The 144179-nt window shown below is 43.7% G+C and overlaps 1 protein-coding gene and 1 long non-coding RNA gene across 5 annotated transcripts; one reads left to right on the top strand and one right to left on the bottom strand.

Moving 5' to 3' along the window:
• Positions 1-23725: 23725 nt before the first annotated feature.
• LOC148454540 (uncharacterized) lies at positions 23726-38545 on the bottom strand. Of its 2 annotated transcripts, none has more exons than XR_015874804.1 (4): positions 38484-38545; positions 28494-28581; positions 24909-25043; positions 23726-24322 (listed from the first exon to the last, which is right to left on the bottom strand). It is a non-coding gene; the product is annotated as an uncharacterized LOC148454540 (long non-coding RNA). The 2 variants fall into 2 exon arrangements; XR_015874805.1 differs by lacking the exon at positions 38484-38545 and adding an exon at positions 28915-29159.
• A 59-nt stretch (positions 38546-38604) lies between these two features.
• Positions 38605-91648, top strand: GALNS (galactosamine (N-acetyl)-6-sulfatase). 3 transcript variants are annotated; one of them, XM_088460795.1, is made up of 14 exons: positions 38605-38773; positions 40548-40671; positions 41572-41646; positions 54233-54335; positions 55225-55368; positions 56661-56727; positions 59787-59914; positions 61857-61996; positions 62086-62189; positions 82387-82523; positions 84222-84324; positions 87863-87984; positions 89489-89606; positions 91163-91648. In XM_088460795.1, exons 1-14 carry the CDS (start codon positions 38675-38677, stop codon positions 91247-91249), a joined length of 1551 nt encoding a protein of 516 aa, XP_088316921.1. In that variant the 5' UTR covers positions 38605-38674; the 3' UTR covers positions 91250-91648. The 3 variants fall into 3 exon arrangements, with proteins under 3 accessions (XP_088316921.1, XP_088316922.1, XP_088316923.1); XM_088460796.1 differs by lacking the exon at positions 91163-91648 and adding an exon at positions 89297-89398 and having other exon boundaries at positions 89489-89575; XM_088460797.1 differs by lacking the exon at positions 91163-91648 and having other exon boundaries at positions 87863-87992; positions 89489-89573.
• The last annotated feature ends 52531 nt before the right edge of the window (positions 91649-144179 follow it).

Below are 144179 nucleotides of genomic sequence, written 5' to 3'. Positions count from 1 at the left end.
GTCTGGTCACATCTTCCCAGCTGATATGCTGCACGTCAGATGAGACATTGTGACGTATGATGCAGTGCATTAACAATACCCGTGTAACAATATATGGTGAATTGACACATTGTTCAGGTGTGCATCCATCGTAAAATTTATGCCAGAAGTACCAGGCACATGGGTGTATATTTTTACGCTATATGGTATTTTATAGATGCGGCTTAGCAGTATTAGCAGGGGCGTATAATGGTGCCTTGAGCATGACCATGGGGTCGGGTCCTCAGTCCAGGGGCACAGCGAGAGGGGAGAAGACCTCTCGTTAGCAGAAGATGGCGGGAGCGGTGGCAGAAGAGGCGGAAGCCCTACGCTATCTGCTGCCAATGCAAAGGAGCTAACAGGCCACAGATCGCCAGGTGAAGAGTGGATTGCCATCACCCGCAAGATCCCAAGCGACCAGAAGCCCTGTAGTGGAGGGAGTTTAGCCACCTCAGGTGAAGACGGCAGGAAGCCTGGAAGGATCAGGAGGACTCCCACCACCAGTGAAGCCTCATCAGTGGGTGGGGCTTAGCCAATTGTGGCTTGGGTGAAGACTATAGGGCTGGTAAGTGCAGGCTTGCCTACCCTCCCGATTTGACCAGGAGCCTCCCAAATATCGGGTGCCGCTCTCGGCCCCCTGGAAAGGCAGGCTGAATTGCGTCATTGTTGTCTCGCCCCCTGCTTGACAATGCCTTTCATTTTGGCATTGTGAAGAGTGAACGTGGCCACGATGACACGTTCACATGGTCACGCCCCTGGCTCCGCCCCCTATACTTAGTCGTTGCCCAGCCACGGCCCCCGCTGTACACAGGCATTCAGCTCCCTCCCGGAAGGAGGGAGCTGAATGTCGGCAATTTGCAATATCTTCAATTTGCTGTGTTACATTTGTATAATGATTTCTTGTGTGCTGTGCCGTAAATATTTATCTGCAATTTGTTTTTTCATATATTCATTTAGTCACCCCTTATGTGCTGTGCTCTATATACATATTCTGGTTTGCGACATCATATATTCTTGATTTGCTTGTCATGTACATTAATTCATATAGGTTTAGTTGGGATGTACCAGGGTAGCCAGCGTAGGGCCTCATGCACGCAGAATAGTTAGTTAGGGGGAGTAAACCACTGTGCAAGGGCCGCTGTTGTTGTGCTTTATTGCAGGTCATGATCACGACCAGCAAGGGGACAAGGGTGTCTTGGTGAGTATAATTCATGTAGTCTGTAGTCTATGTTGTTTGTCATCCTAACCCTTCTCACTTTGGGCGTTTCTGTCTGGGTTGCATCCTTGTGCTTGCACGCTGGTGTAACCAGTATGAGGCCAAAAGTGCCAATGATGACCAAACACTGACCCCAGTGGAGGGCATCCAGTGTTCCCTACCGTAGGTCCATTTTCACCATCCTTACCCACCCCCGATCCCAGGACCATCCACTAGGTGAGTGACAACGGCCTGAAGGCGCGAGTGATTGGCCGAAGTAAGCCCAAGGACACCTGCAGAGCAGCCGGCCTTGAGCACCATTCCCCTTTGTCACCCTCCACAGCAGCATGAGAGGAGACCGGCTACATTTGAGACAGGTCATAGCAGCCGTAGGCAGAGCCGGCCCTAGCCAAATGAGTGCTCTAGGCAAGATTTTGGGTGGTGCCCCCTCCACCACCCCTGGCTGCCAACTTGCTGAGCATAAGTTGGCAGTCTGGGGGGCAGACCGGTTGGCTTCCTCGAGCAGGGGACGTGGTATGGTCATAGGTGGGCAGTGCAGTAGGCGTGGTATGGCCATAGGTGGGCAGTGCAGGGGGCGTGGTTGCTGAACGATGTCATCATAGCCCCACCCCCACTTTACAGTGCCTGTAATATCTGCATTGTTTAGTGGGGGCAAGGCCATGATGCCGCAATCGAGCCACTATGCCCCCTCTCACTGCCCACTAATTGCAATACCACGTCACCTGTTCTGACGAGGAAGCCAACCTGGCTGGCCCCTCCAGGTGGGGGCAGCCAGAAAGTCAGTCAGTCTATAAAAAAAATGAGAGATGTGCACTGAACTCCATGTTTTGGTTTTGGTTTTGGATCTGGATATCCCCTGGTTTGGATCTGGATTGGTTTTGACAAAACCTCACCTCCGTGTTTTGTTGTTCGGTTTTGGTTTTGGATCTTGATTTTTTTCTTAAAAAAATCATAAAAACAGCTAAGATCACATAAAATTTGCCTTTTTTTGTTCCTACAGTATTAATCTCAATAACATTTATTTCCACTCTTTTCCAGTCAGTTTTGACCACCTCACAACTCACAATATTGATTTTTTTCATCTAGTTAAATGGCCAAAAGGTTGCATCCAGCTAGTTGGCTCAAAACTGATTGATCAATAGAGTTGAGGACTGTGCAAAGATAATGTTTGGGGTACCCCTGGAGGATTGAAGAATTGATAGTTGATAGTTGGCGCAGCCACTAACTGAAGTAAGAAGAGTTGATACTTGATCATTGGTGCAGCCCCTGGCTGAAGAATTGTTAATTGGTGCAGCCCCTGGCTGAATTGATAATTGGTCCAGCCCCTGGCTGGCCGAAGAATTGATAATTGGTGCAGCCCCTGGCTGAATTGATCATTGGTGTAGCCCCTGGCTGGCTGAAGAATTGATAAATGGTGCAGCCCCTGGCTGGCTGAAGAATTGATAATTGGTGGTGCAGCCCCTGGCTGGCTGAAGAATTAATAATTGGTGGTGCAACCCCTGGCTGAAGAATTGATAAATGGTGGTGCAGCCCCTGGCTGAAGAATTGATAATTGGTGGTGCAGCCCCTGGCTGGCTGAAGAATTGATAATTGGTGGTGCAGCCCCTGGCTGGCTGAAGAATTGATAATTGGTGGTGCAGCCCCTGGCTGAAGAATTGATACTTGGTGGTGCAGCCCCTGGCTGAAGAATTGATAATTGGTGGTGCAGGCCCTGGCTGAAGAATTGATAATTGTTAGTGCAGCCCCTGGCTGAAGAATTGATAATTGGTGGTGCAGCCCCTGGCTGGCTGAAGAATTTATAACTGGTGGTGCAGCCCCTGGCTGGCTGAAGAATTGATAATTGGTGGTGCAGCCCCCGGCTGAAGAATTGATAATTGGTGGTGCAGCCCCTGACTTAAGAATTGATAATTGGTGCAGCCCCTGGCTGGCTGAAGAATTGATAAATGGTTGTGCAGCCCCTGGCTGGCTGAAGAATTGATAATCGGTGCAGCACCTGGCTGGCTGAAGAATTGATAATTGGTGGTGCAGCCCCTGGCTGAAGAATTGATAATTGGTGCAGCCCTTGGCTGGCTGAAGAATTGATAATTGGTGGTGAAGAATTGATTAATGCAGCCCCTGGCTGAAGAATTGATAATTGGTGCAGCCCCTGGCTGGCTGAAGAATTGATAATTGGTGGAGCCACTGGCTGAAGAATTGATAGTTGATAGTTACTGTTGATGCAGCCTCCGGGCTGAGTAGTAGTGGAATACAGAGCTATGATTAGTTCCGCAACAGCCTTGAGGCCTAGAACTCTTGGAAAGTTGCGGCCATTACAGCCTTGAGGGCTGGTGAGTGACGACAGCTGGCCTTTGGGCCGTGAAGCAGGATGTGGCCTTTGGGCTGTGTAGCAGCCTTAAGGGCTGAGAACCCTTGGCTGAATGTCACTGTTGTGCCGACGGGTTGATACAACAAGCAGCAATTGATTCAGAATTTTCTATAAAAAAAAATGAAAGCAGCTTGCAGGAGATGCTGTCTGTGACCATTACAATTTCTGGACATTCATAAACCATAACATTGAAAATGTCAGGCAGCAATGCCCCAAACAGCACATAATGAAAAGGAAAAAGGTGCAAGATGGAATTGTCCTTAGGCCCTCCAACCCACCCTTAAGTTGTATATATGAAACAGGACATTCACAGTTTAACAAATCAACCATTTCAATGACAGGGACTGCCACTTGTGGCTGAAATGACTGGTTTGCTTGGACCCCCCACAAAACAAGCTGCCAATGCACAGTGGACATTGGTGGCAATGATCCCATACACAAACTGGCTTTACAATACATTAGATTAGATGTCGTCATCATCATCATCATCGTCATCCCCATCAGTGTGTGCATTGTGCATCCTCCTCTTCTTCATACAACATGAATTCATCCCCGCTGGAATCCACCATTACAGAGCCAGACGCTAATGTCTTTTTTGGACTTAAGTGCCGGTAAAGGTCTTCCTCATGGAATTTGTAATTAATTTTGATGAACATCATCTTTTCCACATTTTGGGGAAGTAACCTCCTGCAACGATCACTGACAAGGTTACCAGCTGCGCTGAAAACTCTTTCAGAGTACACACTGGAGGGTGGGCAACTACTACAGCAAAGCCAGTTTGTGTAAGGGACTCCAAATTGCCTCTTTTTCCTGCCACGTACTGTCTGACATGCCTATTTGGATGCTATCCCTAAAATAGTCATCCACCATTCTCTGAATGGTGACCGTATCAGACAAAGTCACGGTAGACATGTCACTCATTGTAGGCAGTTCTTTCAGAGCCAACCAGATGTCATTAGATTTTGCGGGTCTCTTAAGAAAATTTTGTTTTTTCCTGGCAGCTGTAGAAACTGTAGGAGGAGATGCTCCCGTGTCATGTTCCACTTGAGCTGACAATTTTTTCACCACCAGCTCTTTGCATCTTTTCAGATGTATGTCCGTTGGAAAGAAAGACATAAGGTATGACTTAAACCTAGGATCAAGTATGGTCGCCAAAATATAGTGATCTGATTTCAAGAGATTGACGACCCTTGGATCCTGTCGGAGCGAATGAAGGGCTTGATCTACAAGTCCCCCATACTTAGCGGAATCACTCCATTTCAGCTCCTCCTTCACTACTCCAGCTACTTTTGCAAAAGTCTGATTAGGGGAATGACCTGACTCAAGCTGGCAGTGTCTGAACTAACTTCACGTTTGGCAAGTTCAAAGGATTTGAGAACCTTGCACAACACGGAAATTATTCTCCACTGCGTTGACTGAGGTGCATTCCCGCTCCTCTCCCTATGTCATAGGCCATAGTGTAGCCTTGGATGGACTTTTGCTGCTCCTCCATATGCTGAAGCATATAGAGGGTAGAATTTCACCTAGTTACTACCTCTTGCTTCAGCTGATGACAGGGAAAATTCAACAGTTCTTGCTGTTGCTGCTATCTTTGACACACAGTTGATGAATGTCAAAAATGCCCAGAAATCTTTCGTGCCACCGAGAGCATCTCCTGCACGGCCCTGTCATTTTTTTTAAAAATGTTGCTCCACCAGATTAATTGTGTGAGGAAAACATGGGATGTGATCGAATTCGCCCACATGTAATGCTCTCACAATATTGCTGGCATTGTCAGAAATCACAAATCCCGAGGAGAGTCCAAGTGGGGTAAGCCATTTTGCAATGATTTCCCCGAGTTTCTCTAAAAGGTTCTCAGTGGTATGCCTCTTACTGAAACCGGTGATACACAGAGTAGCCTGCCTCTGAATGAGCTGGCGTTTGTTAGCTGCTGCTGTTTGCACTGTTGGAGGCAATACACCTACCCAGTGGGCTGTCACAGTCATGTAATCTTCAGTTTACCCTGTCCAACTTGTCCACATATCTGTGGTTAAGTGGACAGTGGGCACAACGGCAATTCAGAGGACATTAATAAGGTAGAGAAGTGGAATCTAGAAGGCACATTGTAGCGGGGACACAGAACCTCCATTAACTGGGTAAAACCCACTGCATTAATGGCGGACACTGGACGCACATCTAATACTAGCATTGCTGTTATGGCGTCAGTAATCTGCTGTGCAACTGGGTGTTTGCTGTCATACTTGTTCGCCAATGCAAAGGACTGTGTGACAATCAATTGTTTGGTTGAACTTCCTGAACTACTAAAAGTAGTCTTCTTCCTGGTCCCCTTCTGGGATGAAGATCCACTTATAGCAACAGCAGCAGCAGCAGCACCAGGCGTAACACTCAAGGATCCTTCTGAGGAACAACGGATAGGAGAGGAGTCAGTCCTTATGATATTGGATGCAGGAATACTTCTCATCAAGAATGAGGATGTTGATGATAATGTAGGTGTTGGATATTGCAGGCGCTTGGATTAAGATAGAAGGGAGCAGCTTTGTGACACTGGACTGATTGCTGTTGATGAATGTGCTGCAAGTGACATAACAGGGAGGATGTTCCAAGATGGTTAAGGTCCAAACCTATACTCCCTGTTACTTGGCAACGGTCACAAATGGCTTGGCAAAAGTTGTCCGGATTTGGGTGGAAATAATTCCACACATGAAATTTTTTGGTCCTTTGCCCAGGCATGGCAACAATGGGATTTTTCCCATCATGGCACAGAAATGGTGGAAGGAGGATCCTCTTCAAGTACTGTATTACTAGAAAGGTCAGGCCCACACATAGCAATAGCGGACACACTTGGACTCTCCTCGGGGATTTGTGATTTTTCAGAGCACACAGTTTTGCCGGTGTCTTACTTGTCTTAACAATTTTTATTTTTTTTGTACCTCTCCTAAAAGCAGAGGGGCTTAAATTATTACAACCGTCAGTCATCATAAATACAGGCCAATGCCTTATCCTTTCCTTGCCACTTCATGTGGTGAATGGCATTTTGCCATTTATTTGTTTCTCTAAAGCTGACTTAGCTTTAAACTTTTTTTTGCTTTAAAAGGGTAAAAGTAGATTTTTTTAGCCTGAATTTTTGGCCTGACTTAAGCCCTCGTACATATGCCTTCATAGATGATGTTGACGGCCTTGCATCGTCATCATGACAGCTGCCAGCAGCTACAAGACTGGTATGTGGATCTTGCTCTCTGGCCATGTGACTGTCCTCCGCCACCATACTCACTACGCCCACAACCACACACCAATTTTTTTATTTTTCTGTGGGCAGCAGCCCTTGACAGACAGCAGCACAGCACCCCTGTGCAGCTACGCCGATGACAGTGACAGCCAGGTGTAGCTAACACACACACAAAAAAAAATTGTTGTTTTTTCTATTTTTTGGGGGGCAGCAGCCCTTGACAGACAGCAGCACAGCACTCCTGCGCACCTATGCCCATGACAGTGACAGGTGTAGCTAACACACACACAAAAAATATTGTTGTTTTCTATTTTTTGGGGGGGCAGCAGCCCTTGACAGACAGCAGCACAGCACTCCTGCGCACCTATGCCGATGACAGTGATAGGTGTGGCTAACACTCACACAAAAAAATTTTTTTTTTTTTATTTTTTTTTGGACAGCAGCCCTTGACAGACAGCAACACAGCACTCCTGCGCACCTACGCCGATGACAGTGACAGCCAGGTGTGGCTAACATGCACAAAAAAAAAATTGTTGGTTTTATCTTTATTTTTTGGGCAGCAGCCCTTGGCAGGCAGCAGCACAGCACCCCTGCGAAGATACACCGATGACAGTGACAGTCAGGTGTGGCTAACACGCACACAGAAAAATTGCTGTTTTTCCATTTTTGGGGCGGGGCAGCAGCCCTTGACAGAAAGCAGCACAGCACTCCTGTGCACCTACACCAATGACAGAGACAGGTGTGGCTAACACACACACAAAAAAATTATTGGTTTTATTTTCTTTTTGTGGCAGCATCCCTGCGCACCTATGCCGATGACAGTGACAGGTGTGGCTAACATGCACACAAAAAAAAAATATATTTTTTTTTCACACTGGGGGTGGGTGAAGAAGAGCACCCCTGAAGGACAGAGCACCCCCTGGACAACAAAGCACAACAGCCAGCCCCTATATGGACAACAGTAGCCAGCCAGCCCCTATATGGACAACAGTAGCCAGCCATCCCCTATATTGACAACAGTAGCTAGCCATCCCCTATATTGACAACAGTAGCCAGCTAGCTCCTATGGCCAGCGTCAGCAAGTTCCCAGCTCTCTCCCTGTGCACGCTCCACAGCCAGGATGAAAAATGGTGGTGATGGTGGGACCTTTTATAGAATTCAAAAGCCTGCGAGAATCCGACAACGGGATGATGTTTTGCCTCGTTTTCAGATCCGAGCCAGGTAGGAAAACCTGACCCGGGCTCGTATCTGACTCGGATCCCCGATGTTCGGGCAGGTTCAGATCTCTGAGAACCGAACCCGCTCATCTCTAAAAAAAATACAGCCCCATACCACAAATTCCACTGTCCCAATTACTGGGAATCTGCACGTGCATAGGACCCATTCTGCAAGTGTGCCCGGCGCCATCCAACATCAAATATCACACCCTACATTTGTCTCCCCTTCCTTCATTAAAAGTCATACTACAAATTCCCCTCTCTCATTGATGATCATACCTTAGATTTAAAATCCCATTTCATTAAATATTAGAAATCAAATTTGACCCCACCATCTCTCCCTCATTGAAACGGATAACCCAAATTTAACCCCCTCCCTCATAAAAAGCATACCTCAAATCTACAACCCCTCTTTCACATTGAAAATTATCAACAAAATATGAGATCCCCATCTTTGAAAACTTATACCCCATATCCGCAATCCTAATCCTTTATTAAAAACCATGGTCATTGAAACCAGCTAAAAATCAGGTCTCATATCTATGGGGCAACCCAATCACATTACTCACCCGACCTTCATCCCTCACCATCGCTCCTTACAGCTTTATGTAATCTGATTGGTGGATAGCGCCAGCTACATTGTGTCATATGAAGTCATGTGACAGGACGCTTCTATCACTACAGCTCATTACAGTGTTACAGTGTCACCTGACTGGGTGAGTATTGTGTGTTCCCCAAACCTATATGTTTTATACCTGTTATGTCTGTATTTCTGAGCTTTTATCTTCACCTGTGTACAGACACCTACACTGCTGAGATTTGTTTTATCATGTGTATCACTTTTTAACCCAGGAACAATAAGTCTATATTTTAAGGGAGGATAATATTACACAGGAGGGATATAAAGTTTGTCTGTTTGTGGTTACTGTATTGGTCACCCATGAGTCATGGACAGATTACTAGTTTTATACTAATTGAATTACCTGGGAGCCAGGAGTTATATATCATATACTGTATGTGCTTATGTCCACAGTTATCTGCAAAGTGTGTGGGTACTAGATAGTCACCTTATGTCACTCTATACATTATCCGTTATGTATAGTACAGTGTGGCATACCTCCCAACATGACCCTCTCCAGGAGGGACACAATGCTCTGGTCCTGGACTTCCGTGGTAAGAGGTGGGGCTGCAGCGCAGTTCAAAATTCAAATAGGGGAGCCCCAACAACTGCCATTTCACACGCTGCCAAACATCACTGGCTGGGACTCACTGGCAGTTGGTGTGACTCCCCTATTTGAGGTTTGGACTGTGCTGCAGCCCCACCCAAGGAGCTGCCACCAATCATAAATTACCAGGGAAATCCAGGACCAGAGCATTGTGTCCCTCCTGAAGAGGGTCATGTTGGGAGGTATGGTGTGGGACAGTTATACTTATATGAGACACCTCTATCTGTATCATGGTCGCCCCTCAGGACCCCATAACCTGCCCTAACACTGTGTCAGGATGGAATGTGCTGCAAATTAAAAAAATATGTGGCAGTTGGTGATGACGGCACCCTGGCACCAACTGTAACAGATTTGTCCGTAACACTCCTGGTGAGTATGTGCTCTGCCAGCTGCTCCCCAATGAGGGGGGACAGGCGGCCCCTTGTTACCTAGTGGGGAAATTGTAAGGGAGCACTCAGCCCTATGGTGTGTGTGTGATAGGTGTAATAACTGTGCACCAGCTGGATGGGCTGGGATATGTGATATGTTAGGGGTCCTGAGGGCCAAGTGTGGAAACCACTGCTCTATCTATATTAGATTTGTTTATGCACAACCTCATTAATTACTGTACATAGCAATATCTAGTCCTTAATTTGGCTCTCCAATATTGATCTATATATACTTATCAGGCAACCACTGCCTTTAGGAGCAAACTAATAAGTAGAAAGGAAAAAGGTATCATCTGTAATAATTTAAAAATAAATGTATATATACAGTATACATATATATATATATATATTATATATGTAAATAGTAAAACTAATATAAAGCGCACAATGTGCTATGTGGGTGCAAATATTGCAAAAAATACAAATATAAATATATATACAGTCAGGTCCATAAATATTGGGACATTGACAGAATTTTCATATTTTGGCCTCTATTCACCACCACAATGGCTTTGAAATGAAACAAACAAGATGTGATTTAACTGCAGACTTTCAGATTTAATTTGAGGGTAATTACATCCAAATCAGGTGAACGGTGTAGGAATTAGAACAGTTTCTACATGTGACTCCCACTTTTTAAGGTGCCAAAAGTAATGGGACAAACTAAACAATCCTAAATCTAACTTTCACTTTTTAATACTTTGTTGCAAATCCTTTGCAGGCAATTACAGCCTGAAGTCTGGAATGCATAGACATCACCAGACGCTGGGTTTCATCCCTGGTGATGCTCTGCCAGGCCTCTACTGCAAATGTCTTCAGTTCCTGCTTGTTCTTGGGGCATTTTCCCTTGAGTTTTGTCTTCATCAAGTGAAATGCAAGCTCAATCGGATCCAGGTCAGGGGATTGACTTGGCCATTGCATAACATTCCACTTTTTAGCCTTAAAAAACTCTTTGGTTGCTTTTGCAGTATGCTTCGGGTCATTGTCCATTTGCACTGTGAAGCGCCATCCAATGAGTTCTGAAGCATTTGACTGAATATGAGCATATAATATTGCCCGAAACATTTCAGAATTCATTCTGCTGCTTTTGTCAGCAGTCACATCATCAATAAATACAAGGGAGCCAGTTCCATTGGCAGCCATACATGCCCACGCCATGACACTACCACCACCATGCTTCACTGATAAGGTGGTATGTTTTGGATCATGAGCAGATCCTTTCTTTCTCCATACTCTTCTCTTCCCATCAATCGGGTACAAGTTGATCTTTGTCTCATCTGTCCATAGGATGTTGTTCCAGAACTGTAATGGCTTTTTTAGATGTTGTTTGGCAAATTCTAATCTGGTATTCCTGTTTTTGTGGCTCACCAATGGTTTACATCTTGTGGTGAACCCTCTATATTCACTATTATGAAGTCTTCTCTTGATTGTTGACTTTGGCACATATACACCTACCTCCTGGAGAGTGTTCTTGATTTGGCCAACTGTTGTGAAGGGGTTTTTCTTCACCAGGGAAATAATTCATCTGTCATCCACCACAGTTGTTTTCCATGGTCTTCCAGTTCTTTTGGTGTTGCTGAGCTCTCCGGTGCGTTCTTTCTTTTTAAGAATGTTCACAACAGTTGATTTGGCCACACCTAATGTTTTTGCTATCTCTCTGATGGGTTTGTTTTGATTTTTCAGCCTAATGATGGCGTGCTTCACTGATAGTGACAGCTCTTTGGATCTCATATTGAGAGTTGATAGCAACTGATTCCAAATGCAATTGTCACACCTAGAATAAACTCCAGACCTTTTACCTGCTTAATTGATAATTAAATAATGAGGAAATAGCCCACACTTGTCCATGAAATAGCTTTTGAGTTGATAGTCCCATTACTTTTGGCCCCTTAAAAAGTGGTATGCACATATAGAAACCGTTGTAATTCCTACACCGTTCACCTGATTTGGATGTAATTACCCTGAAATTAAATCTGAAAGTCTGCAGTTAAAGCACATTTTGTTTGTTTCATTTCAATGCCATTGTGGTGGTGAATAGGGGCCAAAATCTGAAAATTCTGTCAATGTCCCAATATTTATGCACCTGACTGTATATATATATACAAATGGATTACTGATGGGGCGCTAAATCACAACACAATTTATTTTAAAATTTATAAAACACAATGCAATCTCTCCAAAGGCTTATACGTCTTCTTTTTCTTTTGAAGAGACAACTTCACCGTTATTCCTACTCGTTCTCAATTTTGATCAATTAGTCCAAACTATGAGTTCGCATTAAGTCCTCCTCAAGGTTCTAAAAAAGATACCCTCGTACCAAGACACCCAAACACAGGCCCAAGGCCAACGTTGGTAAGAATTTGAAAAATAGAAAGTAAAATAATTCTTTATTAAAATTTAACAGTATGCTAGATGGACAATCTTACACAATTTGGTAATGCACAGCCTTCCAATCTTAGGAAAGGGATATCATACACCTTTCGATCAGCAGATGTTTAAATGTAGTGTCCACCTTTCATTAAAACCCTACGCGTTTCGTCTCTTTATGAGACTTCTTCAGGGGTAGATCTCAATATTTATGTATACACATGTACTTAATGTATACCCAAAATTAGGCAATTCTTTGGATCAGAAACTGTAAGACCTCATACTTGATGTCTAAAAAACGGTACCCGTAGTTTATGTCAGACCATCTGGTGGTCAATTTATTGAACCAAAACCGTGCAACTGGGTAGATGCTTATGCTTCTGAATCCAACTGCTACACTTACACTTCTTGGATTCAGAAGCATAAGCATCTACCCAGTGCCCGGGGTTCTAGGCCTACTACTTGCTGACTTTATTACATTGCCCCCTGGGAGTTCTCTCAGGTTAGGTGCAGGTGGCAGCAGGTGGAGAGATGCATCATGGTGCTGCTCCTCCCACTGCACAAATCACAGCATCGTACATAGGAGGTGGGACCAGGATGATGCCATACGCTGAGAAGACAACCTCTCCTATAGCTTCTAATAACATTTTACTGAGTAATCAGAACAGTATTGGCAACCAAACATGTAACAATATTTTATATATGTAATAATTGTCTTTATTTAATTTTAATAGGTAAAAAATGCCGACTATCAGCAGATCGTGTTGCTCACTGCGCACATGCAGACTGACATTTTGTATGTACGTGATTGGAGGGATCCTGATATGTGCTGGGGGGCTCATCACCATCGTCACCTATAAGTCCTGCCAGAGAGACCCCCAGAACAACTGCAGCATGGTACTTAAAATCTTGGGGCCAACACTTGCTGCTCTGGGCCTGTGCTCTGTACTGCTGGCGAGGTGCAGAGCCTATGTGCTGGGAAATACCATCGAGCCACCAAGGGACACAATTACAGCCATCCCTGTACCACCAGCGGACCCACCTTACACCATTTCTGTGGGTGAGTATTTACCAAAGTTACATTATAGTACATATTACATCATGGCACAGCTTCTGATCTGCAGCATTTTACTTTCCTTGTAACAGGCTGATGGTATATAACTGGGATGCAATCGGGAAGCCGGCTGACATTATACCGACAGCCGGCTTCCCGACTGTCATATCCCGGCGAGGGTGAAATGACCGGCGTCTAGATGTAGACGCCGCTCATTTTATCGATGCCGGGAGACCGGCGCCCACCATCCCGATTGAAGAGATGCCGGGCGCTGCGAGCGAACAGCCGCGCGGGGGGGGGGTTAGGTTTAGGGCTCCCAGGGGGGATTTAGGATCGGGCACCCCCCCCGGGAGGTTAGGGTTAGGCTAGGGGAGGGAGGGTTAGGCACCCCCAGGGGGAGGTTAGGGTTAGGCACCCCCCGGGAGGTTAGGGTTAGACTAGGGGGAGGGAAGGTTAGGGTTTGGCACCCCCGGGGGGAGGTTAGGGTTAGGCACCCCCCGGGGAATTTAGGTTTAGGCAGCAGGGAAGGGGGGGTTAGGTTAAGGCACTATTGGGGTTAGGCACTTGGGGGGGAGGTTAGGGTTAGGCACCCCTAAAGGAGGGTTAGGGGGTAGGTTAGGTAAGTTAGTACTTACCTGGGGACGATCGGGATTTCCAGCGCTGTCGGGCTGCCGCTGTCGGGATCTCTTCATCTGTTGGCCTGACGCTGCCGGGATTTGAACTGCCAGCCATGCGGCCGGCGGTATTACATACCGATTCCGTATAACTTAACCAATAGCAATGGGTCAGCTAATCTGTATGAGACATTATACATTAGCAATGTAGGCAGGTGGAATTATAGTGTAACGGTGTTTCTGGTGATATAGGGGCCTATTCATTATTACTAATGGAGACCTGCTCATTATCTTCAGATGGCATAGGTCCATCTGTGAATTAGGTCTAGTATGTGAAACAGAGATTCAATTGGATCCCTCTGCCCCTGTGCCCCCTGCAGCTGTGTGTATGAGGGAAATACTGATCACACATGTGCACAGGACAAGATCGGCTGCTACTTTTTATTTTCATATCAGCTGTCCCTGCCCCAGAGCAATGCTGAATTGCTCTATTAGTTATGTATCCACTCAGGTGCATTTCTAGAGAGGAGGGGGACCGTGTGCAGTCTCCAACACGGGTTCCCTCCTCTCCCTCCGGCGGCCGGTAGCACACTGAGCTGTGGGCGGCCAGCACAGCACTTATAGGCTCTGGGCACTAGTCTATAGCGCATGCGCAAATGATGGGTAAATGGCCGCGGTGAACATTCTCCAGCCACTTTTACAGCGCCGGTCTCCCACGCCGCCGCGGGACTCCGGAGAGGTAAGTATACTATGGGTGAAGGGTGTGCGGTGCGGGGCCCCCCTGGACCCAGGGTTCCGTGTGCCCCGCACACCTTAAACCCATTATAGATACGCCCCTGTATCCACTTCTGCAACTCATATTGGATACCTAATTAGTGGAGGACAGCAGGCCCCTGAAAATGACAAGGCCCCATAATGAGAAAATGGAGCTATTGCTGGCACACAGAGAGGGCAGCAGGTATGTGGGCACAGCAAACAGTCACTATATCAGTATGTTATACCTCAGTGACAAAGGGCCTGATTCTCATGTGGATGGATTTAGCATTGCTGCTGCACCTTTGGACATAGCAGCGATGCTAACATATGCAAAAGCAGCAGGAGGCGTCTGTAGTAGAAAGTAGCCTCCTACATGCCTTAGTGATGTGTCCCAAGATGCAGCCATCACTACACTTGTATGACCATTGGCCACCTGAGTAATAGTCAGGTTATGCAGTACAGCTGGTGCTGTCACGCTGCCGGGGCCAGGAAGTCTGCATCAGAAAACGCATACCCTGGTGTCTGCACTCCCACAAAAAGGAGGAAACAAACCTCAGTTTTGTGGAACGGATCCAGTTGCTGCCCCCTCCCCACCCCCAAAAGCTGCAGCCTGTCAATCAGACTCCTGCTGAAGGGCACTGGAAGCGATCACGCAGGGCCCACTCTGCACATGTGCAAACGCCCCACCATCGGATATCTACGTATCTTATTGGGTTTCCATACAAATCCGAATCAGGCCCAAAGTGAGATATGTATAACAATGGACTGAATCAGGGGTATTAAACATGCTGCACTCCAGGTCAGACTTGCCTGCCTTTAGGCTGTCCCTTCCGGGAGGGGACAGCCTGGAAGACACTCCTCTCACAGCAGGTGGGCGGAGCGGGGGGGAGGGGGCGTGGCAGCTCAACACGTCATCGTGGCCCCGCCCCCCACTGTTCAGAGCCCGTAATACAGGCACTGTACTGCAGGGGGCGGGGCTTCGATGACGCGATTTAACGCGAATCACATCATTTGATCCCCCGGGCTGCATATTAAGTGGCCGGCAACGGGGGGTGTGGGATGGCTGTGGCTGGTTCCGGGAGACTTGCCTTGCCTTCCGGGTGGTCGGGAGCGGCACCCAATTTTCGTGAGGCTCCCGACCAAATCGGGAGGGTAGGCAAGTATGCTCCAGGTGTTGTGGAACTACACATTCCAGCATGCCCTGCCACAGTTGTGCTAATAGGGCATGTTACAACTGCAGGGCATGCTGGGACATGTAATTCCACAACACCTGGAGCATACTTGCCTACCCTCCCGATTTGGTCGGGAGCCTCACGAGATATAAGACGTGGAATATAGCCATGATGTTGGCCACGCTTTGTTTTTGCATATAGATTATTACTGTCAGTTCTGTATTTAAGCTATGGCTATAAATACAATGAGCTCAGAGACCCTCGTTGCTTTTGTTTGCTATAGCACAATGCTGTGTATACACAGGAGAGAGAGATCCAAGAACACGACTGTCTTGTGTAATGTGAAATCAATCTCTGGTTTAATGGCGGCAAACTACATACATTTATAGTTTCTGAAGTACACATCTGTTTTCGATTACATTTAGAAAAAACCACAGGGCTGGGTAAAGATTTGGAATCGCATACCTTACCATATATGTACATATGTTTTTCTGTGAATATATGACTGAGTCTGCACACGGAATTAACTCTTTCCTGCCCTATGCATTTACTTACAATGAATACGTGGCATACTTGAAAGCCTCTCTAGTGTCATTATTAGGAGTAAAAGACTCATTTTGTTTTGCTTTTCGCAGACAATGAGACCTTCACGTTCCCAGCACCTCCACTATCATATTTTGGGATCCCAGCAGATTGTGTTCCCTGTGTCAGAGATGAAAGAGACGTACTTGATCCACCACCATCATACGCGAGTCTCTTCAGCAGAGGGTAGGAAAAGCAAATGTCACTGTCATAGCTATAATCACTGCAGTCCTTAGCAATATAATGCAAGGTCCCCAATCTTATCATCCACAGCCCAGAGCTGTATCACTGGGAGACCACAGACCCCACTGCACCTGGCAGCAGATGTTTGGGTTGCTATAGTTATAGTCTCACCATAATAATGTACATGTATAAAATAACAATGGATATATAAATATAAAATAGAGACCATGTTATGTTGGGTAGAACATGTGCCAGGTAGCAGAGTTGAGCTGTTGCACACTAAACATGCACCAATACTGAGCGTGCACACGTACAGGCAATGCATGGGCTGAGGCATGTCCATTGCATGTGCACTCACACATGCAGAGGTGTAACTGGGCTGTAATGGGGTGTTCTCATGTAGTCAGAGGTCAGTGAGGGCGCGGTGACAATACTGCTGGCTATAGGTGCTGCCATTGGACACAAGTGTAAATATTTATTACGCATCTTTTGTACCCAGGATAGTGCTGGTGCCAGTGCACACTGATGATGAGTAGTATTATTATACAATACATACAGGTGTATGGCTAGGGGGTGGTCACAGCATTACATGCATACAACCAGGGGAGTATTGTGGGGTCAGGCTGTCACCCCCCCCCCCCAATTTTATTATTTGCATTATTAATTATAACATTATCGTATTTCCTGCCTGGATGGTGAAACACATGCTGTTGAGGAGCAGCTGAATAAACAGTGAGTGTCTGTGTCAGAGGACAGTGCTGCTGTGCTGGGTGCCCCCAGTGTGGGAGGTGTCAGCTACACATGGGTCCATCTACTACACACTCATATGGTCTCCAGGTGACAGCACATGCTGGGTGCTCCCACGCTATCTATATGCACGTGCTTCTATCTGCTCCCAAGCGTTTCTGTCAACTGATAACCCAGAGAACGTACTACAGCTGTAAGTGTTACTCTGTTTAATAACAAAAAGAGTAATCAGCCAGTCTCTGTGCTGCCCCATCAGGCCAGTGGCGATCCAGGGCTCTGATGCATTGGGGACTGATGTGTTCCCTAGCAAGTGGTGCCTCACATGCCTAGTGGGAAATCCAGCACTGCATACAGCTCTGCATACCTGCTAATAGAAGCATTTTATTCCATGCATGCAATGCAGCCATATATGCTTCCCACACTCCAAGGTGTACGCCATACCACTGGCCTTATTGCTTGGTTCTAACACTGAGTGACAATCACTATCCAATTAGATTATACATCACCACCTACTGCGATTGGCTGATCAACAATTCATTTGTGATCAACATTATCATCAACTGCATTTACCGACATACATAACAATGATCTGATACATTTTAATATCACAATTGACAATTGTAGTTGTTTTGCTATATTTAGCCCCAGAGCCGAGGAGTGCTCGACCAGTTCCGCCTGCATAGAGTGCAGGGCTCTGTCAGCAGCACAGTTGTCGCTCCACGGCCATTATTCTGACTAGCAGGGTGGCTGGACTGTCACCCTGCTGCCAGCAGGGGTGCCGAGAGGGGAGGCGTGCATACTAATACCCGGGCACGGGCTTGCTGGAGGGGCCCGACCCCGGCACCGCTCCGCCCCTCTTACATCACATTAGCCCAGCATATGCTGCAGTGTGCCGGGCTGCACTGGGAGATTGCTCACTGCTGCTAAGTAGCCACAACAGTCTCCTATGCCTGTGGGGGAGCGATCAAGCTGATCGCGCCCTACACTAGTTATGCGCAGGGCTGAGCGGGCTCATAGCGCCCCCTAAGCCAGTGCACAGCGGTGCTTTGCGACGCTGCAAAACTTTTCTTGTTTTAATTATTTTTACATAGGGGGCGTGGCCATGCCTCCCCCGATTAGGTCACGCCCCTTTTTATTTGGGCCCGGTTGCCAGGTCCTTTAGAGCCCCAGACAGACACCCTGAAGTCTGTGCAGCTGATCTGGAGCATCCTCAGGATGCTCCAAGTCAGTGCTGCAATTCACAGTGCTGTCAGCCCTGTCCCCTCAGTGCAACGTAATGACGTAACACGCCTAATGTCACGATGTCAGGTGGTAAGGGGGTGAGCCAGCACAGGGCACATTTAAGCCCTGTTATGTCTCTGTTTAGCCTGTATTGCCAGCATTATTCTACTCCCAACTGAAGGCTCCCAGCAGCACAGCCATCATTTGCTGAACTGCACTCGAGTCTAATAGTCTGAGTTCCCCAAAATGCCCCAGTGTTGCTGCATATGTTTTATTATGTTTCACTCAGTCACTAATTGTCTATACACAGTGAATGCAGCCAGCTTGTGGGCTGAATATAACCTCATGAGAATTCAGTCTATCCATTTACTGGAAACCAATAACCTCATTGAGACATTTTAGTGTGGTCTCCTGTCCATAGTCACAGTACAGTACAGACTGTTGCTTGAACTGTGGAGGTAAGGAGTACACTGGGAATATCAGTATGAAGGGGCAGATTCAATTAGCTGCAGTAAAATCTTTGATCACTGCAGTGTGACGTAACGCGCTTATTGCACAGTGATTTCTCTTACTATGTGTATGTGCTCTTCTGCTTCATGCACAGTTCAACTGGAAAAGGCTTATCCCAGAAGTCGTGCAGTAAATGTTTGATGATGTTAGCGGTGTTAAGTGTAGTGAAAAATGTGGAAATCAATCTGTACCCAAACATACTACAAAATGTCATTGGATAGGACTCTATTCGTGGCCGAAAGCAAAGAATAATAGAAAGCAAGTGTTAATTAATGTTCTAGATAATTTTGGAGGTATAAAAATACCTGTACGTTTATTTTTGTGTAATTTTAAGCCACTTTCAAAATGTGTTAAAAAACACCTCCCACTTGCATGCTTAAAAAAACTTGGCCCATCCATACAGCACCCCCATGTACCTATCTCATCCATTTAGCACCCACATATACCTGTCCCATCCATACAGCATCCACATATACCTATCCCATTCATATAGCACCCACATATACCTGTCCCATCCACACAGAATCCCCATATACCTGTCCCATCCACACACAACCCCCATATATCTATCCCATCCATACAACACCCCTATACACCTGCCCCATCCACACAGTACCTCCATATACCTGTCCCAGTTATACAGAACCCCCATATACCTGAACCATTCATAAAGCACCCCATATACCTGTCCCATTCACACAGTAGCCAAAAATACCTGTCCCATCCACACAGCATCCCCATATAACTGTCCCATCCATACAGCACCCCATATACCTGTCCCATCCACACAGTAACCCCATATATCTGTTCCATCCACACAGCACTCCCATATACCTGTCCCATCCATAAAGAACCCCCATATACCTGATCCATTCATAAAGCACCCCCTTATACTTGTCCCATCCATACAGCACCCCCATATACCTGCCCCATTCACACAATACCCCCATATACTGGTTCCATCCACACAGCATCCCCATATAACTGTCCCATCCATATAGCACACTCATATACTTGTCCCATCCATACAGCACCCCATATACCTGTCCCATCCACACAGTAGCCCCATATATCTGTCCCATCCATGCAGCACCCTCATATACCTGTCCTATCCCATTTTGCAGAATTGTTTAAAATCTCCCCAAAAATTTAATTATTGTTCAAATTAAGCTAATAAAAGGAAAAATCCATGTTAAATCCTATGGAGAGATAACGTGGATTAACTTGCACTGCTAATTGGATAGCAACACATTTATGCCACATTAAGTTGCATTTACCCTCATTAACCTCTGTATATGGTTTATCACTGCTGTTTGAATCCCCTATTTGTGCCTTTTTAGATACATAGAGAGAACATCCAGAATCCCGCAAAGTTCATCTGCATGGTGTTCTGACCCTTCGCCCAAATATGAAGAAGTATGTCCCGTGTAGACCAGAGATCTTCCTGCGGGCATGGATTGGACATCAGAGATGATGGACGTTTTATTCCAGCTCAATGACCATCTACCTTCATCATCACTTTCCTACCCTCTACATCGGTGACCAGTATTCCACCTAATCCTTCTGGCTGCGGGCTACCTATTGAGCAGTCCATCTTAGCTCTGGGTGTGTTCCTTCCACCAGGAATGGTTTCCTGACACAGCGGCCTTTGGACGGAGCTGAGTGTACATTCAACATTCTACATATACCAACACTACATGCCGCATATACCAACACTACATACTGCATATAACAACACTACATGCTGCATATAACAACACATTATCAATTGAACATTACACAAGCAAATTAAGCCATGATAGAGGGTTCTATAGGGTGCTTAGGATCTATAGGTTTTGTTTAAAATAATTATACTTTATTATATATAAAGCACAATAATATTTTCTTTTAGTAGCTATTTTTTATTGATTGAGGCTGTAGACAGATTTAACTTGATTATTATATAATTTGCAGCTGATTCTCATTGGTCACAATAATCAATATTACATTTTTAATTACTTTATTAGGATAATTATTACTAAATAGGCTAATTTATAGGAAGTATATAACATTTTAAATTGAATTTATTATTAAATATATTTGTTCTACTTATCTAGTTATCTACTTACATTTTAGTTAGATATAATATATAAATTCTGTTCATAGTGGTGATAGAAGTCTTCATAGTGCTGCACACTATGAAGTACTGAAGGCTTTATTAGCCTGATGTGGCTTAAAGCAAAGGCTTCAAGCTGGCCTACGTGCTGGTCTCGTGTTAGGGGTTTAGCCTATTAGTGGTTATTGGGTGTGTTTGGGTAGATTAATTATGCCTGTGGCTTTAAAGCCCAGGACTCTTTCCATTTTGTAGCTTCTTAAGGTAAGTAACTATGCCTGTCAAGGCTGTGAATTGTGTAATTCACCATTTTTTTGTTATTTTTATTGTATTTTTGTATCTTTCTTGTTCTCCTTATATTTTGTTCTCCTTTATTTCTATTTTTTCTCTTTCCTCTCAGTTATCTCTTTTCATCTTTTTCACCCCTCAATGTCTGTGGTCTTTTATTCATAATCTCCTGTCACCACCGCCATCTTTATCCCTCTGGATGACTTTCAGATGGTGTCCCCTCACCATTCGCATCTCCGGCAACATCCCGGGAGGGACACACTGAAGTCACAGCTGTTTCTGCGTATGTCCCACCTCCTGTGGCTGAGTCCCTTGACCCAAAGTGCAGTTTGCAGCAGGCCCCAAGTGCTGGTCGCGAGCATCACATCTTACCCATCGGCTTACTAGTAATGGGTTCCCATAGCAGAAGGGACTGAGGGCAAGAGCTCCTTCTAGAAGACCCTCCAAAACTACTTTGCCCCAAACTACAGGTGCGGTTATGGCCAAGCCTATGCCTCTGCCAGTTAGTCCCAGCCACTATTTTAGATCACTGAGGCGGCTGCACACAGATGGGGCTTAGCCAGGTGTCTGCAGGCCCTAGGCAGCCTGGCTATAGTGACCAGGCATCCTTACCAGGGAATTCTGTTGTGCATTCTAAGGAGGCCAGTAATAGCACAGTGCTGATGTTGGCATTTAGCCTGTTTTGTTAACTGACCCCATAGTTCTGACACCTCCACATCAGCTTCATAGCAGTGCTGCAAGGGGTCCATTTGTTGGTAGTAGCTCACATTTTGCAATTTCCATTAGTTAGTGATGGGGGCAGGGTAAATTGCGTAGGAAAGTCAATACCACACTTAGCGTGCCTTCTGCTTCTGTAATGCCATTTGTTTTGCTACAATCAAATTGTCATCTTACAGTACTTGTGGTTGTAAGGAATCCCATTGGTCTGTCGTCCTTGTCTTGTCAACCCTGTCTTTCCTACTCGGGGCTTTGCTACTCGCCACTTTCCATAGTGGGAGTCTTGAGGGATTTTTTTTTTGCCTAACTAGACGGACATAATTGGCATAAATAAAGTCCCTCAGTAGGATTTTTGTTTTTACCTCTTGCCGAGTTAATTTGTCTTTTCCTTGCAAACACCCTTCCCATCCCCCTCCCCATATTACTCCCTCTGACTTCCCTTTTGTGTGTTTATGTCTGTTTTTTTCTGGCAGATCCTTTTAATTATTTATGGTCACTAAAACAAATTTAAACAAACTTACTAATTTTTTATATTTCTTCCCTCCTTTGGTATAGGGGTTAAGGTAGGTGAGTTGGATATTTGGACTGGTGGTCATTCCTCTGTACATTTGGCAGCGCAGTCTTATGCTGTTTTTAGGTCATCTGTTTATCCTGGGTCCAGTAGAGTGAGAGGGCTTGGTTACACAAACTTTAGAGGTGATTATTTTAAGAGTCAAATATTGGAGGCAGAGGCTACGCATAGCTTACTGTACCTACTGTTTTAGTTGTTCATTTGGATGGCAGTGACCTGGGTAAAACAACAGCTTTAGATGTGAGGCATACTATTGTACACTATTCACTGTATTCCATCTATTTGGCCTTTATGTAAGATTTAGTTTGGTCATATATGGTCCCTCGGCTCTTCTGGCTAGGTGTTGCCCATTGTGGGTCCATTTCTGAGGCTCTCAAGAAAGTTAATAAAGCCGTTGCTAAAGAATTTTTGGCCAATGGTAGATTTGTGGTTTCCCACCCATTAATTAGATTGCTGTATATGTATCTGTGCCAACTTGCTGGAGTCTAGTTACCTGAAGATGGCTTCATTGTATTTGTGGAGGATCTGTTTAGCGTGTTAGATAGGCTATGTTAGGCTGGTGTATGGTGGTGGAGCAGCTCTGTAACTAGATCCTTGCTGTGGCGGGTGCATGGTTATTATTTTGGGTGCACTCACCTTTGCTGATTATTTACACCTGTGTCTTCAAAGCCCAAACCTATGTGACTGATGAAGCTTCCCCTCCCCCTCCTCATTTTTTGCTTGGTTTGACTTTTAGCTGATTTCCTTGGCTATTTTTAGCAGTAAAGTCAAAAAGATCATCAGCCCAGGTGCAAGTTTATTACTTTGGGTCCACTCTCCTCCCCTGACTGCTTTTATTGTCTGTCCCACCCTTACAGAGTAAAGCTGGCCACACACTAGACCAACTTACATCCAACCAGCCATTTGATTGGTTGGAATGAAAATCTGGTAAATAATACAATCAGCAATTTGCTCCCAAAAGCTGGAAAATGGACCAAAACTGTTGTTTGAACAAATTGTTTAGATCAAACATTTAACAAACTTGTCTGAACGTCCATTTTCATCTGTTTTCTGACATTTAGGAGCAAATTGCTGATCATCATTTACTCCCATACGTTACCAGATTTTCATTCCAACCAATCAACAAGTTGGCTGGTTGGATGTAAGTTGGTCTAGTGTGTGGCCAGCTTAACAACACCACCCTACTACTGTAGCTATTGTTTGTAAAGTTTAGGAGTGGATTTGGATACCCTGCTCTGTGTTAATAAGGGCCACCAGGACATTCTCCACCTGTAATGCATGTCTGATATTGTTAGGTTGAGCATTGATGGGCTACGCTGATTTCTGGCTATCCTTTTTTCACTAACATACTGTTCTATTATACTGTATTATAAATAAATATCTGACCTTTATGTGCCAATTTATGTCTCTGTGTCTTTATTTATTATTATTATAAGTTTTGTTATGTGACATACACATGGGACAAACTTCAGCTGATAGGATGTTTAGAAGAGCCCTCCCTCCCACTAATCAGGTGTCACATACAGCACTTGTCCCACCCACCAAACACATTTCATTGAGTCCAGGTTTCGGTTCCTGCCTCCTCCTCCTCCTCCTCCTCCTCATCCTTCTAGCTCTTCTCTTCTGTGTGTCCATGGTACCTGGGGTGAGTCTTTCTGTCACTGAAGGAGGAAGGGGGGGTGCCAGTCCCTTACTTTGCCAGGGGTGCTCGGACCCCTAGATACACCCCTGCTCCTGGTTCTGCTTGCATCACTGAGAGATCAGAAAACAAGGTTACATCAAGGATTGTAAGATAAGACAGGGCCTGATTCACTACAGAACGCAACTGCGAGTGTAATAGAGATTATGCATGCAGTTCAACTGCGATAGTATGTTAATCCATTGCGATCACTATGCCATCGCAGCACTACATAAGGACTCCCACTTTACCTTCTATACATCTGTAATGTTTAGCAAGACTGCAAAACCACTGGTACAATCGAGTACCATCGCAGCCCCACGCACACTTGCACAAGCTCTGACCTTACTCACAAATTGCTAACTTCCACGCACACTATGAGACCTCAGGCTGCGTACGGCATCACAGTGGATAATTTATGCACGTCCCTGCAACAGCACTGAAACGCTCTGGCATGCCTGCGTTTCGCTGACCAACCCCCCATCACCACCACAAATGGCACTTCCTGTCAATCACACTGCGATGGGTCTGCGTAGTCACTGCGATCGCAGTCCCGATCACAGTGGCCGGTTCACACACTGCGATGCATACACATGTGCAGAATGCAACAATCGGCCGATTGCCTGCATATTGTGTTTCTTGCTGAATCAAAGTCCTTACCTGGTTTATGTGTTGTGCACTCATTGAAGAAAAGTCTTGTGACCTATCCAAGATGTGTGGGATCAGATGGTCTGTGTCACTGCAATTACTTCTGCCATATGATCATGGATGATGTGATTACAAGGAGGGTAGAAACTGGATACAAAAAAAATAAAGTTTATTTAACCAATAGGCAAGAGCAAAGAATTGTACATCTACAGTGCATATGGTACGTTTATTCTATTTCACAATGAGCATTACATATTAATATGTCTCATATATTTAAGAATAATTAACATCATACAAAACATATACGGCTTTAGCCATTAGGGGACAATAAAGATTAATTTAACGCATACAAGAATATAATAAAAAATAGCATATACAGTCAGGTGCATAAATATTGGGACATTGACAGAATTTTCATATTTTGGCCTCTATTCACTACCACAATGGCTTTGAAATGAAACAAACAAGATGTGCTTTAACTGCAGACTTTCAGATTTAATGTGAGGGTAATTACATCCAAATTAGATGAACGGTGTAGGAATTACAACGGTTTCTATATGTGCCTCCCACTTTTTAAGGGGCCAAAAGTAATGGGACTAACAACTCAAAAGCTATTTCATGGACAGGCGTGGGCTATTCCCTCGTTATTTCATTATCAGTTAAGCAGTTAAAAGGTCTGGAGTTGATTCTAGGTGTGACATTTGCATTTGGAATCAGTTGCTGTCGACTCTCAATATGAGATCTAAAGAGCTGTCACTATCAGTGAAGCAAGCCATCATTAGGCTGAAAATTCAAAACAAACCCATCAGAGAGATAGCAAAAACATTAGGTGTGGCCAAATCAACTGTTTGGAACATTCTTAAAAAGAAAGAACGCACCGGAGAGCTCAGAAACACCAAAAGACCCGGAAGAGCACGGAAAACAACTGTGGTGGATGACAGAAGAATTATTTCCCAGGTGAAGAAAACCCCTTCACAACAGTTGGCCAAATCAAGAACACTCTCCAGGAGGTAGGTGTATATGTGTCAAAGTCAACAATCAAGAGAAGACTTCACAAGAGTGAATATAGAGGGTTCACCACAAGATGTAAACCATTGGTGAGCCACAAAAACAGGAAGACAGATTAGAGTTTGCAAAACAACATCTAAAAAAGCCATTACAGTTCTGGAACAACATCCTATGGACAGATGAGACAAAGATCAACTTGTACCAGAGTGATGGGAAGAGAAGAGTATGGAGAAGGAAAGGAACTGCTCATGATCCAAAACATACCACCTCATCAGTGAAGCATGGTGGTGGTAGTGTCATGGCGTGGGCATGTATGGCTGCCAATTGAACAGGTTCCCTTGTATTTATTGATGATGTGACTGCTGACAAAAGCAGCAAAATGAATTCTGAAGTGTTTCGGGCAATATTATATGCTCATATTCAGTCAAATGCTTCAGAACTCATTGGACGGCGCTTCACAGTGCAGATGGACAATGACCCGAAGCATACTGCAAAAGCAACCAAAGAGTTTTTTAAGGCTAAAAAGTGGAATGTTATGCAATGGCCAAGTCAATTCCTTGACCTGAATCCGATTGAGCATGCATTTCACTTGAGGACAAAACTGAAGGGAAAATGCCCCAAGAACAAGCAGCAACTGAAGACATTTGCAGTAGAGGCCTGGCAGAGCATCACCAGGGATGAAACCCAGCGTCTGGTGATGTCTATGCGTTCCAGACTTCAGGCTGTAATTGCCTGCAAAGGATTTGCTACAACGTATTAAAAAGTGAAAGTTAGATTTAGAATTGTTTAGTTTGTCCCATTACTTTTGGCCCCTTAAAAAGTGGGAGGCACATATAGAAACCGTTGTAATTCCTACACCGTTCACCTGATTTGGATGTAATTACCCTCAAATTAAATCTGAAAGTCTGCAGTTAAAGCACATCTTGTTTGTTTAATTTCAAAGCCATTGTGGTGGTGAATAGAGGCCAAAATATGAAAATTCTGTCAATGTCCCAATATTTATGCACCTGACTGTGTATCTAGTAGCAGGTCACGGGTCAAGAATGTCAGAATATGCTGCGCTATGTAAGAAATTGTTAATAAATAGATAAATAAAACAAATAAAAGTTTAGAGACAGAGAGGCCGATGCAGAGTGAGTGCTGCACCAGTTGCATAGCGTGCCTTGTATGAGAGTCCTCTGTGCATACATATGCAGCTAATCTGGACCGAATGCATAATAAACCTCACTACAGGTGATGCGGAACAGAGGTGGGATGGGGAGTTCAAGGCAGAGTTCAGTCAGGGTATGACCGAGCAACTACGGGCCTCCAAAGATCCACAACTATGTTTCTTCACAGGCGGATCTTTTACACCTGCTATAGGGAGGCGACAATACACAGTGATGAGGAGGACTTGTTGGTAAGTAGCTGCACATGCTGCCCTTGCACATACGTGTACATCCCATGTGTATCATATGTGAGGAAAAACACTAATTTCTTTTGAGTAATTTACTTCCATTTTGTTGCCAATCTGCATGACCCTCAGTATGTACAATCCAAATACAGTAATCCGCCTGCAGCTGCCTGATATCTCACATGGGGGCAAATTTATCAAGGATCGCTTTTGCAATGCGATCAGGGCATGCCAGTAACGTCCCTGATTGCATTGCAAAAAGCGATCCTATCGGTCAGATGTATCATCCGGGATATGCAGGGGCACGGGCGTCCCTGCGATGTCTCCGGATAGCTGCCGGCCAGTGCAGGGGGTGATGCGCAGTCCCGTGGACTGCACATGCACATCCGCCATAGCTGGGGAGGGTTCTGGCGGATCTCTCCGCCAACTAATAGTGCGCGGTGTAGCCCATAGGCTACAGCAGCTAACGTCATCTTCAGATGGCATTTGTTGGGGGGGCCAATATCGGGAATGCAACGCATTCCAGGTATTGGTAAATTTGGCAGCATCGCGTACCCCATAGAAACCTATGGGGGAGGAGGCTGCCAGCGGCAATGGAGAGATCACAGCAGACATCGGAGATACCTGCTGCGGCCCGTCCTTCATACATACGGAGGATACTTTGTGGTAAATTTACTAAAGTGAGAGTTTTAGAAGTGAGTTTTAAAAGTGATGTTGCCCATAGCAACCAATCAGATTCTACTTAACATTTAACTAGCACCTTCTAGAAGATAATAGCTAGAATCTGAATGGTTGCTATGGCAACATCATTTTTAAAACTCACTTCTAAAAACTCACACTTTAGTAAATTTACCTCTTAGTATTTGAGGTAAACCCCCAAAAACAGGTGTTTTCGGGGATTTTACCTCAAATACACTTTGATAAATGGGCCCCATGGTGTTTAAACATAAGAAATTATCTTTATTTTTAGAAACACTCAGCACTTCCGTTATTATAGGGAAAATAATGACATATATATATATATATATATATATATATATATATATATATATATATAGTCACATACATACATACATACAATACAGACCGACGGCACTCTGAGGAAATAATCACACGAGCAGTAGGACAGATGCTTCTACGTTTCCATGTATTATACATCGTCATCAGGTTACAAACAATTAAAAACAAACACTTACTTTATAGCTTCACCACCCCAGGTGCATGACGCGGTTTCCGGGATGACGTCACCGATGCAACCCGTTTTGCTGCTGTAACTGTGTGTAGCTAAAAACAAAGGCATATACAGGAAGTCAAGGACGGTGGACATTCTAATAATGGCAAAAAGGCACACATATTGTCAATAAACCACAGTACATATTAGAATTCAGCAATATAAACAACACATCAAAAATGAATAATGCACTGGGCATTAGTATACATCCTCCAGCACAGCACTCTCAAGTTATATCACACTCGCCATTCAGTGTCAATTAAGTATTTTTCGCGTCCAAATTACACACTAATAATCATACCATAATAAATGTCAACCTAAAGAACATTACAATTGATAAATAAGAGCCTTATATGAACTGATACTATAAGCATATGTATTATTACCTCGTCAACCACCTTCCAGACTGATATCCATAGGGTAGGGGACAAACTGATGTTATGGTCACTCGTGACTATTCTTTCTAAATGTAATGAGGTGATTTTGGCACGGGTCAGCATCAATTTGCATACCATGAACTTGTGAAGACCTTCTGGTAGTATATGTCTTACATCTGCTAGGAGATATTATTTATTATCGAGTGACCGGAACTCCAGTGTTTGTGTTGCTGCTGTTCGTCTCCCACACTGCTGTCTGTGAGCACAGGAGGAATGCCTGGAGCCAGAGGAATCCGAGGGAGTGACTGTGGAGCAGGGAACCGCAGGAGGTAAGAAATCACAGCAGAGAGGGATCTTTTGGTCCCTCTCCTGCACAAGTGAATGGTATCGGATACTGTACGCCATCTCCAGGTGGCGTATAATATCACTCTCAAGTTCCGAAAAAAAAAATGCTTTTTCGGAACTTTAAGTATTTCATAATTTCTACGTCCCCATACTATAGTATAGGGACTGTGGAAATTATCGGGGGAGAATTGTAACCAGGAGATATCTGTGATATCTCCTGCGTTACATGATTGATCAATGGGGCTGACACTTAATTTACACAAAAGTAGGTGAAAATATTAATTTTCACATGCTTTTGTAGAAATTAAGTGATGATGAATAGACCCCCTAAGTGATGGGTGCTGCCAATCCGATAAATGCTCCGATGGAGTGATTATCACATTGGTGAGCACCCGTACACACTGAGCAATTTCTTGTACTTTCCTTTGATCTCTTGAATGGGATCGGTCGTGCAGCTCATAGGATGCGACCTCCAGATCTGACCATTTGCAGGAGCGTTTAAAGCTGTTTATTGGCTAATGCTTCTGCATCGCTCCTGTATACACACTATACAATTATCAGCCCTATCATACAATTATCTGCTGATTGGCCCAATAATTGTATAGTGTGTACACAGCTTAAAAGAAGAAACTCTCGGCCTGATGAGTTCTACGTAAACCCGATGGTTTACGCAGGCAAGCAGGGCTATTGCCCAGGACTGTGGTCTGATGGCGGGGCCACAGTATCCCCGCCAACGATATCTAATTAGATGGAGCCTGCCCACTCTTGCTTGCTGAGGCGTCGCCTTCTAAAACATTAATGATGGCCACTTGTTCCCTCCCACTGTCTTGAAGAATGCTGGTGCGGCACACTGCGTGATGTCATGACGTCATGCAGACCGGAATCGGTATGAAATACCGGCGGCCGCATGGTTCGATTCCCATCAGCGGCAGCCCGACATCAGCAGAGTTCCGAGCAGTGGAAGCCCGACAGCGCTGGAAATCCCGATCGTGGATAGGTGAGTATCTACTAACCTAACCCCCCCTAACCCTAACCCTTCTTAGGGGTGCCTAACCCTAACTTCCCCCCCAAGTGCCTAACCCTAATCCCCCCTCTAAGTGTCTAACACTAACCATCCCCTTCCCCGCTGCCTAAACTTAAGTCCCCCGGGGGTGCCTAACCATATCACTCCCGGGGGGGTGCCTAACCCTAAGTCCCCCCCGGGACGCCGGGCGCCGGTCTCCCGGTGTCGGGGAAATGCGGGCGTCTACATCTAGACGCCCGGCATTTCACCCTTGCCGGGATATGACAGTCGGGAAGCCGGCTGCTGGTATTTAGGCAGTCGGCTTCCCGATTGCATACCTGCAGACCAACCCCATATTCCCTGAGTCCCACTGTCTGCAGTGCAAAGGAGGGCCCGCCTCCCAGCTCCAGCTGGCCCCAGCCCAGCAGCTGCGCGCCGGGCTTGCAGTAAATGAAGTAAGGTCCTGGGCATCGGAGAGACTGAGAGAGCGCTGACTGAGGATCAATATTAGGAGGACTGGTGGTGAGGTCGGGTGACAAGGAAGGCAGCAGCAGCTGCAGCAATGGGCAGGCAGGTAATAAACTAAATATATAAATATATATATATACATGTTACTAGTAAATAATGGATGATGATTAATTTACCAATTATTTTTATGTTATTGTTTGTGCCAAGGTAACTTATAATTAGAGATGTGCGGGACCAGTTCTCAGACAACCGACAACTACCGAAATTAGGTGTTCGGAGTCGAAACAAGTCCAAGTTCGGAATCATTTTGGGGTACAGAGTTGAACAAAGTCCTGGTTTGGATCTTCCCATGGTTCAGAACACGGATTTAAAAAACAAACTCGTTTTGATTTGCATGCTAACAGATCAAAATGACGTAATTTTAGCTGGGTTTTTTTTTATTTTATTTTTTAAAATACAGTTCCAAAACCAAAACAAAAACATGTGAGGGTGGTTTTGAAAAAAAAAAATACGATGATGAATCCGGATCCAAAACTAAAACACGAGCGTCGGCACACTTCTCTACTTGTAATGTACTTGTCATATAACTTATATGGTAAGTATATTACAAAATAATTGGTAAAGTAACCATCATCCATTATGTTGATGTCGTTGGTGTCTAACGGTGTAGACGCCTGTATGACTCATTTAAGTAACATTTAGGTAACTTAGGGCCTGATTCAGACCCACTCGCGAGCGGCTGTCCGCTCGCAAGTGGGTCGATGTTATGGACTGAGCATGCGCACGACGGAGGGAGCTCCGTCGTACGCATGCGCCAGACGCGACGAGCGAAGGAAAGTCCTTCGCTCGTTGTGTCCGATCAAAGGGGGCGTGCTGTCAATGTTGATTGACAGCACGCCCCCTTTGGTGGGCGTGCCGGGGGCGTGCCTCCCTGACGGGTTGAAAACCTCAACCGCAGGCTCCGGCTCGCAAATTCGATGGTCGCGATGGTCTCGACCATCGCGACCATCACAATGCACGCTCGTATAGCCTGTGGGTGGTGACCCACAGCTATACGAGCGTCCAGGAGGACGCTCCATGAAAATGGAGCCCGGCCCTCATTCAGAGCGTGCGCTCTGCTCAGAGCGTACGGCTCTGAATGAGGGCCTTAGTCATAACATCTAACTTAGGGTTAGGGTATTAGGGTTAAGGCAGGGATGGGGATCTTCAGGCCCAGGGGCTGTATAAGGCCCGCGGGATCGTTTGGGCTGGCACTCGGAGCATTTTTCGGCTAGCCTCATCTGGCTATCAGGGTGCGCAGCCACAATCTATGCAACAGTTCCACCTGGAGCATCCTTAGGACTCTTAAGATAGTCACACTGCTGCCCTTACAGCTCCCCGGAGCATCCTCAGGATGCTCTGGACATTGCTGTATTCACCAGCGATTGTGACCCCCCAGAACCGGTGCAAGGTTTCCAGGCGCCCTAGGCAGCATTTCACCAATCGCCCCTGCCACGCAGCAGTTTTCCCAGTTAATTAACATGCCACACAGCAGTCTCCCAGATTCATAATATACTATATAGAATATTACACACAGCAGAGTGCCAAAATCATAATGTACCTCATAACACTGCCGCAAATTCATAATATGCCACACAGCTGTGCCACAAATTCATTATATGCCACTCAGCCATGACTTATGCCATTCATTTTTTTTTTTTGGACTCAGCGGCGCCCTCCAGTGGCCGGTGCCCTTAGCTGGCTGCCTAAGGTTGCCTAATGGTAGCACCGGCCCTGGTGACCCTGTCCTCGTGTGACGTCACACGGAGGGTTGTGGCCTGATTCAAGCCCTCAAATAATGTTGTATATATCAAAATGGCCCTCGGCAGAAAAAAGGTTCCCCACCCCTGCTTTAAGGGTTTGAGTTAGAGTATTACGGATAGGCCATACATGCCGACATGGTGGTTGCCTCCTCCGGGAGGAGGCAGCCATATCTGTACAGCATGGGAGCGTGGAGCTAATTTAGGTGCGGATCGGGGACGTGACTCCGCGATCGCGTCATCGTGGCCACGCCCCTACCACACAATGCCGAGATTACCAGCATTGTGCTGCCGAGGTCACGATGACGTGATTCAGTGCAAATCGTGTCATCGGCTCCCCCGGACCGCCCACGTCGGCACTTACAAGCTGGAGTAAATGCCGGAGGAGGGGGGTGCCAGGGGATGTGGCACCGACCGGGAGACTTGCCCACTTTTCCGGGGGTGCGGGGGCGCAACCCGATTTTCGTGAGGCTCCCGACCTTCCCGGGAGAGAAGGCAAGTATGGAATAGGGTATTAAGGTTGGAGTAGCAGTTTGGGTTAAGGTTAGTTTAAGGTTTAGGGCAGTAATTTCCAGATTTGGCAAATGGCACAATTAGTAATTTCTTTATGTCTTTTTTGTTTTTGTGGCCATAGCCTCGCCCCCTGATCAGGCTACGCCCCCTGAACTAAGGGCACCAAAGGGAACTTTTGCCCTAAGCTCTGCAAAGTCTAAAACCGGCCCTGACCATCTTGATGTATCTAGCACAGGAAAACATGGTTATCAGCAGATTCAGTGCTATCATGGGGTGAGACTGCTGTCACACAATTCTCTAGAACACACGCGCAGTCTATGCAAAGGATGGTCTTCCACCAACAATGGGAGGAATAGCAGTGTTTTCTCAGTAATGTCAGCAGGGATGACACCTTCCATACTTAATAGCATATACAGAGGCCATGCAATTAGTTTGGTAACACTCTGGTGTATGGAATGGCACACTGTAGCCAGAATTGGAGCTGCAGTGCTGCTAGGAGCATCTCCTGGATGCTCCAAACGGCAGACTGCAGCCATAACAGCCCCCCCGGAGAATCCAGAGGATATTCCAGGCAGCACTGTTGTTCAGATTGCTGGAGATCCCGTTCCACATGGCATGACACCAAGGCGTCATGCGCTGAGGGATCGTGACCGGTACTGGGAGCCGAAAATCAAAGTTACAGAGCTGTGAGTGAGAATAATGTATTATAACAGAAAATACCATCTCTTTTAAGATGTAATAGAGGGTTTCAACTCTAATTACCAGTGTATTAGAAATAGAGAAATTGCCAATACATACAACAGCAGCTGAGTATTGCGGATATTAAGCTATAATAATACTTGCATAAAAAAACTATAAATACTTCATATTCATATGAATTGTCATGTCTGATTACTATATTATTTTAACAGCAATGATGGAAAAAAATTCCAATCTTTCAATTCTTATTATTTCCAAATATTCATTAAATCTTATTGCTGTATTACTCCAATTGTAATGGGCAAGTAGGAGGACACAAATAATCACATGATTCAGTTAGACCAATAAGCCCCTCAGTACACTGTATACAAAAATAAGATTTATGGTATAACATACCTTTATTAACTCTTTTTCTTCGAGGTCCACAGGGTCCACAGGAATTACCTTGGGGTATGTGGTTGGAGTGATCCAGGCACGGCAACAAACAGTTACAAGCTTTAGCTCCCAGGATGCACTGGTTCCTCCTCCATATATACCCTGCCCCTGGCTACAGGCACTCAGGGCCTGATTGATTCAGAGCCGGACGCTCTGAGTCAGGGCGGGTTTTTTTTTCTTCGGTGCGGCCTCCGGGCCGCTCGCATAGCTGTGGGTTACCATCCACAGATATTGCGAGCGGCCAGATGATGGCCGCGATGGTATTTTATTAGTAGCAGGATTTCCAGCTAGGAAACATTCTTCACCACAGGGGATCACCTCCAGGCACCTTACACAAAGATTAGGGGTTGGTAATAGTGTAGGTAGGCTAGCGGCTTTGCAGTAAGGATCACCCCAGCAGTACAATGGCAAGTAGCAGCCTCTCACGGGTAGTGTCAGCGACAGCAAGTGAGTGCCCAGAATACCTCAGAAACGTCTTGTCAGGTGTTTTTCATCAAACAGGAGTGCAAATATAAATGTTAGAAATGCTTCCACCCGGTAAAGGGCTCCTGGAATCTGTAGTGACAGCAGCCGCTGGTGCGGATCCTCAGTGTCAGCAAAAGGGAAATCGGGTGTTTTCTATCAACCCCTACCGGGCATCACTCACAGCGCAGCGGAGTAGACGTCAGGATGACTCTCCCTTTACTTCCCCGACAAGCCACCTCAGCAGCAGAGCGGCTGCAGTCGCACACAGGCTGTATCAATAATATCCAGCTTTCTCAAGCAGAGACCAACGCAGACAAGCGGTGACAGCGCACAGCACCGGGGCCTCACTCGATGATCGGACACGTGGTATGAGCAGGACGGGAACCGACAGTGTGTCCGATTCGCAGTATACCAAATAACCTGGGTATAAGGGCATACAAAGTTCCAGCTGCACAAGCCAAGCTGAGCTCCAAGTAAGTTAGGCAATAAAGCAAGCTCTCAAGGCGCCATGTCATTTTTTCAAAATGGCGGTCATGCAAGCCACTAATGTCAGTGGCCGGATTCTGGTGTATGACACGCTCCCGGTCTGAAAAAGGTCTCGGTACTCTCCTCTCCGTTTAGTGTATGCAATGGGGTAAGCAGCGACCCCCACATACTCCAAAAAAAACAATATGGAGATAGGTTTAAGGTGCCTCTGCTGGGAGCACAGTTAAGATGCGGCCATTCCAGATGCCCCGCCCACCGGAAGACGTACAATTTTATCCAATTCTGTGCCAAACAGAATGCCTCCTGTAAATGACAGCGATTCCAGAGCCTTCTTGGACCTTGCATCTGCTTTCCAGTCCCTTAACCATAAGGCTCTGTGAACAATAACTGAGGCAGCTGATGCCTTAGAAGTCAGTATACCGGCATCTAATGCCGCCTCTCCCAGGTAGGATGCTGCCTCCTTGATATAGGAGATAATTATCAGATGTTCTCTGGAAGCCGCTGGAAGAGTATTTTCAAGTGCCCCTGTCCATTTTTAATGGCCTTAGATACCCAGGCCGTGGCCATGGCCGTGCGGGTAACAGCCCCCGACAGAGAAAAGACCGCCCTGAGACAGGCTTCAAGTCTTCTATCTGTGGAATCCTTAAGGGAGGATGCAGATGGTATGAGCATTGTGGCGCTCCTAACCAGATGTGCCACATGCGCATCTACCGTTGGCGGAACTTCCCACCTAGTGCATTCGTCCGATGGGAGGGGGTATAAAGCTGTAACCTTTTTTGTTACATGGAATCGTCTATCCAGAGAACTCCATTCTTCCCCCATAAGTTCAGAGAGATGCTCAGATTTAGGAAACTCAGCCTTAACAGCCTTCTGGTGTTTGAACACCGGAGCCTTCCTAAGCTCTGGCTCTTCACTATCTATGTTTAAAACAGCTTTGACTGCCCTAATCATGGAGGGAACATCTACTGTTGGAAAATGGTCCTCCTCTCCTGAGAGAGACTCTTGAGAGGAGCCCTGTATGTCCCCACACTCATTTGAAGATGCATCAGAGTCTGCAGGCAGGACGGAGTGATAGGAGGAAGCCGACCACCTTCTGGTTTTAGGCTGTTCCAGCCTGGCTGCCTGCAGCATTTGCTGAAATGTAGCAGAGGACAGAGCCATACTTTGACTTGAGTGGACGGATGTATAGGAGGCATAAACATAGGAGGTTGTAGTTGCTGAGGGTACCCCATAGTAGGGGTCGGCATATGAGCAGATAACCGGTTTACAACCTGCGCCAGGATCTGGGAAAAAGAAGCCCAAAGGGGTTCCTGCCCATGACCTGGTAAATTTGACTGATGTGGTGACTCTTTGTAACAGTGACCACATAATCCATTCTGTATGAAATCCTGAGGGGACAAACTCTCCTGACAGGCCATACATGAAACCAGCACATGGGCTTTCCCCTCCTGCTTTTCATTCTCTTTGGACATAACAATCTCCACAATGTTATGCAAAGTAATATAATACAATGTGACAGTGTTCACCCCCCAAAATAACCAACACACCTGTAGCAGTAGGGTTAATAGGAGAAACAGCAGTGATAGCTATAACTGACAGTTATTCAGAAATTAGAAAAGGCAGTATAACACACAGCAGACTTACACATGTCATATACAATGCATAATATATATATATATATATATATATATATACACCAATGTCCCACTGTAACTCACGTCCAGCAAGCACGGCACTACAGGAATTTGTAAGATAACAAGTGTTGCTTTATAAGTAGTTATACATCATAATCCTTGCAAAACTGCATCAACGTTTCTGTGCCGCGCAGGGTCCCGTCATCAGGACAGAGGAGATGTATGGACATATGAAACCCATAAAATACCAGAATGAGGACAAGACAGTTTCTGGTATTTTATGCGTCTTTTATGTCCATACATCTCCTCTGTCCTGATGACGGGACCCTGCGCGGCACAGAAACGTTGATGCAGTTTTGCAAGGATTATGATGTATAACTACTTATAAAGCAACACTTGTTATCTTACAAATTCCTGTAGTGCCGTGCTTGCTGGACGTGAGTTACAGTGGGACATTGGTATATTGCTCTTGCAGAGGCACACAGGTGGATGTACAGGGCAGAACTTCAAGCAAGGAGGCCCTCTCCACTGTCCCAGCACCCCATTCCCGAGAAGATCATCCCGGGCAGCATTCAAAAGGTTTACAACCTCTTTTTTTTCTATATGACATTCTACCAACAGATAAGCGGAACACCGCAATCTCAGTGTTCTGATGACCTTGGAGTTTTCCCTATATGACTCATTGCTATATATATTGCCCACACAGGAGTCTACTCCAATAAACTCCAACAGTGTGGTTAAAGTGGACACTATACTGATCCACAATTTACTCTAAGCTAAGAACATTTATTGCTGTTATATATATATATATATATATACTTTTTATTCTTATCAGTATACCACTATTGTGTATTTTTCAGCATGTATAAATTTTTGTGATATACACTTGTTCATTTCTTCATTAAGTAAAGTTGTTTTTATTTTCAATTCCGTTTGTAGATCATTATGTCACCACCAGGTTGTGCATAACACCACCCCTTTTCCCATATTTCAGTAGCACCCCTTGAAGGGTCTAACACATACCACTAAGACACTTCCACAAGGATAGGCTGAGCGCTACAATTATTTATCATGTTTAAACATGACAATCACCAGAAGAACGCACCCACCCACCACGTTGGCAGTCGCCCTGGAGACGAAAAACCTGCAGCCACAAATAGATGCTACTTACACTGCACTAAATAGAGAAGATACCGACCCAGTGAGTGACTGCCAGGGGCAAGAGGCGCAGACAGCGAGGTGCTCAAAAGTTACATCACACAGTCTCCCAAGCACAGCAGCTGTGGCAAACACGCTCTTGCCTGGCAACCACTGACATGGCTGTGGCGCTAGATGCCTGCGTCCTGACAGCACAAATACCCCATTTAATGCCAATATTTCAAGGGGACTGCTTGTAGTATGCTGCCTAAGAAGTACAGGTCTTTACAGATCTTATAAAGGAGTTTTGTATTTTTTAAATTCTGAATGCTTCTGTTTTTTTGAACCACTGGACTGTATACACTGTAAGCCTCCATCAAATAAACATGAGTATGATTTCAGACGTCAATGTATGAAGCTCTGGGAAGTGATAAAGTGGAGAGTGATAAACGACCAACCAATCCGCTCCTAATTGTCATTTTTCAAACACAGCCTGTAACATGACAGTTAGGAGCTGACTGGCTGGTTGATTATAACTCTCCACTTTATCACTTTGCAGAGCTTCAAACATCTGCCACTGTTCCTTCTTCTTACTTGAGTCTCCCTCCCCCGATGCTCGCTCAGTCTCTGCTACATACAGGAACAGGAAGATTTTGCAGCAACACCACTGAGAGCTGTATATCATGTGACATTGGGACTGCAGCAGTCACATGACTGTCACTGTAAAACTAAGTTAGTGTAACAGAACGAGGGGAACTTCTAGCTGCTATAACTAAATTACTACCATGTCTCCTGTGTGGACTGTAGCTGCTCTCTGTCTTCTCAGAACCGTTCTGGGAACCAACGGGACCCGTCCCAATATTATTCTGCTGTTGATGGATGATGTGAGTATACAGGGTGGGCTGGGATATTGTCTAGTTGTCAGTCTAATAACTTTTTCTTGCAGTGAGATTACCGTGAGCGTTGAGTGCAGCACAGCTTACACCCATGTAACAGTTTATTGCATTACTCGCTTTTATGTCTGTGTAATGTCATTGTTTATGGTTATTTTAATCCAATGCGTTTGACACTTTAAAACTACATTGTATGCAGACTACATGGGGCCCTAGTGGTACGATTTTGGAGAATAGATGTGTTATGTGTGACTGAGGTATTACATATAATGAAGCTGTATCACTATTTTGGTGATGGAAGATAAGTAAGGAGGGGAGTTAGCTAGGTCCACCCTGACCCCAATCTGGCAACGACATTGATGGTCGGTCTTCTATATTTAAATATTCCCAGTCTTCTTTATTCCATATTTGTCTTGATACTTGTAACCAATTATTTTGAATGCAGCTTATGTATGCATTTTGTTCCAATGTGAATTGCATTGGTGTATGAACAATTGACATTAGGAATAGGTCTACAGTCTTTCACAGTAAAGGTCCTATGTGGGCATGAAGGCTTAGATTAACTGTAAAGAAACTGGGAATAGGGCTACTGTTACTTCCAACCAGGAGGTAGATCATTGTCCCATGGTTTCAAAATGCCAATAGAAATAAATGCTACATCATGCTTGTTTAGCATTTATTTTTATTGCCATTTTAAAACCATCAGTCAAAGCCGACAATGTTTGCCGTCTTTGAAAACACTCCTCGTAAGCTGGGTACACACTAGACAATATATATTGGATGATTTGTCATTTTGAGGCAAATCAGCATGACAAATCGCCCCATCAAGTGTGTACGTACGCGCTATTGGACGCTCCTGTGCGTCCTTCATCACCTCTTGAGATCTGCCTCCAGTGCAGGCAGATCTCAAGGTCCGGTGGCCGACACCATGCTTCTGGATGTGGCGGGGGAATAATATATCGGGCGATTGTACACCAGATCGTGAAGTGCGTGTATTTATTGTGCTTTAGAATCTACCCTCTGGCCTGCTTCCAGATTCTATACAGTTAACCATTCTTTTTGTTTGTTTTGCTTACCCTCAGAGTGCCTTCTGCATCACATTCTATTCAGTAAGCCATAGTTTCCCAAACTCTGCCATTATAGTCCAGGTTTTAAGGATATCCATGCTTAAGTCCAGATGTTTAAATCAAATTGACTGAGAAGATACTAATTAAGTCATCTGTGCTCAAGCATGGATATTCTTAAAACCTGAACTGTAATGGGAGAGTTTGGGAAACTCTGCAGTGAGTTATTCTCTCTCTACACTCCTGCTGTGCAGGATGGAAGATGCACCTATAATTATCCCAAAATAACTGCAAGTGTAATTTTTCTATTCAATCCTTTAAAGTTGGGTACACACTGCACAGATATATCTGCAGATCGAGTGATACACACTGAATAACCATCATCTGCTTCTGGCCAGGGGACGTGTCCCGCCCCCCCTCCCTGCGGCCTCTGCTGCATGTGGACCCCCCGTACAAATTGCCCTATGGACAGATATATCTGCCATTGGCTGTGCAGCACTGCCGACGCAATATGTCTATGAACAATGTCGTCTAAAGACATATCGCTGGTAAACACTGGCCGATGGTCACCAGATATATTGGCCTATCAATTGATCAGCCAATATATCTGTCAGCATGTACCCAGCTTAACTGCATGATTGGCAGAAAGTTTGTCATCAAAACTATTTAAAGGACACTAATAAATTGTGCTTTTGATGTAGATGGGATGGGGAGATCTCGGTGTGTTTGGTGAACCCTCTAAAGAGACCCCTAATTTGGATAAGATGGCCTCAGAGGGGATTCTGTTTCCAGATTTCTACACAGCAAATCCTCTGTGCTCCCCATGTAAGTGTACAGTATGTGCTATAAACGCTTCAGATGAAATTTAACTTTTGCTTTATATTTTCTATACATTTTGTGAGCAGGATATCATGCAAGCCATAGACTATGATTGAAGACAAGTAGTAGTAATAATAAATACCTGACATTTCTGTTTGCCCGATAACTAAAAGGGCAATGCTTTCGCTAGCCGTGTCTTGCCTAGTAAAAGCACTGCTTTTTTAATTATCGGGCATAAACACAAACAGAAGTGACTTTGTAAATAAACTTCTAAAGGTGCGTATCCACTTCCGATTTTATCAGGTGATTGAACAATAACGACGTTGTTATCGTTCAATCGTTTGCAAATCATGCATGAATCGCGTACATTAATGTCGGAAACGACCAACGATGCACGCTCCCGCTGGTCGTTTCCGATATCAATCATCGCCCGAACATGCTGGTCAACCTGACGATAACGTCAGGTTGAGCATGTTAGGGGATGATTGATGTGCCTACACTGAACGACTGATCGTTCAGTGTAGGCACAGCACAGATTTGGAAATGCCTGCGCGATTACAATGTCGTAATCGTGCTGTCGTTGGTATGTCTGTAAGTAGATGCGCACCTTTAGAGGGATTGATGGTAGGTTTACTAAAGCTTCTAAAAATGGTAGTGTTTACCATAGCAACCTATCAGATTCGGTCTATCATTTTTCTAGGAACCAATAGAGTAATGATAGCTAAAATATAATTGGTTGCTCTGGACACCACCACCATCCTTTTGGAAGCTTTAGTAAATCTAACTCATAGAGATTATTTATTTCTAAAATGCATGCACTCAGTTTCAAGCAGTTTGTCTTTATTTTAATTTAGTCATTTGTGGACCCTATTCAGTTACAGTATGATTATTCTTTGTATTGTACAGCAAGAGCATCCTTACTAACCGGCCGTCTTCCCATACGGAACGGGTTTTATACAACAAACGGCCACGCCAGGAATGGTGAGAAGAACTTTTATTGCAATTGCTCACTTTGCATTCTTATTGATGCACTTTTTTGACCATTGTAATGCTGAGGTGCTATATAACACCTTGCTACCTGGTAGTGTGCATGTGTGGCGATAGAGAAATGTGAATGTAAAGTATCATATGTAAGATATTCTATTTATTACTTATTGATGTTGGTGAGCCTGTTGTGCTGACTTCTATGTACTGATCTCGGGGCCTGATTCAGACCTGCTCACGAGCGCTACACGCTCGCAAGCGGGTCGATGGTGGCCCAGTACGCATGCGCACAACGGAGCCGGCTCTGTCTTGCGCATGTGCGAAACCCGGATAGCGACGGGCAAACCGTCGCTCCGGGTCTCGTACCAAAGGGGGCGTGCTGTCGATGTTGAGTGAGGGGCGTGCTGTCGATGTCAGTGGGAGTGCTTTCGGCTCTGTTAGAGCCAAAAGCACTCTTGGGCTTGCGGCAACGAGACCCTACCACAAGGGTCTCGTTGCAAGCCCGATGGGCGCGATGGTCTTGACCATCGTGACCATCATCATGGCCGCTCACTATAGCTGTGGGTGGTCACTCACAGCTTTGCGAGTGGCCAGCAGGCCGTTCTGAAAAACCAGAGGGCCGGCCCTGATTCAGAGCGAGCGCTCTGTCAGAGCGTCCAGCTCCAGCTCTGAATCAGGCCCTCTGTTTCCAAGGAGGATGTTCAAATGTTTGGCATTGTATTATATTTCCCGACCTCCTATTTAACAGGACATTCCACCTTCAGACCATTTTAATTTATGAACGTACAAAGCACCACAGCAGCCTTTACAAAATATATTGCTTTGTCCTCCTGGCTGTCATTTTCCACCCCCATGTGTATATGTATATGAATTCTTCATTTTGTATTCTATAGCCACAGCATACATTACTCCTTATGATGGGGTTGGGTACGGGATGCCGGCGCTTAGGATCCTGCCGGTCAGGATACCGACGCCGGCATCCCAACCAGGTTACAATCCCGACGCGTAGAGGTAAGTAAGCCTAACCTAACCACTCACCCTAACTCGCCCTCCCCGTAGCCTAAACCTAACCTCTCCCCTAGTGCCTAAACTTAACCCTCGCTCCCCGCAACCTAAACCTAAACCTAACCCTCCCCCTATTGCCTAATCCCTAACCCTCCCTCTAACCCCAGTACTTACCCTTGGGATTCTGGCATCAGCATTCTGAATGCTGGAATCCCTGCGGTCAGGATTATGACCGCATCGCCTTATGATGTATGCATACATACACGCTCTAATACACAGGGTTAAATTGTCCCATGCCACTATTTTCCCCTTCTGCTACTATCAAATTAAATTTACTTACTGTACATTGTCCACATTAACGGAGGTAGTGTGCTTATGTATGTATATATTATTTATTATTTATTACCAGTTATTTTTATAGCGCACACATATTCCGCAGCGCTTTATAATCAATCCAAAATACAGTAGTGGCACTCGCAGGGCTAATCATCCAGGATACAGACGGTGTACTGACACCAAATCAATAACCTGTATACACGTGTGTCAGGTCAACGTTTCATTTTTATTACAAAAATTTCTTTGTAATAAAAATGAAACGTTGACCTGGCACACGTGTATACAGGTTAATGATTTGGTGTCAGTACACCGTCTGTATCCTGGATGATTAGCCCTGCGAGTGCCACTACTGTATTTTGGATTGATTGTATCTTGTGGCTGGAGGCACCGAGGCAAGCTGCTATTCCATTCCAATTGAGTGCCGGCCTGCTCTGTTTGTTGTATGTGTATATATATATATAATAGTATCATCAGGTGTTGAAAGGAAGACACTCTCCAGACTTTGTTTGAAGTTGCAATATTAATCAGTTTTTATTTAGGCATACCAAATTAATTTGCCAATGTTTTATGTAAAACCTCTGTCACAGCATCAGTATTCTTAACATCAGAGAGTTTAACTTCATCCTGTGGATATGGGGTATGGTATGCCGTTCTGTGTGTGATATAAACACACTTGATTGTGAATGCTGGACTACGCCTATACACATATATATATATATATATATATATACCCCTCTCTCCCCCTCCCTCTCCCTCTCCCCCTCCCTCCCTCCAAAGCACGGCGGCACTCAGGTATTACTATAATAAATCACATACACAGGGTATTACGCCAATGTTTTGATGCTTCTTTAATGCATCGTCATCATGGTAGTTTTCTACATGCGAGTGCCGCCTGACAGTGATTACTATATATATTAGGGGTGAGCGGGTTCGGATTTCTGAAATCCGAACCCCCCCGAGCCGATCCGAGTCCGATCCGAGTCAGACTCGACTTTTCCCGCCTGAATCGGATCTGAAATCGAGGCAAAACGTCATCATCCCGCCTTCTGAGTCTCGCAGGTTTTGGATCCTATATAAGGTACCCGCGTCGGCGCCATTTTCTCACTCGGCTGTGCACAGTGAACAAGGAGGGTGGGAGTTAGGGCTGGCTGGGCTGTGTAGTGTAGTGTAGTGCTGCTGTTGTCCACTACTTCAAAGTCCATAGGGGCTGGCTGTGTTGTGCTGTGCTGCTGTTGTTAATAGGGGCTGTATCCACTACTTCAAAGTCCATAGGGGCTGGCTGGACTGTGTTGTGCAGTCAGTTCTCCATAGGGGCTGTGTCCACTCCAAAGTCCTGTGCAGTGTCCCAGTCCTAAAGGGGTGCTGTAGTGTTGTCCAGGGGGTGCTCTGTCCATCAGGGGTGCTCCCCCCAAGTGCTAAAAAAATAATATATTTTCTGTGTTTGTGAATTGTGTGCGCAGTAGCCGCACGTGCATCAACAAAGTAGTGCCAAGCGTGCGCCTGTGTCATAAGTAAAGAGCCGGCTGGCTTGACCGTTAAAGGGTGCTGTAACCCCCAAAGTACACTCCAGTCCAAACCAAAAAAAAAATTATTTTCTGTGTTTGTGAATTGTGTGCACAGTAGCCGCACGTGCATCAACAAAGTAGTGCCAAGCGTGCGCCTGTGTCATAAGTAAAGGGCCGGCTGGCTTGACTGTTAAAGGGTGCTGTAACCCCCAAAGTAAACTCCAGTCCAAACCAAAAAAAAAATAATTTTCTGTGTTTGTGAATTGTGTGCGCAGTAGCCGCACGTGCATCAACAAAGTAGTGCCAAGCGTGCGCCTGTGTCATAAGTAAAGGGCCGGCTGGCTTGACCGTTAAAGGGTGCTGTAACCCCCAAAGTACACTCCAGTCCAAACCAAAAAAAAAATTATTTTCTGTGTTTGTGAATTGTGTGCACAGTAGCCGCACGTGCATCAACAAAGTAGTGCCAAGCGTGCGCCTGTGTCATAAGTAAAGGGCCGGCTGGCTTGACCGTTAAAGGGTGCTGTAACCCCCAAAGTACACTCCAGTCCAAACCAAAAAATAAATTATTTTCTGTGTTTGTGAATTGTGTGCGCAGTAGCCGCACGTGCATCAACAAAGTAGTGCCAAGCGTGCGCCTGTGTCATAAGTAAAGGGCCAGCTGGCTTGACCATTAAAGGGTGCTGTAACCCCCAAAGTACACTCCAGTCCAAACCAAAAAAAAAATTATTTTCTGTGTTTGTGAATTGTGTGCGCAGTAGCCGCACGTGCATCAACAAAGTAGTGCCAAGCGTGCGCCTGTGTCATAAGTAAAGGGCCGGCTGGCTTGACCGTTAAAGGGTGCTGTAACCCCCAAAGTACACTCCAAACCAAAAAAATATATATTTTCTGTGTTTGTGAATTGTGTGCGCAGTAGCCGCACGTGCATCAACAAAGTAGTGCGAAGCGTGCGCCTGTGTCATAAGTAAAGGGCCGGCTGGCTTGACCGTTAAAGGGTGCTGTAACCCCCAAAGTACACTCCGAAACAAGAAAATATATATTTTCTGTGTTTGTGAATTGTGTGCGCAGTAGCCGCACGTGCATCAACAAAGTAGTGCCAAGCGTGCGCCTGTGTCATAAGTAAAGGGCCGGCTGGCTTGACCGTTAAAGGGTGCTGTAACCCCCAAAGTACACTCCAGTCCAAACCAAAAAAAAAATTATTTTCTGTGTTTGTGAATTGTGTGCGCAGTAGCCGCACGTGCATCAACAAAGTAGTGCCAAGCGTGCGCCTGTGTCATAAGTAAAGGGCCGGCTGGCTTGACCGTTAAAGGGTGCTGTAACCCCCAAAGTACACTCCGAAACAAGAAAATATATATTTTCTGTGTTTGTGAATTGTGTGCGCAGTAGCCGCACGTGCATCAACAAAGTAGTGCCAAGCGTGCGCCTGTGTCATAAGTAAAGGGCCGGCTGGCTTGACCGTTAAAGGGTGCTGTAACCCCCAAAGTACACTCCAGTCCAAACCAAAAAAAAAATTATTTTCTGTGTTTGTGAATTGTGTGCACAGTAGCCGCACGTGCATCAACAAAGTAGTGCCAAGCGTGCGCCTGTGTCATAAGTAAAGGGCCGGCTGGCTTGACCGTTAAAGGGTGCTGTAACCCCCAAAGTACACTCCAGTCCAAACCAAAAAATAAATTATTTTCTGTGTTTGTGAATTGTGTGCGCAGTAGCCGCACGTGCATCAACAAAGTAGTGCCAAGCGTGCGCCTGTGTCATAAGTAAAGGGCCAGCTGGCTTGACCATTAAAGGGTGCTGTAACCCCCAAAGTACACTCCAGTCCAAACCAAAAAAAAAATTATTTTCTGTGTTTGTGAATTGTGTGCGCAGTAGCCGCACGTGCATCAACAAAGTAGTGCCAAGCGTGCGCCTGTGTCATAAGTAAAGGGCCGGCTGGCTTGACCGTTAAAGGGTGCTGTAACCCCCAAAGTACACTCCAAACCAAAAAAATATATATTTTCTGTGTTTGTGAATTGTGTGCGCAGTAGCCGCACGTGCATCAACAAAGTAGTGCGAAGCGTGCGCCTGTGTCATAAGTAAAGGGCCGGCTGGCTTGACCGTTAAAGGGTGCTGTAACCCCCAAAGTACACTCCGAAACAAGAAAATATATATTTTCTGTGTTTGTGAATTGTGTGCGCAGTAGCCGCACGTGCATCAACAAAGTAGTGCCAAGCGTGCGCCTGTGTCATAAGTAAAGGGCCGGCTGGCTTGACCGTTAAAGGGTGCTGTAACCCCCAAAGTACACTCCAGTCCAAACCAAAAAAAAAATTATTTTCTGTGTTTGTGAATTGTGTGCGCAGTAGCCGCACGTGCATCAACAAAGTAGTGCCAAGCGTGCGCCTGTGTCATAAGTAAAGGGCCGGCTGGCTTGACCGTTAAAGGGTGCTGTAACCCCCAAAGTACACTCCGAAACAAGAAAATATATATTTTCTGTGTTTGTGAATTGTGTGCGCAGTAGCCGCACGTGCATCAACAAAGTAGTGCCAAGCGTGCGCCTGTGTCATAAGTAAAGGGCCGGCTGGCTTGACCGTTAAAGGGTGCTGTAACCCCCAAAGTACACTCCAGTCCAAACCAAAAAAATATATATTTTCTGTGTTTGTGACTTGTGTGCACTGTGGCTGCACGTGCATCAACAAAGGAGCAGCGCCAAGCGTGCGCCTGTGTCCCATAAGTAAAGAGCCGGCTGGCTCATTTCTTAAAGGGTGGTGTAACCCACAAAGTGCACTACTCTCCAGCAAAAATAAAAAAATATTTTCTGTGTTTGTGTGCGCTTTAGCCGCACGTATATATCAATATAACATAAATGGAGGACCAAACTTTCTCTGATAAAAATAAAATAGGGAAAGATCAAGAACCACTTCCTCCTAGTGCTGTTGCTGCTGCTGGGAGTTGTTCATCATCCCAGAGAGGAAGTAGGAACATCACTACTTTTACTAAACAATTGACCCTCCAACAGTCCCTAGCGATGAGGATGAAGTACGACAGCAGTCATCCTGAAGCAAAACGTATAACTGAGGCCTTGACTGCTATGTTGGTGTTAGACGTGCGTCCGGTATCCGCCATTAGTGCAGTGGGATTTAGACAATTGATGGAGGTAGTGTGTCCCAGGTTCCAAATCCCGTCTAGATTCCACCTGCATCCTCAAAGCAGCAGCGACAAGCGTGCGTCTGTCTGTTAAAGGGTGGTGACACCCTCAAAGTGTGCTACACAAACAATAAAAATATTGTTCTTTTTTTTTCGGTCTTTGTGAAATGTGTGGGCTGTAGCCGCACCTGCATCCTTAAAGCAGCAGCGACAAGCGTGCGTCTGTCTGTTAAAGGGTGGTGACACCCTCAAAGTGTGCTACACAAACAATAAAAATATTCTTCTTTTTTTTTCTGTCTTTGTGAAATGTGTGGGCTGTAGCCGCACCTGCATCCTTAAAGCAGCAGCGACAAGCGTGCGTCTGTCTGTTAAAGGGTGGTGACACCCTCAAAGTGTGCTACACAAACAATAAAAATATTCTTCTTTTTTCTGTCTTTGTGAATTGTGTGGGCTGTAGCCGCACTTGCATCCTCAAAGCAGCAGCGACAAGCGTGCGTCTGTCTGTTAAAGGGTGGTGTAACCCTAAAAGTGCTCCAAAAAATAAAAAACTATTTTTTTAATGTGTTTGTGACTTGTGTGCGATGTAGCCGCACGTGCATCAACATAGTAGCAGCGCCAAGCGTGCGCCTGTGTCATAAGTCAAGGGCTGGTTTGGACATCTGGTCCGGACTGAAGGACGTGCCAACAATTTCTGACAAGTCTACTGTCACTGCATATGATACTGTCCTCAAAGCAGCAGCGACAAGCGTGCGACTGTCTGTTAAAGGGTGGTGACACCCTCAAAGTGTGCTACACAAACAATAAAAATATTCTTCTTTTTTCTGTCTTTGTGAATTGTGTGGGCTGTAGCCGCACTTGCATCCTCAAAGCAGCAGCGACAAGCGTGCGTCTGTCTGTTAAAGGGTGGTGTAACCCTCAAAGTGCGCTCCACAAACAATAAAAATATACTTCTTTTTTTTTTCTGTCTTTCTGAATTGTGTGGGCTGTAGCCGCACTTGCATCCTCAAAGCAGCAGCGACAAGCGTGCGTCTGTCTGTTAAAGGATTACATCGGTGACAGCATCCAAGTAGGCATGTCAGACAGTCCGTACCTGTACTGGCAGGAAAAAGAAGCAATTTGGAGGTCCCTGTACAAACTGGCTCTATTTTACCTGAGTTGGCCCCCCTCCAGTGTGTATTCCGAAAGAGTGTTTAGTGCAGCCGGGAACCTTGTCAGCGAAAGGCGTAGGAGGTTGCTTCCACAAAATGTGGAGAAAATGAGGTTCATAAAATGAATTATCAACTCTTCCAGGGAGACCAGCCTCCAGAACGTACAGAGGGACCTGTGGTTGTGGATTCCAGCGGGGACGAATTAATACTCTGTGAGGATGAGGATGTACACACTGAAGAGGGTGAGGAATCGGTGGATGAGGAGGATGAGGATGACATCTTGCCTCCGTAGAGCCAGTTTGTGCAGGGACAGATTAATTGCCAGCTTGTTTTGTGGGGGCCCAAACGAACCAATCATTTCAGCCACAGTTGTGTGGCAGACCCTGGCGCTGAAATGATTGGTTTGTTAAAGTGTGCACGTCCTGTTTATACAACATAAAGGTGGGTGGGAGGGCCCAAGGACAATTCCATCTTGCACCTCTTTTTTTTCTTTGCATTATGTACAGTTTGGGGCCTAGTTTTTCAAACTGCCATCCTGTCTGCCACTGCAGTTTCACGTCTAGATGGGTCACGTGTTTGTGCCGCCCACTCGTGTCGCTTAGCAAAGTCATCCAGCTACCTCGGTGCAACCTTTTGGACATAAAAACACTATTGTGAGGTGTGAGGTGTTCAGAATAGACTGGAAATGAGTGGAAATTAAGGTTATTGAGGTTAATTATAGCATAGGAGCAGAAAAACCTACAAATTCTGTGATTTTAGCTGTTTTTATGCTTTTTAAAAAAAAAATACAGATCCAAAACACAAAACCCAGAACCCAAAACACGGAAGGGTGGTTTTGGCAAAACCAATCCAGATCCAAAACACGAAGAAAGATCCAGATCCAAAACACAAAACACGAAAAGTGGCCGGTGCACACCCCTAATAAATATATATATTGATGAGACATTCCATTTCTGAAGTTCTGCAGACATTCAACCTTCCTCGATCTACAGTGTCATGTGTATACTTGGAATACCTCATGGAAGGCATTACCACCCACCGTGGACAGCACAGTGGCCAAAAAGGAGTGATTAATGATTGTAACAAGCGGCGTCTGGCCACAATTGTCTGTGGTAACAGACAAGTGACACTGGCTCAAATCACATCCACGTTCAATGCAGGAGGTACCAGACGCTTATCCAGCAGGTCAGTGCAGAGGTCTTTCGCTTTCATGGGATATGGGAGCAGAAGACCCACCAGAGTGCCCCTGTTAACACTATGACACCGGAAACAATGCCTCACCTGGGCTTGTGACATTGCTAATTGGACATTGGAGGACAGGTAACGTGGCGTGGTCCGATGAGTCACTGATGGTAGGGCTGATAGTAGGGTTTGTGTGTGGTGCTGACCCCATGAGGCCATGGACCCCAGTTGTCAAGATGGTACCATGCAGACTGGTGGTGTTTCCATGATGATGTGGGGTGTGTTCACATGGCATGGGTTGGGTCCACTGGTCCACCTGAACATGTCATTTACTGGTAACCACTATTGAAGCCCTTCATGGACATCATGTGCCCCCACAATGATGGAATATTCCAGCAGGATAATGCACCGTGTCATCATTCCCAAGTTGTCCAGAATCAGGGGCCTATTTATCAACAAGTTTTATCATTTACAACGAGTGATAAAACTTGTTGCGTATGATAAATGGTGCTTGAGCCAATCAGCTCCAGCTGTCATATTTTAAGCAGATGACAGTTGGGAGCTGATTGGCTGGAGCACCGTTATCATAGGCAACGGGTTTTATCATTCGTTGTAAATGATAAAACTTGTTGATAAGGTGCGTATACACGGTACGATATCTATGAACGATAACAGTATCGTTCAATGATCAATCGTTAATTTTTATGCAGTCAACGACCAACGATGCGCGTTCCCGCATGGACGATAATGATATCTATGGTCGTCCGTACATGCAGGCCAACTTGGACGATTTCATCAAGATTTGCATGTTCAGAGATGTGGCAGGATGACTTCACTAAAATATATCTATTTTAGATATCTATCAGTGTGTACATCTAATATCGTTTGTCCTGCACTACAGAAAGTTCAAGGGAAATCGTTCAGCGATATCGTTGGTTGCGCAGATCGTACTGTGTGTATGCAGCTTTATTTTGATGAGCATCCTGAGAGTTCTGACAAATAGTGTGGCCATCACGTTTGCCCATCATGAACCCAATCAAGCATTTATGGGATGTTATGGAGAGGTCCGTTCGCACCCAAGACCCTACACCTACAAATATCAGGGAGCTGTGGAAAGCTATCCAGACGACAAGGGTCAACATCTCTCCAGTGGTCTTCTGTCCACTTGTAGAATCAATGCCACGTCTAGTTATCGTACTGCTCTGGACACTGCCAAACAAACATATTTCCAATCTCTTATCTCTGCTCAAGCCTCTAACCCCAAGCGACTTTTTAATACATTTAAACTGCTTCTTACCCCTCCCTCACCCAAACCACCTACTACTATCTGTGCACAAGATTTTGCTTCCTATTTTAGGGACAAGATTGATGAGATCCGAAATGAAATGGTAGGCTCTTCCTCAGCTAGTGACCTGCTCAATTCGCTACCTTTATCCTCTGGCACATTCTCTTCATTTGATCTCACATATGAAGATGAAGTATCTTCCCTCTTCTCATCCTCCTACTCTATTACCTCTTCTCTAGATCCTATACCCTCACAAATCAGTAAAGCTCTGTCTCCTGTGCTTATCCCAACCCTAACGAAAATCTGTAATCTCTCTCTCTCTACTGGCATCTTTCCATCACTGTTCAAGCATGCAGTGATTACTCCTATTCTGAAAAAACAAAATTCTGACCCCAACACTCTCTCAAATTACCGTCCTATCTCCCAGCTCCCATGCCCCTCCAAGCTACTTGAGAGACTAGTCTACACTCGCCTCACACACTTTCTTAACTCACACAACCTATTGGACCCACTTCAGTCTGGCTTCCGTTCCCAACACTCCACAGAGACAGCACTGACTAAGGTAGTAAATGATCTGGTCACTGCCAAGGCTAAAGGCCATTACTCACTCCTAATTCTTCTAGATCTCTCTGCTGCTTTTGACACTGTTGACCACTCTCTTCTCATATAAACACTACAATCCCTGGGTTTTAAGAACACTGCTCTTTCTTGGTTCTCTTCCTACCTATCTGATCGCTCTTTCACTGTTCGTTTTTCTGATTCTGCCTCCTCTTCGCTACCTCTATCAGTTGGAGTACCTCAAGGCTCTGTGTTAGGGCCTCTGTTATTCTCAATCTATACCTCCTCTCTTGGCAAACTAATCAGCTCTTTTGGATTTCAGTACCATCTGTATGCGGATGATACTCAAATCTACCTATCTTCCCCAGATTTATCACCAACTGTACTAGTCCGTGTCACTGAATGTCTTTCTGCAATTTCATCTTGGATGTCATCTCGCCAACTGAAACTTAATATTTCTAAAACAGAATTAATTATATTTCCACCAGCTAACAACAGTTACCAACATGATCTCTCTATCACAGTTGACAAGTCGACAATCCACCCTGCCCCACAAGCTCGCTGCCTTGGTGTCATCCTTGACTCTGAACTGTCCTTTGTTACCCACATTCAATCTGTCTCTAAATCATGTTACATACATCTAAAAAACATATCCAAAATTCGACCATATCTCACACAAGACACTGCAAAAACTCTAATCCATGCACTTATTATTTCCCGCCTTAACTATTGCAATAGTCTTCTTACTGGTCTTCCCAAAAACAGGCTATCGCCATTACAATCAATTATGAATGCAGCTGCAAGGCTTATCTTCCTTGCCAAACGTTCATCGTCTGCTGCCCCGCTCTGTCAGTCCCTCCATTGGTTGCCGGTTTTCTACCGTATTCAATACAAAATACTCTTACTTACACATAAGGCTATTAACCAAACCACACCAACATACATCTCTTCACTCATCTCAAAATATCGCCCTACCCGACCTCTCCGCTCAGCACAAGATCTGCGTCTCTCATCCCCATGCATTACTTGCTCCCACTCACGGTTACAGGACTTTCTTAGGGCTGCACCCACTCTATGGAATGCCTTACCACGCAAAATACGACTTTCCTCTAGTCTCCAATCCTTCAAGCGATCCCTGAAAACTCACCTCTTCAGGCAAGCTTATCAGATCCCAGAACCGCCCTCACAACCTTCATAGTTACCATATCTAATTACATCCCCTTTTACAGTCCACACATAACCTCACACATTGTCTTTCTCTCACATCCTCATGACATTTGGCCGACATTCCTGTGTGACTGGATCATGCAGCCAACCAAGAAACTGTGCATTGTGGCTGGACCAAGATGCAATATATAGCACCTATCCTTGTGTATTACTGCCTATTTCCCTATAGATTGTAAGCTTGCGAGCAGGGCCTCCCTACCTATATATCTGTCTGTTATTACCCAGTTTTGTTCTATCAATGTTGACAATTGTAAAGCGCAACGGAATATGCTGCGCTATATAAGAAACTGTTAATAAATAATAATAAATAAATAGTTGCTGCACTTCGCCGGGCTAGAGGGGGTCCTACACTATACTAGGCATCTATCCAGTAAGCCAGGAAAACTATGAAAATTTTAAAAACTGGCATTGAGTGTAATCATTTGCACACCTTTGTGTATGTATAGATGGGTACCTCATCCAAGCAGGGTCATTTGTTTGTCATGTGAAACAACTTTAAGGAGATCTGTGGGCACAGTTTTATACAGTGAGTACAGATAAGCTGTGTTTTACTCCTAGCCAATTGCAATAATCTATTCTGGTAGGATGATATCTTATGCTGCCCATCCACTAGGCGATTAAATTGAGCGATTGAATGATAACGATATTGTTATCGTTCAATCGTTCATTAATCATTTGCAGATCGTTCACTAAAATGTCTAAAACGACCAGTGATGCACGCTCCCGCTGGTCCTTTTAGACATCTGTCATCGGGCAAACATGTTGGACAACCTGACGATAATGTCAGGTTGAGAATGTTAGCAGATGAAAGATGTTTCCTACACTGAATGACTGCTCGTTCAGTGTAGACGCATCACAGACTGTGAAACGACAGCACGATTACAATATCGTAATCATGCAGTCTTTTGCCTGTCTTCTAGTGAATGGGCAGCTTTAGTGAAAATTACATAAGAAAGCCATAAAGACCTATTTTCAGTCAAATCTGCAAAAGATGATTTGCAAACCAATACATTAAAGTTGCATGAAGGTGTAACCTTCAACGCATGGTCTTTTGTGCTGTGTTAACTTAATCTGAAAGGATCATATTTCACATGTATTTTTTTTACAAACCTTTCTACTGTTTATGAACCTGACATTTAAATAATAAAATGACTGATTCTTTTGTATCCAGCTGTCTTAAGAACCTGTACATAAGGGTAATAGGTTTGACTCTCTTTTCACAGCTTACACTCCACAAGAGATAGTGGGTGGAATTCCTGATTCTGAGGTGCTGCTGCCCGAGCTGCTGAAGAAGTCTGGATACATCAGTAAAATCATTGGCAAATGGTAAAATCCCTGTAGAAGTGAAAAGGTTTCAGGCTACATGGAGGTACCAGTATAAAAGAAGGTGGAGCGCTCATATGTAACGACAGGAATTCAACAGTGAGTTATTGGCAGCTGACACAAAGGGATATCTGCCTGAAATTCCCCTAAAAAGGACCAAAATATAAAAAACACTAGTGTCTGCGCCTATAATCACTTGACAATAAAAACAAACCAGAAATGTAATATATATTATATTTATTGCAATAACAATAGACCTGTTAGAACTGCAGCTCCCCAGGACATGAATTTATAACAATGCAGTGATACAGTAGACCACTCTTAAACCTGAATAAAATGAAAATAAAAAGAACATATAAAATAAACAAGTTCCTTAGGTGGATGACAAAGTTCCTCTAAATGCTGATGACTGGGTATAATAATTCAATATAAATGGCAAACAATTTTCCCAGTAGCATAAGTTATCCGCATCTCCTTAGACCAAAGAGACCACTCGCTGATATATTGAAGTCCGAAGTGAACCAGCTGAGCGAGTGGACATATAATAGTTAATAGGAGCCCGGCCAGCAAAACATTCCACAGGGGCAACAGTCGGCAATAGAAATTCAACCTACCCGTAACGAGAGTCTCCAGACTCGGGGCTGGTAAACACAGTGTCAGAGAGTGGATCCCATGGAAAAGGTGATGCCTGTCACCTACGGACAACAGGGGGCAAGGAGCGGTGAAGTGAGCTCCAGCACCCGGGATCAGCTGATGTGAATGAGTAAATATTCTCTGTAAAGTGCTGCATAACATGTGTGCGCTTTATAAATAACTTAATAATAATAACAATAATAATGCTGGTCTGCAAAGTGTTACTGCCCTTTTCTAGTCATAATCTCTTTTTTTATAGGCACTTGGGCCACAGACCCAGATATCATCCCCTCAGGCATGGTTTTGATGAATGGTTTGGATCTCCTAACTGTCATTTTGGCCCTTACAATAACAAAGTACGGCCAAACATACCGGTGTACAAAGACTGGGACATGATTGGCAGGTAATGTTTCCTTCTCACTCTCTAGTACAGGCCTGGCCAATCTGTGGCTCTCCAGCTGTTATGAAATTACAATTCCCAGCATGCTTTTCCAGCTGATCGTGGGAGGACATACTGGTACTTCTGTGAATTTTTTTTATTTTTAACCTTAAGCCTGCTGATGCAACAATGTTTATTGATCTTGTAGTCCATGTTCTGCAATGTTTCTGTTTATGTACTTTGTGGTGTGATCTAAATATATGATAATAATAATAATAATCTTATACTCCCTGGTCTTTATTGAAATACCATGGGCAGGATGTACTAAACACAAAAATGCGGTTTTACCGCATACCCCATATGTACAAAGCACCGGAATGCATCGTGTCCCGGTTGGTAACGCCATCTTCAGATGGCGTTACCGAATAGAAGCCTATGGGCTTCTTTCCAGGACACTCTCCCTGAGAGGGACCCAATCGCATCCCTCCCATGTCCCCCCGCGGCCCGAGTTCCTCTACGCAGAAGGACGCCAGAGGGACTTCTGGGTCTTAAACCCGGAACTCCCTCAATCTGGAGGCATTGCAAAGGACAGCTCTTAATTGGGCGAGCTAAGTACGTACCGCGTAAATGAACTGCGGTATGTACCCGACAAGAGGCAGATGCGATGCTTAGTACATCCCGCTCACAGAGTAAGTTTCTGCATTGACCCATCCACTTGCCTGAGCAGGAAATGATTTATAATATCTTACACCATTATGCAGGGGCCGTAACCACTTGCCACTATTTTTTTCCACCCACACTGTTTTTTTTAATCTTATTTGAAATATGACATTATTAGCTCAGTATCCCTTTCCCAGCATCCCCCTCCTCCCGTGGAGGAGAGGCAGAACACTTTTTGCCCCTGGTGAAGCTCCAGCAGATTCCATGTTCAGTGAACACCCCGAGCCTTGCTGTTTTGTAGTCCCTAGCTCCCTACTTTACCTTTGACTCATGGCCTATGCACTATTTTTTCATTCTTGCACAGAGGCATGAGAGCACTAATACCGGGCCTTTAGTATCCCCAACCCATTAAAAATAAATAATTGCCACCCCCATTTATTATACATGGGCTGCAGTATAAAATAAGCAGGTGTGGACAGCTTCTTTATGTGGTCTCAGTTGCTGGGAAATCCGGCCTCTTTGGTCCCAAGAGGTGTTGCAAATCCTCCTATTTAAATAATAATTTTTAAGTTTAATCCATTTAAGCACCTGTTATCTGATTAGATATTATTGTTGCAATGATGATTCTCAATACCGTTGTGTCATTATCTCTCCAGGTATTATGAAGAAATAAGCATCAATCAAAAGACGGGAGAGTCAAATCTAACTCAGATATACTTACAGGTACTGGTCCCTTCCCTTTTCCAGTAAAGGGACTTTTGTTTTCATTTATTTTGCTATTGGAATCTCACAGTTTGCTGTACGGCACAAGTTAACCTCTTATGTGCCTGATTCTGACTCGAGCGCAAAGCTGTGGCAGCCAGAATGACTACCATATGCTAATGCCAGGTTTCCATACTGCTTCATGCGTATGGTCGCACCGCCCACTGTTTTGCTAGCCAGGGCTATCACCATTAGTAAGTGCACTTACACCAACCCCATTCTGGGTGCAACACAGCCATCAGAAACGGGTGTCCCTTCTTGGTATGTATGCCTCAAACTAGCGCGAAAGTCTGGCAACACTCCTACAAGAAGGATTGTTTTTGTGCTGCCCAGTTGGCATCTAGAAATGTCCATTTCACAGGCGAAGGGATCCGGCTGCTCTTATCCTCCATGAAGGTGCATATGCATGATGCAGCACATGCCCAGTCTGCAATTATTCACCCACCGGTGCATCCAATTTTGGACTTGCGTGCCCTGCATGTGAAAGTTACTCCACATGATTCCTGTGTAATTGCTGAGTAGTGGAATTCCCTTTCCCCAGAAGCACCAAAATCACTGGAGAATTTCTAAGCTGGCTGCTGCACAGCAAGGTGTACACTGGTGGCTGCTGCACAGCAAGGTGTACACTGGTGGCTGCTGCACAGCAAGGTGTACACTGGTGGCTGCATTTGCTTATCCTGTGATCTGCAATTGGCAATTTGTCTGAGTTCCTGTCAATTTACTAACCGCTAGTAAAATATTCCACATAATGGCAACAGAAAAATGAATCATTCTGGAGCTGTTGGAAATGGTTAAGGAGATAGTTATTTAAAATATTCTCTTAAGACACATATCTATTTTTTGTACTATTGTATACATTTTCTGTAATGTCTCCTACAGAATGCCTGTATCTTTTCTATAGAGACCAATAGCAACAGTCCCTCCTCTTAATAAGCGTTGCACTTGTCATCTGTAAAGCATCCGTTCTGGTCATCTGATGACAACAAACATTTAAACTACAAAAGCTTTCTAAAAAGTGACCGATTAGTGGACTGGGGGCCTGATTCAGACCCGCTCGCGAGCGCTCAGCACTCGCAAGTGGGTCGATGGTGCCCTAGTGCGCATGCGCACGACGGAGGGAGCTCCGTCGTGCGCATGCGCGAGACCCGGGGAAGCCGTCGCTCCAGGTCTCGCACCAAAGGGGGTGAGACCTCTGATAGAGCTCTGATAGAGCCAAAATCACTCCAGGACTTGCGGTCACCGACACCCTACCGCAGGATCTCGTTGCAAGCCTGATGGTCGCGATGGTCTTGACCATCGCGACCATCATCATGGGCACTCGCATAAGCTGTGGGTGGTAACCCACAGCTATGCGAGCGTCCAAGAGGCCACTCCAAGTTTAGGTAGGAGGGCCCTGATTCAGAGCGAGCGCTCTGGTCAGAGCGTCCGGCTCTGAATCAGGCCCTGGCTCCGCTGGTGTCTATGGTTGATGTTTAATTCTATTTCAGCCAAATAAATATGTTACTAGATAGAAAAAAACTGCTGGCAGGGGGTTGGGTATGAAATCCCAGCTGTCGGATGCCAGAAAAAATAAATATATTTATATATATATATATATATACATATGATAATGAGCTCAGGCTATACGCTTGTTTCACAGGTTCCGTATTAAAGGAGAGTTTAAAAACTGGAGGACTGAGACTCTTGTGTCCTTGGGGAGAGATAATTCCACATAAGTATGAGCTAAAACCTGGATGTGTGGCTAAAGAGATGTGAGCAAGGAGGACCAGAGAACAAGGGCGTGTGTTGAATAAAAGCTCCAATTAATGGGAGTACCTGAAGATCAGGGAAGAGATATAAGGAGGTATAAGATTGCTGAGGAGGACTTTATGGGTTAAGACACAATTTTGAACTACAGGCCTGATTCAGAGATGGATGGATTTGCAGAGCCGCATATAGGTGACTGTGCAAATCCTTCCATATCATATGCAATTGCAGAAGGAGGTGTAAGACACCTGAAGATTCCCGCAGCCTGACCGGGTGCTTCCCCACTTCCGTTAACGATTACCAGGCACATCCCTGCTCCCCCCCCAAACGCTGCAACATGTCAATTATGCGACGGCGTGGAAGGGCCTGCGAGCAAAATTGCAGGACCCACCCTGCACATGCGCAGAACCCTCAACATCATAGATGTACATTAATGCTTGGATCATCGTACATCTCTGAATCAGGCCCTATATCCCCTGCCTGATAGGGAGCAATGTAGTGACAGAGAGGACTAGCTAGCCGCTAAGGATATTAAGAAGAGGTTGAGGTGCAGAATTAATGAGAATTAGGTGGAGCCAGCTTGTTCAGTAGCAGAGAAGAGTGTTACGTGTCTTATAAATATGGTTCAGTTCAAAAAAGTGCTACCCGAGTATGGAGAAGATCACCGTATATCTTAATAATAGATCCTTGAGTTTCCTACAGATTTGGGACCCATGGTAGTTTTCAAAATCCCTCACATACAGTAACTCCCAATGGTTTGGTGGACTTTTAGCCCTCGTGTTCTGACCTTTTGTTTTTGTTTGTGCTTGTGAGCACTCTCTTAAATCTATATTAGTATCATATGTTATCACCCCATACTTTGTTGGGGTGCTTTACCTGTAGCCCCCGCCCTCCTTTTCTTCTCTTTCTCCCTTTTTTTTCCTCTACTTTTTTTCTTTTTCCTTTATTTACTGCAGCTAATTTCAATCAGTTATCTGTAATATATTACTATACTGAATACAATCGACTAATGTTGTTAGCGATACTCTTTTTTTTACATTTTATCTATTATATATAGATAATCAGATGTATATCTGATTCCACAATGTTTTCTCATCTAAAAGTTAATGTTGTTATTGTCTTATGCACTTTAAATAATAAATAAACCATTTTAAAAAAAAGTGTTACCAATTCTATGTGTAGGTAATAGGTTGAAGTTACCTAACTAAGACATTTGCATATAACTGTAGTACTTTTTTGTCTCGTTCACTCATTGATACCTTTTCTATTATCAGGAAGCCTTGGATTTAATTAGCAATTATGGAGTTGGCAAGCAGCCGTTCTTTCTGTACTGGGCGATTGATGCCACTCACGCTCCCGTCTACGCCTCCAAACCCTTCCTGGGAACTAGTCGCAGAGGCCTGTAAGCTATGTAACACAGCATTGAAGCATTGCTACATTACAAATTGCACTGATATTTTAATGATCTGAGGACTGTGTGGTCAGTTAGGAACCAGTCATAAATTTTAGAACGTAATTAATGCAGCTCATGATCTGTGGTCCTAACGGAGAAGTGTGATTCTTGTTCTTCTTATGTCATTAACTCATTAGTAAGTTAGTGTGCGGTCCGCACTACACAGAAACAAACACCGCCGCCGGCGCTGGGTAGTACACTCGTACTACCCGGCAGCGGTGTGTTTGTTTTGGCAGCCAATGAGTGTCAGACAGATTCTTATTGGCTGCTGCGCCCACTGCAGGAGCCGGGCTGGAGCTCACTCAAGAGCTCCGCCTTCCGGTTCCCGCAGTGGGTGATGGGACAGCGGCAGGTGCTGGGATTCAGGTGTTGTTTTTTTTTGTGTCTTTGTCTTATGTATGTAAGGGGCACTGCATAGGGGTGGAGGCACTGCATAATGGGGAACTATTACTAGGGGCACTGCATAGGGGGGACCACTACTGGGGGCACAATATAAGGGGCACTGCATAGGGGTGACTACTACTGGGGGCACTGCATGGGAGGACTACTACTGGGGGAACCACTTCTGGGGGCACTGCATAGGGGTACTACTAGAGGGGGTATGTGTTGTCACTTGCTTCCATACTGTACATTACCAGATTTTTGTTCCAAGCAGCCAAATTGGACAGATAATCTATGTGTACCTAGCTTTAGTCTAGATATGTGTGAGATCAAATGCTCAAATCTCCCTCATTCTGACAGCAATAAAAACCAGGGTTTCATCATTTGGTGTGTAACTTGTCTATTTTTTAAAATGTTGTGCCTTGTTAAACTACAATATTATTCATACACATTTTATTGCGTTTCATTCAAACCGGTAAATAAAAGTAAAAACACATGATGACTTTCAGGAGCAGATTTCATTATTAAAATGTGTGTGTAGAATCCGGCTATTGTCTGTTTTGAAAGGGTGGATTAATGCCAAAGCAAATACCACAAAGTATTTCTTGCTTGTGGTTAGAACAAAATATACATACTTTTGCCTTTAGTTCACTTTCTTGCAATTTTAATAAAGAAAACACACTTTATTTGGCCATGTTGGTTTTCAGAGAAGAAATAAGCAAACTAATGCTACTTCCAGGAAATTCTAATGCTGTGTATCCACTTGACGATTTCTATGCCCGATTGAACGATATTGTTATCATTCAATCAGGCATGAATCGGGCATTTAAATGTCTAAAACTGCCAGCGATGCGCGTGCCCGCTGGTCGTTTTAGACATCTATCGTTGCCCAAACATGCTGGACAACCTGACGATGTCATCAGGCTGCCCATGTTCGGGGATGATTGACTTTGAAACGACTGCACGATTACAGTGTCGTAATCATGCAGTTGTTTTAAAGTCTATTGCTGGATACACGGCATCAGTCTTTTGGAAAACAAAACCATAATGTGTGTGGCTGCTGCATAAATAATTACTGATATTAATTCTGGAATGTGACCAGCCCAAGAAGTGCCAAAATATGCCCTGCAGCAAATGGGTTAATTGGTGAGCGCTGAGTACATTCTTCCTTTCACACACCCCTCCCCATAGCCATATTTATACCTGTCTATCTTCAGCAAGCTCTGAGCAGGTCTATTGAAAGTTCATACCTTAATAACATATAATATGACTTTTAGCATGCTAGAGGAAATGGTTTCCTCTGGTAACCTAAGGGAGCCATGTTCGGCATTGGAAGATAATACGCCTACAAACTGGGTAACTATAACCTACAAAGAAAAGCAGTTACTCAGGGAGTTGTATTAGAGTACAAAATCCACTCTTATTTATGTATATTAATGCTCTACTGTGGTTTTACTTGTTCTATAAGGATTTTGGTAGGTACAGGTTGTTCATTTGTTTCCTAACCCAGGTATGGAGATGCAGTCCGTGAAATCGATTTCAGTATAGGAAAGATCCTTGACTTCCTTAAGTCTAGTGGAATCGCCAAGGACACCTTTGTGTTCTTCACATCTGACAATGGGGCTGCCCTCATCTCTGCTCCGAATCAAGGTAACAACCTGCTGCATTCCTCCCATTCCTGTAATTCCATCACATTTCCTCATCCAGTTTATGCTCTGTAACCCACAACTATCTTCTAGGTGGCAGCAACTCCCCTTTCCTGTGCGGAAAACAAACAACGTTTGAGGGTGGGATGAGGGTTCCTGGCATTGCCTGGTGGCCTGGACATTTGGCTACAGGTCAGGTGAGTTTGAATTTGTGTTCTTCAGTAACTGATGTTCACCATTAAGTGATGACTACATAATATTGTTACCATTCCCAATTACACTAATACCAATAACTGGGCGGAATTCAATTGTTTCCTGCCCGACAGAGCCATTCAATTGTTGCTCCTGTTGGGCGCGATCAGCTGCCAGCGCTCCATTTCAGCTCGCAGCCCCAGAGGGGTGCAAGCTGAAATCGTTGAAAAGTGACCTGTTTGGGCGCCCAAACGGCACTTTTCGGGATCACGCGCAGCACTTTGGTCGGGGTTAGCCGATTTACCCAACCACTTTGGGCGCGATCAGCACGAAAAGCTGGAACAATTGTATAGTGGCCTGCGATCTTCCGTCACTTTAGACGGGCCGTGAAAACAATTGAATTCCGCCCACTCAGTCTAGGTATTGTGTTCATGCTTAGTATAGGTGACTGGGAGTCAGAGGTCCTTATTATGTTATTTAGTTGCACTTCAGCATCTCTGACCCCCAGCCAGACACCAAGAGATACATAGATACATAGGTGTTATACATTATACTTTGATCATCACTTAATTCTGTGCAATCAAACCTATAGGCAATACCAGAAATGGAGAGTAAGTTCCTGTGTAACTGATATATGTCAATAAGCTGCATCTCTAAGATTCTGGAACTTTGTGCCTTTGGTTCTAGCCACATTTTGCCATTTTAGAATAACTTGGTAGGAGTTGCTGTATATAAATATGGCACAAAGTGATCATCTGAGATTGTTATCGGTGAGGCTGGACAGAACATTCTTTTGCCCAATGTACATTTACTTTTATTTGGTAGTCAGGCCATATGAATGTGTAGTGACATATGAGGTGGTACGATAGTAGAATGCATTATGCTGACAGTGAATATGACGTTAGTAGAATGCATTATGCTGACAGTGAATATGATGATATGACAGTGAATATGATGATATGACAGTGAATATGATGATAGTAGAATGCATTATGCTGACAGTGAATATGACGATAGTAGAATGCATTATGCTGACAGTGAATATGACGATAGTAGAATGCATTATGCTGACAGTGAATATGATGATATGACAGTGAATATGATGATATGACAGTGAATATGATGATAGTAGAATGCATTATGCTGACAGTGAATATGATGATATGACAGTGAATATGATGATATGACAGTGAATATGACGATAGTAGAATGCATTATGCTGACAGTGAATAAGACGATAGTAGAATGCATTATGCTGACAGTGAATATGATGATATGACAGTGAATATGATGATAGTAGAATGCATTATGCTGACAGTGAATATGACGATAGTAGAATGCATTATGCTGACAGTGAATATGACGATAGTAGAATGCATTATGCTGACAGTGAATATGACGATAGTAGAATGCATTATGCTGACAGTGAATATGACGATAGTAGAATGCATTATGCTGACAGTGAATATGATGACAGTAGAATGCATTATGCTGACAGTGAATATGACGATAGTAGAATTAATTACGCTGACAGTGAATATGACGATAGTAGAATGAATTACGCTGACAGTGAATATGATGATATGACAGTGAATATGATGATAGTAGAATGCATTACACTGACAGTGAATATGACGATAGTAGAATGCATTATGCTGACAGTGAATATGATGATAAGACAGTGAATATGATGACAGTAGAATGCATTACACTGACAGTGAATATGATGATAGTAGAATGCATTATGCTGACAGTGAATATGACGATAGTAGAATGCATTATGCTGACAGTGAATATGATGATAGTAGAATGCATTATGCTGACAGTGAATATGATGATAAGACAGTGAATATGATGATAGTAGAATGCATTACACTGACAGTGAATATGATGATAGTAGAATGCATTATGCTGACAGTGAATATGATGATAGTAGAATGCATTATGCTGACAGTGAATATGATGATAGTAGAATGCATTATGCTGACAGTGAATATGATGATATGACAGTGAATATGACGATAGTAGAATGCATTACGCTGACAGTCAATATGATAGTAGAATGCATTATGCTGACAGTGAATATGATGATAGTAGAATGCATTATGCTGACAGTGAATATGATGATAGTAGAATGCATTATGCTGAAAGTGAATATGACGATAGTAGAATGAATTACGCTGACAGTGAATATGACGATAGTAGAATGCATTATGCTGACATTGAATATGATGATATGACAGTGAATATGATGATAGTAGAATGCATTATGCTGACAGTGAATATGATGATAGTAGAATGCATTATGCTGACAGTGAATATGATGATATGACAGTGAATATGACGATAGTAGAATGCATTATGCTGACAGTGAATATGATGATAGTAGAATGCATTACGCTGACAGTGAATATGACGATAGTAGAATGCATTATGCTGACAGTGAATATGATGATATGACAGTGAATATGACGATAGTAGAATGCATTATGCTGACAGTGAATATGATGATAGTAGAATGTATTATGCTGACAGTGAATATGACGATAGTAGAATGCATTACGCTGACAGTGAATATGACGATAGTAGAATGCATTACGCTGACAGTAAATATGATGATAGTAGAATGCATTATGCTGACAGTGAATATGACGATAGTAGAATGCATTATGCTGACAGTGAATATGACGATAGTAGAATGCATTACGCTGACAGTGAATATGATGATAGTAGAATGCATTATGCTGACAGTGAATATGACGATAGTAGAATGCATTACGCTGACAGTAAATATGATGATATGACAGTGAATATGACGATAGTAGAATGCATTACGCTGACAGTGAATATGACGATAGTAGAATGCATTATGCTGACATGGAAATATGACGATAGTAGAATGCATTACGCTGACAGTGAATATGATGATATGACAGTGAATATGACGATAGTAGAATGCATTACGCTGACAGTGAATATGACGATAGTAGAATGCATTACGCTGACAGTGAATATGACGATAGTAGAATGCATTACGCTGACAGTGAATATGACGATAGTAGAATGCATTACGCTGACAGTGAATATGACGATAGTAGAATGCATTACGCTGACAGCGAATATGACGATAGTAGAATGCATTACGCTGACAGCGAATATGACGTTAGTAGAATGCATTACGCTGACAGCGAATATGACGATAGTAGAATGCATTACGCTGACAGCGAATATGACGATAGTAGAATGCATTACGCTGATAGTGAATATGACGATAGTAGAATGCATTACGCTGACAGTGAATATGACGATAGTAGAATGCATTACGCTGACAGTGAATATGACGATAGTAGAATGCATTACGCTGACAGTGATTATGACGATAGTAGAATGCATTACGCTGACAGTGAATATGATGATAATAGAATGCATTACGCTGACAGTGAATATGACGATAGTAGAATGCATTACGCTGACAGTGAATATGACGAAAGTAGAATGCATTACGCTGACAGTGAATATGACGATAGTAGAATGCATTACGCTGACAGTGAATATGACGTTAGTAGAATGCATTACGCTGACAGTGAATATGACGATAGTAGAATGCATTATGCTGACAGTGAATATGATGATATGACAGTGAATATGATGATAGTAGAATGCATTACGCTGACAGTGAATATGATGATAGTAGAATGCATTATGCTGACAGTGAATATGACGATAGTAGAATGCATTACGCTGCTAGTTAATATGATGATAGTAGAATGCATTATGCTGATAGTGAATATGATGATAGTACAATGCATTACGCTGATAGTGAATATGATGATAGTAGAATGCATTATGCTGACAGTGAATATGATGATATGACAGTGAATATGATGATACCTGTAGTAGAATGCATTATGCTGACAGTGAATATGACGATAGTAGAATGCATTACGCTGATAGTGAATATGACGATAGTAGAATGCATTTCGCTGATAGTGAATATGATGATAGTAGAATGCATTACGCTGATAGTGAATATGATGATAGTAGAATGCATTATGCTGACAGTGAATATGATGATATGACAGTGAATATGATGATAGTAGAATGCATTATGCTGAAAGTGAATATGACGATAGTAGAATGCATTATGCTGACAGTGAATATGACGTTAGTAGAATGCATTATGCTGACAGTGAATATGATGCTATGACAGTGAATATGATGATACCTGTAGTAGAATGCATTATGCTGATAGTGAATATGATGATAGTAGAATGCATTATGCTGACAGTGAATATGATGATATGACAGTGAATATGATGATAGTAGAATGCATTATGCTGAAAGTGAATATGACGATAGTAGAATGCATTATGCTGACAGTGAATATGACGTTAGTAGAATGCATTATGCTGACAGTGAATATGATGATATGACAGTGAATATGATGATACCTGTAGTAGAGTGCATTATGCTGACAGTGAATATGATGATATGACAGTGAATATGATGATAGTAGAATGCATTATGCTGACAGTGAATATGATGATATGACAGTGAATATGATGATACCTGTAGTAGAATGCATTATGCTGACAGTGAATATGACGATAGTAGAATGCATTACGCTGATAGTGAATATGACGATAGTAGAATGCATTACGCTGCTAGTGAATATGATGATAGTAGAATGCATTACGCTGATAGTGAATATGATGATAGTAGAATGCATTATGCTGACAGTGAATATGATGATATGACAGTGAATATGATGATAGTAGAATGCATTATGCTGACAGTGAATATGATGATATGACAGTGAATATGATGATACCTGTAGTAGAATGCATTATGCTGATAGTGAATATGATGATAGTAGAATGCATTATGCTGACAGTGAATATGATGATATGACAGTGAATATGACGATAGTAGTTTGCATTATGCTGACAGTGAATATGACGATAGTAGAATGCATTATGCTGACAGTGAATATGATGATATGACAGTGAATATGACGATAGTAGTTTGCATTATGCTGACAGTGAATATGACGATAGTAGAATGCATTATGCTGACAGTGAATATGATGATATGACAGTGAATATGACGATAGTAGAATGCATTATGCTGACAGTGAATATGACGATAGTAGAATGCATTACGCTGACATTGAATATGACGTTAGTAGAATGCATTACGCTGACAGTGAATATGACAATAGTAGAATGCATTACGCTGACAGTGAATATGTCGATAGTAGAATGCATTACGCTGACAGTGAATGTGACGTTAGTAGAATGCATTACGCTGACAGTGAATATGACGATAGTAGAATGCATTACGCTGACAGTGAATATGACGATAGTAGAATGCATTACGCTGATAGTGAATATGATGATAGTAGAATGCATTATGCTGATAGTGAATATGATGATAGTAGAATGCATTACGCTGATAGTGAATATGATAGTAGAATGCATTATGCTGACTGTGAATATGATGATATGACAGTGAATATGATGATACCTGTAGTAGAATGCATTATGCTGACAGTGAATATGATGATATGACAGTGAATATGATGATAGTAGAATGCGTTATGCTGACAGTGAATATGATGATACCTGTAGTAGAATGCATTATGCTGACAGTGAATATGACGATAGTAGAATGCATTACGCTGATAGTGAATATGACGATAGTAGAATGCATTACGCTGATAGTGAATATGATGATCGTAGAATGCATTACGCTGATAGTGAATATGACGATAGTAGAATGCATTATGCTGACAGTGAATATGATGATATGACAGTGAATATGATGATAGTAGAATGCATTATGCTGACAGTCAATATGATGATATGACAGTGAATATGATGATACCTGTAGTAGAATGCATTATGCTGATAGTGAATATGATGATAGTCGAATGCATTATGCTGACAGTGAATATGATGATATAACAGTGAATATGACGATAGTAGTTTGCATTATGCTGACAGTGAATATGACGATAGTAGAATGCATTACGCTGACAGTGAATATGACGATAGTAGAATGCATTACGCTGACAGTGAATATGCCGATAGTAGAATGCATTACGCTGACAGTGAATATGACGTTAGTAGAATGCATTACGCTGACAGTGAATATGACGATAGTAGAATGCATTATGCTGACAGTGAATATGATGATATGACAGTGAATATGATGATAGTAGAATGCATTATGCTGACAGTGAATATGATGATATGACAGTGAATATGATGATAGTAGAATGCATTATGCTGACAGTGAATATGATGATATGACAGTGAATATGACGATAATAGAATGCATTATGCTGACAGTGAATATGATGATAGTAGAATGCATTATGCTGACAGTGAATATGATGATATGACAGTGAATATGATAATAGTAGAATGCATTATGCTGACAGTGAATAAGATGATATGACAGTGAATATGACTATAGTAGAAAGCATTATGCTGACAGTGAATATGATGATAGTAGAATGCATTATTCTGACAGTGAATATGATGATAGTAGAATGCCTTACGCTGACAGTTAATATGATGATAGTAGAATGCATTATGCTGACAGTGAATATGATGATATTAGAATGCATTACGCTGACAGTGAATATGACGATAGTAGAATGCATTATGCTGACAGTGAATATGATAATAGTAGAATGCATTATGCTGACAGTGAATATGATGATATGACAGTGAATATGACGATAGTAGAATGCATTATGCTGACAGTGAATATGATGATAGTAGAATGCATTATGCTGACAGTGAATATGATGATATGACAGTGAATATGATAATAGTAGAATGCATTATGCTGACAGTGAATATGATGATATGACAGTGAATATGACGATAGTAGAATGCATTATGCTGACAGTGAATGATGATAGTAGAATGCATTACGCTGACAGTGAATATGATGATAGTAGAATGCATTACGCTGACAGTGAATATGATGATAGTAGAATGCATTACGCTGACAGTGAATATGATGATAGTAGAATGCATTAAGCTGACAGTGAATATGACGATAGTAGAATGCATTATGCTGACAGTGAATATGATGATAATAGAATGCATTATGCTGACAGTGAATATGATGATATGACAGTGAATATGATGACAGTAGAATGCATTGTGCTGACAGTGAATATGATGATAGTAGAATGCATTACGCTGACAGTGAATATGACGATAGTAGAATGCATTGTGCTGACAGTGAATATGACGATAGTAGAATGCATTGTGCTGAAAGTGAATATGATGATATGGCAGTGAATATGATGATAGTAGAATGCATTATGCTGACAGTGAATATGATGATAGTAGAATGCATTATGCTGACAGTGAATATGACGATAGTAGAATACATTATGCTGACAGTGAATATGATGATAGTAGAATGCATTATGCTGACAGTGAATATGATGATATGACAGTGAATATGATGATAGTAGAATGCATTATGCTGACAGTGAATATGATGATATGATAGTGAATATGACGATAGTAGAATGCATTATGCTGACAGTAAATATGACGATAGTAGAATGCATTATGCTGACAGTGAATATGACGTTAGTAGAATGCATTACGCTGACAGTGAATATGACGATAGTAGAATGCATTACGCTGACAGTGAATATGACGATAGTAGAATGCATTACGCTGATAGCGAATATGACGTTAGTAGAATGCATTACGCTGACAGTGAATATGACGATAGTAGAATGCATTACGCTGATAGCGAATATGACGTTAGTAGAATGCATTACGCTGACAGTGAATATGACGATAGTAGAATGCATTACGCTGACAGTGAATATGACGATAGTAGAATGCATTACGCTGACAGTGAATATGACGATAGTAGAATGCATTATGCTGACAGTGAATATGATGATATGACAGTGAATATGATGATACCTGTAGTAGAATGCATTATGCTGATAGTGAATATGATGATAGTCGAATGCATTATGCTGACAGTGAATATGATGATATAACAGTGAATATGACGATAGTAGTTTGCATTATGCTGACAGTGAATATGACGATAGTAGAATGCATTACGCTGACAGTGAATATGACGATAGTAGAATGCATTACGCTGACAGTGAATATGCCGATAGTAGAATGCATTACGCTGACAGTGAATATGACGTTAGTAGAATGCATTACGCTGACAGTGAATATGACGATAGTAGAATGCATTATGCTGACAGTGAATATGATGATATGACAGTGAATATGATGATAGTAGAATGCATTATGCTGACAGTGAATATGATGATATGACAGTGAATATGATGATAGTAGAATGCATTATGCTGACAGTGAATATGATGATATGACAGTGAATATGACGATAATAGAATGCATTATGCTGACAGTGAATATGATGATAGTAGAATGCATTATGCTGACAGTGAATATGATGATATGACAGTGAATATGATAATAGTAGAATGCATTATGCTGACAGTGAATAAGATGATATGACAGTGAATATGACTATAGTAGAAAGCATTATGCTGACAGTGAATATGATGATAGTAGAATGCATTATTCTGACAGTGAATATGATGATAGTAGAATGCCTTACGCTGACAGTGAATATGATGATATGACAGTGAATATGATGATAGTAGAATGCATTATGCTGACAGTGAATATGATGATATGACAGTGAATATGACGATAATAGAATGCATTATGCTGACAGTGAATATGATGATAGTAGAATGCATTATGCTGACAGTGAATATGATGATATGACAGTGAATATGATAATAGTAGAATGCATTATGCTGACAGTGAATAAGATGATATGACAGTGAATATGACTATAGTAGAAAGCATTATGCTGACAGTGAATATGATGATAGTAGAATGCATTATTCTGACAGTGAATATGATGATAGTAGAATGCCTTACGCTGACAGTGAATATGACGTTAGTAGAATGCATTACGCTGACAGTGAATATGACGATAGTAGAATGCATTATGCTGACAGTGAATATGATGATATGACAGTGAATATGATGATAGTAGAATGCATTATGCTGACAGTGAATATGATGATATGACAGTGAATATGATGATAGTAGAATGCATTATGCTGACAGTGAATATGATGATATGACAGTGAATATGATGATAGTAGAATGCATTATGCTGACAGTGAATATGATGATATTAGAATGCATTACGCTGACAGTGAATATGACGATAGTAGAATGCATTATGCTGACAGTGAATATGATAATAGTAGAATGCATTATGCTGACAGTGAATATGATGATATGACAGTGAATATGACGATAGTAGAATGCATTATGCTGACAGTGAATATGATGATAGTAGAATGCATTATGCTGACAGTGAATATGATGATATGACAGTGAATATGATAATAGTAGAATGCATTATGCTGACAGTGAATATGATGATATGACAGTGAATATGACGATAGTAGAATGCATTATGCTGACAGTGAATGATGATAGTAGAATGCATTACGCTGACAGTGAATATGATGATAGTAGAATGCATTACGCTGACAGTGAATATGATGATAGTAGAATGCATTACGCTGACAGTGAATATGATGATAGTAGAATGCATTAAGCTGACAGTGAATATGACGATAGTAGAATGCATTATGCTGACAGTGAATATGATGATAATAGAATGCATTATGCTGACAGTGAATATGATGATATGACAGTGAATATGATGACAGTAGAATGCATTGTGCTGACAGTGAATATGATGATAGTAGAATGCATTACGCTGACAGTGAATATGACGATAGTAGAATGCATTGTGCTGACAGTGAATATGACGATAGTAGAATGCATTGTGCTGAAAGTGAATATGATGATATGGCAGTGAATATGATGATAGTAGAATGCATTATGCTGACAGTGAATATGATGATAGTAGAATGCATTATGCTGACAGTGAATATGACGATAGTAGAATACATTATGCTGACAGTGAATATGATGATAGTAGAATGCATTATGCTGACAGTGAATATGATGATAGTAGAATGCATTATGCTGACAGTGAATATGATGATATGATAGTGAATATGACGATAGTAGAATGCATTATGCTGACAGTAAATATGACGATAGTAGAATGCATTATGCTGACAGTGAATATGACGTTAGTAGAATGCATTACGCTGACAGTGAATATGACGATAGTAGAATGCATTACGCTGACAGTGAATATGACGATAGTAGAATGCATTACGCTGATAGCGAATATGACGTTAGTAGAATGCATTACGCTGACAGTGAATATGACGATAGTAGAATGCATTACGCTGATAGCGAATATGACGTTAGTAGAATGCATTACGCTGACAGTGAATATGACGATAGTAGAATGCATTACGCTGACAGTGAATATGACGATAGTAGAATGCATTACGCTGACAGTGAATATGACGATAGTAGAATGCATTATGCTGACAGTGAATATGATGATATGACAGTGAATATGATGATACCTGTAGTAGAATGCATTATGCTGATAGTGAATATGATGATAGTCGAATGCATTATGCTGACAGTGAATATGATGATATAACAGTGAATATGACGATAGTAGTTTGCATTATGCTGACAGTGAATTAGACGATAGTAGAATGCATTACGCTGACAGTGAATATGACGATAGTAGAATGCATTACGCTGACAGTGAATATGCCGATAGTAGAATGCATTACGCTGACAGTGAATATGACGTTAGTAGAATGCATTACGCTGACAGTGAATATGACGATAGTAGAATGCATTATGCTGACAGTGAATATGATGATATGACAGTGAATATGATGATAGTAGAATGCATTATGCTGACAGTGAATATGATGATATGACAGTGAATATGATGATAGTAGAATGCATTATGCTGACAGTGAATATGATGATATGACAGTGAATATGACGATAATAGAATGCATTATGCTGACAGTGAATATGATAATAGTAGAATGCATTATGCTGACAGTGAATAAGATGATATGACAGTGAATATGACTATAGTAGAAAGCATTATGCTGACAGTGAATATGATGATAGTAGAATGCATTATTCTGACAGTGAATATGATGATAGTAGAATGCCTTACGCTGACAGTTAATATGATGATAGTAGAATGCATTATGCTGACAGTGAATATGATGATATTAGAATGCATTACGCTGACAGTGAATATGACGATAGTAGAATGCATTATGCTGACAGTGAATATGATAATAGTAGAATGCATTATGCTGACAGTGAATATGATGATATGACAGTGAATATGACGATAGTAGAATGCATTATGCTGACAGTGAATATGATGATAGTAGAATGCATTATGCTGACAGTGAATATGATGATATGACAGTGAATATGATAATAGTAGAATGCATTATGCTGACAGTGAATATGATGATATGACAGTGAATATGACGATAGTAGAATGCATTATGCTGACAGTGAATGATGATAGTAGAATGCATTACGCTGACAGTGAATATGATGATAGTAGAATGCATTACGCTGACAGTGAATATGATGATAGTAGAATGCATTACGCTGACAGTGAATATGATGATAGTAGAATGCATTAAGCTGACAGTGAATATGACGATAGTAGAATGCATTATGCTGACAGTGAATATGATGATAATAGAATGCATTATGCTGACAGTGAATATGATGATATGACAGTGAATATGATGACAGTAGAATGCATTGTGCTGACAGTGAATATGATGATAGTAGAATGCATTACGCTGACAGTGAATATGACGATAGTAGAATGCATTGTGCTGACAGTGAATATGACGATAGTAGAATGCATTGTGCTGAAAGTGAATATGATGATATGGCAGTGAATATGATGATAGTAGAATGCATTATGCTGACAGTGAATATGATGATAGTAGAATGCATTATGCTGACAGTGAATATGACGATAGTAGAATACATTATGCTGACAGTGAATATGATGATAGTAGAATGCATTATGCTGACAGTGAATATGATGATAGTAGAATGCATTATGCTGACAGTGAATATGATGATATGATAGTGAATATGACGATAGTAGAATGCATTATGCTGACAGTAAATATGACGATAGTAGAATGCATTATGCTGACAGTGAATATGACGTTAGTAGAATGCATTACGCTGACAGTGAATATGACGATAGTAGAATGCATTACGCTGACAGTGAATATGACGATAGTAGAATGCATTACGCTGATAGCGAATATGACGTTAGTAGAATGCATTACGCTGACAGTGAATATGACGATAGTAGAATGCATTACGCTGATAGCGAATATGACGTTAGTAGAATGCATTGTGCTGAAAGTGAATATGATGATATGGCAGTGAATATGATGATAGTAGAATGCATTATGCTGACAGTGAATATGATGATAGTAGAATGCATTATGCTGACAGTGAATATGACGATAGTAGAATACATTATGCTGACAGTGAATATGATGATAGTAGAATGCATTATGCTGACAGTGAATATGATGATATGACAGTGAATATGATGATAGTAGAATGCATTATGCTGACAGTGAATATGATGATATGATAGTGAATATGACGTTAGTAGAATGCATTACGCTGACAGTGAATATGACGATAGTAGAATGCATTACGCTGACAGTGAATATGACGATAGTAGAATGCATTACGCTGACAGTGAATATGACGTTAGTAGAATGCATTACGCTGACAGTGAATATGACGATAGTAGAATGCATTACGCTGACAGTGAATATGACGATAGTAGAATGAATTACGCTGACAGTGAATATGACGATAGTAGAATGTATTAAGCTGACAGTGAATATGACGTTAGTAGAATGCATTACGCTGACAGTGAATATGACGATAGTAGAATGCATTAAGCTGACAGTGAATATGATGATAATAGAATGCATTATGCTGACAGTGAATATGATGATATGACAGTGAATATGATGATAGTAGAATGCATTATGCTGACAGTGAATATGATGATATGATAGTGAATATGACGTTAGTAGAATGCATTACGCTGACAGTGAATATGACGATAGTAGAATGCATTACGCTGACAGTGAATATGACGATAGTAGAATGCATTACGCTGACAGTGAATATGACGTTAGTAGAATGCATTACGCTGACAGTGAATATGACGATAGTAGAATGCATTACGCTGACAGTGAATATGACGATAGTAGAATGAATTACGCTGACAGTGAATATGACGATAGTAGAATGTATTAAGCTGACAGTGAATATGACGATAGTAGAATGCATTACGCTGACAGTGAATATGACGTTAGTAGAATGCATTACGCTGACAGTGAATATGACGATAGTAGAATGCATTACGCTGACAGTGAATATGACGATAGTAGAATGAATTACGCTGACAGTGAATATGACGATAGTAGAATGTATTAAGCTGACAGTGAATATGACGTTAGTAGAATGCATTACGCTGACAGTGAATATGACGATAGTAGAATGCATTAAGCTGACAGTGAATATGATGATAATAGAATGCATTACGCTGACAGTGAATATGACGTTAGTAGAATGCATTACGCTGACAGTGAATATGACGATAGTAGAATGCATTACACTGACAGTGAATATGACGTTAGTAGAATGCATTACGCTGACAGTGAATATGACGATAGTAGAATGCATTATGCTGACAGTGAATATGATGATAGTAGAACGCATTATACTGACATTGAATATGATGATATGACAGTGAATATGATGATAGTAGAATGCATTATGCTGACAGTGCATAAGATGATATGACAGTGAATATGACGATAGTAGAATGCATTACGCTGACAGTGAATATGACGTTAGTAGAATGCATTACGCTGACAGTGAATATGACGATAGTAGAATGCATTACGCTGACAGTGAATATGACGATAGTAGAATGCATTACACTGACAGTGAATATGACGATAGTAGAATGCATTATGCTAACACAGTTGTAATGCTACTTAAAGCATTTTTACAGTGTCAGCATTGGCACTTTAAACCTGATGCTTAACCATTATATTTAAAGTGATAATACTGACACAGAGCCTAATTCAGTAAGAATCGCTATTGCGATTGCAATTGCGTTTACGCACGCATTCTAACTGCGAAGATATGCTAATGTCTGCGCTCTCAATACCACACGCAGCCTAACATATGGACACCCACTTTACCTTACACATATCCTTAATGTTTAGCAAGTCTGCGAAACTATCGGTAACATAGAGTACCATCGGAGCCTCACGCATACTTGCACAAGGTCAGACCTTACTCAGAAATTGCTAACTTCATCGCAGGCTGTGAAATCCCTATCGGTGTATGGCAATGCAGTGGCTAATTTATGTACGGCCCTGCAAAGGTGTTCAAGCACACTGGCACGCCTGCGTTTCGCCGACCACCCTCCCGTCACCACCCCCAAATGGTTGTTCATGTCAATCACTCTGCGACCGGTCTGCGTAGTTACTGTGATCGCAGTGGAGTACTTGCGCACTTCGATGCATGCGCAGAACGCAATAATCGGCCGATTGCGTGCTTAATCACTGTTGCGATCGGTAATTAATCAGGACCACAGTTAATATACTTTTATTAGCATTCCAACTGTAATGGCATAACGCCGTATGCATTAGCCTGTCGACATGTTGATTATTGATTATTGACGATATTTATGTGTTCCCATAGGTCAGTGCTGTGATAGAATCCCATTTATTTTATTTGCCTAATCTGCCACGGTGGAATATGGAAAATATGGCCCGTTTGTGATAATTTCCTGACGACAATGAAGGCAGCTATGATCAGTCTCGTCAATCCATGAGACATGTCTGGATCAGGCTTTCCTACAATCCCGATTTGGCCGGGAGCCTCCCGATCTTTTGGTGCCGCTCCCGGGCCCCCGGCAGGCAGCTACCCTCATGACCTCCCCCCCAGAATAAACTAAAAACCCCCGCAGCGGGGAGGGCGGTGACGCAATTTGCGCTGAATCGCGTCATCGTGGCCCCGCCCCCTGCTTCACAATGCCGAAAATAACAGCATTGTGACGTGATCACGTGCCCCGCCCCCAAACGTGACGTCATGGCTGGGCACGCCCCCCGCTGTTAGCCGACAATCAGCACCCTCCAGGAACTGATTGTCAGCAAGTATGGTCTCGATTATGTCTGATTTGGCAGCCACCTTGCGGTTCTGTCTCCCGATTGTTGTAAAGGCAGAATCAGCCTGTGTATGGCAATATTAAATGATTAGTACCATCTCATTAAATAAATCAAACTTCCAATGGGTGGCCGCTCCAGAGGTGGGCCTGCAGCGTAGTCCGAAATTCAAATAGGGGATCCACGCCAACCGCCACCTCAAACGCTGCCAAACATCATCGGCTGGGACCCCCTGACACTTGGTGAGGCCACTTGGTGTGGCTCCCCTGTTTGAATTTTGGACTGTCACACACTTAGCACACAGTCACTGCGGAGGGACTTTCCAAACTCCCTGTATAATATTTTATTAGTGTTTAGTCTGTGCCCACTGTGAAGCTGTTTAATTGACTGTGATGTTTCTGCCTTTATGCTTCTACTGCAGATCTCTGAGTTGCTGGATTGGCAGTGAGAGGGTATTTAATACAAGTTTACCTATCGCCCTTTTAGCTGAAAGGAAGTAAAAACCATAAGATTATCCATCTATCTGCCTGTGCTTCATTGATAGAATTATATCTGATCAGCAGAAGTAATGTATTCTTCTGTATGCTCACAAACCGGCAGCAGAACCTTTATTTTTGTTTCTCCCTGGAAAATAAAAAAAGAAGGTGTCTCTGAGAGCCATCAGATCCTATCACGTCTGAATTCTGTATAATATTGCCACATGGTGTACATAGTGAACAGTAACACAGTAAAAATACAATATATCAAATGCAACATAGAATCAAAGCAAATGTACCAAACTTCACACCACAGACTGGGTAGGAGAAGGAGCAGGGGTAGGGCAACTCTCTGGAGCTAGGAGGAGGATCCAGAGGCACATTGAGGGGTCTATTTACTAAGCTGTATTAGGAGATAAAGTAAATGGTGAAAAGGTACCAGCCAATCAGCTCCTAACTGACATTTTTCAAACATAGCCTGTGACATGGCAGTTAGGAGCTGATTGGCTGGTACCTTATCACCGTTTACTTTATCTTCTAACACAGCTTAGTAAATAGATCCTGTATGCAGCCAATTGGCAAGAATACAGAATTCGTGCTACTGAAGGAGAGAAGGACAAAGGAGCAGAGCGAGGCACTGGTGAAATGAATAGTGCTGGGGAAGAACAACAGGGTGGAGGGCCCCGCCCATTAGAGTTTACATACTAAGGGAAAGGGGTAAACTGAGAGTGTGAACTAGGAGGGATACTTAGTGGAGAGGAAGAACAGTATCAAGCTGTCAAAAGGGCTGGTTTGCTTAACAGAAAGGTATGGTTTAAGGGCACTTTAAAGCTAGAGAGACTAGTAGAGAGTCTGACTGGGTGAGGAAGTGAGTTCCAGAGGATGGGAGCACCTCAAGCAAATACTTGAAGTCAAGCATGAGAGAAAGTGGTTGGAGGAGGAGCGGAGGCGGTGAGTAGGAGTGTGGAGAGTGATGAGGTTAGAGATGTAGGGAGAGGCAGAGTTTGTGAATTTGTTGGAAGGGGCAGAGTTTGTAAGAATTTGTGAGAGTAAGTAGCTCGAACTGAGCAGGTGAAATAGGTTGCAAAAGGGGAGGCAGGCACTGTACGGTGGGAAAAGAAAATTAGATGAACAAGAGCATTGAGAATAGATTGACGTGGGGAAAGGTGAGAGAGTGGGAGACCAGAGAGGAGGAGGTTACAGTAGTCTAAGTGGGAGATGTGGTGTGTGACTGGATATTTTGGTGGCATTGGGTGTACGGAAGGACCGAATTCTGGTTGCGAAGATGAAAGTGGCAGGATTTAGAGCTGGCCTTTAATGTGGGGAGAAGATGAGTTGCGAATAACACAGAGGCAGCTGACTTTAGGTATAGAAGAGAGGGTGATATTATCAACAGAGAGAGAGAGAGAGAGAGAGGGAGGCAGTTGGTGACACCTGATAAAATATAGGGAGAGAGGTCAGTGAAGGAGAGGTAAATTTGGGTGTAGATGGTATTGAAGGCCAAAGGAGCTAATAAGTTTTCCAAGGATGGATGTATAGAGGTAGAAGAGGGATGAGAACATACCCTTATGGGATGCCTACAGGTAGAGGAAGTGAGGTGGAGATAGAAGTAGAGACAGAGAAGGAGCAGTTGGAGCGGTATGAGTTTAACCAGGAAAAATAGAGTCGCTGAGGCCAGTGGAGTGAAGAGGTAAGATAAAGCCTCAGAAGAGAAGCAGACTTCATCCCCAGTGGTGAGGGAAAAGAGTAGGAAGGCAGATAAAGGTGGGTGGTGGGGGAGAGTATGCTGGAGAGAGGAGATGGCACTGAGGTTGGCTTAAATTCTGGTTATAAAGTGAGTGGCAAAGTCAAAGGCAGATAGGGAGGAGGGTTGTGGAGGAGCAGATGGCAGAGGAGGGAGTTTAAGGTAGCAAAGAGGTGGTGTGGGTAAGAGGATTGAGAGGAGTTAAGAGATTTGAAGTAATATTGATTAGTGTGATACAGAGCGGATTTGTAGGAAGCAAATATAAATTTTAAATGGAGGTAGTCAGCGTGACTGCATGATTTCCTCTAATATTGTTTAGCTGACCAGGAGCATTTTTGAAGGTAGCAGGTGAATATGGAGAACCAAGGATGCAGAGCAGACCGGCAAAGCCAGAGCATGATGTCTGGTCAGCAGTGACAAGGGCAAACATGAGGATAGAGTTGTAAAGTGAAACTGCTTGGACAGGGCAGGTAAGGGTAGAGTTGGGAGGCTATCCAGAGAGGAGGTTAAGAGGGCAGTGTCAAGAGGAGCCAGGTTGCACTTGATACGGGAGGTGAGGGTAAAGCTGGGAGGGAAAGGCCAAAGCAGAGAAAGATGGTGGTCAGCGAGAGGTAGATTAGTGAAATCATATATATCACAAAGCTGGGTCAAATGAGTAACCTCTGTTGTGAAGGGGGAGATGGCCCATTGGGTGAGGTCAAAGAAGGAGGTGAGAGAGAGAGAGTAGCTTGGAAGAGGCAGCATTCATGGGATTGTCCAATATGATATTGAAGTCACCCATAATGAGAGAGGTCAGAGAATAGGGACCGACAAAGCCTGGAGGCAAAGTAATCTAGGACGCGCGAGGAGGGACCATGGGAGCGATAGATGACCGCTACATGAAGGCGAATACAATGGAAGAGTCAGATATAGTGGACCTCAAATGAGGAACAGTAGAGCTAAGGTTATGTGGGTAGGACCCAGAGGGTGCAGGAGGAGGAGAGTAGTACTCCCACTCCACCACGTCAGTCACTAGGATGAGGGGTGTGAGTGAGAGAACAATGGGGGAAGTCGTCTCACTTCTGTTTAGAGTCTGCAGTACAGGGTCACCGGCCTTTATTAAATGAGATATCAATCCTCCAAAAACATTAATTAATTGGTTCAGATATTTCTTTCTGTAAATTAGCATTGCCTTTATATTTTTACAATTGGACATTTGTGTTGCCCTGGCATGACACACAGCTGGGTATAGTATAAACATTGCAGAGATCACAGCAGATCAATGTCATATCACAGGGCAAAATATTCTACCAGATAAATACATGGCTGAAAAGCAGGGATGGAACCAGAAACATTATGCAATGTGTGTAGTGACCCTTCCATAAGGGAATATATTTGCTAATAAATTATTTCTAAAGGAGGGAAAGCCCCATAAAAGCAGCGTTACCACCTAGAAATACTTTTTCTAAGGTGCTGATCTGCCTCTAGAAGGATTTTTTGGGGTTGCTCTATGCAGACCTTTTTCCCAAGGCCCCTCCCTTTCTCCCACAGCCCCATGTTGGTCCAGCTGTCCTCTTTTTTGTGCCACCATCTAAAGGTGGTTTATAAGAATGAATGTGCAGGTTCTGCTACAGAGCAGCAGAGTTCTGCTGAAGCAGAGACTGTGTGCAAGCATGGGCAAAGCACAGCATAGGTACGTTTGCATAAATGTGTCCCACGCTGACCACAAGACAGAAACGCACGTGTCTGTCAGGTGACAGATCTCATGTGGGCGCTGGACCGGTGCACGATATCAACTAATGATAATGGCAGTCAGCTTCCGCTTATTGTTGGAGTTTGTCTGAATCCCTCCCACTGATACTAGAAATCGTGTGTCTGCTGCGATTTGTATACGTTATTTCACTGATATTTGCCATCAGTCCACTGCACAAAACAGATTCCCATTTGGTCTTTTAAAGTAGTAGACAATAGATGCATGTATGAGTACAGAAGGGTCCACATACAGTACATCTAAGCTCCTTACGCGTTAAACAGCCCTTTCAAGTGTTGCCATGCATGACCCGGTAGCGTCAAGCGTCTTTTCGTGTTTCTTTTTACCTTCAAATGTGTCTTACTTGCATAGCAATGCAAATATATAGCACAAGCAAGTTTACCTATCACCCTTCTAGCTGAAAGGAAGTCAAAACCATAAGAATATTCATGTATCTGCCTGTGTTTCATTCATAGAATCATATCTGATCAGCAGAAGTAATGTATTCTTCTGTATGCTCCCAAACCGGCAACAAAACCTTTATTTTTGTTTCTCCCTGGAAAATAAAACAAGAAGGTATTTGTGGATATATGTGATGCTTGTGGTTTAGACCAACGTTCTGTCCAGCTCTACATGAGTCCCATTCTTTGTAAATGTAAATTAAATCAAATTGAAGAACAGTTCTAGAATTTGTCCTGTGTAAACCTTTGAAATGATGCCTGGCATAGGGACACTAGTAAAAATTTTATTGTTTCTATATACAATTTTGCATAAAATCCCAGGTTATGTTTTATGTCTGCTTTGACTCTCACATGTCTTGGCAACAGAGTGCAACAGCTTTCATATAACTTAGACTGCAATGTTACATACAACATGAAATTATCTCATTAATAATATTAAAAGCACGTTGTTATATGTATTTCTGGTATTGTTACAATTTGGTATAACATTAAATATATTTGATTACTGTAAGGTGAGCTACCAGCTGGGCAGCATCATGGATCTATTCACCACCAGCCTGGCCCTGGCAGGAATAGACCCCCCTGTGGACAGAACCATTGATGGCATTGACCTTTCTCCTGTCATTTTGGATGGCAAAGTAATTGAGAGGTACGGCCCACACAAAATCTACATCAGAGGTGGGATGAAGGAGTTGGTGGTTGCCATATCTATAGATCTATAATCCAGGAGTCTCTTGTACATTGATGGTAAAGTTATTATGATAACTAAGGTGGCAAGTACTTCTCCAGCTGGAAAGCTATCTAAAGCTGCACAGAGACTCATTGCTTTGTCACATAACATCAAATTGGCGTCAAGCGTCTGGGTGTGCGGGCCCAAGTGGTAGGCCCTCCTGATCAAGATTGGGTGAATGTCAATGGGAATTGAATAAAAATTGTCCAATAACTATGATTCATTCATGTATGCAGTTACCAACCAACTGCACTGGCTTGCTCACATGAGACCCCCGTGTGTTGTTTTTTTTTTTAATAATATTTTTATTATACAATTTAAACAGAGAGTACACTTCTCCACATAACATACAAAAATATAATAATTCAATGACATAGTAATAAAAAGAAAAGAAAAGGCGTATGCCATACAAAAAAGACAGATTCTCCACTTAGTAGTCAGTACCCTATAAAGATAGTACATAGAACATAGCATGGACCATATAGTGGCTGAAGAACACACAAACAATCCAACACAACACATCAAATATCCTCATTCCGTACAATGTAAATTCTATGAACAGTAAGATTTACCCTCAGAATGGTGGATGGCCCTTTTCAAGTATCTCCGTATTATACCAAGTGGTCATATTTACTACTGTACGTATCACCTTTCTTTGGTAGATGGTGATGAGGTGCCAATATATGGGAGCCATATCTCAAAAAAAAGTGAGCATTATTTTCAATATCAAGTGAGATTTCCACCCAGTCCATATGATAAAGATACATTAATCTTGGTAACATATGCGTTAAGGGAATAGAATTAGAATCGATCCACTGTGACAGGATCGTTTTTTTTTGCTGTTCCTGCAACTCTAGCTAATAGCAAATGTTTTCCCCTCGATATTCTCGGGTGGATTGTGGGAGGATAATAATTCCACAGCGCCCACGCCATAGATATCTTAAAAGGAATATGTAATAATGTAATATACTATTTATTTAGGATCGTACTTCTTTCCAAAATGTCTGAACAATCTCACAGGTCCACAAACAATGTACGATGTCAGCATTGGGTGTTAAGCACTTATAACAATTAGAGTTGTATGATGTTCCTGTTAAGTATCTACTGTAAGTTTTGGTGTACAATACGCTCTGTGCAATATTTTATAATTCATGTCTGCATATGAAGAGACCAATTGTTTATTTAGTGTAGTGCAGGATGTAATGACATGTTGGAGCGTTAACTCTGGACATGTAGCTTTCCATTTGGCCATGCCTGTATCATTTTTGGAAAGGTCTAACCGTCTTCGCACTTAATCATAAGAGACCCCCATATTTTGTACTGACAGTCAAACAACTGAATCTGTTCAGTATATGTACAATTTTCCTGCACACAGTTATGGGCAGATTTAGCTGTAAATAAGGGTCCCTGATTGCTTTAGAGTAAATACGCTTTATTGGGTTTGCTGACATCTCTCTCACTTTATATATTTATATATTTTTTTACCCCACATGCCATCTCTGTTAAGTCACCCCTCAGTAGGCATGATCTGCTTGAGGTTCTGAACACATTTCCTGCATGAACGTTCCTTTCGTCTTCCTGTTTTTGATTAATGGTCTGTTGTGTTTTCATTGTCAGGCCTATTTTCTATTATCGCGGCAGTGAACTGATGGCGGTCCGATTGGGCCAGTACAAAGCTCATTACTGGACCTGGAGTAACTCATGGGAGGAACTGTCTGAGGTAAATAGCCCTGACTTGTCATGTGACTACATCACTCCAGCCCTGTGTTTCTGACATTAATATTATTATTAATAATAATAATAATAATAATAATAATAATAATATGTGTTGGGGGATGCATTGCAAATGAATATACTAGGTGAAATATTGCTGAGCCTCCTACCAAAACTTGACATTCTGAATGGTAATGGTGGTCGGCGCATGTGAGTCTTAGACAGGATTTCCATGATGGCCTTCCGGCTTTAGAAACCAGCATCGCCGCACCCTATAGAAGCCTCAAGGCAGATCTGCTACTGTCTACAATACAAGAACATTTTTTGGCAGAGTTGTAATGAACCAAAAAAATTACTATACCCTATTAGTAAGCAATTAGTGAGCCATCCTGTGCTCAGCCGATGTGATATGATACATCACCCATAGCCCACAGTAGAATGCTAACTCTTCTCTCAAACAAGAAATATATTTGCTTCATTTTTTTGTTCAGTTTGTACAGTTTATCTGTAATATTACTGTACCACAGTATGTGACCGGCAAAGGTCCATCGCTTCCGATGATTAAGCCATTGAGTAATTGGTAAATGTTGCGGAGGATAATTGTAGATGTGCTGAAATAACGTCTCTTAGTACAGATACAGCATCAATGAAACAATTTATCTCCAGGGGCCAAGGTGTGAATACCATCTATTTCTGGTCTTACCTGCTGCCTGTGTCCATGTAAGGGTGTGCATTCTCTCAGCTGCTTTTGTCCTCTGGGATTTCAAGTAATGTAGATATATCAGAGGTTTCAGAGATAGATGGACACTTCCATGCACGTTTTTGCAAGGTAAAAAGAGCATGGTCACTCTGCTGTGCTGTATATGCAGGCTACCCCAAAAAAATGAGACAGGCACCATCTGCATAGCAGGCTCTGAACTCTTCACTATTCTCATTGCTGATGTTTTGCATTGCAATCAGTTTGCAATCCCTTTTTACTATCACAGAACTATGGATTTTGTTTTAAACTGGTGCAAAGAATAAGGTTTCTGTAACCAATGGCAACCTATTAGATACTTATGATCATTGTTTTAGCATTCTTTAGAACAGGGATGGGGAACCTTTTTTTTTGCCGAGGGCCATTTTAACACATATAACATTATTTGCGGGCCCGGTGCAAGCCATGCCCCCTCCGTGTGATGTCATACGATGGCGAGGCCACAATCACTGGTATTTACAGCAATGTAAGGGCAGCGGTGTGACCGTCTGAAGCTTCCTAAGGATGCTCTAGGCGGCACTACTGCATATATTCTGGCTGCAGTGTGCCATTCTAGGTACCCTGCTAGCCAAATGAGGCTAGCAGAAAAAAGCTCAGAGGGCCAAACCAAATGATTCTGCGGGCCTTATACGGCCCCCGGGCCTGAGGATCCCCATCCCTGCTTTAGAAAATGAAATTAATGTTGGGCTACTGTGCACTTGATTTTATACAGTGCATCCGGAAAGTATTCACAGCGCTTCACTTTTTCCACATTTTGTTATGTTACAGCCTTATTCCAAAATGGAATAAATTCATTTTTGTCTTCAAAATTCTACACACATTACCCCATAATGACAACGTGTAAAAAGTTTTTTTGAGATTTTTTTCAAATTTAATTAAAAAAAAAACACTAAGAAATCACATGTACATAAGTATTCACAGCCTTTGCCATGAAGCTCAGAATTGAGCTCAGGTGCATCCTGTTTCCAGTGATCATCCTTGAGATGTTCCTACAGCTTAATTGGAGTCCACCTGTGGTAAATTCAGTTGATTGGACATGATTTTGAAAGGCATACACCTGTCTATATAAGGTCCCACACTTGACAGTGCATGTTAGAGCACAAACCAAGCATGAAGTTCAAGGAATTGTCTGTAGACTTCAGAGACAGGATTGTTTCGAGGCACAAATCTGGGGAAGGGTACAAATCTGGGGAAGGGTACAGAAAAATATCTGCTGCTATGAAGGTCCCAATAAGCACAGTGACCTCCATCATCCGTAAATGGCAAAAGTTCGGAACCACCAGGACTCTTCCTAGAGTTGGCCGGCCATCTAAACTGAGCGATCGGGGGAGAAGGGCCAAAGTCACGGAGGTGACCAAGAACCCAATGGTCACTCTGTCAGAGCTACAGCATTCTTCTGTGGAGAGAGGAGAACCTTCCAGAAGGACAACAATCTCTGCAGCAATCCACCAATCAGGCCTGAGTGGCCAGACGGAAGCCACTCCTTAGTAAAAAGCACATGGCAGCCCACCTGGAGTTTGCCAAAATGCACCTAAAGGACTCTGTGGTCTGATGAGACAAAGATTGAACTCTATGGTGTGAATGCCAGGCGTTATGTTTGGAGCAAACCAGGCACCGCTCATCACCAGGCCAATACCATCCCTACAGTGAAGCATGGTGGGGTGGCCACATCATGCTGTGAGGATGTTTTTCAGCGGTAGGAACTGGGAGACTAGTCAGGATAGAAGGAAAGATGAATGCAGTAATGTACAGAGACATCCTGGATGAGAACCTGCTCCAGAGCGCTCTTGCCCTCGGACTGGGGCGACGGTTCATCTTTCAGCAGGACAACGACCCTAAGCGCACAGCCAAGATATCAAAGGAGTGGCTTCAGAACAACTCTGTGAATGTCCTTTAGTGGCCCAGCCAGAGCCCAGACTTGAATCCAATTGAACATTTCTGGAGAGAAGTGAAAATGGCTGTGCCCCGACGCTTCCCATCCAACCTGATGGAGCTTGAGAGGTGTTGCAAATAGGAATGGGCGAAAATAGCCAAAGATAGATGTGCCAAGCTTGTGCTCCAGGCGGCACTGCTGCATATATTCTTGCTGCAGTGTGCCATTCTAGGCACCCTGCTAGCCAGGCATATCGTGCTGTATAGCGTATTGAGGCTAGATGAACAAGGACACATCTAAATGTATTAGAAGAACAGTGATTTGCAACATGTTGCAATGTGACCACATGTGGTCATTTATGTCTTCATTTGCAGTCCCCAGCTCCTTTGTGCTTAATTGTCGTCATATTTACTTATTATATCTGATAATGCTTATTTAAAAGGCTTGCTGATATGTTATTACAGATAGTTGTCCTTTTTCATTGATTAAATATATTTATTTAATTTATAAGTGAGATTCAAAGTAATGCATGTCCCTTTTAAAGTTTATAGGGCCACCAAATGTGCTCCCACAAGTGTATAAGGTTTTGGCTGACAGTCAAACAACTGAATCTGTTCAGGATGTGTCCAGTGTGCCTGATCCCATTTACTGTATTCCTTTTTAAAAAAAACTGTAACCAAAAGAATCAAAACAATCAATGCTTTATTACAGTGTCAGCATGTTGGCAAGGCATGCTGATACTTGTAATACACATCAGTACAAGTGCCAAAGTATGTCTGATTTAATAGAAATATGTAATTCCCCTTTAAAATATGTTGTATGAAATTGTGTAAATCTGCAAGTAGAAGATCAGTTTGCTTATAGCTTTGTGTGTAATTTCGTTATTATCCTAATAGAGGGTGGATCTGGTTGCAGGGTATTAATTTCTGTCCAGGACAGAATATTACTGGGGTAACAACACATGACCAAGTGCAGCACGAGATCAATCCTCTCTTATTCCACTTGGGACGGGACGCTGGAGAAAAGTATCCCATAAGGTAACAAGGTGATTTCCTATTTATATATTCCTTATGTTATATCTATGGGTGTAGCAGTGACCTCTGAGCATTTTAGTCTGTGATTTAAAGTGACAGATGTCGTCATGAGGTGAGACAAGTGAGAGAGGTGCATGTTGGGTTCTTTGCACGCTTAAGGACCAATTTATCAATATTGTCACAGTTAAATTTGATTGCTTATCTCCACATATTGTTAGAAATTATTTTCAGACTAATTTATTATTATTATTAATTTCTCCTGCGATGAGCACACTTTGGTGACTGACCATTCTGCCCTCCACTCTGTCAACCCCTCTCTGCTGTTCTGGTCGACACGATAAAAGTCGACGTGTGAGAAGTTCGACAGGGTCAAAAGGTGAACATTGAAATGATCGACACATTTTTTTTGTTTAGGGATATGGTTAGGCACTTACCGGAGGTTTAGGGATAGGCACTTACCCCAACAGTTAGGGTTAGGCACCAGGAGGGAAGGTTAGGGTTAGGCACTTACCGGAGGGTTAGGCACTAGAAGGGACGGTTAGGGTCAGGCACCTACCCCAATGGTTAGGGTTAGGCACCAAGGGGAGGGTTAGGGTGAAGATTAGGGTTAAAAAAAAAACATGTGTTGTCCATTTTCATGTCGACCATTTGTACCTGTCAACCTACTTACATGTCAACCTTTAGTTTGTCGACCTTTTGTCCCTCCTGTTGACCTATTGACTGTCTAACATCTGGTGTCTACCTTTTAACTGTAGATCTTTCAATCCACATGCTCTATCCATACCGCCGGCGCCCCCTCACAGCTCTAATACCGCCGGCGCCCCCTCACAGCTCTCATACCGCCGGCGCCCCCTCACAGCTCTCATACCGCCGGCGCCCCCTCACAGCTCTCATACCGCCGGCGCCCCCTCAAAGCTCTCATACCGCCGGCGCCCGCTCACAGCTCTCATACCGCCGGCGCCCCCTCACAGCTCTCATACCGCCGGCGCCCCCTCACAACTCTCATACCGCCGGCGCCCCCTCACAGCTCTCATACCTCCGGCGCCCCCTCACAGCTCTCATACCGCCGGCGCCCCCTGACAACTCTCATACCGCCGGCGCCCCCTCAAAGCTCTCATACCGCCGGCGCCCCCTCACAGCTCTCATACCGCCGGTGCCCCCTCACAGCTCTCATACCGCCGGCGCCCCCTCACAGCTCTCATACCACCGGCGCCCCCTTACAGCTCTCATACCACCGGCGCCCCCTCACAGCTCTCATACCGCCGGCGCCCCCTCACAGCTCTCATACTTATTTTGTTCCTCCCACCACTTCTAGGTCTGTCCCATCTGCCTTGCAGTGGGAGCTGTTGGAGCACGCGCCTGGGCTTCAACAGCACGCACATTGAGTGGACGGGACAGACCTTTCACAATTATTATGGTAGCTATATGCTTTTTGTATTACAGCATAACGTTGCAATCACAAGGCTTCAGTTTGCTCTCCTCTAATACTATTCCTATCCCATTATAGTATATTAAGTAGTGAGTACCAGTCTGCAGTGTCCATGATTTCCTCTGCGGTCCGTCAGCACAAGGAAGCCTTGGTTCCAGGGGAGCCCCAGCTCAACATGTGTGACCTTGCTGTTATGGTAAGTCTCTGCAAGCGCTCAGCTCTTGCCTACCAGCACACATCAGTGGTGAAAAATGTGGCACAAATGCTTCTAGAACTCCATGTTCTAGAGAGAGAACCCTGTCCCATTTCATTCACACCCGTGATTCTGTTGTAGATCTTATTATGAGATGCTGGATCTATGAAGCCACAGTAAAATCAGTTACAGTGCCTTGCAAAAGTATTCACCCCCATGGCTTTTTACCTTTTTTGTTACATTACAACCTGTAATTCATTTATTTTAATCTGAATTTTATGTGATGGATCTGCACAAAATAGTCTAATTTGGTGAAGTGAAATGAGAAAAATATATATAAAAAGAATCTTTATAAATAAAATTCTGAAATTTGGCATGTGCATATGTAATCACCCCCTTTGCTATGAAGCCCCTCAAAACTTCTGGTGCAACCAATTACCTTCAGAAGTCACATAATTAATGAAATGAAGTCCATCTGTGTGAAATCTAAGTGTCACGTGATCTGTCAGTATAAACACACCTTTTCTGAAAGGCCCCAGAGGCTGCAACACCACTAAGCAAGAGGCATCACACCATGAAGACCAAGGAGCTCTCCAAACAAGTCAGGGACAAAGTTGTTGAGAAGTACAATTCTGGGTTGGGTTATAAAAAAATATCCAAATCTTTGATGAACCCCCGGAGCACCATCAAATCCATCATCATCAAATGGAAAGAACATGGTACCACAACAAACCTGCCAAGAGAGGGCCACCCACCAAAACTCACAGACCGGGCAAGGAGGGCATTAATCAGAGAGGCAGCACAGAGACCAAAGGTAACCCTGAAGGAGCTGCAGAGTTCCACAGCAGAGACTGGTTTATCTGGGCATGTGACCACAATAAGCCATACACTCCATAGAGCTGGGCTATTCTTCAGCAAAACCTGTTTCAGTCTGCCTGTGATTTGAGACTGGGACAGAGGTTCACCTTACAGCAGGACAATGACCCGAAGCATACTGCTAAAGCAACACTCGAGTGGTTTAAGGGGAAACATATAAATGTGTTGGAATGGCCTAGTCAAAGCCCAGATCTCAATCCAATTGAGAATCTGTGGTCAGACTTGAAGATTGCTGTTCACAAGCGGAAACCATCCAACATGAAGGAGCTGGAACAGTTTTGCCTTGAGGAATGGGCAAAATCCCAGGGGCAAGATGTGGCAAGCTCATAGAGACTTATCCAAAGCAACTTGCAGCTGTAATTGCAGCAATAGGTGGCTCGACAAAGTACTGACTTTAGGGGGGTTAATAGTTATCCACGCTGAAGTTTTCTGTTATGTTGTCCTAAATGTTGTTTGATTCACAATATAAAATAAAACACAACTTCACAGTTGTAGGCATGTTCTGTGAATGAAATGATGCACACCTTCAAACAATCCATTTTAATTCCAGGTTGTGAGGCAACAAAGCATGAAAAATGCAAAGGGGGTAAATACAGTCTGTATTTGAATGTATGTTTAATATCTTTATTTTCTGTTCAGTATGTGCTTTCTGTAGTGTAATGTATGTGCTTTCTGTGTAACAGAACTGGTCCCCTCAGGGATGTGAGAAACTGCAGAAGTGCCTGACTCCCCCAGTGTCCGCACCTTGGAAGTGCGTCTGGCCCCACTAAGGGATTCCTGGCTCACCTGAGCTTTGTTTCATCTTCAGGCTTTGTAGCCGATTAAAGAAAAGTTGATATAGTTGAACTGACTGAAAAAATCAAGACTATAATAGGGCTGGCTGATGTGGTCCTAAATACTTGCTTTGCTCTACACATCCATGAAAAGTCAGTCAGACGCTGAGTTGTAAAGCTGGACTGCAGGAGCAAGCTATTTTTATCATTAAAATACAGAGTCCATTTGCTTCTAGGGGCAGCAGGTCTGTCTCTTCTGATGATCAATCATTTACCATGGACAATTGCATAGGTTGTTATTGTAAAACTCACAAACAAGGGTATTTATTATGACAAGTGTGGATATATTTCTTGTTTAGGAGTCTGTGAAATTAAATACAATTGGTTGTGGTGTCACTCTGTCTCCATATCATTGATCCATGTCATTGTACAGTGACCGACCATAAGGGTTATACCTGTACAGAAACAGTACTCACAGGACATCAGGTGGAGTCATACAGATGTGTTCTAATATACCTAGCCACAATACATCAAACAGAATAGCAAAATGTGTCCAAAAAGAGTTACATTTATGCGACCCACGCAGAGTTGGATGCATTGGCATGTTTGTAGCTACAGCTCCCCTCCACGTACCCGCTACCACCTGCTTCTTCTCGTGGACCTCTTCTGTACTCTTGCTACAGCACGTGCTCATTCCTGCTCCATCCGTAAAACACTCTTATTTGTGCTACCCAGACCAAATGTGCCCCTAGTTACTGTATTCACCCATCTAACCCCATGCGCATATGTGTACCATTATTAACTACAGTACGGAACAGCAACCATCCATTCTCATCTCAGCTCCCTATGGATAAGGTAATCTCCTGTCTGTGTTATTCTACTGTCTGTGTCATTAATGTTACTATTTTCCCGTGAAATGTTTTATCCTACATTGTTTTGTCATGCAGTCTCATGACTTGCTGCTGTCTCTGCATAAGCAGCCATACACCACTCTGCCTTTATATTATTGCCTTTACTATCGTTGTGCCCGTTCTTTTCTACTGACTCATCATGGCTCACCTTTTTTGTTCCTCCTTTTCACACGGGATGCGGTCAATATCCCGACCACGGGGAATCCGGCACTCTGAATGCTGGTGCCGGAATCCCAACATTTGTCAGAATCACGGCGTCGGCATCCTGACCGCCGGAATCCTGAAGGTAAGTAGCGGACATGGGGGGAGGGTTAGGCACTAAGGAGGGAGGGTTAGGGTCAGACACCGGGGAGGGTTAGGGAGAGTCAGAGGGTTAGAATACTATTCTAACCTTGTCGTGATTCTGACAGCCGGCAACCCGTAACCATCCTCTTTCATGCAGCCTTCCCCAATCCCCGCCAGCGGCTCCCCTCAGTGATCTCATCATACAGTCAGCCTTCCCCAATTCTCCTGCAGAGCCTCTAACCTTATCCACATCTCTCCTCTGCCTTCCCTTCACTTCTCGTTTGCCCTCTACAATGTCAGATCAGTCTGCAACAAACTGACCCACGCCCACAATCTTCATTTCTAACTCCTGCAACCTCCTATCACAGAAACCTGTCTATGTCTGCTACTGACTCCAGAGATTCCCTCTACTATGGAGGCCTCTACTTTTCCAACACCCCCAGATCTGACTGCTATCCCGTCCACTGCACCTGCCATGTAATTCCTCCAGAACCTTCTTTCTTCTCCTTCAAGGTCCACTTGTTCTGCCTTTCAACATCACATGATATGAGCCAGCAAGGAGCTTTGGAAGCATTCTTTTTTTTTTACAAATACATTTTACACAATAAAATATATGCTTCCTCTAGCAGTTCAATGGTATGGCATGTATGGCCTGGAGCACCACTATCTAACCACGCCTTGAAGATATTTACTGACACAGTGGTGAGTCATTCGTTTTGGGCAGTATTTACATGGGGATTGGTGTGCTCAACAGTCAGCTGGAGTTGTAACCAATAATGGTGGCAGTAGAGATTTGAGGGCACATGTAGCCAAGCTAGGGGTGGTACAATCCATTAACTATCAGTCAGCTTCATCCTCTATCAGCTTTAATGTTGGCGAGTGGTGAAGTGGCTGTATCTTAATTTGCTTTCAGAGCTGTGTATGTGCCAGACGGTCATAGCTGATTCAGCAATGGTAAAAGGTTTTAGAGCAGGTGAACTGAAAACCCATTGGCTAGACCTAAAGTGCATCTCCCATGTTTGGTAGAAGGTTGAGCCATTCTAAGCGAGTTGGGGGGGGAGTCCTTGGCATTATAGACCTAGACAGCCTTTGTTGCAGTATGGGAAAAGTTGAGGCACTTTGAGATTGTATGGAAGTCAGAGGGTATGAATTCTCTGCAAATGTGTTTTAATATTGATCAGTCATGTAGGGCCAGTTCTAACAGTGTGCTGGCTGACATTTACATTTTTGGAAGCTGTATAGAGGCACTTCAAAGGCCATTATGGTCCTCACTGTAATGAAAGAGTGGTCTAGGGACAAGATTTGAAAACCAAACCACCGGGAGCTAGTAATAAGGTAAAAGTAATGAATTCTCATAGTGCCAGTAATATGTAAGGGTGTAAGTAATATGTAAGGGTGTAAGTAATATGTAAGGGTGTAAGGGAGGCAGCATAATTTGCAACTACTTTTGTTATAGTGTTCTGCAGGGCAGGCCGCTGGTCACTGTTTCATTGTGCCGGAATGCTGTAGTGTCAGCTAACACCATGCTATACCGGGTTGGGTATGAGATCCCGATGGTCAGGATGCCGCTGGTCAGAATACCGTCAGCGGCATCTCGACAGTCAGAATTACGACACCCATAAGGAAACAAGGTAAGACTAATCCTTACCCTTAACTCTCTCTCCCCGGTGCCTAATCCTAAACTCCCCCCCTTGTGCCTAAACGTAACCTTCCACTCATCGCACCCTAAACCTCTCTGGTGCCTAAACCTAACCTGCCCCTCTAGCTTCTAAACCTAACCTCCCCCTCCCCGCAACCCTAATGCTAACCCTTGCCCTTAGTGTCTAACCCTGTACCCTAATGCTTAACACTAACCATCCCCCTAACGCCCAATGTTTATCTTCAGGATGCCGGCGGTCAGGATTCTGGTGCTGACTACATCCCGCTATACCAATCCAGTACCATCCAGCCAAATAAAGAGAGAGAGGTGCATAAATAGGGGGTGAGTGAATAGAAGCAGAACGATATAGAGGAACTGCCGGGAAATGGTTACAATCCTGGCTTTGGTTAAAAGCATCCGGAAGTTCATGTGGATAAAGGACTGTTGGAGCACTGTGACCTTAGTATGATCAAATATCATCCCAAGGCTGTCTTTGTGAGACACAACCCCTACTTGACAGGATAGCGCATGGTGGGATTGCTGGTATGAAGCTACGCCCCTGGTGACATTGGCTGTCAGTCACTGAGAGTGCTAGTATAAGGAGGCAATAATGTGGACTAGCTACTTCCCCAGTAGAGGTAAATCTAGCAGGATTACAGAATTCCGAGGCTTCCTCTGCACTCTCACCAGGGGTATATGCAGCACTGGAGGCAGTGTTACAATGAATGGTCACAGCGGATAGGATTTGGGGTCATAAGGACCTTGTGTGGTGGGGAAAATCATGGCATGGTTGGTATTGTAATGAGGGGAAGCCAGCAGTGGTAGCATAATAACTATGGGCAAGGTGGCTCCAGCTTCAAAAGTTGGTCCTCCATGGGCAGCATGCCCAAGATAAGTGAGGGGTTATGTGTGCCAAGTGCTGGTTATGAGAAACATTGTTAATGTGCTTCCGAGGTAGGTAGAACCCCTCACTCTCAATTGTTGATCGGTATATATTCTGTAGGGTTGGCATCCTAAGTTTTACCTTAAAATATTATATGTTAAAATTTGTTGAATTGTTGATGCTAGTGCTTAGCTTACATGTAGTTAATAGTTATATTTACAAGTATTATTTTTGTCTTTGAAAATCACCCCTACCCACAAGAAGTACAGAGTGCATTGAGATAGTGGAACCTCTTCTTGGGAGCAAATGTATGCCTTTCCTCATGGCTGGAAACCATAATGTTTTTGGGTACAGATACCCTGGGGCAATTTGATTTCATCTTACAGTGATCAGACGGAATCTGTATGACATACCGCCGGATGTGAGCCCGGCAGATGTAATACCGACGCCGGGAGACAGAAGAGTGAAGATCCCGACAAGGTAATTAACTATCCTATCCCTAACCCTCTCTTAGTGGTGCCTAACCTCCCCCCACCTAGTGCCTAACCCTAACCCCAGGGGTTCCTAAACCTAACCCCCCCTTCCCGCACCCTAAACCTAACCCTCCCGGGGGGGGTGCCTAACCCTAACATCCCCCAGGTAGTGCCTAACCCTAGACCCCCCTTCCCCTAGCTTAATCCTAACCCTCCTGGGGGGTGCCTACACCTAAATCCCCCCGGGAGCCCCTAAACCTAAGCCCCCCCCGCAGCTGTCCACTCCTTCGTTCGGTATGCTGGGCGTTGGGATTTCGGCGGGTCGATAATTATAGGCTTCGGGATTTCAACACCTATCATTAGTCCCATGCCAGGATTTGACAGTCGGGAAGCTTCCTGACCGCATACCGATCAGACTTCAGTCAGCAGCAAGGACTTCCAAGATCCAAATACAATCACTTACCTGGCATGTTGCAGGGGATGCAACCGCGGCCATATGAACTTTTGCTGATACGGTTGTATCCCATGTGACTGAGGGCCTGATTCAGCAAGGAACTCACGGATGCATACGCACACAATTGGCTGATGTTCGCGGTCTGCACATGCGTCTGGGTCGCAGTGCATATGCGCGAACTTCACACTGCATCCGCAAAAGCGAGCGCAGTGAAGACTCAGACCCAGGGAAAAGTGATTGACTGGAAGTGCCATTTGGGGGAGTGGTCTGCCGAACGCAGTGCATTCGCATCCCGTTACAGGGGCGTGCATAAATTAGCCCTGAGATGCCATACGCAGCCTGGCGTCTCTCTGCGTGCAGAAAGTCTATCAACTCAGGTCTACTGTACCTTTAGTTTTGCGTGCGGCTCCGATGTTACTCAATGTTCCCGATGTTTTCTCAGCCTTGTGCATCAGTACGGATGTTAGCGGAGGGTAAAGGGGGTGACATTATGTAGTGCTGGGCATCTGCATCTTTGTGCTGCGATTGCCGTGCGTATGCATTCATTAGGATATTCTCGCAGCGGCCGGGTGTGTAAGGCATGGTTTTAGTCGGAGAAAAACTCAGCTCAGCATATAGTAGAGATGGTGGCTTTGGACCATGCTGTATGAGTATTAGTCAGTGTGGCACAACAGTGGGCCCTGCAGGCTGATCCTCAAATGTTTGAGGAGTTAGCGGTGGTGATTGAACGATACCTGACTCTTGGGAAACTGAGTAAGACCAAACAGGGTTTCCAGCCAATACCTAAGCAAAGAACCCAAGTCTCAGTTCTTAAGCGAACAACCTACAACCAGCTGTGTGTTTTGACTGTGGCGAGTTCGGTCATGTGCGCCGAAACTGCCCAAAGCCCCAAAGCAGGGCAAGTCGATGGATTTCAGTGCTGAAAAAAACAAATTGACCGGTGGTCAGCATGCCTGCTGGAAGCACTAATCCGGCGGAAACTACCTTGTTTCTTTTGATGGTGTGAGTGGAAGGTCGGGAGGTCTGGGTATAGTGGATACTGGCAGTGAATTAACCATCATCTCTGCCAACCTGGTTCCACCTGGGGCTAATCAGGTGCTACCCCCGGGAAAAATTTTATGTGTACATGGGGATGTAGAAGAATGCCCCTGTGTGCACCTCCCGATAATGATAAAAGGGCGATCTCTGAAAGTGGTAGCCGCCAGATCACCCTACCCATTGATCCTAAGTCAGGACACTGTTACAACAAGAGGTGGTTACTTGGCATGATGACAGCAGACGGACCAAGAGCCAAGCTCTGCAGCATCCAAAAGTTTGGTGGCTGTAACACCCCCCTTGGCCACTGAGCAGCCGGGGGGGAGTGAGACCGAGGCACAGTGCTTTCCCATCGGCAAGGAAGTGTCTTTACAGGACTTTGGCCAAGACCAACAGAATGATGGTAACTTAATAAACGCATTTGAAAATGTTGTAGAAGTAAATGGTAAAGAAAACTTGGCTTTACCAGCAGAAGGTGTACCGTACTTTGCATTGAAAAGTGATTTTTTAATATTGTGTAACCTATTTGCAGGGTAAGAGAGTAGACCAATTGTTGGTTCCCCGGAAATACGAGCAGTTGGTGTTGAGGGCGGCTCATACACACCTGTGGGGTGGCCATTTAGGGATGGAGAAAACTCTCCAGCGTATTCAGTTAAGATTCTTCTGGCCCAGCATTCATGTGGCAGTAAAAAAATATTGTCAGGAATGTCCAGTGTGTCAGAAGACAGCACCCCGGCCAGGGTATCGGGCGCCCTTGGTTCCCCTCATTGTCATTTTTGTACCTTGTGAGAGAATTGGTATGGATCTGATAGGACTGGTGGAAAAATCTGCTTGTGGGCATCAATACATATTAGTGGTAGTAGATTATGCCACAAGATACCCGGAGGGCATACCGCTACGTAATATGAAATTTAGCACTATTGCCCGGGAGTTACTGATGCTATTTATCTGTCTGAGAATACCAAAAGAGGTCTTGACGGATCAAGGTACCCCTTTTGTAACTAAATTAATGAAAGATTTGTGCCGACTGTTAAGAGAAGATAGGATTACTACCTCAGTTTATCACCCGCAAACAGATGGTCTAGTAGAACACTTTAACCAGACCCTGGAGAATCTAGCAAAAAGCTAGTTTCTCACCACTGTTGATTTAACAAAAGGATATTGGCAGATTCCTTTGACTGAAGCTGCTAAAGCAAAAACAGCCTTCTCTACCCCAGAGGGTTTGTTCCAGTACAAAATGCTGCCTTTTGGTTTGCATGGAGCCCCAGCAACTTTCCAGAGGGCTATGAATAAGTTGCTTCGGCCCCACAGGGAATATGCAGCTGTATATTTAGACGACATTGTCATCTTTAGCTCTGACTGGGAGTCACACCTTCCAAGGGTAGAAGCAGTGTTACAGTCTTTAAGGGCAGATGGGTTTACCGCTAACCCTAAGAAATGTGCCATTGGAATGGTGGAGGCGTAATACTTGGGATCAGGGCTGGATTATAGGCAGGGTGACAGGGGCGGTCGTCCCGGGGCACCCACACATAGGGGGCCCCCACACCCTGTACCTGACCCTTGGCCGCTACTACCTACTAATTACAAAAGGGAGTACAGCATAGCTGTCTCCGCTGCAGTCCCCGGCAGCTCAGCTGTTCCTACAGCGGCTGCTGAGGAGACTCAATGCAGTGACAGGCACAGTCTTGTGAGATTATGAAGTCAAATCTCGCGAGACTGTGACTGGTCTACAGTGAGCCTGGCTGCATACAGTGCGTGTGGGGCAGAGCAGCTGCTGAGAGTGGATGGACACCCAAGGAGCCCCTTTACTCTGCCTCAGCATTTCCCCTGGCAAATGAGCAGCGAGCCTTATATGAGCATTTGAAAGTAAGTTGTATGTGCATATATATATATATATATATACAGTAAAAAAATTATGGACACTCATCGTTCAGTAAAAAGCTGATAGTTTACTCACAAAATGCAGTTACACAGTCGACGGTGGTAGCTTTGCTAAAGATTGTGCTGTCTTGACAAAGGACCTTTGTGGTCCGAAACGTCGACTATGTAACTGCATTTTGTGAGTAAACTATCAGCTTTTTACTGAACGGTGAGTGTCCATAATTTTTTTGCTATGCACAGGACTCAAGTGTCTCTAATGGAGCACCCCACCTATCCCTTTGGATTTGACATATAGTGCAGTCTTATTGGATTGGATTACTATATATATATATATATATATATATATATAAAGTAGATTGGTTCGGCACTCAATGTTCCTCTTAATAAAAAAGTACCTGGGTGCTCGCACAATGAGTAATGTAGAAATCCAAAGTGTGCTGTCGCAGTGTACGACAGACCACAGCGCGTCACTCCAGGATGTATAAGTTAAGCCAATTTATTCAACGTTTCAAGGCCCTTGCGGCCCCGTCATCAGGAAAAAACAAACAGTCACAAACACACAAAGAACACTTACCTATATACCCCACCCGATCAAGAAGACAAGGACAAGCTGCTCCACAGTCGCGTTCACGTGGCTGGAGGGCGCGGGTCGCCCAATGATGACATCACCCGACTCACCTCTGGTGGTTGCCTAGGCAACCTAAGACGCTACTGCGGCTGGGTGCTGACGCCGATGGCCACAGCAACCCTAAGCCGCGATCGCGTGACCAAAGGGCACAGGTTGTGCTGGGGATGGCATATCCCATCTCACCTCCAGAGGTTGCTATGCCAACCTACAACGCTCCTGCGGCTGTGGAGAGTCTAACAGGCAAAGAAAGACAAAGGGACATACACTAATCACTTATGTAAAGAACAATCAATGGACTCATTACTATCTATAGAGACCAGTGAAGGTTAATATAGAAGAGTGAAGAAATAAAGAGACCCACTGAGAAAGTAGTTTACATCAAAAAGATATACAAATATAGATGAAAAAACGTGATTAGCATATGATACGGAAAAGTAAAAATAAAGTAAAATGAAAAAGAAAAAAGTACAAACACATAAGACACATAAATATAAAAAAGTTAAACTAATCATAACCAAACTTGAATCTCCACAATCAAATCCATAACTAAAATACTAAAGCTACTACATATGTGAAAAAGGGAGTACATGATCAGAAAGATAATCATAAAGATAAGTGATCCAGTTAAGGACCCACATGAAAAAATATAATAATATAGCAAGTTATCAGGATTAAATAAAGGAATTCCAGGCTATGCGTTCATTTAGACCGCCAGGCTGGGTTGTATTCATCCGCAAAATCCATCTCGCCTCCATTCTCATAAGTGCTCCGATCCGGTCACCCCCCCTCGAGAGGTCAGGAATATGGTCAATGATTTTGTACCGCAGTGATCGGATCGGAGCACTTATGAGAATGGAGGCGAGATGGATTTTGCGGATGAATACATCCCAGCCTGGCGGTCTAAATGAACGCATAGCCTGGAATTCCTTTATTTAATGTCACTGCACTAGATCAGAGGTTCCCAGACTCCATTACAGTCCAGGTTTTAAGGATATCCATGCTTGAGCACAGGTGACTTAATTAGTACCTCAGTCAATTTGATTTAACCAACTGGACTTACGCATGGCTATCCTTAAAACCAGTACTGTAATAAAACAGGTTGGGAACTTCTGCACTAGGTGTAGCTGTTTGCTAATATATACTATACCAATTATTGTATTAAATTTTATTTTATATTTTTCAACTGTTTGGCCATAACAATTGTCTATAGTTTTTTTTGTTTTATAATATTTATGATGGCCATTCAAGGCACACAACATATTTCTATTTAAAAAAAAACAACTTGTCGTGTTCTGCATTTTATTACCAACTGTGTAATTAGAAATGCCACTGCCACTTACTATATTTTTAAAGCAATAGTTTTGAAACTTAAGATGATCAGCCTCTGTTGGGTACTTTCTTGCAATAGGATCACAACAATACATATTTAATAATCTAAGTTAATGTTTGCACTCCTGATCATCTCTTATCACAGTGCGCAGGACACCGGCGTTCTCTTACCGGGTACGGCGGCACAGGTCGGCGTCCGGACAGTGGGCGGGGAGTTCCCGGCTCCCACTGCTGAGGTCTCTGGCTCCAGCAGCGGTGCATCTCAGTGGCCGCTGCTCCCATAGGGCTGCGGACGCCGCTCAGAAGATTTAAAGGGGCAGGCGCTCCCAAAGATGATGTCACTGTGGGCGGCAGGGTTAAGGTCTCAGTATATAAGGAGGATCTGGGACACTTCCCTCTTGCCAGAGTAAAGGCTCCCAAACCGTACTCCAGGATTCCCAGTGATTACTGCCTACTCGTATCTGACCTCGTCTTGTTTGTGACCTGATTCTGTCTTTTCCCTGTTACTGGGCTTGTATTCCGGTTTTGACCTTGGCTATCCTCCGTGACCTGATTTTGTCTGCTTCTTGGTACTGTCTTGTACGTTTGGTTGTGACCCGACTTGTCAACTACGTATACGCCCATGGGCGTAACTATCATAGGTGCAAAGCGTGCAGCTGCTATGGGGCTAGGAGCTGAGGGGGAAGTTACATGTGTTATACACTTTTCACCATTGGGTTGTACATAGGGGCCCTTACAAACTTTTGATATGGGGCCTTCAAATACCTAGTTATGACCTTGTATACGTCTGTATTGTATTCTGCTTAATCCAAGAACACCAGCACCTGTACCAGGGAACCTAGTCTGACCTGCTTGTCGGATGCAGCGGTGTCCAAACCTCCTTGCGGGGGTTCTTGGTGAATACCGCCAGCACGTTAGACTCCGCGGCTCAGTACTGGGTCTCGTCAATCCCTAAGTACGGGTTGGCATCCACTATCCATCCGTGAGTTGTGACATCTCTTTGCACTCCTGTCCTGATAATCTATTTGTAATAATCAAATGAATATTATATAGGGATACAATATCAGCTAAAAACATATTGCATAGGGACAAATAAGAAAAATACTTTTTTTGGGGGGGCCTCTCTTTAACTAATTGATTGAAAATATTGTAATAAATGGTGTTATAGATGACAAGAAAAAATAAAACTTAACTTTTAAAAGAACAACCCTGTTAATAAAAGTAGTGATAGTAAATACACTCAATACACAAATATACAGATATATATAAAAAGAGTAAAATGTGTCAGTTCACATGATAATTGCTCAAATGTGAATCGATCGATGAAAATCTCTTATTTCTATCCCTGAAAAACATGATCAATTGGTCACTGACCAGCAGGGATATATACACACAGCACTTACCTATGTCTTAAAATGTATACTTAGGTGTAAGCCACTTATATTCAAAAACATATAGGTATTCCAAAGAACATAGAATAACTCCTTACGAATTTACATATTAAATTATATGTCATTGTACCAGGGGCTTTTCTACAGAGGAGGGGCCCATGTGCATTCTCTGTCCGGGCCCCCTCCTCTCTCTGCGGCAGCGGACATGCTCAGCGCCGCTGTACTTGTAAACTCTGGGCACTAGAGTGTGCCTGGAGTCTACAACGCATGCACAGGTCGCACTAGGGGTAGTTTCCTAGTGCGCATGCGCAGAACACCGGCGAGACAGCCCGGCACGGGACTTCGGAGGGATGAGTAATTAAAACATATGGGTGCAGGATGTGCGGTGTAGGCCCCCCCGGACCCAGGGGCCCGTGTGCACCGCACACCCTGCACCCATTATAAATACGCCCCTGCATTGTACTAAATATGTCCCAACAGAAAGGATAAAGTGAGAATGTGTGATATACACTCATACGTGCATCAACCCGGGTTTTTGCTTTGTGTGAACAAAAACGACCTGGGACAAAGTCCTGGGTCCATGAACCTGCTCTGTACCAGGGTTTTTCCCAGGAGAAACCCTAATATGCTCTAGTGTCAGGGGCGTATCTATAATGGGTACAGGGTGTGCGGGGAACAAGACAAGAGCCCCTGGGTCCAGGGGGGCCCCGCACCGCACACCCTGCACCTATAATATTACTTACATCTTCGGAGTCCCACGTCGGCGCGGGGGTCCGGCGCTGTAAAACGACTGGAAAATGGCCTCGGCGGCCATTTTCCCATTGTATGCGCAGTACAGGGAAAATGACCGCCGCAGCCATTTTCCCGGTGACCTGTGCAGACATTATAGACTCTGGGCACACTCTAGTGCCCAAAGTCTATAACTCCGGCACTGGCACCGTACAGCTCAGTGCGCTGCCGGGCGGAGAGGAGGGGGAAATGCCCCTATCTAGTGTGAGTACATCCAACCCAGCTTTTTAGACCTGAAATGTTCTTTTTGGCTGTTCCATGCACCTGCAGATCAACTACAGGCAGCCAGACTACATGGCTGGGGAGCAAATGAATATAAGTTTGTATTATTTTGGGTTTAACTTTTATATGTGAAAATTTTGTATTTGTATAGAACAAAACTTTCTAGAGGCTATATTCATAATTTTCTTATATTGTTTTGTAATGTAAATATGTATTGGTTTTCAATAAAATGAAACATTTGGAAACAAACAAACTTTGTGGCCTTTACTCTAAAAATGCACATTTTTATATTACTGTATGTCATTACTATAAGCAAAAAAAACAGTGTCCCCTTTAAATCCACATCAAATTCCAGGGCAGACCCAGGATTAGTGTAAACGTATACAACCCTGGAATTTCCCGGGTTTTGGTGTAGTGTGAATGAGGGTCTCAGACATATAGGGGTATTCAATATGGGAGCGATAACATTGTTTTTGCGTTAATATCGCACTTATGATGTCATTATCGCAGGTTTTACTTTTACACCATATTCAATTTCAAAGACTATCGCAGTTTTGAAAAGTCTTTGATAAAAAACGGTGATAACTTTTCACCATTGAATAGGTGTCGAAAAAAAGTGCAGAATTGGGGTTTAGGGGTGCAGGCTTAAAAAAATAGCTTGCACCCCTGGGAATGACATTTAAAAATGAACTGTGTCAAAAAAAGTAAAAAAAAAAAAATAGGGACACCCCAAAAAATTAATTTAAAAATTGGGGTGAAAAAAAAAAAAAGGGAAAAAAATTATTAACAATAGGGAAATAGGTTCAGGGCTATTCTGCAAGTATGCGGCAGGTGTTTTCTAGAATAGATTTATAGCGACAGGTGCACAATTGCAGAATTTTAAAAAACTTACTTTAGGGACATCAAAATATGCTAGTACCCATTTTCATGTACCCCAAATTTGATGGGACCACTTAAAAAAGCGAAAAAAAATAACCTAAGTGCTCTTCTGCATCACTTCTTCAATGTCGGGAAAAAAACACCTGCTGTGGCTATTTAAATCCCCGACTTTCATTTAAAGACTAAAACGGGGGTACCCATAGTGATCCCCCATGTTTTTACAACTTTAGGGGGGTCTTACAATTTTTTTAAGGAAAAATTCGTAACTTTACGCAAATCCAACTTCGCAGGCTACCGTTTTCGTTAATTTTATATTGAATACGAGGATAAGCGCCCGATACTTTAACGCAGGTAAAAACTCTGATATGAAACGTTAACTTTGACAGTGAAGTTAACGTTTCATATTGAATACCCCTCTAAGACCTGGGAACTTCCAGTGTTGATAGACCCGGGAACTACCCGTGTATTTCCCGGATCTTATGTCTGAAAGGGGTAAAAGAGGGCTATTCAAATGAATTCTAATACATCAATCAATTAGTATCCTATTATTGAAATGTAGAGGTTCCACTTCATTGCTTATTTGGCAGCCTCTTAAATGAACATCCACTAAGTAGCTAATTAGTGTTGAATCTCCTAACGTTCATAGTAGCATTACATGAAAGGAACTTTATTCAATTTTCCATAGGTAATTATTGCAGTTTGATTTAGATGTCTCTTAAATTAAACAACATTACTTTTTTTTTTAAACGCTTGTTTCTAAGATGAACATCAATTAAATAGTTAATCTCCTAATGGTTGTTACAAACATTTCATCAAATACACATCTCATAAAGACAGTACCGCAGTGGAATAAATACGTTTACGGTGATAAATTGCCTCTCAACACCTGCTCAGCACAATATAGATATTGCACTTAATCTGCCATATAACATACAATTCAATAAAACCTTATGCCAGAGGTTCCCAAACGCAGTCCTCAAGGCTCCCCAACAGTTCAGGTTTTAGAGATATCCATGGTTGAGCACAGGTGGTTATATCAAATTAACTTTGGTACTAATTAAATCACCTGTGCTCAACCATGGATATCTCTAAAACCTGAACTGTCGGGGAGCCTTGAGGCAATCTGCACATGCGCAATAGAGTGCGGGCACACTCTAGTGCCCAGAGTCTATTGCTTCTGCGGTGGCCCGCCAGCCGCGTCGGTTGGCTGTCGGCCGCCAGAGTGCAAGGAGGGGACCCGTGACGGGGGATGCACACGGGCCTCCTCTCTAAAGACGTCCTAGTCACAGGCATAACCCAGATGAAAGCGCTAAACAGGGAACAGAAAAGTACCTCCGGTCCACAGATCTGTGGAGCAATGGCTGCAGGATTGGTGTGTCTGTGATGCTGCTTGGAACAAGCAGCTCGTATGGATGCGTGTTTCGCCTGTAGGCTTGGTCACCTGATCGCCTTGGATCCTGTTCTATTCCTGCCTGACTTTCAACTCAAGCTCAGCCAATCACTATAAGGCACAGGGTCTCAAACTCGGTCCTCAGGACCCCCAACAGTGCATGTTTTCCAGGTCTTCTCACAGAATCAAAAGTGAAATAATTAGCTCCACCTGTGGATCTTTTAAAATGTATCAGAGAGTAATGACTACACCTGTGCACTGGCTGGGTGACCTGGAAAATGTGAGCTGTGTGAATTGAGTTTGAGAACCTCTGCTATAATGCATCACTGAGGGACAGTTCCCATGGGATGCAATCGGGAAACCGGCTGACTTGATCCCGACAGCCGCCTTCCCGACTGCTTTATACCGGCGAGGGTTAAATGACAGGTTTCTATATCTAGACGTGTGTCATTTTCCCCACGCCGGGAGACAGGCACCCGGCACCCTGATCGAAGGGATGATGGGCGCCGCGAGCGGACAGCCGCGGGATAGGTTTAGCGCACCCGGGGGGGACTTAGGGTTAGGCACCCACTCGGGAGGGTTAGGCTAGGGGGAGGGAGGGTTAGGGTTAGGCACCCGCCGGGGGGGCTTAGGGTTAGGCCTGCTCTGGTCTAATAAATACAGACAACAGTGTAGCTATTATTAGATATTACAGATGAAATCTCACAACTGTCTTACTGGGTCATATAAAACAAAGACTGTTGAGTCTATTAAGTGTATTTTAACAGTTCCTGTAATAGCTCTAGTGATGTGGTTATTAGAGCTGTAGGGGTATTGAAATCCACATATATAACGTGAATTCCAGATACATGCAGAACATAAAGTAAACATGTGTCCCAGCATCTATACAGAAACCCATCTAAACACCTCATATGTACATAAACACATATATACATCCACATACATATAACATATACATAAAAAGATTTATTTCTCACAGCATATATATGATATAACAATATAATGGTTATACCCACGGTCCTAAAGGAATATTCTCATGTTAATGTGAATACAATCCATATTTAAATAGTGTCATAATATAAAATAGCCTGGTTGGAATTATTATAAACAAAATAGTGTAAATAGAGTGAGTTAATAATGGGAGAATGAATAGAAAACTGGTGATGAGTGTAGTGTATTAGTTGCAATGTTAGTGCAATGCTGAATAGTAGCAGTATTAATGAAATATGATATAAAGTGAATAATAATGATCTATCAAATAATGTGTAATAAAACACACACAGAAAATGAAATAAAAGGTGATGTGTATATGTTGGTGAAAAGAAAGAAAATATATGAGTATATATAATCGAGATATAGATATATTGAGGAATCAATCCTGAAGGTTAAAAGTTTTAATTGTGGAAAAATATATATCCATAAAAATGTGATCTATAAAGTGAACACTCAATGGTGAAACTACAAAACTCAAATAAAATAACACGTGAAAGTGAAAATATAAAAAAAAGTGATTATAGTGAAAGAAAGTGGTACAGATATGCCATGAGGAATGTAAATATCATTAATGGTAGAAAAAGAAAAAAGGTGAGAGAGTCAGTAATCCTCTAATTATAGGAAAATTATACAAATGTCACAGGACATCACTGTTAAAATAAAAAAAACATTACAGGTATGTCAAGTTTGATTCTACACCTATAGATTTCTTAAAACCTGCCAAATGTATGTAGGTGCGTTTTATGTTCTGCTCTGAAAGGTGAAAAGGTACAGTATATAATGTATTGTATCACTTCTTATTCCGTAAGAAATACACTATAATTGATGTTTTCTTTCAGACCTCCAGTTATTATTGTCCCTAATCTGAAGATCCATTCACTCTCCTTCATTTGGAGTGCTTTAATGAGATCTCCTCTGATTCCTAATTTCACCTTTTCCAGACCGAATATTTTTAAATCTTGCACACACCCTGAATGTTTTTGATGAAAGTGCCTGGCTACTGTAGTGAGTTGTTTCATCTTCTTTATATCCCTTAAGGCATTGTGTATGTTGCCCAGATGTTCCAAAGTTCTCACTTTCAACATCCTTGTTGCCAAGCCAATGTACTTAATTTGCCATTCACTAGTGATATACTGTAGTAGATCATGTTGGTAGTCCTGCAATTAAAAAAAATAATTTTATTCTTAATTCTTGCCCAAATTATCTGTGATTTTGTTGGTCTGAAGTATATGTGAACATACTTGACACCCACCACATGGGTGGCTCCCACAGTAAGGAGCGATTTGTTTGAGGTCAAAGAGAAATGGCTTCTCGTCAATTGGTCTCATCCAACTGTCCAAATCTTTGACCAGGTCATCATCCAACAGCAATATATGCCATTATTTCTGTATTATATCTCTGGCTTCTTTCCAGCTGTTGCAGAAATCACCTATAAATCTGATGACATCAGCTTTTTCTTTTTTTGGATTTATCACTGAAGATAAGGGACTCTCTTGTGATCTTCCCTACATCATGTTTAGCTTTCTTTATAGTACAATTGCTATATCCCCATTCTTGTAATCTTAGAGCAAGTTCTTTACTTTGGATATTGTAGGATTCTTCACTTGAGGAGTTACGTTGCAACCTCAAAAATTTTCCCTTGGGGATATTTTGACTGTGGGAGGGAAATGCGAGCTGCTACAATGAAGCAGACTATTCATGAATGTTTCTTTTCTGAAGATCTCTGTGTAAACTTTACTCTTCTCCCCCATGAAGATCCTAAGGTCTAAAGTGGTATACTGGTTCTGCTAATACTACAAGTTAATTTCAAGTTAAGGTCATTGTTGTTGAGAGATTTGACAAAATTGTCAAGTTCTCCTTGCATTCCATCCCAGATAACTAAAATATCGTCAAAGTAACACAAACCATGCAACGTTATGTTGGGTATGGTTATCTTGACCCTCTTGGAAGACAATTTCTCTCTCCCACCATCCCAGAAAGAGGTTCACGTAGGTGGGGGCACAAGTTGTCCCCATTGCAGTGCCTCTTACCTGGATTTGGAAGTGGTTGTTGAAAATGAAGTATTTATGGTGCAGAAAAAAATGAAGTAATTCTAGGAGAAATTCTTGAAACACCACTAATCCTTCCATAGTTAAGAAGTACTTAACTGCTTGTATCCCCATGTCATGTATAATGGATGTGTAAAGGGACTCAACATTCAAACTTACAAGGAGATAGGTGTCCACCAGGACCACATCACGCACTTCCTAAGAACATCTGTTGTGTCTTTAACATATGAGGGAAGACTCATCGCATGGTGTCTCAGATGGACATACAGAAAACAACTTGCATTATTCTAGGAGGCCACCATTCCCAGAAACTTCCTGGTGGGTTCACTAGATCTTTGTGAACTTTAAGAGATAGAAAGTCGGGGTTCTTGGGTATAGTGTCCAGAGGTAGTCATGTTCCATTTTGGTAATTGTACCATAGTTCAGAGCTCGATCGATGATCCTGGAATACAGAGTCTTAAAATTATCGGTTGGGTCAAATAGTGTAGTTTGGGAACATGCAGTGTCCTTTAATTGCCTGCTGGCTTCTTTTAGATAAAGGTCTAGCGGCCAGATTACAATATTGCCACCTGTACAAAGGAACCTAGTCTGAGGGCTGCGACCTGCATGTCAGATGCAACGATGTCCAAACCTCCTTGTGGGGGTCCCTGGTGAATACCGCCAGCACGTTAGACTCCGTGCCTCTGTACTGGGTCTCATCAATCCTCAAGTACGGGCTGGCATCCACTATCCATCTGTGAGTTGTGACATCTTTTTGCACTCCTGTCCTGATAATCTATTTGTAATAATCAAATGAATATATAGGGATACAATATCAGTTCTCTTGCAGTTAGAAGTAATATTTATAATGTACACAAAAGTATGAGATGAAAATAATGTCCTATATAAGAAAATATGTAGTAAATAGTTTGAAATGTTAATTCCAGTTCTATAAATAATAAAAACAAGCAAATACTGTGTATAAATCATAAGAATAAAAAAAATCACATAACCGGTCGCAATGTACTATTAAATTTAGTTCCTTTAGTGAAACAAGTGATGTGGCATGACAGAGGCAGATAGAGGGCCTGATTCAGGTGCACATAGTATCGATGCTGCATGCAGGTGTCTGATGTTTCAGACTGCAAATACAGTAGGTCCTAGTCACACTGCGCATGCGTCCCGATAGGTACCGCTCTAAGCCACCGAACAGATTTGGACTCGAGCTGTGTTATGTTCTGAGTTGTTTGTGGACCCGGGGTGGTAGCAGGAGCGATCACAGAAGCGGATTTGAATAAAAAACTAGGTTTTTTAATAAGTGCTTGAGAAGACATAAAATATGGCAGTAAATAAAAGTCCAGGAATATATAAATGTGCACAAGAGTTCTGTGGTGGGAGTAATGGGTTAATGTCCAAGTAGAAACAATTAGAGCTGTCCAGGTGTGCAGGTAGTGAGACTGAAAATAATTAACCAGGTATGCAGGTAGTGATGCAGGAAAATAATAGCCAGGTATGGAGGTAGTGAACTAAGGCAATGAGCAGGATGTCAGCAGGCTCAGGCACTCAGGTATGGGCAAGGGTGATGGAGGAAGCGGGGTAGTCCAGCGGAAGCTAGGAGCTGACAGGCAGACTGGCAGACAGCGAATTCACAGGAACAGGATAAGCACAGAGAACTCCCTCTCAGCTAGGCTGAGATACACGTTGCACTGGCAAAGAAGGAAGGCACTGACCCTTCCTAAATACCCCATGCTGTGCTGTTACTGGCCGGAGGGAACATGTGACTCACCAGGATTGGCCAGCCGCATCACATGGCCAGAAGGCAAGATGGCAGCGCCCATGCCAAACGGAACGGAGACGCCGCCAGGCCTTACCAGCGCAGAGTGACAACAGGCCCGCACAACAACGCGCGCAGCCAAAGCCCCCCGCCAGACACCAGCTCCGCCACCAGACAGCCCGCGCCACAACGACCTCACAGGTAACACCCGCCTAGCGCCATGCTAAAATACCCTGGCCGTGACAAGCTGGGATTATCAGTAGGTTTTCCTGGGAGGTAACATGGGGGTGGCTAGCAAGACACATGTATGTTGCGGGCATGTGACGGTCACAGACTACGTCTAAAGACACAGTTGCACTGACACCGACGGCCATATTCAGATGGAGAGACCGCCTCCATAGGGGCTGGTGCAATCTCCGCTGGTGAGTGCGACTGATGGTACATATTCATATACACAAAGCCGGATTGGTGTCGCAGCTGGTAGATGTCTCAGTAGGAAGAACATCGACTGCATTATTCACATGAAGACACAATAGCAGCTGCAATAGTGTGCACTTCTAACCCAGAATGGTAAAGTGCTGCATGATTCTCACCCTGTTCTTTCCCTGGCAGCTGGTCTTGTCTGCTGTACTTGTGTACTCGTGCAAGCAGCATGCATGGGACACAAGGTTCCCCCCACCCCCCGAGTAGCAGCATGCAGGTCAGTTGAAGTAAAAACTACAAATCTGTCTGTATCCAACACGTTTCATCTGATAATCAGACTTTCTGAAAGATGTGGTATAATGTAAGTTGTCTCTGTTTGGCCACAATGAAAAATAGTTAAAATTCACAAATTCCTATTTGCAAATAGATCTTTTGTTACTGGATATCACGACCAGAGTTTCTCGGCTTGGTGGTTGACGGGTATTACCTGTGAGGTGACTATGGCGGGAGGCGTCTGGCAGTGGCGCTGGTGTTTGACAAGGGGCAATGGCTGTGCGTGGTTCTGTGCGGGCATGTTGTCACTTTGGGCTGGTGGTGCTTCCGTTCCGCTCTGGCACGGGCGACGCCATCTTGCCTCCGATCATGTGACCTAATCGCCCAATCCTGGTTTGTCACATGCTCTCTCTGGCCAGTCACAGCACAGCACTTGGTATTTAGGGAGGTTCAGAGCCTCACTTCATTGCCAGTGCAACGTGTTTGTCAGCATAGCTGAGAGAGAGTTCCCTGTGCTCACCATCTGTTCCTGTGTAACGCTACCTGCCTGCCTGCTTGTCTTCTCCTACCCCACTGGACTACCCTGCATCCTCCATTACCTTCCCTTGCCTGAGAACCTGAGTCTGCTGTTCACCCTGCACCTTGCCTCCACTGATATTCTGCTGGATGATTTTCCCTCAGCCTACATTGTCATTTCAACCACTACACCTGATTTCCCCTGCCTGTCATTAACTGGACATTTCCCTATTAACCAGAAACTCACACTGCTGAATTACATGTCTTTTTTCACCACCCTTACAAGACCCGGATACTGGACTGCTCCTATCTGCCACTACCTGGACTTTTTCTCATTGCATTCACCTCAGTTCCCATTTGCACTTTAGTTCCATCCCTGGACTTATTTTCTCCCATCATTCATGTTTGCCAAACTACTTATTAAAAGTTCCACCTTTTGTTTTAAATCTGCTTCTGTGTCTGCTCCTATCACCACCCTGGGCCCACAACAAAACCAGGACATCATACTGGATAAATGGATATTACAGCATTCTGGCTTGTTAGATATATTGCCCATCACTTGGTCCGACCATGCTCCATTACTGTGGTCGTAGAATATCTCTGAGTAATTTATGACCCCACGCCCTTGGAGATTATCCCCACACCTTTTGGCAGACTCAATCATGAAAAAAATTTAAGGCAGGTACTGTAGTCTATCGATTTATCTGAGCACTAATTCTGCCTCTGACAGATCTACTTTGAATTTCTGGTGCACCCTTAGGGCAGTGGTTTGTGGTTTTGCTATTCAAGCAGGAGCTAAATTATCCAGACAAACTAGGCAAGTACAAGCTTCACCCTTATAAAGATTTCCTTAAGGAGCTCTTCTCCATAAGGAGCCAATTACAAAAACTTCTCATTGCACGCATCCAAGCCACTTTGAATAGGTTGCGACAGAAGGTTTATTTAGCTGATAATAGGTTCGTTGTCCCATAAATTATGGCCAAAAATAGTATGAAGTATAGCTTTTCCCCATTTTCATTGCGTCATTTGCATGATGTCTTATGCTGGGTACACACTGACAGATATATTTGCTGATCAATTGATCGGCCAATATATCTGCTGCCCGTCGACCAGTGTGTACCCGTAATATGTTGGTGAATGTCATCTCCGACATATCGCATTTGCTGTGCTGCACAGCCGATGGACAGATATGTCTGCAGACCGCCTGTACACACACAGCGGCAGCCGCGGGGAGGGGGGCGGGATGCACCCTCCACCGGGACACCCCCCCTGGCTGCCGGGACCCACAGCCAGACACAGATGATGGCCATTCAGTGTGTATGAACAACCATCATCTGCAGATCACTTGATCTGCAGATATATCTGTATAGTGTGTACCCACCTTTAGACAGTTATAGCGCTGCCTCATACTATAAACTTAATACAACTAAGACTGATGCTAAGCCCATTAATCTTTCAGCCCTTGTTTTTCCCTGCGCTCTTGTTTTAAGTATAATTGGCAAACTACCTCTATCCAATACCTGGGCATTCCTGACTCTTCGTCTGTTTTTGATGTTAACCTTCCAAATTTAACTGAACATTTAATGGGTTACACTAAATCCTGGATATCTTATGAGATTTCCTGGCTGGGTCGCTTAGTGGCATTAAAAATGTCCCTGCTTCCTAAACCTATGTACCTTTTCCACACAATCCCGTTTATTTCCCCTACCAAATATTTAGATAATTATCATTCTATATTGTCTTGTTATCTTTGGAAGAATCACCCACCTAAAATGACCTGGTCTTGTAAGAATCTTCCTAAGATACGAGGGGTTTGACTTTACCTGACTTGACTAAATATTTACAGGCCTGCCGTTTAGCTCAACTACAAGACTGGTTCAGTCCACCTAATGTTAAAAATTAGGTGACCCGTGAACAATCTTGCTACCCAGGTTTCCCTATAACTGACTTATTATGGACACCCAAACATCTGCTTACTCTGCCATCTTTCCATCTATTAAGATCATGTTATATGTATGGGATGGGAAGCAATCGGGAAGCCGACTGCCTAAATACCGGCAGCCGGCTTCCCGACTGTCTTATCCCGGCATGGGTGAAATGCCGGGCGTCTAGATGTAGACGTCCGCATTTCCCCAATGCCGGGAGACCGGCGCCCGGTATCCCGATCGTAGTGATGCCAGGCGCCGCGAGCGTACAGCCGCGGGGGGGAGGGTTAGGATTAGGGCTCCCGGGGGGGACTTAGGGTTAGGCACCCCCCCGGGAGGGTTAGGGTTAGGCTAGGGGGAGGGAGGGTTAGGGTTAGGCACCCCCGGGGGGGACTTAGGGTTAGGCACCCCCCCGGGGGACTTAGGTTTAGGCAGCGGGGAAGGGGGTGGTTAGGGTTAGACACTTAGAGGGGGGATTAGGGTTAGGCACTGGGGGGGAAGTTGGGGTTAGGCACCCCTAAGGAGGGTTAGGGGGGTTAGGTTAGTCTATACTTACCTATCCACAATCGGGATTTCCAGCGCTGTCGGGCTTCCACTGCTTCGAACTCTGCTCCTGTCGGGCTGCCGCTGACGGGAATCGAACCGCCGGCCATGCAGCCGGCGGTATATCATACCCATTCCGTATGGGATAGATTGTGCAAATGTCCCTTACGTCCTCTGGGGTTGATTCAGCAAAGGACGCAGTAGCTATCGCAATTGCTAACGTGTTAGCAGCTGTGAAAGCTGTAATATAGTAGTGCCTCCTGCATGCATTACTTATCCGAGCTGCGTCCAAGGAGGCACCATCGGATAATCTGTGATACCATCAGATGGCTGAGTGACCCATGGGGTCAAGCAAGCCGGCCGCCGCAGATACAACAAAGAAGCCAGGGAATCTCTGTCAGCCGATGGAGATCCTGGCCTCTCCCTTCCCCCGATGGAGGCACCACTCCTCCCTTTTTGGGAAACTGAGGCCTTCGCCACCCCTTCCCAGGCCAGAAATGGCAGCAGACTATCCATCACTAATGATGACTGTGCCCGATTGGTCGCAAATGTAAAAAGTAGGGATGTGCAGGCTCGGATAGGTTCGAGTTTGCACGTTGAGTTCGGATTTTTCCCTCCAAAAAAACGGAACTCAGAAAGAGGCTAAACGTAATCTTACATGGACGAACATCATCATTCCTGGTCTCAAAGCCGCAGACTGTTACCCCCCCCCCCCCTCCCGCAATAGGTCAGTCAAGGTTGAAGTCAGTGGGAGTCATTATCTTCATCTGATATATTACTTTAGCCTCCATTCTGGATATTGCTTCAGAGTAATTTCCACCTCTCAAGATTTTTTTGACTTGTTGAGATTGCCACAAATTTGGAGACCTTTGGATTTTTGTTATGGAAAAGGTGTGAGACGCTACAGTGTATTGTTTGGTAGGCACTTATTTTTTTGGATGTTTTACTTATTTTTTTAAGTGATCAATCAAACCACACAAGCAAAGCTTAACAGAGATATCTTGCATTCACAGCGCAACTTCTCCAGTTTATCACTCTCTAAGGCTAAGGGGTCTATTCATTAAACATAAAAATTCTCGGGAGATAATTAGCTTTAGAACTCTCATGGAGTTCTAGCTAATTATAGGTGGAATTCATCATTCCACCTCTCCATAAGTATCTATTCCGAAAAGCTGTCATTTTTGCGATGACAGCTTTTCGGGAAATAGATACTTTTCCCTCCTACACTACCTTATCGCATCTGGAAACAGTGCTGCGCATGCACTGGTACATCTGTAAAACCAGCGCATGCGCAGCACTGCCTACAGATGCGTTAAGTTTTTTAAAACTTTTTTTTTTTTTTGTCTAAACTTTTCTTGTGCTCTGCTGGGGAGCACACATGTCCGACCAGCCTCCGGAGCCTGAGGACAGAGCAGAGCGCCGGAGGAGACTCGTCGGGGGACCTGCACACGCGGATACAGGTTTCACCTGCTATTCGCCACCTCACAGTGGCGAATAGTAACTGCATCAAATTCCGAAAATTGATAATTTTCGGAATTTGATGTATACCACAATTTCCACATCCCCATACTAATGTATGGGGAGTGTGGAAATTAACGCAGGGGAACTTAGCAAGGAGATATCTGTGATATCTCCTGTGCTAAGTGGCTAAATGAATACCAAAATAACGTTATTTAAGGAAAATGTCCTTAAAAACGTTATTTTAGTGTTGATGAATAGGCCCCTTAATACAGTATATCTCCTTCTTGGAGAGAGATAAAGTGAAGAAGTTGCCCAAAGCAACCAATCTGCTTCTGTCATATATGTAGCACAGTCCATGAAATGACAGTTAGAAGCTGATTAATTGCTATGCTCGTCTTCCTTATTTTATCTCTCTCAAAGAGTTGATACTTCTCCCCCACAGGGTCTTCATCCCTCATTAAATCTGGCAAATCACCATTATGTCTTTGTATCCACAGATCCCAATTTTTTCAAGTAACATCATACTTACCTAATCTCCCCAAGGCCAGATTAACAAAGGGGCGGATGGAGCTCCAGCTCCAGGCCTCCACAAAATAATAAACCCACACAGTCGGCCATAAATCATAGGTATTATATTTCTATTTTCCTAAAAAATATATATTAATTTTATATCATTACATATTAAGGCCCAGATTTATCAACAAGTGATATTCTTATTATCACTCATTACTAATCTTAAATGGTGCTGCAACCAATCTGCTCCTGTCATATGTTTGAAAAATGACATGTTAGGAGCTGATTCGCTGAAGCACCATTTAAGATTAGTAACGAGGGATAACAAGATAATCTGGGCCTTAGTGAGACATTGGAGCTTATAGTGTAAAAGTGTACATGTCCACATGGTACTGGCCACATCCACACAGCACTGGTGACAGCTCCTTTGTTTTTCATAATAGGCCCTTGAACATTTTCAGCCCCAGGCCCATGTGGCCCTTATTTCATCCCAGAACTAACCCACAATGTCCAGGAGACACATACATTTTGGGAAGCTCTCCCCGAAATTCCAAGAGAATGGAAAACCCTAGTGCATCTTGTCCACGTCTCCATCGAAGTGGTCAGGGCAGGGTCATGAGATTTGCAGTCACAGCTGGGCTGTGATATAGCTATTTCCTGTACCATGCTGACAGCTGTTGCCCCTGGCAACTCTTGTTCCAAGATTTTATGGGAGTTCCACAAAGTCTGCAACTATGAGTGACATCCCGTGTGATAATTTGTGACCTTGGTAAATGGTAAATCCATTGGAAGTTAAGTGGCTTAGCTAGAGGTCTCCAATGTCTAGTATACCTGTGCATAGAACAAAGCATACATAAAGAGCAAATGGAAAAACTGGATGTTAATGGACCACGAGTGAATTGTCTGGGAGTAAACAGAATGTCTCTCTCTAAACAAATTATCTCTCTAGTGCAATGGTTCCCAATCTTTTTCAAACCACGGCACCTTTTAGTATCAGCATTTTTTCCACGGCACATCTGGGCCAAAAGTTTCTTATTGAGAAATTCAGCAAAAATTAAATGAAGTAAATTGTGCATCTATGTCATCCTTAGGTTCAGTTATGTGGTGGGTGACAGGGCTGTGCTTCTTTTTGTCCACATATTTTTTTATTGGCAGCCATTAGCACTGGTTTTGCCTATCACACTGACTAAAAATCATTGTATTTGGTACTGGACCACCAACCCGAGGCACCCTGCAAGTGTCCTGAGGCACCCTAGGGTGCCATTGCATCCAGTTTGGGAACTACTGCTCTAGTGTCTGTGGATTTGGTATAAATGTGTCAGCTCCTATAATGCTCATATAGGTTTGAGCTAGTGTTTACTTTGCAATATCATTTTGATATGTAATAAATTCTGTGAATATATTTGACTTGTGTCAGCTGATTACTTGTACTAATTGCTAGCTTCTTAGCTATTGAAAAACCTCTTCCCATTCATTAATACAGGGCAGGTCATCCTCCCATTGACTTAATTTAGATGCAAAACATTGTCATTTGTTTCTCTTCTCTTTAATCAACAATGAATGTATTCACTAAGGGGGGAGAAAGACGAGGACTCAAACTGACATTTGATTTGGAGTATAATAGCTGGCAGGGGCCACCCGCCTACCATATATAGGAGACAGAGTAATGTAGCCTGACTAGAGAAGAGATACTGTATGAGTCTTCCAATGTAGACATTTGCTTCCTAAGGGTTTGATTTTGGAGTTGAGATTTTAATGAATATCTAAGTTTTGCTTATTGTAGAATTGTCAAATGTTGGTGCACATCAAATTGTGTTGCAAGACCTTCACGTAAATCTAACTTCCCATCTATAAAAGCATGAACATAGGTAATGATGTCAAAGCATTTGCACTAGCCTATTAGGGTGTGAGGCTGGGTATGAAAAACCCTCATTGACCTATAATGAAGTCAAAGGGGAATAATATTTACAAACAGGACTAAGTAATAGAGTATTATATTTATATGTTGGCGTGGACTAGGAGCACATTACCAGAGATTGTGCTTCTACAGAGGCGTCACTAGGGTTGGTGTCACCCGGTACTGTAATGCATGGTGACACCCCCCCCACACAAAAAAAAAATCGGAACCATGGAGCGCAGCTCCACAAACTCTTCCCCCTTACCAGTCCAGCAGTCACACTGTGCTCCTCATGGAATGCCAGGCGCACCCGGCAGGCGTGTCGATGCCACGCCCGAGATTCTGGGTAGCAATGCTTAAAGTGGTCCTAGAGATGTGGTGGAACGACCCCCCCCTCCCCCCGGCGATTTATCAATAAAAGGACAGCGTGCGCCTAAGGCATGTAGCGCAAAAAGGGGCGTGATCTTGAAAGAAAGGGACATGGCCATACAATACTATCCCTAATTCAAATTACGCCACACAGTAGCACAATCTTATCCACATTACACCGCACATAGTGCTAGAGATTCACATTACACCATAAAGTAGTGTCCCTTATTTATGTTCAGACACACAGTAGTGCCCATTTCACACAATGACCACGTTATTGACACTTATACACAATGCCCACAGTAGTAGTGCCCCTTATTCAATGCCCCCAGTAATAGTGTCCATTATGCAGTTTCCCCTTTAGTAATACCCCTTTATGCAATGCCCCCTGTAGTTGTGCCCAATATGCAGTGCTTCCTGTATTAGAACCCATTATGCAATGCCTCCTATATTAAAGCCCATTATGCAATGCTTCCTGTATTAGAGCCCCTGATGCTGTGCCCCCAGTAGCTCCCCTTATGCAGTGCCCCCTATAGTGCCCTTATACAGTACCCCAGTAGTGCCCTTACACAGTACCCCCAGTAGCACCCCTTATACAGTGCCCCCTATAGTGCCCTTATACAGTACCCCAGTAGCACCCCTTATACAGTGCCCCTATAGTGCCCTTATACAGTACCCCAGTAGTGCCCTTATACAGTACCCCGCAGGAGCTCCCCTTATGCAGTGCCCCCAGACAGTAGTGCCCCATATGCTGTGCCTTCCATAATGCCCTTATACTGTGCCCCCTATACAGTACCCCCAGTAGTGCCCCCAGAACACCCCCAGTAATGCCCCTTATGCTGTGCCCCCTCCCCTGTGCAATACTTACTTACCTATCTTCAGGATATCCACTCCAGGCTGGCTTCCACCAGGAGGGTTCCGGGCGCGCACCTCCTTTTTCCTCATGCCGCGCGAGTGATGACGTCACCGCGGCCGGCGTCCAGAGCCACACACAGGCACATAGAAATGCTCTGTACCTGTCTGTGGCTCTGGACGCCGGCCGCGGAGAGAGAACTAAGTCACTCCCGGCGGCAGAGTGCAGGACCTCGGAGGAAGGGGGTGTGCTGGCAGCAGGTGCGGCCCGCGGGTCTGTATGCTGCTGTTTATGGTGTCACCCCCTTGAAGGGTGACACCCGATGCGGGCCGCACCCCCCGCACCCCCCTTCTGACGCCACTGTGCTTCTAGTATCGCTGCTCAGGACTCTGCTTGGGGTTGTAACCAGGGCTATGTGTGTGCTGAATTTGTGTTCAAGGAAATTGAAATAATAAGAAAGTGCCAGTACTGCCATAGCTGAACTACAACTGAATTGGGACTGAGCTCATTGAAGATCTTGAAAAATCAGTTGAGTAATAAATATAAAAATTATTTTACACTGTAATTGAAAACATTGAAAAGGGTTAAGGGGCCTATCCTGAATGTCATTCAATGAAGGAGCCCGACCTCCTATCTCTGAACATGCCGTACCTGACGAGCATGTTCAGTAGATAGTCGGGGTCGGCAAGGACCCCGCGTGCACGCGCATCGCTGGTCCTTGCCGGCTATCCATTACATGACTTTGTGAACAATGCGACCAAAACCTCCTGGTTTTGGTTGGATTGTTCACAAAGTCGTGTAATGGATAGGCCCCTTTAGAAAATCTAATATATTTTGAGTAATATATAAATAAAGAATAGCAACTTGGTCCCGTAATATGTGTCTCCTGTAATAAAATAATGTCAGAGTTCTCCAAACACCACTTCTCTTGGTATATTGATGTTGGACATTCCAAGAGATTCCATGATAACTAGATTCATCTTAGTCATTCTTAATTTTGAAATAATTGCTATGTGCAGATAATATAATTAAGAAAAGGAGTGAGTGCATATTGATCACCACCCATAAACCACAGTACATTTTAAACACAAGTGGCAACTGAATTATCTTTAGAAACCAGGTAGTGTTTATTAAAATGGCAATAAATACTATAGATATGGCTATATAATTATGCTAGTCACATAGATGGATGCCTTATAATAAATAATTGTAGCTACAGAGGTCATGTAGCAGAACTGTGGAGATAGTTATAAAAAGGACCTTAATCACCCCACATGAGGAGTATATGCAATGTCTGACACACATGATTATTGGATAATAACCTATTCCTTGCTAGGAAGGATACTAATTACTGAGACCTATACATTATACAAGTCACACAGTCTATTTTATGTGGTTTACACAACATTTTCTAAAACCTACTTCAGATAGGCTAGTGAAGAAAGGAGCTTTTACCTTATAGATTACTTGCAGTATTATTAATATTGTTTATATAGTACCACTATTTTATTCAGCGCTGTACGGAGAATATTTGCAATTAATTCACACCAGTCCCTGCCTCAGTGGAGCTAACAGTCTAAATTCCCAATGCAAAAGCGCATAAACACTAGAATTAATTTAGTAAAGAAACCCACACAAACACAGAGCGAATACAAACTCCACACCACTAAGTCCCTGTCGGTAACTGAACTCACAGCCGCTGCACTTAGAGAAAAGTGCTAACCACAGAGCCACCACACAAAGCCTAGGTTTCTGTGGCCGGCACCATTGCTACCGGTATACGTTTAGGATGCCGGCGGCCGCAATACCGACCGCCGGCTTCCCGACTCCTCAATCCCGGCTAGGGTTACATGACAGGCGTCTAAAATCTAGATGCCTGTCATTACCCCTGCGCCGGGAGACTGGCACCCGGCATCCTGATTGAAGGGATTCCGGGCGCCGCGAGCGGACAGCCGCGCGGGGGGGTTTAGGGCTCCCGGGGGGACTTAGGGTTAGGCAACCCCCCAGGAGGGTTAGGGTTAGGCTAGCGGAAGGGGGGGTTAGGGTTAGACACCTCCAGGGGGAGGTTAGGGTTAGGCACCCCCCCCGGGGGCCTTAGGTTTAGGCAGCCGGGAATGGGGGGGTTAGGTTTAGGCACTTAGAGGGGGTATTAGGGTTAGGCACTTGGGGGGAGGTTAGGGTTAGGCACCCCTAAGGGAGGGTTAGGGGGTAGGTTAGGTTAGTTAGTACTTACCTGGGGATGATCGGGATTTCCAGCGCTGTCGGACTGCCGCTGCCGGGATCTCTTCCTCTGTCGGCCTGACGCTGCCGGGAATAGAACTGCCGGCCATACGGCCGGCGGTATTACATGCCTATTCCTTGCTACCCCACAGCCCTTATTTCTGGCTAGCAGGATGCCTGGAACGGCACCCTGCAGACAGAATTGCTGCTGAAGTGCCACCCGGAGTTTCCTATGGGGACTCCAGACAGGTAACCAGCAGTCTGAATAGCTGAACGGAGCATCCTCAGGATGCTAGAGTCAGTGCTGCACTTACCGGGTGTACAAATGTGTTCATTTAGAAATTTGCGTATTTAATGGATAGCAGCCTGTGGAAACAAGTGAGGAGTCTTCACAACCCCTCCCAATAAGCATACAAATAAAACAAAAATGAACCACAATGGCGCTTTCCACTTAGAATATCAATAGGTTCAACATTGATCTTACTTTTATAAACAAATAGTGTATATATCAGTCTCTGCATTTTTCCTTAAGGTTTTGATACACCTTTTTATTCACTCCTTGGAAGCTTTGTTTGTATTGTCCTCAAAGTAGAAGAAAAGCACATTGCATAATATTGTCTAATAATAAGAAAGGATTAGACCAATATACTGTATCTCACTCACACGTGGATGAACAAATTCAAGCACATCACAACCAGGGATTTTTCCTTTTATAGATAGTGGTGTCCACTGTTATTCCTCGGCCCTTAGCATTATATGAGGATAGACTGTGTTTTCCCTCATGCAAAAGAAATCAGGAAAAATACGTAGTGCAATATTGTCGAGTAAAAATCACAAAGGTACCATTCTAAGGAGGGTAATAGTGTTGTATGGGACTACGTGGATACACCAGTGGGGTGCGATATGCTTTTGTTTATCTGTGTACATGTGAGTGAGATGTTGTAATAAATACCTTTGTGATTTTTACTCAACAACATTGCACTACGTATTTTTCCTGATTTCTTTTGCATGAGGCAAAACACAGTCTATCCCCATATGATAAACAATAATAATCTAATGCGCTCCCCTGGTGCTGTACTGGTGTTGTCTACTGTATTTTAAGGAGTATATGACTGATGATTCTCGAGTAATATGTACAACACATTGTAAACTGTAGCATGTAAACTGTATTTTACGGTGATCCATCAGTATTCTGCTTCAACTGCGCAGTTCTTGGTGAGTTAAGTAGTACACTACACCTAGTCAGTTTTGTTACTGTCGCCAGGCCAACCAGAGTTATGGCCTAAGGTGCAAAGGAGTAATGAGGATGTGGGTGGTACACGCCAGGGAAACCAAGGTAGCCTAGTACAGCTGTGTGGGTGGGTGCACTGTGTCATAGTGCCATTGCAGGGACAGAGACTGAGACCATTTGTCCATCAAGGGGACCAGTGTAAATGTGGTAAGCGAAATCTGTGCTGTGTATGTATTCCTTCTTCCCCCTCCTTTTGGTGCAATCTTGTTTGGGTTGCACTCGGTGCTTAGCACTAAGGTGTAACTAGTCGGAGGCCAAAATAAAGTGGCCGCTAAGGCAATTACTATACTTCCTGGGTCGGCCACACACGTGCGAATGTTGTTAGGAGTGGCTATAGGGGGCCTGGTGCGGCACAGGTATAGTTGTACACTTACCTCACGCCACTCGCTCTTACCTACAGGCCGTCCGGTCCATGGTTCTGGACTGCAGTTTGGATGCAGACGTAGACCCTACTTTGCCCCTTGCAAAGAAAGGGACAAGCTTATCAGGGTGTTCTCCACTGGGATCAGGGGATGGTCATCATTGGCACTTTTTACAAATCGCAGGAACGTACTAATATCGGAGCCCCTGTCTCTGGATGTGTTTTTTTTATACATCCCGGTGGTTCATAATTTCTCATAAGCGGCGAGAAGAAATTATAATTATCGGGTCTAAAACCCAATATTACATAGGCCCATCAAATTTATATAATTCTACCTTGATATCTTCATACACACGTATGGAGGATCAGTGCAATAAGAGGGTCAACTGCACCTGTGCCATCTTTCCATCCGGTAAGTGCACAAATAAAACAAAAATGAACCACAATGGCGCTTTCCACTTAGAATATCAATAGGTTCAAAATTGATGTTACTTTTATAAACAAATAGTGTATATATCAGTCTCTGCGTTTTTCCTTAAGGTTTTGATACACCTTTTTATTCACTCCTTGGAAGCTTTGTTTGTATTGTCCTCAAAGTAGAAGAAAAGCACATAGCATAATATTGTCTAATAATAAGAAAGGATTAGACCAATATACTGTATCTCACTCACACGTGGATGAACAAATTAAAGCACATCACAGCCAGGGATTTTTCCTTTTATAGATAGTGGTGTCCACTCTTATTCCTCGGCCCTTAGCATCATATGGGGATAAGAGATTCGGTATTCCTGCGCACTGGATTATATCTGACGGGGTATGCGGCACTTAGATATGAGGGTGCCAATCCCTCTGGGGTTAAATACAATAAACAATAATAATGTAATGCGCTCCCCCTGGTGCTGTACTGGTGTTGTCTACTGTATTTTAAGGAGTATATGACTGATGATTCTCGAGTAATATACAACACAGTGGATGCTCCAGACATTGCTGTAATCACTGGTGATTGTAGCCCCGTCCCCGTGTGACATCACATGGAGGAGGTGTGGCTGGCATCGGGCCCGCAAATAATGTTATATATATCAAAATGGCCCTCGGCAGAAAAAGGGTTCCCCACCCCTGTTCTAAAAGGTGCTAGTCATATATTAAGTAGAATCTGATTGGTTGCTATGGGCAACATCTCTTCTAAAACTCACTTCTAAAACCTCTCACTTTAGTAAATTTACCCCCTAGTCTCAATATGTAACCAATATATTGTCTCTGCAGAGGTATACAATATTCAAAGGTTACACACTAGAATCCTCTTATCTAACAGTCCTCTGTTCTTGTAAACCTGTTGTTGATCAAACGGTTCATGCTTCAAATGACGTACTGTGGATTTAACAGCAATCTGTTTTCTCAACTACAGTTTCTCAATAGCTTAAATTGAGGGGATCTCCTGCGATACTATATAAAATCACCAAGGAACCAAATCTTCCATAAGAAAAGGTAGTCTATGTTTAGCCTTTTTATTGTTAGCTCCGTGTAAACGATATTGTTGCATTCCCAATTCTTTGAACATGAAGGGGAAATTAGGTTGGAGCAGGAGCAGCAAATTACACAGACAGACCCTGGTAACCAAACCAACGCACCGTTCTGTTGAGCGTCCTCAGATCTCGCTCACTAAACAATTGTGGCAATATGATCAAAAATTGCCTGCCTGACTGAAACACATCTAAAAGGTGGTAAACTGTGTGGTGTATATAGTTCTAATTGCTGTGTATGTATTGTGTATGTGTATGGTGGAAGGTTACTTATTATTTGTTTATATTAGTTGGCGTATGAATCTCTAGTCTGTGTCTTTGTTTTTCCTGCTGTTTTACAGTAAAGAAGCATGCTCACTGTCTGTGTCCAAGTTATTAAGAAACCCTTATTGAAGTTTAGTCACAGACTTAACACTGGCGATGAGGATAAAAATCTTCTTCAGCATTGCTCCAATGATCAGTGAGCACCAGTGGGCTGACAGCACAATTGCAGGTGCAAGAGGAGTAGCACATGCAGACTGCCAGCATCACTTAGACTGAATAAAGGGGCATGTGAGTTATATCATTCTGTCTCTAAGGAAGGGAGGAAAAAGGACATAAAGCAAAATGTCAGAATATATTGGCACAATAGTTGCTTTTGATAGTACTATAGAGGACTGGGCTACATATATTGAGAGAGTGGAATTATACTGTCATGCTAATTCTGTGCAGGAAGACAAAAAAGTAGCAGTCTTACTCAGTGTAATGGGGGCCAAAACATACAGTTTGCTAAGGATTTTAATAACACCTGAAAAGCTAGCTAGCAAGTAATTCTCTGACATAGTAGACATTTTAAAAAAGCATTTACATCCTCAACCATTAGTGATTGCTGAAAGATTCAGGTTTCATAGAAGGGATCAAACTACAAGTGAAAGTGTATCTGAGTACATTGCTGAACTGAGAAAGTTATCTGAAAACTGTGAGTTTGGAGCAGGGTTACCAGATGCCCTAAGAGACTGTTTAGTTTGTGGGATGACAAGTGCTAGTGTACAAAAGAAATTGCTGGCTGACCCTGAACTGACCTTAGAACGAGCACTATACATAGCTATTTCAATGGAGACTGCAACCAGGGATGCATCAGAATTACAACAAAAGGAACCAGAATGTACTGCTAATCCAATTAATTGGAATCAGAGACAGTACTGTGTCTGCTGTGGCAAGTCCTCACATGATGCCAGTCAGTGCTGATTTAAAGACAAATTGTGTAGAAAATGTAAGAAAAGAGACAATATTGAAAGGGTGTGCCAGTCGGGAAGAACACCCAACCACCCGCAAGTATCCAAAGCCCATGGGAGAAAATATACAACACCCCAGGTGCATAAGGTAGCTGATAATGAGTGAGACTCTACTGAGACAGACAAAGGTTTAGGCAGCCTAGAGGTGCACTCTATAACGGCAAAAGAGCGCCAAGTGATTTGGGTCACCTTGGAAGTAGCAGGTATTGACTTAAAAATGGAATTAGACACAGGCTCTGCTCTGTCAGTGATAAATGCGAGGGATTACAAAAGCCTATTTGCTGAGATTCGGTTAAAGAAAACATCAGTAGCACTCCGCACATATATACGGGCAAACCTGTGTCCCCATTGGGAAAAATAAAAGTATTTGTGAAATACAAAGGCAATATTTATACGTACTTCCACAGGGTGGACCAGCACTATTGGGCTGCGAATGGATAAGGAAAATTCAACTTCATTGGCAGTCCATTCACATGATTCAGTCTACCGCATCTAATGTATCCAAAAGTGATGCAGCTACTAAAGGACTGTCACAATTGTTACCTGCTGCACAACCCATATCCAACAAGGGATAAGCACACTAAAGAGCATTAAGGCCAGTATAGAGTTGGATCCACATGCCGTTCCAAAGTTTCATAAAGCTCGTACAGTAGCATATGCTATTTGACCAGGAGTTGAGGAGGAATTACGGAAACTGGAAGACTCTGGTATACTCTCCCCTGTAGAATGGAGTGAATGGGCTACGCCTATAGTTCCAGTAGTAAAGAAGGACAAAGCGGGAAGTATCCAAATTTTTGGAGATTTCAAAATGACAATAAATACAGTACTACTCACTGTACAGTATCCTTTGCCTAAAATAGAGGACATCTTTGCAGCTCTCTCAGGGGGCTACCACTTCTCCAATATTGATCTAGCTCAAGCGTACATACAGATGGAAATAGAGGACGCATCAAAGAAATATCTAACCATCAAGACACACAAAGGCTTATTGCAATATAATCGTCTTGTGTTTGGACTATCTTCCGCCCCAGCACTATGGCAGAGAGCAAAGGACCAAGTCGTACAAGGAATAACAGGTACATAATGTTACCTAGATGACATAATTGTAACAGGCAAAGATGACGTGGACCATTTAAGTAATTTGGAAAGAGTACTAACCCGACTACAAGAATATGGACTCAGAGTAAATAAAGACAAATGTGCATTTTTCCAAGAAAGCATTTCCTATTGTGGACATGTAATTAGGGCCTGCACAAGTCAAATGATAAAATTGAGGCAGTACTGAAAGCACCCCGGCCCCAGTCTGTGTCACAACTGAGATCTTACTTGGGCCTAGTGAATTATTATCACAAGTTCTTACCAGACATCTCCACAGTACTACACCCACTAAACACCTTACTACAGAAAAATGCACATCGGAAATGGACAAAAGATCTGTCATATATCGTAGAACTGAGCACTCTACTACCGGTCAGCCACCTGCTGTGCTCTTTATGCAATGGAACTTGCGGTCTCAGTGGGACTTGATAAAACCAGATGTAAGACGGAAGGTACACGACAAACAGTTTCAAACTGTTTATCAGAAACCTACTCGGACCTTCGACATTGGCCAGCAGGTGCTTGTCCGTGATTACAGAGGAGACAAATGGCAACCAGGATTAGTTTCTTCCAAATCCGGCCCTCTGATGTACGTGATTAAAGTGGGAGGAGAATTGTGGCGACGCCACATTGATCAAATAATTGAGGTGGGGAGGCAAACAGACTGTACGTCGTCACCTGGATATAGCCAAGCAAGTGATTTGGGAGTTTATGTATACCTCACTGGGTCTGTTACAGAGACTGTTCCTGACACTGTAGAGAATGTACACCCCTCTGAGTCTGCTACAGAGACTGTTCCCAAGCCTGTTACCTGTCACCTGAGCATGAGGTTCCCTTAGTGACAACAACTGATCCTGAACCTTCTAGTGTGATTTCGGTGGAGCAGCCTGTCACTCTGGAACCTAAACATCCATACCCAGACAAGTTCATAAGGCACCCCAAAGGCTTGATTTGTAGCCTTCTGGGGTAACATATACATTGTGGAATGCTAACCACTCTCTATGTCGTTTATTTATCTAAGTTGGGAAGAGTGTGGTGTATAAAGTCACAGACTTAAACTGCTATCCCTAAAAAGGCCTTGGGTAGGGTGGGCATTTCGACTTCATCTAGGGATTTCTGTCCTTATTAATAAAACTGTGCTTTTTGTGTGTAATGCTGTAAAGATTAACCTCGGGGGATGTTATGTTTTCATAGATTGTATACTATACTCGGTCAGTATATTTCTTATAGCAGTCTACATTCCTCCTCCCTTTTCATATGCTGTCCTGAAATGGGCTGCCGAATTTGTTGCACTCTTGCCTAACACCCTGGTTATATGTCTTAGGGATTTTAACAATGTTTTCGATCCTGTATTGGACAGATGGAGTGAAACTTCAGTTCTCCCCCGGCAAGCTAGTAAGGGGCTGGGGGTATTTGTATGGGTTCTGGGCTGGGTTGATCCTTGGTGTGAGTAGTATCCTGTTACACAACAGTTCTCATTTTGCTCACACATATCACTCCTTTTCAAGGACTGACTTAGCCCTGGTCTTTAGAAATATACTATATCTGTTAAAGAATACAAAACTAGAGGTATATCTGACCATTCCCCTCTTGTCCTTCACTTAAACAATGAGGTTAATAGGGGACAGATCTTTTGGAAATTCTGGCCATCTTGGTTGTTGCAGATGGGGTCAGGGTCTGAGTTGGAGGCATTATGGTCAGGATACTTTGGTGATAACACTGGTTCTACTGCTTTTACTTGGGATGCATTTAAATCTTTTTTACGGGGGATCCTTATTGAAAAGGGTGGCTGAGTTGAAACTCTTCTATAGGAAAAAGGCTACTGAGTTTGAATCTGTATGTAATACCTTGGACAAATACAGGACAAAGTGAGTTGCCAGTTATTATTTACCTTCCACTCACGTTATGCTTTCGCTGATAAAACAGGTAGTCATCTAGTTCATTTAGGGGTCTGTTTACTAAGCTGTGTTAGGAGATAAAGTGAACGGTGATAAGGTACCAGCCAATCAGCTCCTAACTGCCATGTCACAGGCTGTGTTTGAAAAATGGCCATTAGGAGCTGATTGGCTGGTACCTTATCACCGTTCACTTTATTTCCTAACACAGCTTAGTAAATAGACCCCCTCAGTCATCACAGACAGACCTCCTAACACTATAGCAGAATTAAGAGCCAGTCTACTGGTACCTTAGTTTCTATCACCCCTGATATAGCTGGTGTATTTATGAAATTTTTTCAAGGAGTTTATTCCCCTGGGTTATCCTGCAGCCAGGATGAATTTCTAGCATAAGTTATTGCTGACAGTCTCCCCACTCTCTCTTTGGAGGCCACAGATTTCTTGGATGCTCCCCTTACTGTTGAGGAAATAGAGTTATCTATCAAAAAGCTTCCTGGGGTAAGGCCCCAATGATCAACGGTATTCCTCTAGAGCAGTGGTTCTCAAACTCGGTCCTCGGGACCCCACACAGTTCCCATTTTCCAGGTGACCCAGCAGGTGCACAGGTGTACTCATTACTCACTGACACATTTGAAAAGATTCACAGGTGTAGCTAATTATTTTACTTGTGATTCTGTGAGGAGACCTGGAAAACATGCACTGTTGGGGGTCCTGAGGACCGAGTTTGAGAACCACTGCTCTAGAGGTATATAAGAAACATGCATTTTAACTATTAGATCTAGTTAATGCCCTTTATGAAGAGAATACGTTTGCGGCATCCATGTCTGAGGCGGTGATAGTGTTTCTACCAAAGCATGGTTAGGAACCTTTGTTACTGGAATCTTATCGGCTCATATCTTCAATACCATTACCTACAGTTGCTAAGATATTAGCAAAAATCCTTTCTATATGTCTTAATCAGGTTATCACTACTATAATCCATCAGACCAGACCAGACTGGGTTTATGACTGTGAAATGTACCTCAGAAAACCTTTGATGCTTATTTACCCATTTGCAGGTCTCTCAGGGAGAGGATTCTCCTCAGTTATTTTATAACTAGATGCTGCTAAAGCTTTTTTTTCTTTCCTTTGGGCGGTTATGTGTGCTTTTGGGATTGGTCCCGATTTTATTACATGGCTTCAGCTGTTGTACATGGCTCCTAGTGCCACGGTATCGGTTAATGGATTTGTATCATCGTCATTCTCCTTATCTAGGGGTATGAGACAAGGGTGTCCCTTCTCCTCAGCTTTATTTGCTCTAGCAATTTACCAGCACAATTTACTTAATTTTACTAAAATTCTCAATAAGAGGTTTGATGCTGATACACTAGGGTGCCATGATTCAAGAAAGTTTGGGAACCTCTGCCCTAAAGTAATAGCAGCTGAAATGTAATCGATTTGTATATCGTACCCTGCTTTGGTATGGATCACTATTTCAGGCAATATTGATAGAGGCCCATATATTTAGTAGCGGTTTCCCACATATATGACAAACTCATTGAAATTTATGTATGTTGGAATCCGCCTGGCAAGTCTATTTGATTAATAACATGGAACATGCACAATCGAAACCACTCATATTTTGGCAGGCGTCCAAAACAATTCTGCGAGGAGAACTAATCTCCTATGCCAAACCATACACAAAGAATTATTATAATAACTATCAATAATAACTATCAAACTTATACAACCTCTCCCACCTCGACCCTTAAAGATGTTTATCTTGATAAGAAGTTGAGTTTTGTTATTATGGTATCCAGTAGCGGATCCAGAGGTAGGGCTGCGGCACAGTCCGAAATTCAAATAGGAGCCACTCCAACTGCTGCCAAACATCACTGGCCGGTTTCACTGGCAGTTTGTGTGGTTCCCCTATTTGAATATTGGACTGCACTGCAGCCCCACCTCTGGAGCCACCACTGATGGTATCTCATTAACATGACAATTTTCAATATCAACAAGACGTCTCTTCTGCTTTGAGGTCCCCGTACCGCGACTGTTATTAAATCCCTAAAAACAGCAGGTGGATCTCAAGTACGGGTGTGGAGCTACATGAAAAATGTCGATAATGTCTAGATAGACACCAGATGTTAGACAGACAATAGGTCGACAGGGAAAAAAGGTCGCCACACTAAAGGTCGACATGGAAGACAGGCGACAGGTACAAATTGTCAACAGTGTTGAAAGGAAGACATTGAATTGTCGACACAGAAATGGTCTACACATGATTTTTTATTTTTCTAACCCTAATCTTAACCCTAACTCTCCCCTTGGTGGCTAATCCTAACCATCAGGGTAGGTGCCTGACCCTAACTGTCCATTCTAGCACCTATCCCTAACCCCCTGGTAAGTGCGTAACCATCCGGTAAGTGCCTAACCTTGACCCTCTCTTCTGGTACCCAACCCTAACCATCGGGGTAAGTGCCTAACCCTAACCCTCCGGTAAGTGCCTAACCCCCCCAAAAAAATTATAATAAATGTGGCAAACATTTTCATGTCGACCTTTTGACCCTGTTGACCATTTGTGTATATCTAGACATTGTTGACCTTTTTCATCTAGATCTATAGTCCGGCATCCCTCAATTACATACTAGTGAACAAATTATGGAAATTCTTAGGTAATTTTACTCTAACCTTTATGCACATAGGGACAGATTCAGAGATGGATGCTAATGTGATCGCAGCTGCGTTTTTGTATGCAACACAGCTGCGAAAATATGCTAATGTGTGCAAAGATCACCCGAGCATAAAGACACCCACTGCTGCCCTCTTACCTGCGTGCGACTATATCAGTATATATCAGTAACATCGACGCACATCAAGAGGCCATCTTGCCCTTGTGGCAGGTATTGCCAGAAGCAGACTTAGTAGCTCTCCTTGCACACAGAAGGCTCTCATGCTGCGTATGCAATTGCAGTGGCTAATTTATGCACGGCCATAAAACAGCGTTCTAACGTACAGACACGCCTGCGTTTTTCTGACCACCCCGCTGTTACCACCCCCAAATGCAGTCCACCTGTCACTCACTTTGCGATGGATTCCTATGTGCGTCCGTAATTGCAATGTGATCGCTGCGCACGCGCACTGTGGCTTTTAGGCATGCACAATGGCAAACAATTGCTCGATCTGTGTACGTAATTGCCATTGCGTTCATCTCTGAATCTGTCCCATTGACCACACTGAAAAGGCGGTATTTTGGGATACCATGGATCTCCATCTCCCCCAGCTTTCCTCCAGCTATGCTGCAGCCTTGGGGGTTCTCAATCCGTCAGAGGAATTATCCAAGGCAGTGAGATCTAGAACCTGATGGAATTACAGGGGAGTATTAAAAAATCCATTAACCCCAAATTTGTGAAACACTACTGGCTGTCTATAATACAATCCTACCCGAAAGGGTTTTGCCAAGATTTTTTAATTCAGCTATAATCAAAGTTCTCCCCAAACCAGGCAAGGACCCTGAATTACCAGGGTTTTGTAGGCTATCTTTGCTTAATAACGATTATAAAATTCTTACAAAAATTTTAGCTGACTGCCTCAAAGTGGTTCTCCCCTCAATAATCCATATGTATCAAACTGGATTCATTATGGGAATGCACTCCAGAGTCCTGTTGGTGATACAGGGGCTGGCGTCCCCTGGGGGCAATGCTTCCTTACTTGACACCAAGAAGGATTTTGATCTTGTGACGTGGGACCATCTGTATGAGTCTTCGGGTCCCTGGAGGACTTCTTATACCACTTTCACACTGAAAATCAAATTACCGGGTAAAGCACTTTTACCTGGTAATTTGCTGAACAACATAGGTTTTTTCTGTGTGAAAGGGTCATCCCAGGACATAATTCCTGGGTCTCCAACCCTGCAAAAAACCATACTTTCTACAATTTACAATACCACCCAGATAGCAAGTAATGGATACCTCTCTCAAACATTTCCTATATCTAGAGAGACTTGGCAGGGTTGCCCTCTATCTCCCCTGCTTTTTGCTATTGCACACCATATTTGCCAACTCTCCCTGATTGTTAGTGAGACTCCCTGAAATAGTAGTAATCTCCCTGACTCGCTGAAGAGGCTAGCAGTCTCCCTGATTGCACCTTACCCCCATTATGAAGCTGTTATCAGGGTCGGCTCTAAGGGTTTAGACCAGTGCGGTGCATAGGAATGCCACCCGTAGAGGGTGCACCCCTCCCCAGGATCCCGATTTCAGCGGGACAGTACTGTCCCGGTGTTCCACTTTGGCCCACGGGTGGTCAAATCGGGAGGTTGGGGACCCCCACCGCCGTAGCTGTGCGGCGGTGCCGGACCCCCGGAGTGTGAATGGATGCCGCGCGCATGCGTGCGGCAACCATTCGCTGACGGGAGAGGGCTGGGGGAAGCCCAGCCAGTGACGGAGTGCTGGGCTTTACCCCCAGCCTGACGTTATTTGGAGGCGTGCCATGTGGGCACGCCTCAAAATAACATCACACAGGGGGCGTGGCCTATGGTAATTCTGCGTGCGATGTTAGGGCGCCTTCTCAAGAGCCAGCACAGTGTGCTCAGAACCCTGGAACCGGCCCTGGCTGTTTGAGCTCGGACGGTGAATTATAGTGATTCTCTGCACATGATCCTCTATAGTATTGTATCACTTTCTTTTATTTAATAGATACACAATAAAGGACAACAAGACGCATATACATGACAAAACATTTAATTTAAATCATCTTAAACAATGAAAGATAACAAGGACAGAAGACAAGCAAGGGCTGGGGGCACAGAGCCTAAATATTCAGGCTATTCTTAAAAGCCTAGTCAATAATACCAGGTGGATATTATTTCAGAATATCTATCCATCGCCAACAATGTGCGGGCCTCCACCTCCATGTATAAATCAATTGACTGGATGTACAGTAATGCTTCTTTTCTAATGCACTGTCAAGAAGACAAAAAAAAAATGTTGTTTTTATTTTGTGCATTCTTGTTTCCCCTTATCAATAATGCAATAAAATGAATGCAGGATAGAAAATGGCTCTGAGATATAATGAAAAGTAGGAACAAATTGGAGGAAATACATAAGGGCTGATTCAGAGCCGGACACTCTAAAAGAGCACTCGCTCTGAATCAGGGTGTTTTTTTTTTTTTTGTGCGGCCTCCTGGCCGCTCGCACAGCAGCACAGACGGTGTAATGGTTAGCATTACTGCCTCACAGCACTGAGGTCATGGGTTCGATTCCCACCATAGCCCTACCTATGCGGAGTTTGTATATTCTCCCTGTGCTTGCGTGGGTTTCCTCCGGGTACTCCGGTTTCCTCCCACACTAAAAATATATACTGGTAGGTTAATTGGCTCCCAATGCAAATTAATCCTAGTGTGTATGTGTGTGCGCATGTAATAGGGAATATAGGCCCTGATTCAGAGCCGGACGCTCTGACCAGAGCGCTCGCTCTGAATCAGGGCTGTCCTATTTAAATTTGGAGCGGCCTTTTGGACGCTCGCATAGCTGTGGGTTACCACCCACAGCTTATGCGAGCGTCCATGATGATGGTTGCGATGGTCAAGACCATCGCGACCATCGGGCTTGCGACGAGACCCTGCGGTAGAGTCTCACTGCCGCAAGCCCTGGAGTGATTTTGGCTCTATCAGAGCCAAAATCACTCCCAATGACATCACTAGTGATGTCAGTGGGGCCGGACCCAGACGGTATGCGTTCCCATGGGAACGCCTCCGTCTGGCAGCCACGCCCCCGGCACGCCAACCAAAGGGGGTGTGCTGTCAATCACCATCGACAGCGCACCCCCTTTGGTGCGAGACCCAGAGCGACAGCTTGGCTGTCGCTATCCGGGTCTCGCGCATGCACACGACGGAGCTCCCTCCATCGTGCGCATGCGCATTTGGGTACCATCGACCCGCTTGCGAGCATCCTGTGCTCGCGAGTGGGTCTGAATGAGACCCATAGAGTGTAAGCTCCACTGGGGCAGGGACTGATGTGAATGGCCAAATATTCTCTGTAAAGCGCTGCGGAATATGTGTGCCCTATATAAATAACTGGTAATAAATAAATAATAGCTGTGGGTGACCACCCACAGCTATTGCGAGCGGCCAGGATGATGGTCGCGATGGTCAAGACCATCGCGACCATCGAGGCTTGAGACGAGACCCTTGTGGTAGGGTCTCGTGGCCGCAAGCCCCAGAGAGCTTCTGGCTCTAATGGAGCCGGAAGCTCTCCCACTGAAATCACCGGTGATGTCAGTGGGGCTGCCCACAAACGGCAGGCGTTCGCATGGGAATGCCTCCGTTTGTGAAGCCACCCCTCCGCCACGCCTACAAAACGGGGCGAGCTGTCGATCAACATCGACAGCCACCTCTTTTGTAGTGAGCCACGGAGTGAGAGAATTTCTCTTTCGCTCTGGGGCTTGCGCACGCACAATGCGGCCGCTGCGCATGTGCAGAGCACACCATCAACCCGCTCGCAAGCGCTTGTGAGCGGGTCTGAATCAGGCCCTCTGTGTACGGATGCAGATGGCGAGTGTTTGCATACAGCGCATGCTCAGGAGCGAATTTATGCACTTCCGCCTTTGTCCGCCCTATTCTGAGTCAGACTTGGCTGGACAAGTCTTTTTGTTAAATATGGAGTTTCTGGGTGGAAACTGGGCGGTGACAATGCGATCACATGTAACCACTCTGATTGTGGGCGTGTGTTGGGTGTGTATCAAAAGCTCCATGCGATTCTGAGTCACGCATATGGGAAGGGACGCCTGTTTCTGAGGATATCTTGCACCTACGGTAGCATGGGGCTTGTGCCAGTGCAGACGCTAATGATGACAGTCGTGGTATCATGCCGCTTGCAGGAGCTCCTGCTCAGTTGAACGGATGCTAGCATTCACATAAGATAATACATCTGGCTTCCGCCGCTGCCCGCACCTACAGCCACTCTGTGTACGTCATACTTACCTACATTGCTGGGCAGCTTTCCGGGAGCATCAGGAGGGAACCTGCTGCTCTCCTCTTCGGGGGCCGGGGCCAGACGATAGACGGCATTAATGACGCGATTTGCTTAATTTAGCCCCGCCCCTTCCCGAGGGACCCGATAATTTCAGGTAAAATCTTCCCATCCTGCCCACTTCACTAGGAAGTGGGCGGGATGCGGGAGATATGCCTGGGATCGCGGGGGGTTACCCGAAAAATCGTGAGCCTCCCGCGATTCCCGGGAGAGTAGGCATGTATGGTGTACGTCTCAGAATCAGCCCCATAGAAACTAAGAAAGGATCATAAATGGAGTTTCCCTACATGTTCAATATGCTTCCAATGCAGGTACAACACCTCTAGTTAGCACAGACTAGGTTGCAAGTAGATATAACACATTGCTTATGTTTCAAAAATAATTTTCTTAGGCAGGTTTACGGCAGACTGGCAATTATGCTGCACCTGTCACACACCTACTATCCCTGGAATAAGGTCAGACACAGACACACCTCACCCTGCACTCTTGTGTGTAGGGATTCCAGCTGAAAGTAGGCAAGTAAGCTGATCAAGATGGTAGATGAATGATAGATGGTAGGTCAGTCTTTCTGACATGCAACTGATATTTACTTTTACAGTACAATACACATGTTCATCGTTAAGAAACATTACCATACATTACATATTAGCAGCATAAGGTGCATTTTCATGTGTAGGGACATGTACTTTCCCTTTTACTGTATGTACTGCATACCTCATCAGTGGCAAACACAGGATTTTGAAAGAGGGGGTTCCAAATTTCCAAATCCTTGGTTACCGAACCAATGAAAAAACATCTAGCCACAAATAAATAAATAAATAAATATATATATATGTATATATATATATATAACAGTAGGAAAAAGAGGCAGCACTTGGAGCCCTAACATCAAACGGTGAACCCTATCTAGGACGGTACTTTGCACTGGAGCAAAGTACTGTCTGATTTGTATTGGCGTGCCGGGGCTTGGTCTGGGATATATATATATATATATATATATATATATACATAGAGACAGCTTACACAGTATTTACGACCACTACAGTAAAATATACCATTCAGCCTATGATGGGGTACAGACACACTGAGTGACACAGACACACACACCTCTATCACTAAAAAACACATCTGCAACTGGCAAATAAATACAGCCAGCATGATTTATTAAAGTAGTGACCCTTATACAGTGCCCCCAGTAGTGGTTCCACTATGCAGTGCCTCTTATGCAGTGCCCCAAGTAGTGCCCCATATACCGTGCCCCTTAAACAGTGCCCCCAGTAGTGCCTCTTATACAGTGCCCCAGTAGTGCCCCTTATGCAGTGCCCCCTATGTAGTACCCCCTGTAGTGGTCCCCCTATGCAGTGCCCCCAGTAGTGCCTTTTATGCAGTGCCCTCAGTAGTGCCTCCTATGCAGTGCCCTAAGTAGTGCCCCTTATACAGTGCCCCAAATAGTGCCACTTATGCAGTGCCCCCAGTACTGCTCCTTATACAGTGCCCACAGTAGTGTCCCTTATACAATGCCCCCAGTAGTGCCCCATATACAGTGCCTGTCCCCAGTAGTTGTCCCCTTATGCAGTCCCCCCATTAGTATCCCTTATACAGTGCCCTTATATGTAGTGCCTCAATAGTGGTCCCCTATGCAGTGCCCCCAGTAGTGCCCCTTATACAGTGTCATCAGTAGTGCCCCTTATACAGTACTCCCAGTATTGGTCCCCCTATGCAGTGCCATTTATACAGTGCCTTCAGTAGTGGCACCCCTATGCAGTGCCCTCAGTAGTACCCCATATACAGTGCCCCCAGTAGTGCATCTTATACAGAGCCCCCAGTAGTGCCCCATATACAGTGCCCTACTATGTAGTGCCCCCAGTAGTGGTCCCCCTATGCAATGCCCCTTATACAGAGCCCCCAGTAGTGCCCCACTGTGTAGTGCCCCCAGTAGTGGTCCCCCTATGCAGTACCCCCAGTAATGCCCCCAGTACTGCCCCATATACAGTGCCCCACTATGTAGTGCCCCCAGTAGTGGTCACCTTATGCAGTGCCGCCAGTAGTGTCCTTTATACAGTGCCCGCAGCAGTGCCCCCCCTATTCAATGCCCCCAGTAGTGCTTCTTATACAGTGCCCCAGTGGTGCCCCTTATACAGTTCCCCCAGGAGTGCCCCTTATACAGTTCCCCCAGTAGTGCCCCTTATGCGGTGCTCTTAGTAGTGTCCCCTATACAGTGCCCCCTATATAGTGCCCCCAGTAGTGGGTCCCCCTATTCAGTGCCACCCTTATACAGTGCCCCCAGTAGTGGTCCCCCTATGCAGGGTCCAAAGTAGTGGTCCCCCTATGCAGTGCCCCTTACATATATAACACATGACACACACAGATTACTTACCTGAATCCCCATTCCTTCACCTGCCGTCAATTCCTCTGTCCTCCAGCTCGGCACTATGGGATATATGTCATGACGTCTCTCCCATCACCCACTGCAGGAGCTGGAAGGCGGAGCTCATGAATGAGCTCCAGCCTGGCTGCCTCCATGGATGCAGAGCCCAATGACAGTCTGTCTGACTCTCATTGGCTGCTAAAACAAACACACTGCCGCCTGGTAGTACGGCACCAGAGGCGATGTGACTGTGTAGTGCGGAAAACACTGCACTTACTGGTCGGTGGGCAGGGGGGGTTTCTGGGTACTCAGAACCCCCCCCCTGCATGCGTCTATGCTCATAATTCATATCATGCAAAATAATGCTATGGAGAAGAGAACAAGTGCATGAGTTGCCTCTAGCAATCAATCAGCTTCTATCTATCATTTTATAGAATGTACTAGATAAATGCTAGCTAGGAGCTGATTGGTTGCTACTGTATGAGCAACTTCTCACTTGTCTACTCTTTTGAAGGTTTGATACATCTCCCCATTAGAGTCTGATGCAGAGTTGAATGTCCCTCATCTAGAGAAGAGTGCTCCAGAACTGAGCGTACATAAATAGAGGCGTAACCAACATTTATTAAACCCCATAGCAACATTCTGAAGGGGCCACATCCCACTGCTTCTAGAAATACTCCACTAGCAGTGCCTTAGTTCACATTATGCCACACAGTGCCCCCAGTCCACATTATGCCACATTGTAATGTTGCTAGGTCACATTATACCACACAGTGCCACATTATGCCACACAGTGTCCCCATACATCTTATACCACATTGTAGTGCCACCAGTACTTATCATTTCACATTGTATTGCCCCCAAATCATATAAGGTGATGCTTCAAGTGCTCCATCACTATTGGCAGATTTTGAATACACGACAGCTCCACAACCTCATGGCCTTCAGGGTTGAGAAGATTGCAGTTTAGTGACTGTAAATACAGGAGGAGGAGCAGTGACCAACCAGCTACTACTTGGGAGAGATACTTCCTGATCCACGAAATCGCACTTTGAGTGGAGAACTTAATTTGCGATCACTGTCCTGTTCTGGGACTGTCCTAATTTTGGAGCTCAATCCAGCTCACTTCACAAAGGTTGTAATCAAGGCCTACTCTCTGACAGCTGTGCGTGTGAGGGAGAAACAGGGAGAAACAGGTGTGTGGGAGATGGATCATATCAGTTTAGATCTTTACTGAGATGGAGAGACAGAGGCAGCTACCGACAGTATATGAGTGCAGAAGAGTCCCCTTTTTCAGGACAGAGAAGGGGCCGGATATAATTGCTTAGCAGGCAATCTGGGATCTTAGTAAACAAATATGGGCCAATGTGATAGGGTGGGAGTTTAGAAAATGTGAGATTATGGCAGTAAACTCTCACATTGGTTGAGTTTTATCTTCAAAATGGGAAAAGATCTGGATGAGAGTTTAAATGTTCTCGGACTCAATTACATTGGGCGATTTTAAAAACTGTGAGAGTTTACTGCTAAACATATTCTAAACTCTCACCCTATTGCATTTGGCCCTATATGTCCAGGGGCGGGTCCTCTAAGCCTGTGGGGCCCACAGCAATTGCACCCACTACCCCCACTATAGCTAGGCCCATGTATGCAGATATGGGCGATGCAGAGTTGTATGTATTTCAGTTGTATCTTGCGTCCAGAGAAGAGGAGGTGCATGGTAATTGGGCGTACTTATGTAGGCTAAGTTTAGTGATGGCATGCAGGGGCATAGGGAGGGCGGTTTCAGTAGAGCACAAGCTCCAGGCGCCGAAGGTGTATGGAAGTGCCGCGCACTTCGCATGCTGGCTGATCGAAGAGTCTAAACAGCCTGACAGCCTGCTGGGTGCCAGCTTCAGGGGCACTTCCTTCTTTGTGCCTTGTGCGCAGGGGCCCCGAGGGTTAGAGGGGCACAAAACAGGGTAGTGGCACTCCCCCCAGTGACCTCATCTGCTCCTCCCTGACTACGTCACTGTTTATGTGCGTGGCATCATTACGTGAGACTGTGAGAATTTTTGAGTTCCCTCCCCAGCGCCAGCTCTTCTGACCCACTTCCTGACTCCCTGCTGCTATCCGCTACCCTGCTGCTGCGGCCAGGGTAGAGAAGGAGGCAGGATGACAGACAACTGTCAGCCTGACCTGGCTGCAAGAAGCAAGCTGCAAGTTCAGCAGTAGAGCAACCACTGTACTCACTTGCGACACCCACTCCATCCCTGAGGCAACTGCAGCAGCACTGTCAATCAAAATTAAGAACTAGAAGAGAGGAGTGTGTGGTAAATGTGTTCTCTAATTTCCATTCTAATTAATGCAAACTCACACAATCTCACACAAACTCACACACACACACACACACACACACACACACACACACACACACACACACACACACACACATATATATATATATACAGTATATATAAAATGTCCTTATTTTGCGCTATAATGTGAAAAGTTTTGCTGTACCTCAAGTGGAACCCCAGTTAGTGGGAACCCAACAAATTTAAACACACAAAAAAATATACTTAGGGGGCGCAATGATATATATTTTTTGACATATCAAACAATTCCAGATATTCGATAATTTGCACTAAGTGCTGGCATAATGTCCATTTAAAAGTACTTTTAGATAGATCTCGTCTCTTTGATAAAAGCTCCAAGGAAGTTTATGGTAGATTCCATAAATTCCAAAAATAAATAACTAAAAAAGATCAACTCACCAAAAAAGAACACCCAAGAAATGGCCCAATGGCCCACTATTAGATGTAGTAGACAATATATTTATAATTTTTTTTTTATCAAATTGACATAAAACAATTTGTATATAATTGCTTACACAAATAACTGTCCACTGGTTCTAACAGTGGAAGATGACAATAATTATCCTGCTGTTTCTCATTATAGGGTCAGATTTTCAATAGGCAGGTGTCTTACTTCTAACTAAGAATCACAACCCAACGCGTTTCGTTCACTAGGTATTCATCAGGGGTATACACATCAAAACTGTATGTGATCCAATAGAAAACTGGCGAAATAATGCCCATAAAAAGGACCAAAATTGTCTATGATCCAATAAAAAAGCTGTTGAATTGTTGTCCTATTCAACTGAGGACAATTCTCAAGGTGTGATGTACTCTAATCCCAGATTCAGGCTGTAATCTGGGATAAGAGTACATTACACCTTGAGAATTGTCCTCAATTGAATAGTGTCCCCAGTGGCGGCGGCCCGCACTGTTAAGGAAGGGTCATTGGTACCTACGACTTCTGTGGCATGCTCTCATGGCATGTCAAAGCAAAGGATAGGCTGGTGCAAGGACCCTGATAATGATGATGGCTATCAAACTAAATGTATGGACAGAAAGCAGATTCAACTCTCCATAAGGGTAAATATATCAATATAATTCTATGTGCACAATGCAGAGCTTCTACGGGTGATTTACGTTCAAATCTGCATCAGTGATACACATATAACATATAAAATTACAATGATTAAAGCAAAACAGGTAGACATTAGAGTGAGGGGGTTACATGGTATAGTATTCACTGAGCACATTCATAGTCCATCTGCACAATGATAAATAGGCCCCTTACTCTGAACAGTAAGGATAAGGCTACTTATTTTATATTCAGACTCTGGGGCCTATTCATCATTACTAAAAATTTGATGGAGGTAATTAGGTTTAGAACTCGCATGAAGTTCTACCTAATTACTGCAGGAACTCATCATTCCTCCTCCCTATAACTATTCCGAAAAGCTGTCATTTTTGCGATGACAGCTTTTCGGGAAATAGATAGTTTTTCCTCTCTACTCTACCTTACCGCAGCTGTAATCAGTGCTGCGCATGTGCCGTCACATCCGTAAAAGAAGCGTATGTGCAGCACTGCCTACAGCTGCAGTAATGTTGTGTGCCCCCCCAAACCCCTTCCTTCTCCCCTCACCTCCCTGTCCCCCACTTACCTGGCGGCTGCAGCCGCCTCAGGCTCCGACTGCTGCTCTGACACTGTTCTCCCTGCAGAACACAGTAAAGTTTAGAAAAAACACACAGTGTCAGAGTAGAAGCCGGAGCCTGAGAAGAGACCAGAGTGACGGAGGGAGCCGGCGGAGGACCTGCCCAGCTGACAGCAGGTAAGTGTAACCCGCTATATGCCACCTCAGAGTGGGGTATAGTAACACCATCAAATTCCGAAAATACATAATTTTTGGAATTTGATGAATAGCCTAATTTCTACATCCCCATACTAATGCGAACTTAACCAGGAGTATCAGTGATATCTCCTGTGTTAAGTGTCTTCATGAATACTAAAATAACGGCAATTAAGGAAAATGTCCTCAAAAATTTTATTTTAGTGTTGATGAATAGGCCCCTCTGTGATTAAATTCCTTGTGAAAATATTAGAGTACTTTACATGATTTTACTTTTACAAGATTAATCATGCAAGGAAAAAAATAGTTACCTGTGTTCAATATATGAATGAATATCTCCAAATTGTCCATGGTTGACAATATCAGTGATTAATTACACATCTCACTAAACTGTATGCAGAAGAGTAATCGCCCTAACAGCATGCAAATCCGCTATATCCCACCATTGTGCAGGTAAAAGGACCATTGCGTTACAACATGAAGAAAAAAGAATAGCCTGTATAACAGCACATAGGAAACAATACATCATTACAATAGGAGGTAGATTCATCTCCTGAGATTATGTGGCTGAGAAATCGCTCACGTAGTTTAAATTGAATGAAACTACAGTATGAGAGAAATGTTAATAGCCTGCAAGATGCAGTCATTGGCCTGATTCCAGCAATAAGCTTTAAAACATGTATTACATTTTCACTTATGAGTCATGGAGTTGGCAATAAAGTGAATGGTTATGTGTATCCAAAGGGAGGTAACCTGAGGAGTTTAGATTATTTGTACTCCCATTTCTAGCATATTTTCTTCACCTGTATACTTATCTATTAATATATTATTGGACATAATTCATGCTTCAAACTGACATGTCTGAGTTATAGTTATTTATGATGCAGAGGATAAACGTTTAATATATTTGTATATAAGACATTCACTACATATATATATATACATACCTCCCAACTGTCCCGCATTTAGCGGGACAGTCCCATTTTTCTGGGACTGTCACGCTGTCCCACCCGCGGGCCGCAGTGTCCCGCGGTGGGGGGGAAGTTGGGGGAAGTATATACGGCTGCTCTGCTTAGCAGAGCAGCGGGTATGCAGAGCGAGAATAGCTGCCCGCAGGCAGCCCAGCATCTCGGAGATGCTGGACACGCCCCATTAGTGATGTAAACGGGGGCGTGTCAGGCCCTTTACGATCAGGCCACGCCCCCTTTTTGGGCGCGCGCAGGTCCCGACTCCACTTCAAATGTTGGGAGGTCTAAGATATATATCTTAGGGATGGCAGGCTCGGATAGGTTCGAGTTTGCACGCCGAGTTCGGATTTTTCCCTCCAAAAATACCGAACTCAGAAAGAGGCAAAACGTCATCTTGCATGGACAAACATCATCATTCTTGGACTTTGTCCAGGAATCTTTTATGGAATAAAGTACATTAAGTCCTTCAGTGCCGCCTCGAACTTCTACTATATATATATATACTGTATGTGTGTGTGTATATATATATATATATATATATATATATTAGGGGTGTGCACCGGCCACTTTTCGTGTTTTGTGTTTTGCTTTTGGATCTGGATCTTTCTTCGTGTTTTGGATCTGGATTGGTTTTCCCAAAACCACCCTTCCGTGTTTTGGGTTCTGGGTTTTGTGTTTTGGATCTGTATTTTTTTGAAGAAAAAGCATAAAAACAGCTAAAATCACAGAATGTGTGGGTTTTTCTGCTCCTATGCAATTATTAACCTCAATAACCTTCATTTCCACTCATTTCCAGTCTATTCTGAACACCTCACACCTCACAATATTGTTTTTATGGCCAAAAGGTTGCACCGAGGTAGCTGGATGACTACGCTAAGCAACACGAGTGGGCGGCACAAACACGTGGCCCATCTAGGAGTGACACTGCAGTGGAAGACAGGATGGCAGTTTGAAAAACTAGGCCCCAAACAGTACATAATGCAAAGAATAAA

This window comes from Taudactylus pleione, unplaced genomic scaffold (genome assembly GCF_031769625.1).
Source record: "Taudactylus pleione unplaced genomic scaffold, aTauple2 ptg000985l, whole genome shotgun sequence".
NCBI lineage: Eukaryota > Metazoa > Chordata > Amphibia > Anura > Myobatrachidae > Taudactylus > Taudactylus pleione.
This window is presented reverse-complemented; position numbering and strand designations above follow the sequence as displayed.

What these genes read in the sequence shown, in the direction of transcription:
- GALNS (XM_088460795.1), top strand. Translation starts at nt 38,675, where the DNA reads ATGTCTCCTGTGTGGACTGTAGCTGCTCTCTGTCTTCTCAGAACCGTT. An exon ending in TAACTCAGATATACTTACAG is followed by an intron (nt 56,728 to 59,786) that starts GTACTGGTCCCT and finishes TTCTATTATCAG; the next exon opens with GAAGCCTTGGATTTAATTAG. An exon ending in TGTGTGACCTTGCTGTTATG is followed by an intron (nt 89,607 to 91,162) that starts GTAAGTCTCTGC and finishes TCTGTGTAACAG; the next exon opens with AACTGGTCCCCTCAGGGATG.